The sequence below is a fragment of the Cervus canadensis genome, chromosome 5 (genome assembly GCF_019320065.1).
Source record: "Cervus canadensis isolate Bull #8, Minnesota chromosome 5, ASM1932006v1, whole genome shotgun sequence".
Taxonomy (NCBI): domain Eukaryota; kingdom Metazoa; phylum Chordata; class Mammalia; order Artiodactyla; family Cervidae; genus Cervus; species Cervus canadensis.
In genome coordinates this window covers 45,481,781-45,611,134 of record NC_057390.1, presented here as the reverse complement: position 1 = coordinate 45,611,134, position 129,354 = coordinate 45,481,781, and the positions used below count along the sequence as shown (strand labels likewise).

The 129,354-nt window shown below is 43.4% G+C and overlaps 2 protein-coding genes and 1 non-coding gene across 4 annotated transcripts; 1 reads left to right on the top strand and 2 right to left on the bottom strand.

Moving 5' to 3' along the window:
* Positions 1–42,181: 42,181 nt before the first annotated feature.
* Positions 42,182–49,705, top strand: CD8A (CD8a molecule). 2 transcript variants are annotated; one of them, XM_043468758.1, is made up of 6 exons: positions 42,182–42,597; positions 42,712–43,077; positions 43,659–43,775; positions 43,976–44,086; positions 45,563–45,593; positions 47,982–48,308. In XM_043468758.1, the coding sequence occupies exons 1-6, from the start codon at positions 42,546–42,548 to the stop codon at positions 48,001–48,003; spliced, it is 699 nt and encodes a 232-aa protein (XP_043324693.1). In that variant the 5' UTR covers positions 42,182–42,545; the 3' UTR covers positions 48,004–48,308. The 2 variants fall into 2 exon arrangements, with proteins under 2 accessions (XP_043324693.1, XP_043324692.1); XM_043468757.1 differs by lacking the exon at positions 47,982–48,308 and adding an exon at positions 48,344–49,705 and having other exon boundaries at positions 42,186–42,597.
* On the bottom strand, positions 46,240–46,312 carry TRNAG-CCC. Its single transcript has one exon. It is a non-coding gene; the product is annotated as a tRNA-Gly (tRNA).
* Positions 49,706–59,202: 9,497 nt separating the features above from the next.
* Positions 59,203–120,744, bottom strand: RMND5A (required for meiotic nuclear division 5 homolog A). Its single transcript, XM_043468756.1, has 9 exons — positions 120,108–120,744; positions 100,720–100,862; positions 86,526–86,660; positions 84,567–84,667; positions 71,057–71,223; positions 70,066–70,231; positions 67,188–67,290; positions 64,732–64,886; positions 59,203–63,928 (listed from the first exon to the last, which is right to left on the bottom strand). Exons 1-9 carry the CDS (start codon positions 120,247–120,249, stop codon positions 63,865–63,867), a joined length of 1,176 nt encoding a protein of 391 aa, XP_043324691.1. The 5' UTR covers positions 120,250–120,744; the 3' UTR covers positions 59,203–63,864.
* Positions 120,745–129,354: the final 8,610 nt, after the last annotated feature.

Here is a 129,354-nt window from a genome sequence, read left to right as displayed (position 1 = left end):
GTTTTTCCCATCCTTATGTCCCAACAAAGGGAAAAATTTGCAGAGTTAGAAGAATGTGACTCAATCATATTTTCAGAATCAGAAAGTTTTCTTTCTCAAAGGTGAGAGCCTCTCCCACCTGAAGGAAGTGATGGCTACTAGACACATTCTGGTCAATTTACAATTACTAATCCCAATAATTAAAATACAGTGATTCAAAGAACAGACCCCAGTAGATACATGGATTACATGCTACTAGTGGCCTTCATATATACAGGGAGAGAAAGGATTCTATAATATTCTATAATAAAGGGTGTTGAGACAATTGGTAACTATTAGGTAACTATTAGGTAACAATAGGTAACTATAAAGAAGGAAGTTTTAGCCTTTTACATCTTGCACCAAAAGAAATTTCAGGTGGTTTCAATAAGTGAATGTTTCAAAAATTAAAGACAAACTTGTTTCTAATATAGACTGAAGTTTAAACAAGTAAACAAAAAATAGGAATTCATTTTTAAAATGCATTTCACCTGATCATACCAGAAAATAATATTCTAGATAGATGAGAATGCTGATAAATGAGCCCAGTAGTATTCCATGGCTCAGAATGCAGACTGGTGCCACCACTGTGAAGGGCAATTTGTTACCATGTATCAGGAGACATAAGCTGTTTATATTTTTTGACCCAACAATTCCATTTCTATGAATTATATCATGAAAAGGTGATTATGGCTACACATAGGGATTAGTAACAGCAAAGATATGCATCATGCTATTGTAAGCATATTGTAAACATGCTAGAAACCTAAATATCCACCAGTGGAGTAAAAGAATACATCCATATACTGTGTAAAGAGAGCCCCTAAAATGATGCTGTGCAAGAATGCTTAATAACTGGAAAGATATTCACAATATATTTGCTTGTTTTTTATTTTTTATTGAAGTATAGTTGATTTACAATGTTTCACATGTACAGCAAAGTGATTCAGTTATATGTATATACATATTACTTTTCAGATTCTTTGCCATTATAGGTTATTACAAGATACTGAATATAGTTCCCTGTGCTCTACAGTAGGTCCTGTTGTTTATCTATTTTATATATAGTAGTCTGTATCTGTTAATCTCAAATTTCACATTTATCCCTCTCTTCCTTTTTCCCCTTGGTAACCAAAAGTTTGTTTTCTATGTCTGTACCCAGTGTATTTTCAAATTTAAAAATAAGTTCATGGAACATCAAATGTTATAGGAACCCAATCTTGGAGGAGAGGGGAATTATCTGTGTATAAAAAAGACCCATTAAAAAGAGAGTCAGAAAGACTATGTGCCAAAATGCTCAGTCGGATTGTTATAGGGGTTGGGGGAGGGGGCAGATTGCAGGTGGTTTTTTCCTTCTTATTTATGCATGTGAATTTCTTCCAATTGTGTATTATATTTACAGCCAGACAAAACAGTAAGCAATTTTAATTTTTTTAAATATATATGAGGAGAATGTATAATGACAAAAATTACTGCTTAAAAATATTTTTAAAAAGCTATGAAGAATTATCAGAGCAACCAGAACATGGTGCCATTTTTAAGACAGAGAATCTTGAAAGTGCCGTAGCAGAGGTTGCCAGTTGTATCTCTGGGCATAGAATTGTATGAATATTTTAATTTTCCTCTTCTCTTTGCTTTGCTATATCCTAAATTTTCTCATAAAAGATACAAGACTTTGAAAATAAGAAAATAATGTTTTTTCAGGCTGTACCTATTTAAAACATACTCATTTTAAACATAATTTTAAAAAATACAGACTTTCATACTTACATGTTGGCTGCAAACATCACAGACTCACCGTCTCCAGCCGCCCTGAAGATTTCATGTCTCTGAGTCCAGGGCTATCAGAAAAGCATCTTACCCTTTAAACTGAGCTCAAAAACAGCATCCCCCACAGCTGCAAAAATCTCCTTTAAGAGGAAAAAAAAATCATCAAAAGAAATTTAAAATTTCCAACATATCAATCAATAAGGTTATGGACTTTATGGGCCTCTTTTAAAAAGTTGTCTGTGGGTCTGACCACACTCATATACACATTTCTATTTGTTTTCAGAGGAGGGTTGCCTGCCTCCAAACTCACTTAGAGTTTCAAGTTACCAGATGACCCACGTCTTCACACATTGTTTACTGACGTTCGATTCTACCTCAACTGCCAGTCACTATCTCCACTTATTAAGCACTTATGTGCTTGGTGGGGCTTCCCAGGTGGCTCAGTGGTAAAGAATCTGACTCCAGTGCAGTAGACAGGAGACGTGGGTTGGGAACATCCCCTGGAGAAAGAAATGGCAATCCACTTCAGTATTCTTGCCTGGGAAATGCCATGGACAGAGGACCCTGGGGGGCTACAGTCCATGAGGTCACAAAGAGTCTGACACAACGGCGTGCAAACACACACACACACATGCATGTGCTTGGTACCGTACTGTTTTACCTGCACTGTCTCAACTAACCCCTTACGCACAGACGCATTCTTGCTATTTTATAAGCGGGACACTAAGCCCAAGCTCCATCCAGTCCTCAGGCTGGAAAGTAAATGGCAGAGAAAGGACTTTACCCAAATACCACCATCCAGTGACACCTGGTGTGATGTCCTGTCCCCCACCCCAACCTATAGAGACTAGTACAAGAGTGGTTAAACTTGGGTCCTGCATAAACTTACCCAATCTTCTCACCATACAAAGTCCCAGAGTCCATGCATGATCCCTACATAGAAGGTATGCTGTGGGCTCCTTCCCTGCTTCACTTGTGGCTGAAGCAGCAGAAAACTGCAACTAAAATTCAAAAATCTTTGCAACTGGTAAAGTCTGATCCTTCAGATATAGATCTCTATGTTGGGAAAGGAACTGAAAGCCCATAGAATTCAGCTTCCAAAATAATACTGGGTTGGCCATAAGGTGTTACGGAAAAACCCAAATGGATCTTTTCAGCAACCCAATACTTGAACACCCTTCACAACAACCTTGCCAAGAGTTTGTCCACCTCCCATTTGAATATCTTTTGTGACATGGATCTCACATTCTCTGGGCAACCCAACTTACATTTAACCAATTCTGCTGGGTAAACACACTGACTGAAACTGCCCTTCCTGGCCAGGCACCATAGTAACCATTTTTGTGAGTTATTTTATGACAGGAGATCCTGGTAAGGAACACTGAATAAATAAGCCACCATGAACAGGAAGAATTTGGGAAAGGTCAAAAGGAGATGCCACATGTCCTACCACCTCCCAGGATCCTTCTCACTGGAGTCCATCTTGGCTGAGCGATATGCGCGCCCCCAGAAGGGACCCTGAGTCAGAATGACTGGCCAGAGACAACCAGGAAACCAATCCCATCACCATAAAACCCGAAACTGTGAGCCATGTTGCAGAGCAGTTCTCCTGGTTCCCTTACCCGGCTGCTCTCCACCCGGGGGTGCCCCTTCCCAATAAAGTCTCTTGCTTTGCCTACACATGTGTCTCCTTGGACAGTTCATTTCCAAGCGTTAGACAAGAGCCTCCTTTTGGGTCCTGGAAGGGGTCCCCCTTTCTGCAACAATTCCACTGGTGGAATTCCTTTTTCCTCAAAGGAAGTCCCTGCATGCTTCAAGAACCCCTCAAAATTCACAGCTATATCCACATGTGACTATCTCCATGGATGATGCCCAGTGTGCCAGCTGTCACTCCATCTCTTTCTAGCCCACACAAGGAAGCCAACAGCAACGCAAGTGATACTGTATTATATCAAAGAACAATCTTGACCCTGCTCTCCATTTTAGGAAGTGGGTATTTTTAATTGCCACACTTCACGCCCAGCAATGACGCAGTAAGCTACCCATACAGAGAAGGCTGAGAAGGTGAATTGGGGTTCTTTCCATGTGGTAGGGCTTAAGAGATGCACCCAGGTATACAGCCACACTTCCTGGGTCATTTGCTTTCCCAACACACCTGTTGGTGTTCCCCTGGCCCAGCACTTTCAATGGTATCACTATGAGTTGATCCGTGGCCCTTGTTTCCTCTTCACTGACAAGCCCACACATGTCAGATTCTCTGAATATTCCATTGTTTGCAAGAAAATCACCATTTTAAAGTAACTCTTTGTTTTGTTGATTGGGAGGAGATATATCCATCACCCTGCCACACCACCAGGGTGGTGAGCTGGCTAAGCAGAGGGCAGGTATGACCGCCTCTTCACTCCTGTGGCCCAGATGGACTCTTCCGACAGCTAGTGGCAGAACTCAGAAGACAACACAGACTACCATCATCGCCTCTCCCAAAACCACATTTCCTCCTGGGGTTTCAAGGGCACATCAGTATAAGATAAATGAGACTTCTAAAAAACTACCTAAAAACATGAGTGCCTCAGCCTGCTGGGTCTACAGAGTTATCAGAGTTTGGGCAAGCTCTCTTGGATGTTTCCTCCAAGAGCTCCAGCCAGTAACATCCACCCATGCAGGTACGTGCTCCTGTTCATGGCCGAGCAGTGTCCCCTCCCTGAGGACAGGGTCGTGGCTATTCTCGGTGTGACTTTGCGGGTAGCTGACAGACACATGCTGAGTCACTTGGCCTGACACAGTAAGGGCAGTAGAAGGTGACAGTGGATGGGCAGGAGGTGAACTGACCCCAACGGAGGTGGTCTTTTCTGGAAAGTTCCCACGCCTCAGTTATGGTCTGCTGATTACTCAGGCTTAGAGGTAGCACCAAGAACGGTCATGGTACTTTTCTTCTCCTGTATATTTTCTGCTGGTTTCTTCCCAGAGGGTTCTGGCCCATGGGCATCAGCCAGTAAGTAGGAGGTTGAGCAGGCTGGAGCCCAGGCTCCCAGGTCAGGGTCTCCCTCAGAGCCCCAGGGCATCATCCACTAGGACAGAGCACCCAGCACGTTCTGACTGCAGCGTGATCATGGCTGATCACAGCGACCGCAAGCCAGCCACAAGCCTCTGTCTTTGCGTGCCTGGGGTTTGCTGTGACAGTTAGGGACCCTGAGGCTGCACTTCAGATGAGGTCGGATTAAAATGTGCAAAGGTCCCTGTGCCCTGGACTTTTTCCCAAGGGGAGTTAAAAGGAATGACCCAAGGAGTGCTTCGGTGGGGAGGAGGGGATGCTCAAGGCAGGCCATTGCCGCCCATGAGCAAGGGGAGTCAGGTAGAGTTGCTGCCACCCAGAGTCCCACCTGCACACTGGTTTCTTTTATGTGGGGACGTTATGTAGGGCAGCCCCTTCCCCTCCAGCAGCTGTTTTGTAAGAGGAACAAGTTCACTTACAAGCACAGATGCCGTGTCCCAGTTCTGTCCTCTGTGGCAGGCCCACAGCTGCCTTAGGCACCTTGGAAGGTCCAAACCGACAGCTGCCAAAGAAACCACCCAGACCTTTGAAACCCAGACTGGAGCTCAATCCTCAGGAAAGACTACTCTCGGTATTATTAGCTTTATTTAATATTAGTAACATGGTTCACATGTTTCAGAAATATCAAAACAACACAAATAATTGATGCTAAGAGGACATTTTAATACATTGTGGTCCATTTACTTGGCGGAAAATTATTCAACACTCAACAACTGTCATAAAGATTTTTTCTAAGAGACTCAGAGTGTTCATGCAAATAACTAATGGGCTTCCCTGGTGACTCAGATGATAAAGAATTTGCATGCAATGCAGGAGACCAGGGTTCCATCCTTGGGTTGGGAAGATACCCTGGAAAAGGGAATGGCAACCCACTCCAGTATTCTTGCCTGAACAATCCAATGGACAGAGGAGCCTGGAGGGCTAGAACCCTTGAGGCCACAAAGAGTCAGACAAAACTGAGTGATTAACATTTTCACTTTCTTTCACAATGGAAAAATAGAACACAACGTTGCATTTACAGCAAGTAAGGTCTAGATGAGACTGTAGGTAAGAAGCGAAAGAAAGCACGCCCAAGCATACTCTGAAGAATCTAGAATCTTCTTTTCACCCTCTGTGGTGGACCCTGCTCTCCCTTCCTCTCCCCTCCTCTCCCCACAGGCCTCCCTCTGTCGACTCCACCCCACAGTGAAATGATGAACCACACCCTCATGACCCTGGGAGGGAATGGGGGAGTGAGGGAATGAGGGATGAGGGGATAGGACTTTTTTTTTCTCTTTCCTATCGATCCTTCATCCGATCACTTATTCAGTCTTCACTCACTTGCTGCTCGACCTTGGGCAAGGTGGCTTTTGGTCCCTAAGCCTGTTTTCACTCCTACAAATTAGAACAACCGCCTCCCTGCCCTACATTAGTTACTGTACCCACAACCACCCAGCAGTAAATGAAGGTGTGGAACACAGTGGTGATTCCGGACTCAAGGCCATGCCAGGTAAGAGACTGCACTCATCTGTGCCTCAGCCTTGGTGTCTGAGAAAAGGTGCTCCCAGGTCCCTGGACCCAGAGGTCATGCAGGTACAGCGTGTGGCAGTGTGAACTCCCCACATGAAGTAGTGGCATTTGTTCCTAGTCTTGGCTGTGCACCTGGCCAAGCCCCAGGCACTTCTCAACTGGGCGTCTTCCTCAAAACCCACCACACCTAGAATATACCACTATTCCCCCAATACCCCAGGTCATCGCCCCCAGGACCCCTACACACACACACACACACACACACACACTGCCCAAAGACCGCTTCCTCCTCACACTCTGTGCTCCCCTCCCTCTGCCTGGACACCCCAGGGCTCCTCTTTTCCTCCCCTCATCCTAGGGAGTCATGCCTCCCCCCCTCATCCCGTGACACTTAGGTTTTCCATAAAGCCCCTTCGCAATTCACTGTCTCCACATGGCTCAGCACATAAACAATCTGCCTGCAATGCAGGAGACATAGGAGATGGAGCTGCACATTGGCTCCTTGGGTCAGGAAGATCCCCTGGAGGAAGGCACGGCAACCCACTCCAGTATTCTTGCCTGGGAAATCCCATGAACAGAGGAGCCTGGAGGGCTACAGTCCATGGGGTCAAAGAATCGACACGACTGAGCGACTAAATACAAACACTCAGTGTAGTTCTCATACTCTGTCTTTCTTTCTCTGTGTTTTTCCTGTTCTCTCTGCCCCACTACACTGTCAGCCTCAAAGACCACATGTGTTTCTTGAGCCGTGGCTCAGTGCTCTGCCTAGCACTACAGTATTTACATAAATGAGCAAAGATGCAATATGTTTAAAAGGAAAATAAATCAGAGACTTGGTCTGAGCTTTGAAAATGACTGGGGATTTTTAAAAAATGATTGTGGAACATGATAAATATTACATGATTCACATATATGAGGTTCCTGGAGTAGTCAAATTCATGGAGACAGAAAGTAGAACGGTGAGGGGAGGGAGGTTAGCTGTTTAGTCGCTAAGTCTTGTCCAGCTCCTTTGTGACTCTACGGGCTGTAGCCCACCAGGCTTCTCTGTCCATGGGATTTCCCAGGCAAAAATACTGGAGTGGGTTGCCATTTCCTTCTCCAGGGGATCTTCCTGACCCAGGGATGGAACCTGAGTTACCTGCATTAGCAGATGGATTCTTTACCCTCGAGCCACTGGAGAAGCTCAGGGAGGTTAGTGTTCAACGGGTACATGAGAAAATTCTGAAGAATGGTGCTGCCAATGTTGCAGGGTGAATGTACTTAACGCCACTGAACTGTACACTGAACAGTTAACGTGGTAGATTTTGTTACATACATTTTGCCACAATTTTTAAAATTTATAATAGTTGTGGGAAAGACATAAATATACTTAACTGGAAAATTCTGAAACAACATATGAATAAATGACACAGACAATATGGAGCAAAAGCAACACATGTACTACTTGATTAAGCACCCCCAAAAGAAAGAAGCCCAGTTCTGAAGGCTGTTTCAGGGTGGAGTGTGGCTTTGTGCCACACACAGAGATGTGTGTGAGCATCTCTTCCCAAGAAGGGAAGTGAGTTTTCTTTTTTTAAGTTTTATTTTTTTATTTTACAGATAAAATTTATAACCCCTTGCTATAACTGGTACTGGTATGTTAGTTTTTTGTTTGTTTTTGTTTGTTTGTTTGCTTGGTCTTTTAGCTTTTTAAATAGGTTTTGGAAGTTATGGACGAAGTTTGGAAAAAGTTTGTTGAGAATGCTAAATTATGTTGGTGGATTTTCCCCCTAATATTTTTTTTAATTTGAATTAGTTAAATTTTTTTTCATTTATTTTTATTAGTTGGAGGCTAATTACTTTACAATATTGTAGTGCTTTTTGCCATACATTGACATGAATCAGCCATGAATTTACATGTGTTCCCCATCCTGAACCCCCCTCCCACCTCCCTCCCCATCCCATCCTCTGGGTCAACCCCTTATACCAGCCCTGAGCACCTGTCTCATGCATACAACCTGAACTGGTGATCTGTTTCACACTTCATAATATATATGTTTCAATGCTATTCTCTCAGATCATCCCACCCTCGCCTCCTCCCATTGAGTCCAAAAGTCTGTTCTATACATCTGTGTCTCTTTTTCTGTCTTGCATATAGGGTTATCATTACCATCTTTCTAAGTTCCATATATATGTGTTAGTATACTGCATTGGTCTTTATCTTTCTGGCTTACTTCACTCTATATAATGGGCTACAGTTTCATCCATCCCATTAGAACTGATTCAAATGTATTCTTTTTAATGGCTGAGTAATATTCCATTGTGTATATGTACCACAGCTTTCTTATCCATTCTTCTGCTGATGGGCATCTAGGTTGGAAGCAAGATATTTTTAAGTCTTCCATTTGTAAAAGTAATGTAATCATGGTACTATACATGGCATAGACTTAAAAACTAGAAAAAAAGAGTGAGGAAGAAGCTTCTTGACATATTTTCATCTAATGCTTTTAAAACATTTTTTAGTTTTAATCATGCCGAGTGTGGGCTTCCCAGTGGTAAAGAATCGGCCTGCTAATGCAGGAGACGCAAGAGACATGGGTTCAATGCCTAGGTTAGGAAGATCCCCTGGAGAAGGAAATGGCAACCCACTCTTGTATTCTTGCCTGGAAAATCCCGTGGACAGAGGAGCCTGGGGAGCCCTTGTCCATGGGGTAGCAAAGAGTCAGGCATGACTGAGCATGCACGAGTTTGTGTTCTATACTATGTATGTTTTTATTAAACATATATACATATTTTATACATATGTATATTTTATACATATGTACATATTTTTATACATATGCATATGTGTGTGTTTATACATATGTATATACATATGTATTTTAATATGTTTTATATGTTTTTATTTATTATATATGTCTTTATACTATAAGCAGTTTCATATTCTTATACAGTTTTATAATTATGATTCATAATTTTAATGCTTAAAATTATATTAACAGGTTATCTTAATGACCCTTTATTTTTGAACATTCCAGTTGTTTTCAACCTTTAACATCCCTGTTCATACCCTACTGTACCAAGTCTAAGATTATATACAATCTGGAGAATTTTTCCAGATTGGAATTACTGGGCATATGGGTATACATATTTTTTTATAGCTTTTAATATTTGGTATCAATTGCTTTTCAGACCATCAACAAGTTCCAATTCTACATGACTTTCATCCACAATAGGTATCATTTCTCCCCCCTTGCTGAGTTATGGGTGGTAAATATTTTTTCAGTATTGTTATGATTTGGTATTAGAAGACTGCCATATTTTCCAAAGCCTTTATATTTTTAGAGCAACTTTAGGTTCACAGCAAAATTGAAAAGGTACAGGGATTTCCCACATACTCCCTGCCCCAACACATGACTAGCCTCTCCTCTTATCAACACTTCCCACCAGAGTGGTGTATTTGTTACAATTAATGAACCTACAGGGACACAACATTATCATTCAAAGTCCATGGTTTACATTAGGATTCACTCTTGAGGTTGTACATTCTATGAAAGTGAAAGTGAAGTCGCTCAGTCGTGTCCAACTCTTTGCAACCCCATGGACTGTAGCCTACCAGGATCCTCAGTCCATGGGATTTTCCAGGCAAGAATACTGGAGTGGGTTGCCATTTCCTTCTCCAGGGGATCTTCCCGACCCAGAGATCGAACCCGGGTCTCCCGCATTGTAGGCAGATGCTTTATCGTCTGAGCTACCAGGGAAGCCCATTCTATAGGTTTGGACAAATGTGTAATGGCATATATCCATCATTATAATGTTATGTAGAGCAGTTTCTTCTAGAAGAAGCACAGGCTGGAATCAAGATTGCCAGGAGAAATATCAATAACCTCAGATATGCACTTGACACCACCCTTATGGCAGAAGGTGAAGAGGAACTAAAAAGACTCTTGATGAAAGTGAAAGAGGAGAGTGAAAAAGTTGGCTTAAAACTCAACATTCAGAAAACTAAGATCATGGCATCCAGTCCCATCACTTCATGGCAAAGAGATGGGGAGACAGTGGAAACAGTGTCAGACTTTATTTGGGGGGGCTCCAAAATCACTGCAGATGGTGATTGCAGCCATGAAATTAAAAGACACTTACTCCTTGGAAGGAAAGTTATGACCAACCTAGACAGCATATTAAAAAGCAGAGACATTACTTTGCCAACAAAGGTCCATCTAGTCAAGGCTATAGTTTTTCCAGTGGTCATGTATGGATGTGAGAGTTGGACTGTGAAGAAAGCTGAGTGCCGAAGAATTGATGATTTTGAACTGTGGTGTTGGAGGGTGTTGGAGGGACTCTTGAGAGTCCCTTGGACTGCAAGGAGATCCAACCAGTCCATCCTAAAGGAGATCAGTCCTGGGTGTTCATTGGAAGGACTGATGCTGAAGCTGGAACTCCAATACTCTGGCCACCTCATGCAAAGAGTTGACTCATTGGGAAAGACCCTGATGCTGGGAGGGATTGGGGGCAGGAGGAGAAGGGGACGACAGAGGATGAGATGGTTGGATGGTATCACCGACTCAACAGACATGAGTTTGGGTAAACTCCGGGAGTTGGTCATGGACAGGGAGGCCTGATGTGCTGCAATTCATGGGGTCGCAAAGAGTCAGACACGACTGATTGACTGAATTAAACTGAGAGCAGTTTCATTACACTAAAAATCCTCTGTGCTCCGTTTATCTCTCCCTTTCCTTAATCCCTGCCAACCACTAATCTTTCTACTGTCTCTATAGTTCTGCCTTTTCCAAAATGTTATATACTTGGAACCTTCTCATATTGGCTCTTTTACTTAGTAATATGTATTTGTTTCCTCATGTCTTGATAGTTCATTTCTTTTTAGTGCTCTTTTTTCTTTGTAGTGCTCAATACTGTTCCATGTTATGGATGTACCACAATTTATTTATCCATTCACCTACTGAAGGGTATGGATGTGAGAGCTGGACTATAAAGAAAGCTGAACGCTGAAGAATTGATGCTTTTGAACTGTGGTGTTGGAGAAGACTCTTGAGAGTCCCTCAGAAAGCAAGGAGATCAAACCTGTCCATCCTAAAGAAAATCAGTCCTGAATATTCATTGGAAGGACTGATGCTGAAGCTGAAACTCCAATACTTTGGCCACCTGATGTGAAGAGCTGACTCATTGGAAAAGACCCTGATGCTGGGAAAGTTTGAAGGCAGGAGGAGAAGGGGATGACAGAGGATGAGATGGTTGGATGGCATCACTGACTCAATGGAAATGAGTTTGAGTAAGCTCCGGGAGTTGGTGATGGACAGGGAAGCCTGGTGTGCTGCTGTCCATGGGATCACAGAGTCAGACACGGCTAAGTGACTGAACTGACCTGACTGAACTGAAGTATATCTTGTCTGTTTTAGCTGCTCAGTCATGTCCAACTCTTTGCAACCCCATGGACTGGAGCCCACCAGACTCCTCTGTCCGTGGAATTCTCCAGGCCAGAATACTGGAGTGGGTTACCGTTCTCTTCTCCAGGGGATCTTTCTGACCCAGAGATTCAACCTGAGTCCCCTGAATTATAGGCGGATTCTTTGTTGTCTGAGCCACCAGGGAAGCCGGAAGGGTATCTTGATTACTTCCAATCAGGCAATTACAAATAAAGCTGCTATAAACATCTCTGTGTAGGTTTTTGTGTGGACATGAGCTTTCAACTCCTTTGGGTAAACCCAAGGAATATGATTGCTGGATCATAGGATTAAAATATGTTTAGTTCTGAAAGAAACTGATAAACTGTTTTCCAAAGTGATTGTACCTGTTGCATTCTCACTAGTTGCTCCACATCCTCACCAGCATTTGATGTTGTCAGGATTAATATTTTGGACTTTGGTCTTTTTAATAAGTGTGTGGTGGTATCTCATTATTGTTTTTATTTGCATTTCCTTGATGGTGTATAATGTGGAGCATCTTTTCTTAGGCTAAATTGCCATCTTCATATATTCTTTGGTGAGGTATCTGTTAAGATTGTGGCCCTTATTTTAACCAGGTTGTTTATTTTCTTATTGTTGAGTTTTTAAAGTTCTTAGTATAATTTGGATCACAGTCCTTTATCAGACACATCTTTTGCAAATACTTCTTCCGGTCTGTGGCTTGTCTTAGCACTCTCTTGACATTGTCTTAGCAGAGCTGAAGTTTCTCATTTCAATGAAGTCCGTCTTATCATTTACTTCTTTCAAGGATCGTGACTTAGAATGCAGGGTTTTAAAACTCTGTGTTTTCCAGGTGGAACAGCTTTCCTTGTAGTACACAGACCTTCCTGCTATTGTGTTTATAGACCTTAAGCACAGAACTTATGCTAGAAACAGTGCAGGAACTCATATATGATTATGACTGATTCGTGGTGATGTACGGCAGAGACCAGCACAATATTGTAAAGCAATTACCCTCCAGTATGTGTGTGTGTGTGTGTGTGTGTGTGTGTTAGTCACACAGTTGTGCCCAACTCTTTGTAACTCCATGGACTGCAGCTCTCCAGACTCCTCTGTCCATGGAATTCTCCAGGCAAGAAAACTGGAGTGGGTTGCCATTTCCTTCTCCAGGGGATCTTCCCCACCCAGGGATTGAACCCTGGCCTCTTGCATTGCAGTCAGATTCTCTACTGTCTGAGCCACCAGGGAAACCTGTACTTAAATTACCACTTGCAAATAATCCTGCCCCAAGGATCTGCTAATTTTGTTTCCAGGCACCAGATACCCACCCTAAGGTTTTTTCTTTTGCTGCATGGCCTGCATACCAAGGAGGGTATCTGGTGCCTGGAAACAAAATCAGCAAACCCTTAGGGCAGGATTATTTACCAGCGGCAATCTAAATATAGGGTTACACTGAGTTGCTCGAGGTGACAGCAAGAGAGTCTTCGCCAAAGTTGTTGGGCAGAACCCCACCCCACCCCCACGCAAGCAGAGGGCAGAGGGACAACCCAGAACCTAAAAGCAGTCAGTAGTTCTCCAAAATAAGAGAGAAGCAGAGCTGGAAAAGGCAAAAGAATAACAAAGGCAAGATGGGGTTAGCTGTGGGAAGGGAAGGGTGCAGGAAGCAAGGGGCAGAGAACAAGTGCAACCCCACCCCTTAAGTGGACTCTGCCTTTTCGGAGGGCTGGTTACTGTGGGGGCTTTCCCCTACTGCGTTGTGGTCTTGCTAAAAGTGAAACTGTGATTTTCCAAGGGTTCTGAAGTGGTTTGCCCTGGGAGGGAAGATGTTCCACTTAGGGGGTCCACACTGGCTTGAAAACAGTCCTCCAGCTTTCAGTTACCAAGCCCTGCGGCAGTGACCCCAACTCACTCCGTGTCCCAGAGTGGGCCGGGGGTGAAGGAACCCTGGAGCACTTCAGCTCAAGTGAGACCTGGCGGGCCTAGATCCCAGTTGCTTCATCACCACAAGATGAAGATGGGTAATAAAGCTCCCATCCGCTGGGTACCCCCAGGTGGCAGCAGTTTTAGTGAGCCCTTTAACATGTGAGGAGACTGAGGCTCAGAGAGGCTCCCCAGCATGGTTGAAATCACACAGCGTTTAATGAATCGAAGTGCTAGGATTCAGCCCCCAGGGACCTGACTCCAATGCTTTACCTACTACACACACGTGCCAGAAACAGCCCAGCTGCTCTCTAAGACTTTGAGGAGATGCAAAGCTGTTAAGTTTGGTGGAAAAACTTGGGAGAAGTCTGTGTAACCTGATCAAAGTCTGAGTAATGGAATTATTTGAGAAGAAATTCTCAAATTAATGAATCCTCAACTTCTCAAATTTCAAATTAATGAAGTCCAGCTACACAGACTAGTTCAGGAAAAGAGGCGAGACTGGAAGGGAGGTGGTGGGAGCCCTGGGAGCAGACAGAACTGCTCAGTAGTTAGGACAGAGGCTGGTATCTGGCAGACCTGGGCTGCCACGTGATGCTGGGCAAGTGACCCTGGCTATTTTTTCTTTAGTTTTATTGAAATGAGATTGACATAAATTATTGTATTCATTTAAAGTATACAATATAATGATTTGATATACGCATATAGTGAAATGATGAATAAGTCTAGTTAATGTTCCTCATCTCACATAGTTACAAGTTTTTCTATGATAAGAACTGTTAAGGTCTACTTTCATAACAACTTTCAAATACACAGTACAGTGTTGTTAACTATAGTCACAATGCTGTACACTGCTGCTGCTAAGTCACTTCAGTCGTGTCCGACTCCGTGCGACCCCATAGACGGCAGCCCACTGGGCTCCTCTGTCCCTGGGATTCTCCAGGCAAGAACACTGGAGTGGGTTGCCATTTCCTTCTCCAATGCATGAAAGTGAAAAGTGAAAGTGAAGTTGCTCAGTCGTGCCTGACTCTTAGCGACCCCATGGACTACAGCCTACCAGGCTCCTCCGTCCGTGGGATTTTCCAGGCAAGAGTACTGGAGTGGGGTGCCATTGCCTTCTCCGATGCTGTACACTACATGCCTGGAATTTTATTTATCCTTCCATCTGAACGTTTGTACTTTTTGATCCCCTTCATCCATTTTCCCCACTACCGACCTCTAGTAACTGCTAATCTTTGCTTTGCTTTGTTGAGTGTTTTTAGATTCTACATATAAGTGAGATCATACAGTATTTAGCTTTCTCTGACTTACTGCATTTTGTTAATGCCCTCAAGGCCCATCCATGTTGTTGCAAGTGGCAGGATTTCTTTGTTTTCTGTGGCTGAGTACTGTTTCATTGTTTATATATACCACATTTTCTTTATCCACCCATTCATTTAAGGACATTTAAGTTGTTTCCATATCTTGACTACTTTAATAATGCTTAATGAACATGGGGGCACCAATAACTTTTCAAGATAGTGGTTTCATTTTCTTTGGATAAATACTCAGAAGTGGAATTGCTGGATCTTATTGTAGTTCTATTTTTAATTCTTTAAGGAACCATCATACTATTTTCCATAGTAGCTGCACCAATTTACAGTCCCACCAACAGTGTACAAGAGTTCTTTTTTCTCTAAACATCCTCAGCAACACTTGCTATCTCCTGTCTTTTTGATAATAGCATTCTAACAGAAGCAAGGTGAAATCTCAGAGCAGTTTTGACTGTGTTTCCCTGATATAGTAACACTGAGCACCTTTTCATGCACCTATTAGCCGTTCGTATGTCTTCTTTGGAAAACTGTCTATTCAGTGTTCCTCTGCCTATTTTTTAATGGGATTGTTCAATTTTTTTGCTATTGAATTGTATGAATTCTTTAAATATGTGTGCTCAGTCACTTCAGCTGTGTCCAACTCTTTACAACCCTATAGACTGTAGCCCACCAGGCTCCTCTGTCCATGGGATCCTCCAGGCAAGAATACTGGAATGGATTGCCATGTCCTCCTCCAGGGGATCTTCCTGACCCAGGGATCAAACTCTCATGTATTATATCTCCTGCATTGAAGGCAGATTCTTTACCCACTGAGCCACCTGGGAAGCCCATATATGTCGGATATTATTAACCTCTTATCAGAATTATGATTTCCCTGGCTATTTTTGAATACCCTAAATCCCACCCCCACTCAAGGCCAGGAAACAGCTGCTTTGTTAACCTTGGAATTTCCAGTACTTCAAGCAGTTCATAGGACACAGAAGGTACTTATTACATGTAATTATTCTATTAAATGTCTAAAGAGGATGGAGTTTTAAAAATTATGTCTTAAATTGTATAACATGTCAAATAAAAGTACTGACAGAGACTCCTGTCAGATTTAGAAAGTTTAACATTTTTCCAGTTTGTTTCAGTTTTTTTATTTCAAATAATAAATATTAGTACTGACTTCATCCCCATTCCCTCCTCCAAAACTGCCTAGAGATCATCAGAGCATAAAAATACAAGACCCAACCATATGTTGTCTACAAGAAACCTACTTTAAATGAAAAGAGTCAGATGAGCTGTAAAGGGATGGAAAAGCTTTAGCAAGCTAACACTAATTGAAAGAAAGCTGGAGTCAGACACAACAGACCTCAGAACAAAGAAAATTAACAGGATTGAAAAGGGTCATTACATATTATTAAAGGGGTCAATTCTCCAAGAAGACTTAACAATCCTTAACATGAATGCACCTAACAACAGAGCATCAAAATATTTGAGATTAAAAACTGAGAGGGCACGAGGAAGAACAGACAAATCCACAATTGCAGTTGGATTTTTTTTTTTTAAATTGACCTCTCCACTTAGCATGTGGGACCTTAGATCCCAGACCAAGGATCAAACCCACATCCCCAGCCTTGGAAGCTTGGAGTCTTAACCACTGGACCACCAGGGAAGTCCCCATAGTTGGATATTTCAATGCCCTTCTCTAAGTAACTGGTAGAGCTAGCAGGCAGAAAACCAACATGAGTTAACTGACTTGCACAGCACTATCAAAGAACTTGATTTAATTGACATTTATGGAATACTCCATCAAACAACAGCAGAATACACATTCTTCCCAAGCTCACATGGAATACACACTAAAGCAGCCCTGACTCTGGGCCATAACACATACCTTTACAAAATTAAAAGAATAGAAACCATACAAAGTATGTTCTTGGAAGACAACGAAATTAAACTAGCATCAATAACAGAAAGGTATCTGAATAATATATTCTATTTGGTGATTAAACAACATACATCTAAATATCACATGGGTCAAAGAATAAGTCTCAATAGAAATTAAGAGTATTCTCCTTCGTCCCCCGCCCCGCACCCCACCCCCCCACCCCACCCCCGCACCCCACCCCCTCCACCCCCCCCACCCCCTCCACCCCCCCCACCCCTTCCTGCCGCCCCGGCTGCCATGGGTCTTCATTGCTGTGTACCAGCTCTTCCTTGCAGCAAGCAAGTTTCTCTAGTGTTGGGGCTTGCGCTTAATTGCCCCATGACATGTGGGATCTTAGTTCCCTGACCAGGGATCGAACTCATGTCCTCTGACTGAAGGTGAATTCTTAACCACTGGACCACCAGGGAAGTCCCCAGAAATTTAAGAATATTTTGAACTAAATGAAAATGAAAACACAATTTATCAAAATGTGTGGGAGGCAGCAAAGGCAGTGCTTAGAGGCAAATTTATAACATTAAATGCATATATTAAAAAGGAAGGAAGATCTAAAATAAAAAGTCTAAGCTTTCACCTTAGGATATAAGAGAAAGAAGAACAATTTCAGCCTAGAGCAAGCAGAAGAAAAGAAATAAAATTAGAGCAGAAATCAATGAAATTAAAAACAGAGAAATAATCGAGAAAATCAAGGAAACTAAAAGCTGGTTCTTAGAAAAGATCAATAAAATTGATAAATTTCTAACCAGGCTAACCAAGAAAAAAGAAGAGCAGACACAAATTACTAATAGAGAAATGAAAGCAAGGTCATCTCTACGGAGCACATGGACCTTAAAGGGATGCTGAAGGAATACTGTAAATCGATGGAACTACTTGTGTCTGACAAGCCAGACCATTCCTCCTCTTTCTTAGTCCTGAAAAAAAAAAGGACTTCAGCTCCCCACACCTTACTCCATTTCCCCAACAACACTCCCTTTATCTGAGGACCATTAGAACAGGAATCTGTCAATTCCAGGAAAATCACGTAATCTCATTGGGCTTCACTTTTCCCTGTATTTCAGCTCAACCAGTCCTAAAATGTCACTGTCCTTTGTGCATACTAAGTTGCTTCAGTAGTGCCCGACTCTTTGCAACCTACTGGACTGTAGCCCACCTGGTTCCTCTATCCATGGGATTCTCCAGGCAAGAATACTACAGTGGGTTACCGTGCCCTCCTCCAGGGAGGAGGGATCGAACCCAGGTCTCCTGTGGCTCCTACATTGCAGGTGGATTCTTTACCACTGAGCCACTGAGGAAGTCCCCTCACTGTTCTAAGTATGAGTTAAAGAAATCTCTCCCACAATTGTATAAGCTCTGGGCCCCACGGAACCGCTACCCTCTTGTATACCACACTGAAAGACTTGCTTAGGTGCGGGGGCAGCAAGAAGGGAGGCAGTCAGGGTGGATTCACGGTATCAGGTTTGAAGGGATGGATTTTTATTTTTCAAAAAGGTATTTTATGGCAGAATAAACATGATTGCTGGGCTTCTCAGGTGGTAGAAGTGGAAAAGAATGCCCACCAATGCAGGAGACTCGGGTTAGATCTCTGGGTTGGAAAAATCTCCTGGAGAAAAAATGGTAACCCACTACAGTATTCTTGCCTGGGAAATCCTATGGGCAGAGGAGCTTGGCGGGCTACAATCCATGAAGCCTCAGAGTCAGACATGACTGAGCAACTGAACACTTACTACTACTAAACGTAATTCTTAAAATGTAAGAGCTGGAAGAGACTAACCTCCACAAATGAAAAGTTAGAAAAAAAGAAGCATAAAGGGGAAAGAACAGACAATCCACTCACAAAAAAAGAAAACTTAACTGATTAGACCTACAGGAAAAAAAAAAAGGTCAACCTCAATAAAAATCAAAGCAAAATTTTTTTAAAGCATCTGCGATTCTTACTGTCTTATTTGTGTTCTTTTTATAACTTTTGCTGACCATGTGCAGCCCACAGTGTGCATTTGTCAAATCCTTAAGAGGCCAATTTGGCTTTCAAGGCCATTTCCTTCTGAAAATCCAGACCAAGAAAATAACTCAAAATGTATAAAAAGATACATATACCAATATGCATATTTCTTTATCAGCTTAAGAGCCATGTGGTTTTTACACCAATAATATTACTTTAAAATAAGAAAATAAAATGGTCAAAGGGTATAAACTTCTAGCTATAAGATGAATAAGTTTTGGGGAAATACTGTACAGCCTGGTGACTATACCTCATAATACTCTCTTGCATGTTTGAAAGTGGCTAAGAGAGTAGATCTTAAATGTTCTCAATGCACACACAGAAAGAAATGTAACTATATGAAGTGATAAATGTGTTAACTAACTTTATTGTGCTGATTTTGAAATATATACGTATATCAAACCATCATATTGTTTACATCTTAAACTTACACAATGTTATATGTCAATCATATCTCAATAAAGCTTGAACAAAAAATTTTTAATTAATTAATTAACCCTTGGACTGCAAGGAGATCCAACCAGTCCATCCTAAAGGAGATCAGTCCTGGGTGTTCATTGGAAGGACTGATGCTGAAGCTGAAACTCCAATACTTTGGCCACCTCATGCAAAGAGTTGACTCATTGGAAAAGACCCTGATGCTGGGAGGGATTGGGGGCAGGAGGAGAAGGGGATGACAGAGGATGAGATGGCTGGATGGCATCACCGACTCAATGGACATGAGTTTGAATAAACTCCGGGAGTTGGTGATGACAGGGAGAGCTGGAGTGCTGCGATTCATGGGGTCGCAAAGAGTCAGACACAACTGAGCGACTGAACTGAACTGAACTGAACTGAATTAATATATAAGGCAGAATCTATTAGAAATATAAATGAAAGTGAAAGTGAGGTCGCTCAGTCGTGTCCGACTCTTTGCGATCCCATGGACCATAGCCTACCAGGCTCCTCCGTCCATGGGATTCTCCAGGCAAGAAGACTGGAATTGGTTGCCATTTCCTTCTCCAGGGGATCTTCCCGACCCTGGGATCAAACCCAGGTCTCCCACATTCCAGGCAGACACTTTAACCTCTGAGCCACTAGGGAAGCCCCAGAAATATAAATAGGAACCGGTAAATTCATAAACATATTCTGAAAATTTACAGTTCTTTCAGAAATTAACAAATCAAGTAGATTAACATCAAGAACATAGCAAATATGTTATATTTGCAAAGCGTATATTTACTAACCTTGATTAATATAGTTTTGTATTCAGCCAGTCAGAACTATACCTAACGTTATTTTAAAAATTAACCATCAATCAAAAGCTCAGTAAATTCCAAAAGCGTAAATACAAGCCACATCTTCAGATCACCAGACAATAAAATGAAAAGCAAATGGGAAAAAAAAATCTACAAACTTAAAAAATGGTAACATTTTCAACAAACATTCAGGATAATTAAAAAACAAGAATTTAAATCACACACTATTTGGAAACCACTGTATCATAATGAACCTAACCTAAATGCCCTACTAACTGGGTGGGGAGTGATTGGGCAAAACATGAGCAGAGTATTATGCAGAGATCAGGTGAGATTCATGAAGAACATGTGAGAAGAGAACTGTGTATGTAAAAGAATTGTAAACAGCATCCTTTTTACAATAGAATAGAAAATATGACAATAATGGGAAAATTTTTTTTAATGTATAAATATAGGATTCAAAGGAAAGACCACAAAATAAATAAATAAATACACCAAAACATTAATACAGATTGCTTCCCTGGTGGCTCAGATGGTAAAAATCTACCTGCAATGAAGGAGACCATGGTTTCATCCCTAGATGGGGAAGATCGCCTGGAGAAGAGGATGGCAACCCACTCCAGTATTCTTGCCTGGAGAATTCCACGGACAGAGGAGCCTGGTGGGCCACAGTCCATGCCGCAGCAAAGAGTTGACGGGACTGAGCGACTCAACAGACACACATAGCTCCATACTGGCACTATGAGCAATTATGTTTTCTTTTGTATTCCTCCCCCTCTACAAAAAAAAATGTTTTAACCTTGAAGAACAGGCAAACCTTTGGGGGGTTAAATATTGATGGCATCCATCTGGGGCAGAGAGTAATTTAGGGATGTGCTAGAATCACAGTCAGTGCAGGGGGCAGGGATGGGGAGGCACCCACTGCACCCACCCGACCTCGACCCCTACTCCATTTCTGTATCTAATCAGCTCAGGGTTCATGTCAGCAACCAGACACAGAGCCTGACAGCACCAGAAGAAACAGGCCAGGCCTGGGTACTTGCTGGTTCCTGACAGCAGGACAGGATTTGACCATGGGTCTCTGGTTCCCAGCTCCGCCCAGACCAGCTCGGGGCTGGGCCTTCCATGTAAACTAAAGCCAAGAGCCGAACGAAATCGGTGAACCGGGCCAAGGAACCTCAGAGAAGCCCTGGCCCCTGTAACCTCCCACCTAGCGCTCTGGACCTTTCCCTTCTCCAGGACCAACCCGAGCCCAGCGCCGCCTAGACCTTTGCTTGCACGGCGACCTCGGCGTCCCGCGGGCGCAAGCAACTGGGGACCTGCGCTCCACCTGTCCCCAGGACATCCCGAGCCCCTGCCCCATCGACTTCCTGCCCGGTGCCTCCCTCCTTCCTTCCCCTCGGCCCGATCCCCACTCCCACTCGAGAATGCAGGTCCGGATGAGCAGTCGAGGGTACCCCATCCGCGTCCCCTCTGCTCTTATGTCCCACCGTCTGCGCCAGGGGACCAGCAGACAGCGGTCGAGTGGGTGGGTCCCGGGCGGGACTCCCGGAGCTGAGGATGACCTAGGATATCCGGTCAGGTCTCTTTTCATTTTTGACAAGTGAGGGAAGGAGAGTTGGGAGAACTTGCAGCCTAGCACAGAGAAGAAAGAGGTTCTCAATTTGAGGACTCCTTTCCATCCTTAATGGAAAAGGGCATGGCAGCCCAGTCCGGTGTTCTTGCCTGGAGAATCCCGTGGACAGAGGAGCCTGGCGGGCTACACTCCAGAGGGTCACAAAGAGTAGGATACGACTGAATCGACTTAGCATGCATGCATTCATTCCATCCTTAAAGCATCAACATTTTATTTCTAAGGACAGGGACTTACTGGTAGATAGTGAGGGAATGGGGAGGTTAGGAGTCTACAGGAAGCATATCCTGGCCCCCCTCTATCTGGAGCCAGATATTCCATCTTTAACCAGTCTTTTGATCCCCAAATGCAAGTCTTACCCTCCATCCCACTCCACTCCATCCCCCAGGGAAGGAAGAAAACAGGAATTCTAGGGGCCTATAATAGGACTCCTGGGAGTCGGGGTGGGAATCCTGAGAAAGGTGACGTCCAAAGTCACTGCTGGGGCACAGCTGGGTGGGGGCGTTGAAGATGGCTGGTCCCCAGCTGGCTGGGAGGGAACATGAACCAGCTTCAGTTTTGCAGGTGAGCAAGCACGAACTAAATTCAAAATTCTTCCCTCCTTTATTGTTGTTGTTCAGTTGCTCAGTCATGTCCAACTCTTTGTGACCCCATGGACTGCAGCATGCCAGCCTTTCCTGTTCTTCATCATCTCCCAGAGTTTGCTCAAACTCATGTCGAATGAGTCGGTGATGCCATCCAACCATCTCATCCTATGTTGCTCCCTTCTCCTCCTGCCTTCAATCTTTCCCAGCATCAGGGTCTTTTCCAATGAGTCAGCTCTTCACATCAAGTGGCCAAAGTACTGGAGTTTCAGCTTCAGCATCAGTCCTTCCAGTGAATATTCAGGGTTGATTTCTTTTAGTATTGATTGGTTTGATCTCCTTGCAGTCCAAAGGACTCTCAAGAGTCTTCTCCAACACCACAGTTCAAAAGCATCAATTCTTTGGCCCTCAGCCTTCTTTATGGTCCCACTCTCACATCCGTAAATGACGACTGGAAAAACCATAGCTTTGACTAAAGGGACCTTCATAGGCAAAGTAATGTCTCTGCTTTTTAATATGCTGTCTATGTTTGTCATAGCTTTTCTTCCAAGGAGTAAGCGCCCTCCTTTCCCCTCCCAGCTCTCAACCAGGACCAAACTAGAGCAACGCCGCCCCCTGCAGGACAGAGCGGGGCATTAGACTTTATCCTGAGCGAGCAAGGCTCGGGCTTGGTGGGCAGCGTCATGGATTACTTGGTCCCGGCTCAGTCACTGCCTCCTGAATTAAATTGCTCACCCTCCCTGAGCCCCCGATTTTCTTCCTCTATAACATAAAAATGTGTTGGATGGTCTCTTCTCTGAGCTCACTTCCAGGTCCAGATTCTAGATCCTTCCTTTCTCCTGCCCCCGCCTCGGCCCCACCCAGGGCCCCTCAGGCGCTTCTTCATCTTTCTGACCGCAGGGTCCTGCCCACCCACCACAGCGCCCCAGTTTCTACCCACGCTGGGCTCTGTGCCCTATGCGTGCAGCCGCACAAGGTCAGGACTTGACCCCCGTCTGGGGCCACTGTTTTCCTGGAGTAAGAGCATAAATGTGCTGCCTACCTCTGATCAGGGCGGTCTGTCTCCAGAAACAAACAAAAAAAAAGAGTTTTTAGGAGAAACGGTGGAGGGGGATCACCGATTGACCTTGGATCCATCGGCGTGGCTCTTTTAGACTTCTGCCAAGTCTGGCCCAGAGAATTGTACAGAACAGAATGACCAAGAAAAGAAGGGAGCGTGAACCGGCCCCGCCTCCTCTCCAGCATCAACTATGCCTCCACAGCCCTGCCTGGTGCTGGCTTCCCCAGACAGGCTGCGAGCTGCTTCGGCCGGCCGTGTGCCTCGGCAACACTGCCTGCCAGCAGCTTGGCTCCCCACCCTCCCCACCCCTCAATCCCATCACGCCTGCTTCTTCGCCTCCAGGAAGACTGAGTTCAGGCCCAGCTGGCTCTAGCCGCCCTGATCGCCCTCCCCAGGCCCCAGCCCACCTGGCTGGGGGCGGCAGGCGGCTGGGCTCCCAGTGCGCCTGTCCGGGGGCTGCACCCACCACATCCTGGCACCCTCATCGTGGTATCATCACGTGTTCCCTTGTTTGTCCCCACACCCACACCCCAGCTCCCTGTGCTTTTCTCCACTGCACAACCGCGGGGGAGGCGGGGCGCCGCCTCTGCCTTCCCAGTAAGAGCCTGACTGGAGCACAGGGGAGATGGTAGTTCATTCCCTGTCCTCTGGACATAAGCAGGGGCATTCCTGAAGGGCGCTTTACCCCAGTGTCTGAGGTGTGGAGTGAGCAGCTTATCTCCCTCCTTCCTGCTAAACTGAGAAGGTGCAAACCGCCCTGAGAAATCCTCTAACCCGCATCATTTGAAACCCAACAAACGCAGAGGACTTGGGGGATGGGGGAAGCTGGAGGACCAGTAGAGAATGGAGGGGAACGCCTTCAACTTCCCTCACCTTTTCTTTCCTTTCCCAGCTCCGCCTTTTCTGCCTTTTCCCCGCCTCTTTCCAGGTCCACTCCTCCCTCCTCTTCTTCCCTGAGAAGGCTCTGATAAATGGGTCACCATGCTGCAGGAGCTGCTGGGGGCCTTTTAGAGGGCCCGCCCTCTGGTTCTGGTGGTTAGCACTGGAAACAGTCATTCTCCCCTCCTGCAATGTTTCCACTGCTTTGCCCTCTGGCTTCCACAGCTCACCCCACGGGTGACCCAAGAACACAACTCAGATCCCCCCCGGAAAGTTGCCCAGGGGGCTGACCACCCACAAAGTCATGGTTTGTAAAATGTGACCATGTAAGACTTACTGGTTGAGCTGAGATTACTTCATAGATGCGCCAAATAAAAGAATTAACCCTCTTGTGTAAAAAGAAAAATTTCCACTGCCTTTTTAAAGTTTCTATTTTGGGTAAACTGTTTCCAGGCAACAAATCATCTCACCAAAAAGAGAAGGAGGAAGAGGAGGTGAAAAAGGAGGAGGTGGGGGGAGGAAGTGGGGGAGAGGACAGAAAGAAAGGAGCCTTTTAATAGTTTATTTTGCCCCACCAAGTTTTTTGGAAGAGCCTGAACTGTGAATACAGCAGGACTCGGGATTCTGTGAACAGACAGAAGAGCTGAAGTCTCATTTGCTTGTTGAATTAGTAGTAAACAACTGATTGAAAAGAAAGCAGGTTCTTTAAGCACCAATGAAATTTGCATTTTAAGTGATATGAGTTCTGGAAGGCAGGGACAGCACCTGGTGTGAGGGAGTTCCTTAAACATTGTTGACCCTCAAAGACAAAGAAAACAAATGGGCCATTTGGGAAAGAGGCTAAACAGCCAACATCTGACAAAAGGTTCAATCTCAACCATATTTAAGGGGATACAGGTTGAAACAACAATGAGATACCAACTCACACTTATCAGACTGGCTGAATTGAAAAGACTGGCAAAACCAAGAATTAGAAAGCATGTGGGCAAACAAATTCATCCATAGCTTGGTGTGAGTATAAGCGGGTACCATTACTTTGTGAAATAGCTATGAAAAACTATTGAAATAGCTATGAAATAGCTGTGAAAGAACTTTGTGATTAGCTATGGGGGTAAGATGGAGTAGGAAATGGCACCCTACTCCAGTATTCTTGCCTGGACAGAGGAGCCTCACAAGCTACAAGTCCATAGGACTGCAAAGAGTTGGACACAATTGAGCAACTGAGCACACACATGGGGGTAAGAGAAGGAGATGCTTCAAGTCATCATTCCTCTCAAGGCCAGTGTCTTCCTTAAGTCATTCCTTTTCCAGGTTGATACACTAGAGAAAATCAGGTATATGGACTCTAGGGAGTATATGTAGACGGATGTTCCTTGCAGTGTTGTTTACAATGGCAAAACCTATAAACAGCCAAAAGGTTCATCAACAGAGGATTAGAAAAATAAACAGTGGCATTTGTCATCAAATCTTCTCTCCAGTTCAATTCAGTCTTTCAGTCGGTCCGACTCTTTGTGACCCCATGGACTGCAGCACGCCAGGCTTCCCTGTCCATCACCAACTCCCAGAACCTACTCAAACTCATGTCCATTGAGTCGGTGATACCATCCAACCATCTCATCCTCTGTCGTCCCCTTCTCCTCCTGCCTTCAATCTTTCCCAGCATCAGGGTCGTTTCAAATGAGTCAGTTCTTCACTGACTGAGGTGGCCAAAGTATTCGACTTTCAGCTTTAGCATCAGTCCTTCCAATGAATATTCAGGACTGATTTCTTTTAGGATGGACTGGTTGGATCTCCTTGCTGTCCATGGGACTCTCAAGAGTCTTCTACGACACTACAGTTCAAAAGCATCAATTCTTCGGTGCTCAGCTTTCTTTATAGTCCAACTTTCACATCCATATATGACTACTGGAAAAACCGTAGCTTTGACTAGACAGACATTTTTTTGACAAAGTAATGTCTCTGCTTTTTAATATGCTGTCTAGGTTGGTCATAACTTTCCTTCCAAGGAGCAAGTGTCTTTTAATTTCATGGCTACAGTCACCATCATAAGTGATTTTGGAGCCCAAAAAAATAAAGTCTGTCACTGTTTCCACTGTTTCCCCATCTATTTGTTGTGACATGATGGGACCAGATGCCATGATCTTAGTTTTCTGAATGTTGAGCTTTAAGCCAACTTTTTCACTCTCCTCTTTCACTTTCATCAAGAGGCTCTTTAGTTCTTCTTTGCTTTCTGCCATAAGGGTTGTGTCATCTGCATATCTGTAGTTATTGATATTTCTCCCAGCAATCTTGATTACAGCTTTTGCTTCATCCAGTCCAGCGTTTCTCATGATGTACTCTGCACATACGTTAAATAAGTGGGGTGACAATATACAGCCTTGACATACTCCTTTCCCGATTTGGAACCAGTCTGTGTTCCATGTCGAATTCTAACTGTTGCTTCTTGACCTGCATACAGATTTCTCAGGAGGCATGTCAGGTGGTCTGGTATTCCCATCTCTTTCAGAATTTTCAGATCACAGCAGTTTGTTGTGATCCACACAGTCAAATGTTTTGGCACAGTCAATAAAGCAGAAGTAGATGTTTTTCTGGAACTCTCTTGCTTTTGCAATGTTCCAGCGGATGTTGGCAATTTGATCTCTGGTTCCTCTGCCTTTCCTAAATCCATCTTGAATATCTGGAAGTTCATGGATCACCTACTGTTGAAGCCTAGCTTGGAGAATTTTGAGCATTACTTTGCTAGCGTGTGAGATGAGTGCAATTGTGCAGTAGTTTCAACATTCTTTGGCATTGCCTTTCTTCGGAATTGGAATGAAAACTGACCTTTTCCAGTCCTGTGGCCACTGCTGGGTTTTCCAAATTTGTTGGCATATTGAATGCAGCACTTTCACAGCATCATCTTTTAGGATTTGAAATAGCTCAACTGGAATTCCATCACCTCCACTAGCTTTGTTCATAATGATGCTTCCTAAGGCCCACTTGACTTCACATTCCAGGATGTCTGGCTCTAGGTGAGTGATCATACCATTGTGGTTATCTGGGTCATGAAGAATCTCTTTGTTGTTCTTCTGTGTTTTTCTTGTGCCTCTCTTGATAACTTCTGCTTCTGTTAGGTCCATACTATTTCTGTCCTTTATAGTGCCCATCTTTGCATGAAATGTTCCCTTGGTATCTCTAATTTTCTTGAAGAGATCTCTAGTCTTTCCCATTCTATTGTTTTCCTCTATTTCTTTGCATTGATCACTGAGGAAGGCTTTCTTATCTCTCCTTGCTATTCTTTGGAACTCTGCATTCAAATGGATATATCTTTCCTTTTCTCCTTTGCCTTTCAATTCTCTTCTTTTCACAGCTATTTGTAAGGCCTCCTCAGACAACCATTTTGCCTTTTTTAATTTCTTTTTCTTGGGGATGGTCTTGATCACTGCCTCCTGTACAAAGTCATGAACCTCCATCCATAGTTATTCAGGCATTCTGTCTATCAGATCTAATCCCTTGAAACTATTTGTCACTTCCACTGTATAATTGTAAGGGATTTGATTAAGGTCATACTTGAATGGTCTAGTGCTTTTTCTTTTCTTCAATTTAAGTCAGGCTGAGCCACAGTCAGCTCCCAGTCTTGTTTTTGCTGACTGTATAGAGCTTCTCCATCTTTAGCTGCAATGAATACAATCAACCTGATTTCAGAATTGACCATCTGGTGATGTCCATGTGTAGAGTCTTTTTCTTGGGGATGTTCATCACCAACTGGAGTGGCAGCTGTGCAGTGCTGGAGCGACTTTGAGGAGACACCCCATGTCCAAGGGCAGAGAAGCCCCCAAAAGATGGTAGAAGGGGTGAAATCGTGTTTAGAATCAAACCCCATACCCACTTGAGATGCTCAGAGTGCTCAAACAAACCTTATGTGCACCAGGACCCAGAGACCCCACAGAGACTGAGACAGAATGGTGTTTGAGTGTCTCCTGCAGAGATATGGGTCAGCAGTGGACTGCTACAGGGGCAGGGACTCTGGGTGCAGTAGACCTGGGTATGGCATAAGCCCTCTTAGAGGAGGTTGCCATTAACACCACCATAGAGCCACCAGAACTTACACAGGACTGGGGAAACAGACTCTTGGAGTGCACAAACAAAACCTTGTGTGCACCAGGGCCCAGGAGAAAGGAGCAGTGACCCCACAAGAGACTGACCCAGACTTGCCTGCGGGTGTCCAGGAGTCTCCAGCAGAGGCGTGGGTCGGCAGTGGCCTATTCTAGGGTTGGGCATACTGAATGCAGCAGTGCCTGCATGAGGCCTTTTGAACGAGGTCGCCATTATCTTCATTACCTCCAACCATAGTTTGGCCTCAGGTCAAATAACAGAGGGAACACAGCCCTGCCCATCAACAGAATTAAAGATTCTGTTAATCTTTAGTTTAAGGTTTAATTTAAGATTCAATTTAAGATTCTAGTAGATTAAAGCTTCACTGAGCATGACCCATCCATCAGAACAAGACCCACTTTCCCTCTCAGTCAGTCTCTCCCATCAGGAAGCTTCCATAAGCCTCTTATCCCTCTCCATCAGGGGGCAGACAGAATGAAAACCACAATCACAGAAAACTAACCAGTCTGATCACATGGACCATAGTCTTATCTAACTCAATGAAACTATGAGCCATGCCACGTACAGCCAGCCAAGATGGACAGGTCATGGTGGAGTGTTCTGACGAAATGTGGCCCACTGGAGAAGGGAATGGCAAACCACTTTAGTATTCTTGCTTTGAGAACCCCATGAACAGTATGAAAAGGCAAAAAGATATGACACTGAAAGATGAATGCCCCAGGTTGGTAGGTGCCCAATATGCTACTGGAGATTGGTGGAGAAATAACTCCAGAAAGAATGAAGAGATAGAGCCAAAGCAAAAACAATACCCAGTTGTGGATGTGACTGGTGATGGAAGTAAAGTCCAATGCTGTAAAGAGCAATATTTCATAGGAACCTGGAATGTTAGGTCTATGAATCAAGGCAAATTGGAAGTGGTCAAACAGGAGATGGCAAGAGTGAACATTGACATTTTAGGAATCAGCAAACTAAAGTGGACTGGAATGGGTGAATTTAACGCAGATGACCATTATATTTACTACTGTGAGCAAGAATCCCTTAGAAGAAATGGAGTAGCCATCACAGTCAACAAAAGAGTCTGAAATTCAGTACTTGGATGCAATCTCAAAAATGATAGAATGATCTGTGTTCATTTCCAAGGCAAACCATTCAATATCATAGTAATCCAAGTCTATGCCCTGACCAGTAAAGCTGAAGAAGCTGAAGTTGAATGGTTCTATGAAGATCTATAAGACCTTCTAAAACCAACACCCAAAAAAGATGTCCTTTTCATTATAGCGGACTGGAATGCAAAAGCAGGAAGTCAAGAAATACCTGGACTAACAAGCAAATTTGACCTTGAAGTACAGAATGAAGCCAGGCAAAGTTTAATAGAGTTTTGCCAAGAGAAGGCACTGGTCATAGCAAACACCCTCTTCCAACAACACAAGAGAAGACTCTACACATGGACATCACCAGATGGCCAATACTGAAATCAGATTGATTACTTCTCTTGTATCCCCCCAAATATGAAAGACTATGTGCTCCACTCACGAAAAAAAAAAAAAATTGTAGTAAAATACATGAAACATAATATCTACCATCCTAACCATTTTTAAGTGTACAGTTCAATGTGCAGTGTGAAGTACATTCTTGTGCAACCATCACCACCATCCATCTTCAGAAGTTTTCATTTTGCAAAACTGAAACTCTGTACCCTTTAAACAATAACTCCCCGTTCCCCCTCCCCCCTAGCCCCTAGCAACCACCATTCTACTTTCTGTCTCTGATTTGACTCCTCCAAGTGCTCTGTGGTCTCCTGCACTGCAGGCAGATTCTTTACCCTCTGAGCCACCAGGCTAGCCCTAAGTGGAGCATACAGTATTTGTCTTTTTGTGATGGCCTTATTTCACTGAGCATAACATCCTCAAGGTTTATCCATGCTGTAGTATATGTCAAATTTCCTTCCAGTTTAAGGTTGCATAATATTCCATTGTATGTATATGCTACATTTTGCTTATCCATCCACCCATCAATGGACATCTAGGTCACGTCCACATTTTAGCTATTGTGAATGATACTGCTGTGAATATGGTATACTTCTTCACTCAGTTTTAACTTGACATTAAACACTTTCCATCATAAATACTTGTAAAGTATATAATTTCCAACATGTTGTAAATAAATATTGATTTTTTTTTTTTTTTTTTTAGCCATGCAAGTTTTGGAATCTTAGTTACTCAACCAGGGATTGAACTCTCACCCTTGGCACTGAAAGCCAGGGGTCCTACCCACTGAACTGCCAGGGAATTCCCCATAAATATTTTAAAATAAAACTTTACATCACCCTTTTTGTTCCTAATAGAACAATTTATATATCAATTTCATTTCACTAATCACCCATTTTGAAAATATAAGAACACATTCTTTAACTTTTGGAAATTTTCCATCATTCTTTTTTCCCCTCAAACTTATGAATTCTATCCCACTTCTTCCATAGACATTTATTCTAATATGGTATGTTCTTATGCTTGAAGAACTTTTATTGATCATACTTCTCTGCCCCCACAAAAGCAAACAAATTGAAGTTTTAAATTTCTAGAACCATATATTCCTAAGTACTAAAAATTTAGATTATGCCACCATTGCAACATAGTACACAATTACTCAAAAATAACAAATTACAAATAAAATTAACTATAAATTATAAAAGTTTAAATTATTAAAGAATAATTATTAAATGTAAAAAGTAACCTTTAGTGATAAAGTACTATAGTTATACAAAATGTTACCAGTAGGTGAAAGATACATAGGATCTGTCTACATTATTTGTTACAATTGCAATGTCAATCTATAATCATCTCAAAATAGTAAACTTTATTTAAAAGTAAATTGGAGGGGAAATTCAGCTCTTAATGAGACGAATAGGGTCCAATTAGTTAATGAACCCATGGGATAATACGACCTATTGTTATAATGAGACAGGATGCAGCATCAATTAGTTTCCTGTTTGTTTTGTTTTTTCATACAGTGTAAGCACTGAGAAATTTTATTCCCACAAATAAATAGTTGGTTTTGTTACAACAGGCTTCCCTGGTGGCTCAGATGGTAAAGAGTCCACCTACAATGTAGGAGACCCAGGTTTGATCCTTAGGTTGGGAAGATCCCCTGGAGAAGGGAATGGCAACCCACTCCAGTATTCTGGCTTGGAGAATTCCATGGACAGAGGAGCCTGGCAAGCTACAGTCAGTGGGGTTGCAAACAGTCAGACATGACTGAGTGACTAACACTGACACTTTGTTACAGCAGAGTCATTACGTTTTTTTCACTTTTTCCAAAAATTTTTGGCCAAACAAAACCAACAATAACCCCATAATAGTGATATATCATGAAAATGTAGTTTTAATTATCTATTACTTGCTTCGTTAGTTTGCAACTAACAAAGTACCACAAACTAAGTAGCTTAAACAAGAGAAATGTGTTATCTCACAGTTCTGGAAGCTAGAATCACAGGATTGAGGGGTTGGCTACATTAGTTCCTTCTGAACGTTGAAAGGAAGATCTGTTCCATGACTCTTTCGTAGCTTCTAGTGGGTTGCCGGCTGTCTTTGGGGTTCCTTAACTCGTAAAAGAGTCATCCCATCTATGTCTTTATTTCCACTTGATGGTCTCCCTGGCTGTGTGCCTGTATCCAAATTTCCCCCTTTTTAAGGACACCAGTTAAATTGGATTAAGACCCCTCCTAATGACCTCATATTAACTTAATTATGTATGTGCTCAGTCACTCAGTCATGCCCAACTCTTTGTGGTCCCATGGACTGTAGCCTGCCAGGCTCCTCTGCCCATGGAACTTTCCAGGTAAGAATACTGTAGCAGGTTGCCATTTCCTACTCCAGGGAATCTTCCCAACACAGGGATCGAACCCAATCTTGTGTCTCCTGCAGTGGCAGGCAGAGTCCTTACCACTGGTGCCTCCTGGGAAGCCCATTAACTTGATTAGTGCTTATTTGCTCAGTTGTGTCCAACTCTTCAAGCCCATGGACTGTAGCCTACTTAGGCTCCTCTGTCCGTGGGATTCTCCAGGCAAGAACACTGGAGTGGGTTGCCATGCCCTCCTCCAGGGGATCTTCCCAACCCAGGTCTCCCGAATTGCAGGTGGATTCTTTACTGTCTGAGCCACCAGGGAAACCCATTAACTTGATTACCTCTGTTAAAACCTTACCTCCAAAAAAGGTCAGTGTCAGAGGTACTGGGGGTTAGGGCTTCACTCATATGTAAATTTTTCGTGGGTGTCGAGGAGGGGACAGGGAACATAAGTCAATCTATAACACTTACCAACTCTAGCAGGTCCTCTTTCAATTGTTTTGGAATCAAAGACTCAGGAAGCACTGACCTACATGTGAATTGGTCATGATCTTTAGACTTATTCACTTCTCAGTTTCTGGAGTCAGTGAAATAGGTTTTATACTATAGCCTCTCAAGTAGCTATTGACAAAGCTACTGTCCCTCTCTCACCGAAAAGCAACTGCCTACCCTGATGAACTTAGAAACAGTTGGGGAAATACATTTTTAACTACCATACAAATCTACCAAAAAAATATTTTTATCTTATCAAAGGCTTTCCACCTTGTTTTCACCAAAACTTTGGATCTAAAGCTTTCTCTCATTTGATTCATGAAAAATAAAAAAAAAAAAGAAACTGCCAACTATCCTCATTGGCACAGGCTTCAACGTCAAACCAACTAGCAAATCAGGCTTACCTTCTGTTAAAAAAGAAGTCTGATTCCTTTTGCAATTCCAATGAACATGTTTTTTAAATTAATTAATATATGTATTTTTTGGTTGCACTGTCTTCACTGCTGCATGGGCTTTCTGTAGTTGCGGTGAGCAGAGCACTTCATTACCGTGTTCGGGCTTCTCATTGCGATGGCGTCTCTTCTTGTGGAGCACAGGCTCTAGATGCACGAGTTTTAGTAGTTGTGGCTCTCAGGCTGTATAGCATGGGCTCAGTCATTGTGGTCCCTGGCTTAGCTGCTCTGTGGCATGTGGAATCCTCCCAGATCAGGGATCGAACCTGTGTCCCCTGCATTGTCAGGCAGATTCTTATCCTCAGCATCACCAGGGAAGTTGTCCAATGAACATGTTAATATGCATCCCATAATACCTGTCTCTCTCTGAACTCCAGCTCTACAGTAGAGGTTGGTAGAGTGATGAGGCTCAGGAGATGGCCATAAAGGAGCTCAGCCTCCAGCATTTCTGCCCAATGTCCTGTTTTCCAGCATCTCAGAGACTCTTCTCAAAAGAAATGCATTCTATGTCAATTCCTAAGCAAATGGACATTAAATGAAAAATATTTGAGCATAGGGGTGCATATATCTCTTTTATTTGATTGCACCACAGTAAGATACAGGAGGTTGGGAGGTCTGCTGTTTTGTTTTAAAGCAGGAAAAAAGAGCAATTGTGAAATGTGGAGTGGACAAAGAATCTGCGAAAACTAGACAAAGACATTTGTTCTTGGGCAGACCCATCTCAGGAAAAAGGATAAATAGGCTTTGAAGACCTGGAAAACATCTCCCTTAAAATTATGTGTATACCCTGTGGGTGGGAATGAAAACTGGTGCAGCCACTATGGAAAACAGTAAGGAGGTCCCTCAAAAACTAAAAAATTCAACAGAAAACAGACAGGGGGATACATATACTTATGGCTGGTTCACACGGTACAGCAGAAACCAAACACAACACTGTAAAACAATTCTCCTCCAATTAAAAATTAAAGAAAAAACAAACCAGAAAAAACAAACAGAAAACGTAAGGGAAAAAAAAGAAAACGTAAGAGCACAGGAACGGCCATGTGAATATCAAACTAGATTTCAAAACAAGGTATCACCAAAGGTAAAGAGGGACATTTTGTAATGATAAAAGGGTCGATCTGCCAAGAAAACAAAACAATCCTAAATGTGTGTGTACCCAACAACAAAGCTTCAAAATATGAGAGGCAAAAAATGGACAGAGTTAAAGGGAGAAACAGGCAAATCCAGGAACATGACTGGAAATGTAACATCCAAGTTTCATAACTGATAGACCCCAAATGCTGCTTCTGGACAGGAGGCAAGGTATTTGAGGATGTGCAATTTTATCTGCAATGTTCATCTGAAGCAAATGTGACAAAATGCTAACACATTAGTTTTGAGGGGTGCTTTCTGGGGAACCTATGGGTGTTTTTATATTACTTGCTCTATTTTTCTGTGTTCAAATGCTTTCTTTAAAATTAAAGGGTGAATTGAAGAAACATTTAAGTGAATGAACAATAAATGAAATCCAGACATCAACATCACCTCATCCAATATTACTCTAGCTCCCTACCCTCTTCAGCCCACCCTCTGCCCCCACCTCCCTCTTTACCTGGGAGTCTTCCTCTGACAAACATGTGGGAGTCGATGTCCTTAAGTGGGCCAGGTGTTGAACACAGACTTACAATCTCTTCCTGCTACAGGCTGCATTCAAGTCGCCCCAAGCTTCCATGTCCTCCCAAAGCTCCTTTAAAGCCCAAATCCACAGCAGCCACCTCTCCATAAAGGATTGCCACCTCTTAAACCCCATCCTGAAGTTCCTATACCACCTGAATTACTGCCAATGTTTTCTTCCCTCTCCTTAAAAATGCACCTTCCCTAAAGGTTCAATATCCTCCTTTGCTTCTCCTTTCCGCTCTCCCTGCCTTTGCAATCAGACCCAATCTCACAACTTAGATGAAGACAACCTTACACAGGCTGGATTCCCAGCCCTGGTCCCTCTCTCAAACTCAAATCCTGCCTCTTCAGTTGCATTCAGGATGCTTCCGTTTGAACGTTCTTGACATTAAAGATCTGTAGCAAGCTGGCCCCCAACTTGACAGCAAGCGTGTGTCTGCACCAAGAGAATGACACAGCATCATTATAAGTTGTCAACAGATGTGTGGGTTTTTCCCGTCACAGATCAGGTTCTTACTCTCTTCACCCCATCCAAGCTGTGACTAAGGCTCTCCCAAGGGTACTTTAAATATTATCTCAACTTCTTCTGGCCTCCTGGGCTGCCTTCTTCTCTGTGCTTCTGAAGTCTTCTGGTTCAACTTCGTATGTTCAGAGATGAACATATTTTTACTTATCTTGTTTGGCATTCTGGGAGCCCTTTTGATCTGAGTGCTTGTGTCTTTTAATTGTGGAAAATCTTCAGCCAAGATCTCTTCCAGTGTTCCTTTTCCACTCTCTTTATTCTCTTCTTTCTGAAATTCTATTAAATATTTCACAGTGCTCATCCACATCTTAACAGCTTTTCAAACTGTTTCTGCATCTTCTTGCATTGCAGTCTGTTAGTTCCTCAGTGCTAGTTTCCATTTTACCAATTATTCCTTCAACTATGTCCAGTGTAGGGTGTATCCTAGTTTATATCTAAACTATATATAGATTTTATTTCCAGTATCCTCAGTATTTATCATATTCAGTTCTTCATGTTTAATTTCTGTGTTTTCTATACCTTCTTTTTCTCTGTTTTAAACTCTTTTCAGATTGCTCTGTAGTTTGTATCTCTTCTGAAGTGAACTCCCATCCCAATTTTAGTAAGTTATCTTTACATGTATTTTGAATTTTCAGTGTGTATATAAAATCTCATCTTGAATGGGAACTTTAAAAGTCTCTCTTGTTAGAGAGGGAGAGAGAAGAAATGTGGGACTAAAGGATCAGTTAGGAGCCAGGCTGGGTTTCCGTCTCATCTCCACCACTGACTAGTTGTGTAACTGTGGGTAAGTTATTCTCACATCTCTGAACCTCAGTTTCTTTCCTTGAAAAAAGGAAGAACTATAAAAAAGGGAGAACTATACTCACTTCAGAGGGTCCATGAGATTTAAAATAAGTCCTGCCAAGTTCTAGACCACTGAGGGTGCTCAGTAAAGGTCAGTTTCTCCTTTTCTCAGCAGCTGTAGGCAGATAATGATGACATTGGTAATAAAGTTCAGTGACACAATGAAAGTTAAAAAAACAAAAAACAAAATCTCTCTCTCTCTCCTTATACTTCATCCTCCTATTTTTTTCAGGGCAACAGTCAGAACCAGGCCTTATTCTGGTGGCTCTGGGCTCTGTTCAGTGGTGACACTGGCGATCAGGTGACTGAGGTCTCTGGCCTGCCCTGCCATCACTGTGGGGACACAGCCCCATATGAGCCATGATTATGGGAAAATGCACAGCTTTCTCCAGCCTTTCACTGAGAAATCCTGACCCAACCCCCTGGTTCAAATAGAGAGCCTGGCTTCAGCCTCTCCCCATAGATGAAGCACTTTGGGACCCTGTTAGCTGAAGAAGTCAAACCCTCAGTGCCCCTGCTTCAAGACGGACACTCAAGACATGGGCTCAAGAACAGATCCCCTGGCTCCTGATTTCAGCCCTGGTTCCACACCTACATTGAAGACATATTCACCTTGCTTTTGAATGAGTCCATCTTCTCCCCTTCCTCCTTCTCCTCCTTCTACCTTCAACCATACCATTACTACATATTAAAACACAGTATCAGCACCATCTTGATTAGGAGTCGAATGCCTCCTTCTTCTTTTTTTAACATTTATTTAATTTTTGCTTGTGCTGGCTCTCCATTGCTGCGTGCGGCTTTCTCTAGTTGTGGCAAGTGGGGGTCTACTCTTGGCTGCAGTGCGTGGGCTTCTTGGCTTCCCTTATTGCAGAGCACGGGTTCTAGGCATGCAGGCTTTAGCAGTTGCAGCTCACAGACTTAGTTTTTCTGCAGCATGAGGAATCTTCCCAGACCAGGGATCAAACCTGTGTCCCCAGCATTGGCTGGCAGATTCTTGTCCCCTGTGCCACCAGGGAAATGTGTTAAACACCTCATTAAAAATAATCTCTCTCCCTATTCTTACTTTATCTATAAGCCAGCCACTTCATAAAGCCTTTCCTGAGCACTCTTATCTGAAATGAATTATCTCCACATCTTCTTGTCTGCTCTCCTCTGCTTTTACCTGCATTTAGCTTTTACCAAACAAGGTTCTTGAAGACCAAGTGTGTAGCACATCCTGTTAGGCACCATGATAACAACCATGAACAAGATGAGGTCTCTTCCTCAAGGGACCAAGGTTCTGGTCATCAAGCTGGATGAACAAATAAACCACAGCTGTGCAGAATAAGTGCTTCAGTCTAGGAATGCCCAAGGTCCAGGTGACACCAAGAAGCCTATGGTCTATACTTCCTAGGAGCAGGGGGAGGGGGTAAAGGACTGAGCCCCAGGAGGAGGAGATGCTTGGGCTGGGACTTGAGGAAGAGGAGATTACTAAGCAGACAGCAGAGCTGAGAACAATCCAGGCTAAAAGAATAGCATGTTTAATGGCACTGAGGTGGAAGGGAGCAAGGTCTCTTTGAGAAACCAAGAGACACCAAGCTTAGGAGGTGTGAAGAAGGCAAACAGGAGAAGATGGAGATGGTGCTGCAGAGCCAAGTGTGCAGGGCCCCCAACAACACTCAGGATCACCCCGTGTTCCCCCTGGGACCATAGGAAGCCCCTGTAGGATGGAGCACAGGATTAGCAGGACCAGATTTTCACTGAAAGGGACCAGGAGCACAGGAAGAGGCCAGAGTGGAAGTGGGGTGGTCAGTTAGAAGGTCACTGCAAAATGTCAAGATAAGACATGACGATTGCCTAGTTGAACTTGGGGGCTTGAGCGTAGAGGAAAGTGGGAATGGTAGAAGTGAGGTAGGATTAACAGGTGTTTGTGATTAAGATAAAGCAAGGCCCTGATAATTCTAGAGTTCAAAAACCCTTCTAGGCCCAAGCAAGTTAACTCTTCCAGGAGATGGTATTATCTCCTGGACCAGCAAGGGGAGACAACAGCTAGCTTCCAACACCATGATTCCAGGTTGGTCCTGAGTCAGCATCTTAGGAGCTGGGGCACAGGGGCCTGACTAATCTCCTACCACTACCCCACCCAGTTATACATTCTGAATAGGTCTTTAATTAATGTGTGTGAATATGTGTGTGCATGCTCCATCGTGTCCAACTCTTTTGCGATCCCATGGACTGTAGTCCACTAGTCTCCCCTATCCATAGGATTTCCCAGGCAAGAATACTGGAGTGGGTTGCCATTTCCTTCTCCAGGGGATCTTCCTGACCCAGGGATTGAACCTGCGTCTCCTGCTTGGCAAGTGGTTTCTTTACCGCTGAGTAGTTCTGTGGTTTAAGAACATATACCTTTGGACTTCCCTGGTGGTTCATTGGTTATCATTTTGCCTTTCAATGCAGGGAATGCGGGTTCGATTCCCGGTCAGGGAGTTAAGATTCTACATACCCCATTGCCAAAAAAAACAAATCATAAAACAGAGGCAATATTGTAACACATTCAATAAAGGCTTTTACAATAGGCCACATTAAAAAAAATCTTTAAAAAAATAACCTATGCCTTGAGGAAACAAAGACCTGCTTAAATTCGGCCTAGAAACTGGTGACCTGTTTAAATCAGCATAAAAACTGGTGTTTTCTAAGGGACCGTGGAAAGGCCTGGCAGGATGGAGCACAGACCAGGTTAGCAGGACAAGATCTTCACTGAAAGGGGCCAGAAGCCCTGGAAACATGCTAGCCTCTCTGTCATAGAAACTGGTGACTCTGTTACCCTGTCACTCCCTGAATGTGTTTAAAAATAAGGAGTTTACTTGAGAGTGAGGCTGCTCCCATTTCTTCATCTACGCCATGTGAGTGCCAGTGTGCGATGCGGAGCTCACCTGGCAGTCCTCACCCAGCCCTCTGCACACCTGGCCCTACAGCACACAAGCATCGCCAGAATGTGCACTGTTGCATCTGCTCTGTCTGCGACAGGGCGGATGTCATTGTGGTTATGCCGAAAATCTACCAGTTCTCTGAAAAATAACATTGGGGTCACAGAGCCTCCTCGGTGGGTTTGACATGTTGCCTTGACATCCCCCCATCTTCTGTCATGCTCTGCACAAGGGGGCCACCAGCCCCCTGGTTGACACATTTCTAAGTTGCAAGGCTAGAAGACCTCCAAGCCAGTTACAGCTCACTTCCGGGAGAGTGGAATAGGATGATTCTATTTTCAAGCTTTGTACCCCAGAATCTGGGCATCGTCATCCTCAGGAACCTGGTCCCCAAGGTCCAAATATCTGCAGGTTGACTCTGGCTCCCCTCCAATGCTTCCTCCACCAGCGAGGTGCACCTTCTGGCCAGCCATACTCTTTACCACCCTCCTGATGGCATCCTTTAGCCAAAAGGGCCATTTAAGACTCCTGCAGTGGGAACAGAGATGAAGCAAAATGGGAAATTATCTAAAATGAGGATTGCCTTGTCAGTGGCCTATCTGGACTTGGCTGTTTCCTTGTTACCCTCACTCATGTGAGTTAAGGCACATGTGAGTTAAGGTTGTGTCTACACAGCCAGGGACACAACACACATACATATTGGTATGCCAGGGGAACCACTGCTGTGTGCCACAGTCATATCAATCATTACAAAGGGTTTTCCTTCCTCAACCTCCCTAGTCCTCCATTTGAAAATGTTCCATGTACATGAGTGACTGCTCAATGATATAGATGCACTGGATCTACTACAGTCTTACTAGTAATTGCAAAAATTGAGAAACTGCTGGGACTTTCCTGGTGGTCCAGTGGCTAAGATTCCACACTCCCAATCCAGGGAGCCTGGGGTTCCGTCCCTGGTCAGGGAATTAGATCCCACCTGCTGCAACTAAGACCCAGCACAACCAAGTAAGTAAAGAAGCGCTTTTTTAAAAATTGAGAAACTCCTTAAATGTCTGTTAATAGGGAAACTAAATTATGGAACACTCATATAAAATGCTGGAGAAGGAAATGGCAGCCCACTCCAGTATCCCTGCCTGGGAAATCCCATGGACAGAGGAACCTGGTGGGCTACAGTCCCTGGGGTCAAAAAAAGAGTCTTAAACACGACTAAGCATATTAAAATACACCCCTTTAGAAGTATGGGTGGATCTAAAGCTGCTGACATGAAAAGCTTTCCTTTTCTACTGTTAGATAAAAAAATGCAGGTTGCAAAAAATATGTGTATGGTACAACTATGTGTCTAAAATGATGTATAAGCATCTGTGCATAGACTTTATATGAAAGGCACACATAAGTGGTTTTCTGTAGAGAAAGGACAATGGGAGGAGAGTTGAGAAGGGAAACTTCCCCATACTCTTTTTTTGTATTGTCTGAAGTTTTTTCAATAATATATAACTTTTGTAATTTAAAAGACACTTTAAAAAAAATCTCTAAATATAAAACGTTAAATGGTGTGTGTTCGAGTAAGTACCTCGGATGCCCTGGGTAGAGGGGTGAGGGAGAGGGTTGACATCAAAGTTAGAAAAAAAAAAAAATCCCATCCAACAGTCAAGCTCAGACTCATGAAGAAGGTTTTGCAGTTTTTCAAACACAGCTCAGCCTGCCGTGATATGACATGTGACGTCTGGGACACAGGCCTCGCCACCGGGCAGAACTCATGGATGGGGCAGACACATGGAACAGATAATACCAGGTGGTTTGTCTCTAGAAACAGGGGGCAGCAGCATGCGGGGCACGCACTGTGGCAGGGTCCCCAACCCCTGGGATCTAACGCCTGATGATCTGAAGTGGAGCTGATGTAATAATAATAATAAATAAAATGTGCTTGAATCTTCATCAAACCATTCCCTGCCTCCAGTCAGTGGAAAAGTTGTCTTCCACTAAACTGGTCCCTGATGTCAAAAAGTCTGGGGATCGCTGCACTATGGGATGCAAAGTGGGACAACCCGGAAGAAATGAGAGACGGGACCCACTATGGGGTGGAAGGTTTCAGGACAGCAGCAGACAAAAAAGGAAGGGGCCAAGTGTGTGTCAGGTTGAGACAGGAAGAACCATCTCCACCCAGGCTGACACATGTGCCTGCCAAGCACCCAGAGCCAGAAGAATGAGATTCAGGTCCCAAGGCTTGAGAGCTGGCCAGGGGCTGAAACAGAAGTGCATTCCAGCACGGGGAGCCCACAGTTCAGATCATCAATGGCGCTAGTGATAAAGAATCTGCCTGCCAACACAGGAGACACAAGAGAGACGGATTTGATCCCTGGCTTGGGAAGATTTCCCTGCAGTAGGAAACGGCAACCCACTGGCAGTATTCTTGCCTGGAAAATGCCATGGACAGAAGAGCCTGGCAGGCTACAGTCCACAGGGTCGCAAAGAGTCCCATAACTGACTGAGCGCACCATAAGATAACCCTGTGGGCATGTAGTGGGGGGTGAATAGGAAAGACTAGGGCAGGGGCCTGGGCAGGGGGCTGGGCAGGGGGCTGGGCAGAGCCAGCACTCAGAGGCTCCAAGCCAAGGCAGGGCTGAGCTTCCACGCAGACCTGCAGGTCACCAGGAGGCTTCAAGAGTGACACCATCACATTCCCTTTTGGAGAATACTGTTCACAGCAGTGTGGTTGGGGGACTGGCCAGAACAGGGGCTAGTGTGGAGGCTGCTGCTGGCCTCAAAGGAATGAGGCTGTGGTGGCCAGGTTTAACGGCTGAGGAAAGAGCGTGAGGAGCAGAAAATCACAAGCCCCACACACTGCTGACCGGCTGACTGGTGGAAATCTCCTCAATGCAAGGAAGAAGATTTTTTCCTCTGTGGGCACCCGGACTCCCCAGTCCGAGTTCCGCAGACGTGGGCCAGTCACTAACTCCTCTTAGTCTCAGCCCTCAGGGCCCACTTCCCGGGACCTAAAGCCCCAAGTTGCCGGTGCCAGTGCCACTTTGACTGAGGTCAAAGGAAGTGGACAGTTCTCTCGCCTTCCTGCTCGCTCACCCTCCCTTCTAGAAATCTCTCATTTGTATGTTCTGCCTCTGTCACACCCACAAGAGAGCCCTTCCAAGGGCCACTTCCAACCATCCTTGTCTTTGTTCTCCACCCGGCCAGATTGCCTCGACGGCCCCCACTCATGGACCCCCACCCCCCCCACCGCTCTCTGGGCTGGAGGGTGACAACCGCGAAAAGGAGGGCGACTCTCTCCTCCGCGGGGCTTCAAGTGACATCACATCCTCCGAATGCGAAATCGGGCTCGGCGGCCGGTCGAAGGGCGAAACTTCCCCCGGCCCCGTCGGTGATCCACCGGCTCCTGCGCGCCTCGGAGCTTCCGCGGCGGGGAGCGCGCCATGGCCTCACTCTTGACCGCCCTGATCCTGCCCCTGGCCCTGCTGCTGCTCCGTGAGATGGAGACCCCTGGGGGAGGCGGGGGCGGGGCTGGCATGGGATGGGGGGGGCGGTGGGGGGGGGGCAGCGCGGGGCTCCCGGCTCAGCCTCACTGCCCGTGCCCCGCAGATGCCACCACGGTCCTCGGGTCGCTCTCGTTCCGGATGTCGCCGACGACGAAGGAGGCCAGACTGGGCGAGAAGGTGGAGCTGCAATGCGAGTTGCTGCAGTCCGGCATGGCATCAGGGTGCTCCTGGCTCCGCCAGATACCCGGGGACGACCCCAGACCCAACTTCCTAATGTACCTCTCCGGCCAACGGCCCAAGCTAGCCGAGGGACTGGACCCCAAACACATTTCCGGATCCAAGGTCACCAGCTCCAGATTCCAGCTCACCCTGAGCAGCTTCCGCCAGGAGGACCAAGGCTACTACTTTTGCTCGGTCTTGAGCAACTCGATCCTGTACTTCAGTAACTTCATACCTGTCTTCTTGCCAGGTTCGGGCGCCCCGGGTGGGCTTTGGGGTTCACGTCTGAGTCCGTTTTTCACAAGGACACCGCTACTTTCGAGTCTCTTGGGGTTCGAGCCTCTGGGGGCTGGAACTGTTCCCAATTCACAGTCGAGGAAACTGAGGCTAGGGTGCGACTGCGTAGTAATTCAAGGTGACTTTTTAGGTCTGGTTGCTCTGGGCTCGAGTTCCGAGCTGGTATGATACTGGGGTAGTCATTGCACTTAAATTATCTGAGCTTCCCTCTGCTGGTCAGTAGAAGGCGGGTGTCCCACTCGCCCGCCCCCGCCTCCTCCAAGCCCTCGAGGTTTCTGGTGGGGCCCTGGAGAGAGGCCGGGCGGAGGGGCACGGGCCTCTGTGTTCATGTCCAAGGCACCCAGTGCGCTCAGACGACCAGGTGGTCTTTCAGCATCTCCTTGCGCTGAGCGCCGAGCTCCGCTGAGCCTCTACGGCTCCTCCAGTGGCTAATCCGGAGGGAGCGCCCCCTTGGCAAAGGCTGGCGGAGAGGTGGGGAGGGTTCGCGGGCACAGCTCCAACGCAGCCCCTAACCACTCTCCGTTGCTCCCGCAGCGAAGCCTGCCACCACGCCGGCGATGCGGCCATCCACGCGGGCGCCCACCATCGCGCCGCAGACTAGGTCTGTTTCTCCGCGCTCAGAGGTGTGCCGGCCCTCGGCGGGCAGCGCAGGTGAGGCGGGCGCGGCAAAGGCCCTCTCCGGGGCCCCACTGATCTTCCTAGCAGCCCAAGCGGTGGGGGAACGAGAGTCGGAACCGGGAAAGGGACGTGCCCGCCCCACAGCGGTGGGATGGGGGGGAGGGAGGGGTCCCTAGGGTGGGGTTGGGGATTCTGGGCCCTCTCCTAAATGTCCGCGTCTTCTGTGCCGTCAGCGGACACGAGCCGGCTGGACTTCGCCTGCGATATCTACATCTGGGCTCCCCTGGTCGGGACCTGCGCCGTCCTTCTCCTGTCGTTGGTCATCACAGGCATCTGCTACCGCCGTAAGTCCTGGGAAATCGCGCGGGAAGATTCAGCCCGATTTTTGCATCGCTTTGCTCTAGGCAGACCTTGCGGGCAGTTCAGTTGGGTTCGGATTTCTGGAACTTCGAGTTGCACCGCAGGGCCAGGCACTGCCTATGTCTTTCCTGGAGAGAGAACACGGGGGAAACCCCTTCTCTTTCCACACCCCAGGAAGTCTTTAGGAAGGCAGAGCCCCATCCCCGGAGCGGCAGCGGCAGGGGTTGGGTGTTCCGCCAGCAAAGCCCGCAGGTCTGGGCTTATTACAAACGCCTGGGATGGGGACGGGGGCAGGGCGGGGCCCGGCTGTGGCCCGGGGACCAGTGCCCAGGAGGCCCGGGTCAAAACCACTACAGGCAAAAAAAAAAAAAAAACCACTACAGGCAGTGGTTTATCCTTGGCCCCCTCCTTGAGAGGCCCCACCCCAATTTGGATCCTACTGCACGTGGCCGTACTAACCCACGTTCACCCACGTCTGTATTTGCAATGCTTTTTAAATTGATGTGAAGAGGGGTGGGAAAGAAGACCTCACCTCAGTTCTCAAGAGTTAAATGCTACTTACTGCATAGCACTATATTCAATATCTTGTAACTATCTATAAGGGAAAAGAATCTGAAATATTTATTTACATATACATGTATATATACATTTACATATATATGTATATGTGTTATTCCCTCAGTCACATCCGACTCTTTGGGACCCCATGGACTGTAGCCCACCAGGCTCCTCTGTCCATGGAATTTCCCAGGCAAGAATACTAGAGTGGGTTGTCATTTCCTCCTCTAGCGGATTTTCCTGACCCAGGAATCAAACCTGGATCTCCTGCATTGCAGGCAGATTCTTTACCATCTGAGCCACCAGGGAAGCCCCATATATTTACATATATATATATTATATATTTATATATATTTAACTGAATCACTTTACTGTACATCTGAATCTAACACAATGTTGTAAATCAACTATACTTCAAATTTTTACTTTTAATAATAATTATTAAAACCATAAAATGTAAATATATTATGCTTTATAGCTTGTGTTTTAGTTAATTAATCTTCTTTTCAGTGTCAATCATTATTATGCACTGTCATTTTACAAATTTACTTTATTATAATGTATTTTTTCCAAATATTTACTTATTTGGCTGTGCTGGGTTTTAGTCAGGGCATATGGGATCTTTTATTAATAGTTTCAGCATGTAGGATCTAGTTTCCTGATCAAGGATCAAACCCTGGCCCTCTGCATTGGCAGTGCAGACCACCAGACCACCAAACACCTATGATGTATTTTTTATAATGTTGATGTAGTTATTGTTTGCTTTGAATATAATAGTCATAGCCACACTAGAAAAAAAAACTTATAATCCTAAATAAATAGGAAAAGTGAAGCAGAAATCATGTTTGGAACTATTGGTCATGGTGAGATAGTCATTTTACCCCTTCTTTTTCCTTATCCAGGAAACCGAAGACGTGTCTGCAAATGTCCCAGGTAAGTCTCTTATAATCTCTGGACCTGCTCACCCCAGGCAGCAGATGGTGGGAATCTTTTCCAGACAGAGGCCATGGCAGCAGAGCCCTGAGGTCTAGGGAGTTACCATAGTGTCTGAACAGATGCAGGCAGAAGGCTGACACTGGGGAGGAGATGGAGGCCAAGTTGGGCTAACGGGCAAAGCAGTGTGATTTCAGGAAATGCCCATCTTGTTTGGCCTAACCTGAAGAATTCCCCCACTTAATCCTATATCCACGAGTGCTCAGTCATGTCTGACTCTTTGCAACCCCATGGACACCCACCAGACTTCTCTGTCCATGGGATTCTCCAGGCAAGAACACTGGAGTGGGTTGGCATTTCCTCCTCCAGGGTATCTTCCCGACTTAGGGCTCGAACACACTTCTGTTTTGTCTTTTACATTGGCAGGCGGATTCTTTACTGCTGCGCCACCTGGGAAGCCCCCAAAGCCCCGAGATTCTTTTTTCTGGACGATTCTGTCTGAGTCTTGTTTTCCTTCTTTCTTTCATAAATACTGATTTCTTTCTTTTAAAGTTTTTATTTATTTGGCTGCACTGGGTCTTAATTGTGGCACACAGGATCCTTAGCAGCGGCATGTGAACTCTTAGCTGCAGCATGTGGGATCTAGTTCCCTGACCAGGGATCAAACCTGGGTTCCCTGCAGTGGGAGCACAGAGTCTTAACCACTGGACCACCAAGGAAGTCCGAGTCTTGTTGTTTTCTTAAGAAAACTTTTTTATTTTCCCATTGGTTTGGTCTAGCTTTTGGGGGTTGGCGGGGGTGGGGGGGGAGAGTCAGTTTTATCACCTGAACCAAAAATCACTTGATTAAAAAAAAAAAAATGGCCTCAGTTGCTCATTTCCCTGTGGCAACTCAGGGCCTTGATTTACTGCCAAGGACTGGAGGGGGAAGAAGGGGGAGTCAGGAATAGAGGCAAAGAACTATCTGGCAGTTCAAGTGACTCCCTCATCCAATTCTAGCTCATGATCATTCTGAAATGATCAGGAAAAGACGTAAGTGAAAAACAGTGTCTGAAAGAGAGGCCTCAGCCTCCTTTCTCCTTCCAGCTTAGTCTGAGGCAGCACTGCCCTGACATCTAGCAAGGGCCCTCTCTAGCCCAGCACAGTGATGGGAGTCACACCCAGGGAACTCCTTATGCTCACAGCAACCCCATGGGGGATACCACAGTGCCATCTTACAGATCACTGGCTCAGAGATCAGGGAAGCTAGCCAAGGTGGCAGAGTCATGCTTGCACGTCAGCTAGCAATAATGCTGCTGTTTAGTTGCTCAGTTGTGTCCAAGTCTTTGCGACCCCACTAGACTCCTTTGTCCATGGGATTTCCCAGGCAAGAATACTGGAGTGGGTTGCCTTTTCCTTCTCCGGAGGATCTTCTCAACCCAGGAATCAAACCCATGTCTGCTGCTTGGCAGGTGGATTCTTTACCACTGAGCCACCCATCAGTAATATTGGGTTGGCCAGAAAGTTCATTTAGGAACCTAAATGAACTTTTTGGCCAACTCAATCATAACAACCTTAAAGTTTACCAGTGCTTTATATATATGAATATATACAAAGTTTTTAAGTTTCAAGTTTCATAACAACCCTTAAAGCAGTCAGTGTGGTTACCATTTTATAGATGAGGAAACTGAGGCTTAGGACCTTAAGTGACTTGTCTGAGGCCATACTGCTAGCAAGCAGGAGAGCTGCAACTTCTGTTCAAAGCCCAGGCTCCTCTTTGTGGTTGGGGGCCAGGGCAGAGGGAGTTAACGATAACCAACTCTATTCACCAGTTCCTTTCAGTAGATGAAAATGCTTCAAATTTTATACCTGAGGTTTGCCTTTCACACTCCTTGATATTTCTCTGCAGAAACCCAAGTTCAGTGTCTTATACATTATTATTTTTTAACAATGGAAATGTAATGAATTTCCAATGCATATACTAGAGGTGATATACCAATGGATACTCTTTAAGAGCAGAGAAGGATTTTTTAGCAGTTTCAATATTGGGAAGTTTTTGGAGGAGAATTATCCCTTATCTCTATCTTTTCTGAAATTTTGAAATGAGTAACTGAGAATAAAACTCTGTCCAAAATACAAAACCATGCAGATTAAAACTATGACCAATTCACACACCTGAGTTAATAAGCTCAGTGATGACCAAGGGCAGCTCAGCTTCAACCCAGAGGTTTTGAAGGATGGTGTGTATAGACAAGACACGATGAATCAGCCCATTTAGAAGGTGCTAGCCCAGTAGTGAATTAACACATCAAATTTGGGTTATCAAAGGGACTTTAAGGTAAAGTAGCTCTACTTGACTGATAGATGGTGGTTCATTCACATCCTCCCCTATCTCTGTGATCCTTTCAAGGGCTGAGAATCAATTCAGATGATGGCTTGGTTATCAGCCTGCTCTCACACCTCCATGGGGACCTTGACAAAGTCTCTAAGAAGCTAGACTAACTGGCTTCAGATGCTGGCTCCAACCCCTCCTAGCTACGTGACCTTGGGCATGTTCTCCAGCCTCTCATCTCAAGATGGCACAAGGAAAGTTCTTGGCAGGGTTGCTGAGGTCCTTCACCCAGTCCCATGCTGGTGGCCTGGGGACAAGTCCTCAGACCCCCATGAAGGCTGGGAAGCTGGTGTGAGGGTGGGTGTGGGTAGACATGGGTGGATGCTGCATCAAATTGCAGGGGCTCTTGCTGCACTGACGGTCACCCACCTCTCTTCCAGGCCCGTGGTCAGACAAGGAGGCAAGCCCAGCCCTTCAGAGAAATATGTCTAACATGGCGATGGGCCCCGTGCAACAGCCACTACAAGACTTCAGACTGAGAACTCTCCTAATGGAGAGCAAGAATCCTTCCCTTTTGATTTCTCCAATGCTTCCTTCCTTCTCATTATTATTATTTTTCATGGGGTTGGGGTGGAAAGAGTTACTTTTTCTTTATTATTTACTTCGATACAAAACAAGACTGTCGTGTCTACGGCATACCACAAGGGTTATCATGCTGTTGTGCTCCCATATTGGGGTAGAGGGCGGGCAGGCCAGAGCTACCGCAAGCTGTGTTCTCAGAACCTGGCTGTGAGAACTGGTGGGGGCCTCGGCACCCACTCAGCCCCAGCTTCTTCTCCACCCATTTTACAAAGGAGGATGCTGAGGCCCAGAGATGGGGAACAGCTGGATCAGAGTCCTAGCAGGGACTCCATACCACTGAGGTCTTTCTTCCGGAGGCCTCAGTCTCAGCGTGGGGAGCTGGATCTCAAGCGTCAAGAAAACTAGTTTTTCTGAAGTACCTGTGGTAGACCCATGACTGCACCCAGAGCTTCGATGAAGTAATGAAATAGGTCAAGAAAACTTGACAGAGTTCTGTGAGACTGCTGAACAGGATCAGATTATTTTTTTATAATCAGGTGTGAAATGATACAGATGATAGGAATTCTTCCAATGAAGTGGAAGGAGTGAACCGAACTCTGGAAAATGAGCAACCTGACCTCTCAAGAAAATCTCTGGGAAATTCCAGCCTGGAGGCAAGATGGTTCTCCCAGCCCTTGTGTTGCAGAAGGACCCATGAAAGAGGAGAGGCCGCCCTCTGCAAGCATGATTTGAACATCAGGAAAGTTGAATGTAGTTCAACTCTCTCTAAACATTGAGATTCTGTATTCAAACATGCTCCTGGGTCATCCGTGAGTTTTTATAGTTTGCAAAAGGAGAATTGTGACCAAGCAGGCTGGCACGGGCCATGGCCACCCCAGGCTAGCAGCTGAGGGGATGTGGCAGACATACTCTGATGAGGAGACTAAGAGCCCAGCTGCAGCCCTACAAGGCATTTCCTTTCTTACTGTGTTCTGCAAAAAATGCATGCTCACTGGAAGAAAAAATGTAGCTAAGGTAGTAAGAATCATCCATAATTCTTTACCTCAGGGATAATCCATTGTTAATATTATGGCCTACACTCTTCCTGATTATTTTCTGTGCCTACATATAAAATATATAATTTTTAAAAGTGGGATTGCACTATGCTTTTATATGACTTAGCAGCATCAGCAGCAGCATGCTTTTGTAAGTGGCTTTAATAAACAAACATTTATGGCTTACTTCTTAATAGCAAAGTCGTATTTCATTTTTGGTTGTGCCATTATTTAACCATTACTTGATATTTCATTGTTTCCAATCTTCCACTACTGTAATAACAAACACTACTAAAAAGTTGCAGACATCTTGAGGACAAATACCTAAAATTCTTGGGTTGCTGCCCACTTTCACCTCAGACTCCCCATTTTCACATCAATCAAAATCAATTCGTCTCTTCTTGTATCATTTTCCTTCATTTTGTTCTTCCTTGGTAACAGATGAGTTGCTACTCCTCTCGTAATAAATCACAAAATCTTCATTTTGTCCTTCAGGTGAAATAGACATACGGAAAAGTGCACAAACTGTAAGCGTACAATTCCAAGTCGTTATTCAACGAACTCTCACATAGCCAGACCACATGGGAAACAGAACTTTCCCTGCCCTCTAGAAATGGCCTTCCACAGCCTTAATTTTAAAAAGCAGTCTACTTTTAGAGAACAAAAATCTAGAGGAAGAAGTACCGTGAGTGTGGGAAAGCAGAAGAGAAACTGGGAACATTCCTTCAAGACAAAATCTGGCTCTGACCCCTCCTCCCAAACCTATCAAGCTAACCAGAACGGGGAAGGAGGGGGCACACCCCAGGGACAGAGGCCTAGCTTGGGGTGGGTTGCAGGCTCCAGGCTGTCTCTGTGTTTCCTGTAAGAGGTGAGGAGGAGCATTCCTCAAAGGGAGGGACAGTAAAAGGGCCACATTCTTTCTGGGCTACATTCTTTTACATTTTTTCTCCAACCTGCAGCTCAGGTGTGAGCAAATGGGAGCCATGAGGCTCCAGAAAGGGTTAAATACGCCCTGATTTTTTTTTTTCATGTCCCCCACGGAAGGGTTGGGCTTCCCTGATGACTCAGACAGTAAAGAATCTGTGCCTGGTGGGCTACAGTGCCTGGGATTGCAAAAGGTCAGCACGACTGAGCCACGAACACACACGTGAAAGAATTTCTTCACTCACCACAAATAAAGTGGCAAAACAACAGTTTGGAGATTAAAAATATGAACACAGGAAAAAGCAATCATTAGAACCGGCCCTCGAGACCAGGAAGAAAATAGAGCAGCGAGTACAGAGTAGGAGGCCTGGGGCACGCCAGGGGTGGGCTGCGAATCTAGGCTCAGGGCTCACTGGAGACCACAGACATCCAGCCTGCTTGTTCCACACGTGCAGGAGAAGGACCGACAGTTCAGAGCTGGAGGCCTCCGTCCCAACAGTCATTTTTTTTTTTTTACTTGCCAATCTCTAGCCTGAAGCACTGGTTTTTACCAATTTTCCTACATGAAAGATGCCCACAACACATTTTAGGACCCTGAAAAACAGGAACTTAGAGAAATCACTTTTGTACTATGCAATAAGCTTGGTTCAGCTGGCCAGAATCCAGTTTCAACATTTAATAAGGATGCATCCTCTTATCAAGACCATAGCCTAATTGTTGAAGAAAAAGAGAAATTGGTTGTTTCTTTTTTTCAGCTTTTAAACTGCTTTAAGAGAGCCTACCCTACGGAAATCCCCTGAGACACTTCAGCAAGTGGGTCAAAGAGAACTCTCTCTCTCTCTCTTTTTTTTTAACCAGCAAGAAGCTGCCCCTCCCTTCTGCGCTGGGCCTGTGTGCAAATCCTTCCTGCACATGATTTTACAATAGCCAATTTTACGATAGCCGTGATTTTATGAGCTATTCCTAAAAGCAGACTTGAGTCGTTCTTCTCCACCAAAGGGAACTGCAGGAGGCCTCAGTTACCTGAGATTAGGTTAAATGCAGAGGCACTGAAAGCAGCTTCTTGGCTGTGCTAGAAATTAACTGTGCATTCTCCAGCAAATGACAATGCCTCGATACCTCAGTTTCCTCACTTGTAAAATGGGGGTAACAATAGTCCGTATCTCAAAACGTTGTTGGCAAGAATCTATGTATTTTTTTTCAGTGCCTAGAACAGCTTCTGGAACACAGTAACAAACATATCCTGAAAAAATGAACGTGTACTAAACTTGTCAAGATTACTGTTGTACCAGTTACACTCTGAACGCAGCCACTTGTGTCTGATTCTTCCAACTTCTCTTATATATATATCCATAAAAGGGGTACACAATAGTCATTCCTGAGGGGTTCATGTACTACGTATATGCAGGCATCTCTGTTCCAGGGTTGGGAGAGATACACACACACACCTCACGAGGGGTCAGTCTCAGATGCACACGGCCTCTGCACTGCGTGATGAGCAGCTTCCTTCAGCCTGGCATCCTGAGCGCCACACCCGCCCTGTGTGGCAAGATCTTACCATCCTTGAAACAGTGTAGTTTTCAAGACATTTCCCTCTACAGTTATAAACTGCAGTGAGCATATGCTTCATTTACTTCCAAAGGAGCAGAAACAGCCGGCTTATAGCACGTGCTTTGTTTCATGTGATGACCTACACTCATTTTAGCAGTCACTTAATATTCTCCAGCAAGGCAGATGTGAAATTGTACAGCAGAAACAGTATGAAAAGCTTGTGCTCTACTGTTGGTCCTCTCAGCACCTACTGAAGGCCCCATCCCTGTGAGCCTAGTTCACCTCTGAGACGCCAGCTTCCAGTCCCCGTTTTCTGCTCTCTCTGAGCTGGCTATGATTTGCATATGTCATGCGTCTCATGTTTTATTGGCTTAATGAAATAAAACGTACCTACCAGCTATTCAGCATTCACCATGGGCCAGGTATCTCATTTAGGCCTCATCAAAACCATGAGGTGGGGCTTCCCAGGTGAGGTTAGTGGTAAAGAACCTGCCTGCCAATGCAGGAGACGTAAGAGATGCAGGTTCCATCCCTGGACTGGGAAGATCCCATCCCTGGACTGGGAAGATCCCCTGGAGGAGGGAGGGCATGGCAACCCACTCTAGGATTCTGGCCTGGAGAATCCCATGGACAGAGGAGCCTGGCAGGTTACAGTCCATAGGGTCACAAAGAGTAGGATATGACTGAAGCAACTTAGCACGCACACAAAACCATGAGGTAGAAACTATTATTCTACTTTACAGATGGGTCATCTAAGGCATAGATAGGAAGTTTCTTTTTTTTTTTTTTTAAAGGCATAGACTTTATTTATTTATGGCTGTGCTGGGTCTTCACTGCTGTGCAGGTTTTTCTCTAATGGTAGTGAGTGGACTCTAGAGTGTGGGCTCATTAGTAGTGGCTCATGGGCTTAGTCGCCTTACGCCATGTGGAATCTTTCTGGACCAGGGATTGAACCTGTGTCCCTTGCAACGGGAGGCAGATTCTTAACCATTGGACCACCAGGGAAGTTGGATGGAAGTTTCTATCACTTGCCCAAGATCACACAACTGGAATTTGGTGGAATCAGGATTTGAACTCAGATCTAATCCCATATGCCAAACTCTTAAATGCCCTGCTATATTGATTATTTTATAGTCTGTCTTTAATTTTAAAATTAGGCAAATACAGGCATACTTGAGATATCATAGATCTGGTTCCAGACCACTGCAATAAAATGAATATCACAATAAAGTGAATTACAAGAATTTTCTGATTTCCCAGTGCATAGAAAAATTATGTTTATACTATACCATAGTCTATTAAATGTACAATAGCTTTATGTCTGAAAAATGCACATACCTTAATTTTTAAAACTTTGTGGCTAAAAAATGTTAACCATCATCTGAACCTTCAGCAAGTCACAGCAGTAACATTCAAGATTACTGATCACAGATCACATAACATATAATAATGAAAAAGTTTAAAATATTGCTAGAATTACCAAAATGTGACAGAGACACAAGGTGAGCAAATGTTCTTGGAAAAATGGCACCAGTAAATTTGCTAGATGCAGGGTTACCACAAACCTTCAATTTGTTTAAAAAAAAGCACTGTATCTGTGAAGCACAATAAAGCAAAATACCATAGAATTGGGTCTTCCAATAGAGCATTTAAAAATGCTTTCAAGCTTTATAAGCATCTCAAAACCAAGATGCACACTTTTTAACTACACAGGCCAAGATAGAAAACAAAGGTTATCATTGGCTCTGAAATTTGACGCATGGCAAGAAGAATGTTCTAGGACAAGTGTAGAATAGGGCTTCTGTCTGTAGTTAGGGTGAAGTTCCTGCTTCTACCATGAATATCACCAGAGGCCAAGAAATGCAGTTCGAGGAGATATTCCAGTAATAGCAAATTCATTTGTCTCACATCTCAGGACAGGTGAGAAGTTGCATTGACTACTGGTGTTGATGACTTCATTCCATTCTGTGAATGAAATTTCACCTGTTACCTGGCTGAGATGCACAGTTAAGTGCATCTTGTGGCAGAGACCACAAGTTACTTTCCTAACAACCATTCACCCCTTCTTCCTTCCTAACAGAACCTTCCTTTTATTATAGGCAGCAATGTGCCTGGCTCAAAGACTACATTACCCAGACTTCCTTGCAGCCAAGTGTGGCTAGTAAGTCACTGGGTAGAGCTTCCAGGATAAACTTCAAAAGGGCTAACCTAGGGGGAAGCTTGTTCTTTCCCCACTTGCTTCCTCGTTGCTGCCTGGAACACAGACATGATCAGAGGTGAAACTGAGGCCACATGGCAAGACTGTGGGTCCCTTGATGGCATGAAGCCACCACACAAACCTGATAGCCTACTGCACCTGTGCTGCTGATACTCACCAAACAGACACAGGCCCTCAGCCCACATTTCCAGAACCGCTTCTCAAAGCTTTCATGACAATGTAACAATTTCCTGTGGAATTCCTCTGCAGGGCTGATGCGCTCACTGATCTAAATGAACTAAAAGCAACATAGTCTTGTGCTAGGAAAGGAAACCCGAAATGCATTTTTTAAAAATTGGGCTTTGTTGTTGTTTAGTCACTAAGTCATGTCTGCCTCTGTGACCCCATGGACTGCAGCACGCCAGGCTTCCCTGACCTTCACTATCTCCCAGAGTGTGCTCAAACTCACATCCATTGAGTCGGTGATGCCATCCAAACATCTCATCTTCTTGTATTGGTTTTTGCTGTACATGATTCAGCCATATATATATACATATATACATATATATGTGTGTATATATATATATATATATTCAGCCATATATATTATATATATATATCCCCTCCCTCTTGAGCCTTTCACCTCCACCCCCATCACAGAGCACTGAGTTGAGCTCCCTGAGTTATATAGCAGCTTCCCACTAGCTATCTATTTTACACATGGTGATATACACATGTCATTTCTAATCTGTTCAGAAGGGAAAGCTCCCAAAACAGTCTTGAATGCTAACAAATAACATGCTTTTTTTAAGGCATATCTTTGCTTCCGACAGGAAATGACACCAAAGTCCTTCATTTGAAAAGCAGCACTTGCTCGGTGGCTGAATGTGGTCTCCAAATGGAGTGAAAAGGTGAATCCCTACAGGAGACTGGCAGAACATCGCTAAGCTCACATAGCGTAGGAAGCCAATTACGTAAGGAGAGTGTGGAGAAGTTAGAAACTCACCCAGAAAGTGAGGACAATAGGAAGAAATGGGAATGGTTTTTAGAACAATCAGAGCAAGGAGTCCCAGCACTTGAGAGACAAGAACACTTTAACGCTTCACTATATTGAGACTTCCGGAGCATCGTATGTGACAAAAACATCATCTTTGCTGTATTTTCATTTAATTTCTCTCAGGTTACCGTCATTGAGAGGAGAGACCAAGATTGTCTTATTCACCATGCTACCCACCAGGACCTATTGTGCTCAACAAAAACTCACAGTCAGCTTCATTACCTACCAAACAGGCCCTCCCAGGGTCTAACCTCATCCTCTCCCCAGCCACCTTTATTTCCACTGTGGCCAGAGTGGACCTTAAAAACACATAAATAGCTAGTGGGAACCTGCTATGTAGCACGGGGAGCTCAGCTCGGCGCTCTCTGACAACCTAGAGGGGTGGGATGGGGGTGGGGGTGACAAGGAGGCTCAAGAGGCAGAGGATATATGAACACCTACAGCTGACTCACACTGTTGTACGGCAGCAACTAACACAACATTGTCAAGCAATTATACTTCAATTAAAATAAATAAGTTAAAAAACTCAAATCAGGAAATTTCCAGGCGGTCCAGTGGTTAGGTCTTCAAGCTCCCACTGCTGAGGTCACTGATTCAATCCCTGGTTGGGGAACTAAGATTTTGCACTCGCTCCCACCCTCCCACCCCCGACTCGCATCATTACATCTCTCCTTTGTTTTCCCTCCCATCATCCTGCAGTAGTTAGGTCACTGGTGGGCATTAACCACACTACAGGATCTTGGTTTTCTTCTACTTTTCTGTACCTATTGGAAGTCCATAAGCTCCTGGAGGCCCAGGACTCTGCTTCTTCCTAATACCTGGCACTTAAGAAAAAAAAACATTCTATGTTGAATGACTGAAGCTGTCATACTATGTTACTTTCTGCATTTCACAGGCACACATCTGCCTAAGTTACTAATGGATTCTGTTGCACAAGCTGATATTTAGCCTGAAGCACTTTGCACTTTTCTGAGGTGGAGGAAAACGTAGCTAAGGAAACAAGAAATTCCCTGACACACAAGCACCCTTGTTAAGACAGTGCTTCTAACGTTTAGCTATTTTATATTTGCTAGTATGGAAGACTCACAAGAGCAGCACAACCCACTGCAAGGAGGTTTTTGGAAAAAGAAAAATATATCACCATACATATTAACAGCGATTTCAACGAAGCTTTGTGAATGGATCATTCCATTATCATCCCTTAGTGCAAGGCTTCCTTTTTTATTTTGGCTGTGCCTCATGACTTGTGGGCCTTTGGCAGTGAAAATGCAGATTCCTAACCACTGAACCGCCAAGGAATTCCCAATGCAAGGCTTTTTAAAATAGTGGATTCTGACCCATTAGAGTCATGAAATCAATTGTCTTGATAAGCATAAACCAAATAATAAGCACTAGGTAGTTTTTTGCAAAATTTTTGAGAATTATAAATTTTACATGTATACAGGGTTATACTAATTTCTTACTGGTTGCCAGAAGAAAGTAGGAAAGAGTGTCCTCTGGGAAGTGACATTTCTGTTTGCTGGGATACTGTTTATCTTCAAGCTTCTCTGGGGGTAGCAGGGGAGGTGAGGGGCCTCAAGCTGTTCATTAGAAGGTGCATTTTTCAGTCTTTATTTTGCCATAACAAAAGCTCAGTATTTTACATCTTTGGTGCTCATTCTTCCCTGTTTTGGTGGCAAGGGGTGGAAAATGCATTTTGCCATGCTGCAAATTTCCAGTAGTCATGTACAGGTGTGAGAGTTGAACCATAAAGAAGGCTGAGTGCCAAAGAATTGATGCTTTGGAACTGTGGTGCTGGAGAAGACTCTTGAAGAGTCTGTTGGACAGCAAGCTCAAACCAGTCAATCCTGAAGGAAATCAACCCTGAATATCCATTGGAAGGATTGATGCTGAAGCTGAAGCTCCAATACTTTGGCCACCTGATGTGAAGAGTCAACTCACTGGAAAAGACCCTGATGTTGGGAAAGATTGAAGGCAGGAGGAGAAGGGGGTGGCAGGAGATGAAATGGTTCGACAGCATCACTGACTCAATGGACATGAGTTTGAGCAAGCTCCAGGAGATAGCGAAGGACAGGGAAGCCTGGTGCACTGCAGTGCACGGGGTCGCAAAGAGTCGACACAACTTAGTGACTGAACAACAACAAATAAAACAAATAGTCTCTCAGTTACCTGGATGCCTAAAGATATACACTGATTTTTAAGATAACTGTACTAAAAGAGTTCAAAGCACACTAAATTTAACTTTTCTTGATGACTCATAACTTAGTCATCAAGGTTAAATTTTGTCCAGTACACGTGACCCTTAGCTGCCACATTTAAGAGGGAGGATATGTAGTAATAATGTCTTCCCTGGTGGGTCGGATGGTAAAGAATCTGCCTGCAACGCAGAAGACCCAAGTTTGATCCCTGGGTCGGGAAGATGCCCTGGAGAAGGGAACGGGTACCCACACCAGTATTCTTGCCTGAAAAACCCCATGGACGAAGAAGCCTGGAGGGCCCCAATCTATGGGGTTGCTAAGAGTTGGAAGACTGAGCGACCAACAATCAATCAATACTTTATAACGGGCTTCCCAGGTGGCATTAGTGGTAAAGACCCCGCCTGCCAATGCAGGAGATGTAAGAGACGCAGTTTTGATCCAGGAGTTCGGAAGATCCCCTGGATGAGAGCATGGCAACCCACTCAAGTAATCTTGCCTGGAGAATCCCATGGACAGAGAAGCCTGGCGGGTTACAGTCCCTGGGATCAAAAAGAGCTGGGCATGACTGAAGCAACTTAAGCATGCAGGCACATACAACACATTAGTGACCAGAGACACATTATAATACGTCTTTGGTTATTGTTGTTCAGTTGCTAAGTCACGTCCAACTCTTTGTGACCCCATGAACTGCAGCACGCCAGGCTTCTCCGTCCATCACTATCTCCCTGAGTTTGCTTTTGTTATCCAAACGTTATTCACTGGAGACGTTTCAATATTCACTTACACAACAAATTGCCGGCCAGTTTGTTAGTTACTGCAAAAACCCCCAGGTCAATGAGACAAAATAAAGGAGCATCCAGGGAACTCATTGTGAAGTTTTCTCTGGAGCACACAGATGTGGATTCAGTAGGTCTGGGCTAAGTCCTGAAATTCTGCATTTCTAAAAGCTATCAGGTGATGCTGCTACTGAGTCTTGTTTAGTTGCTAAATGGCGTCCAACTCTTTGCCACCCCATGGACTATAGCCCGCCAGGCTCCTCTGTCCATGGGATTTCCCAGGCAAGAAAACTGGGAGTGGTTGCCATTTCGTCCTCCAGGGGACCTTTCCGATTCAGGGATTGAACTCATGTCTTCTGCGCTGGCTCATTCTTTACTGCTGAGCCACCAGGGAAGACTGCACCTTGAATCTGGAGAACCCCAAATGCTGCAGGGATAGGTGGCAATGCCAGGTTTCATCTATACCTCCTGGACCTCCTAGCTCCAGATGCCACTGGGTGTGGGATTCATCAGAAAATCTCAGATGAGAATCTTTCTCAGAAAATACAGAAGCAGCACAAAGAGATTCTGGGTCTCTACCACCTAGGGTGTCATGCAGGAAGACAAACAATGCACCCTCTGTTCCTCCTTGGCAAAGCTGGGTGTAGCCACCCTCCTCCATCAGCAGCTGTTTCTGGGCTCATCTGCCCACTGTTTGCTTGGTCAGGGGGTCCCAGGCACCCACAGGATGAGCATGACGGGCAGGAACCTGTAATTATCAACCCAATCCCCCTTTAGAAGTTGGGGATGGTGCCCAACCAACACCTCCTCTCACACTGCTGGTGGCGACAGGAAAAGGATGAGATGGTGACAAAGATATTTTCTTAAACTCTTTACATGCAGACCCTCAGCAAAGGCAGACAGTAATGCTCTCTCACCTCCATGCTCCCTCCCTCCTGCCTCTGGTACCTATCACATTTATACAGACTGGTTCCACAAAACACTTTTCAAATGTGCATTTCTTTAATTTTGAAAAATATACACAGGAGAAGCCATGTGTTTTACATAGGAATACACACATTAACAAAGCATTTCTTATAGTTTCCCAAAATTCTATTATATGTCTGAAATTTATAAATTAAATATAGCAGAACCTTTTAAGTTAAAATGAGATCCCTGAAACTACCAGATACGCTCGACTTTTTCTCAAGATCAAATGAACAGAGAATGTGAATATGGTTTGTGTTAAATAAGGTTTATTGTTAGCTTTATTGCCTATAGTCTATATGATGCAACTTTATTGTGCCTTTGCAAACAGAATACATTTCTTAAAAAAAAAAAACTGATCAAAATTTTCCATACATATAGCTCTATATGATAGATTACAGTGCAACACTATTGTTACATAATTATAGAAATACTATAGAACCCAAGAGCACAGGGTAAGCAAAAGAAATGCAATCCTGAGCCATCTGAAAAAGATGATCTGATGAATCCTTTTAAGTGTAGGTTTAGAAAACATGGAGGAGGGAAAAAAAATACATGCACACTGCAGTCAGGAGCGAAATACATTAAATACCTGTTCAGCGAGACACAGGTGGGGGCAAATGGTGAATTTCAGACCCATGCACACTCACTCATTCTTCCGTTTCTTCTCCTGCTACCCTCCCATCCCCGATACATTCACTCCCACCCCTTCCCAAAAGAAAAACGTCAGGCACTAAGTCCTAGTGAACCCCACATCTGCCTTGCTGGAGAACATTAAGTGACTGCTAAAAGAAGCGTGTAGGTCATCACCCATAACACCAAACAAAGCATGTGCGATAAGCCAATTCCAGCTGTTTCTGCCTCTTTGGAAGTAAATGAAGCATATGCTCACTACAGTTTAAAACCGTAGAGGGAAATGTCTTGAAAACTACGGTGTTTTCTCTCCCTACGTCTTGAAGTAAAATCAACAGCAGAAAAACCTGCCCTAAAACTAATTGCCTCATCTGCAATTAAAATACATTTGTCATTCTATTTTTGGTATCTTTTCAATTCTCCTTCAGTAAGCACAGTTTGTGAAGTTTGTACCTGTTTATGGTAAATACCACTGTGCTGCAAAACACTTGCCATCGCTGGACGGCCTTACAAAGCACCAAATCTCTTGCGTGTTCTTTGCCAATGACATTCCCTCAAGACCACAGCATTCTAGTGTTCCCAAGGATGATGCAAGTAGAGATAAGTAATGAAAGGTATTTGGTTTGTGTCTTCACCTTACACAGCCTAGCGATGAAGTTAACCAAACATGCCTCCATGCCTTCCCTGAAATTAACCTGAGTCAGCTGACTAAGCAGACTGGCCAGCCTGTCAATCCACTTAATCAGAGATTGAGCTGGAAAACCGGAGGGTTAATGTCTACCAGCAGCTTGTCTTGTGCCGATAAACCAAGAGTTCTTGGTTTTTGCAAAATCTACTGTCCCAGAGGGTGAAATCACCGAGGTGGAAAATAACTCACAGCATACAATATACTGAACTTAAACTGCATAACCCGTGGGACTACTTGGAGAGGAAAAAAAGGATCTTCATTCCCCACATAATGAGATGTGGGCTTTAGTGTGTCCGTATACATCAGCTGCTACAGAAAAATCAGTAAGATTTGCTTCATCACTTTCTTAGGTTCAATCAAATGCTCATACACTCACAAGATACTCATACACCCTATGAATATGAGGTGGCTCTTCTCTTCAAAATTTTAAAAATCAAGAGGCACCAATACCCGTTCATTTATGTATTAGAAGTATCATAAAATCACCACTAAAATGACAGAAATGGCATCAGTGATGATAGCACAAAGGAGAAAAAAGATCAAAAGACAACCTTTGCCGCTGCACTTCACTGTGTACTTGAAAGCACAGTGGCTCTAAATCAGATGTAAGAATCTGATAAGGTTTTACTGGTTTAGCATAGTTCCATGGCCTCTGTCGGAGCCTGGGAAATGGAAATAGTTTCCAAGAGATTTAAGAAATCACTCAGATTGTTTTAAATGCACACTGTTATCATTAATCTGACTGTAAAAACCTTGGCTCTATCACGACCTTTTGCAAGAGAAAGCAGAGTGCAACGACTGCACTGGCAGTCTCAGTGACGACCTGGTCCTGACACCATTGGGGAAGGTGTTTCTAGAGTTGAAAGGGCAGCATGCTGCATTTCTGTATCTTTGGTTAAGCTCTGGTCTCTTCAAATCCACCTCTTTCCTTCACATTTAGTCACCAGTGAATTTTAAGTCTGTATGTTTAATTATAGAAGGTCACAAGACATCATTTGCATGTTAAATTATCAGATCAACAGTTTCAAATTTTTGGCTCTAACCCTGCCCAGTGGGAACCACAAGGACCCTGCATGGGCAAATGCAAAATCAGATGCTTCCATTAAAGCATATTCTTTCTAAAGTTTCACGAGCTGCACAGAAAACTGTCAGTGGGGCTGCCAACACTGCGAGAGGGACAAAGCGGAGCTTGGAGCTTTTTCTGGCTTCTCTTCTTGAAAGGGGCCTAAGCCAGCTGCTGTGGGGTCTGGCTGTCAAAAACACATACCACCGGCCTCCAGAACAATGTCAGTAATGTAGGAACCTTACACAAAGCCTCAATATTGTGTGGGTGTTTGAGGTGGAAAGGTGAGAATTAAGTTGTAAGTAAAACTAAATCTGGCCTAGTGAGCAAAAGGTAAAAAAAAAATAAAAAATAAAAAATAAAAAAGACACTCTGGGTTTAACTGAAAGAAAAAAAGATGAATCACTTTTACATCCTCGGCCCAAGTGTTGCCTGGAGTTCTCTACCTTCTCCTGGAGTCCGAGGAGCTACTCTCTGCTGTCTTCCTTCACTGCTTTAGCAGACAGCAGCTTCCGACAGGAGAGCTGTGGAGCTGAGCCGTAAGTTGGCCAAAGCAGGAAGTCGGGCAAGGCGAGCACCGAGCTGGCCAATCAAATCCTGGCTCGGCCCCACGGCATGCAGTGACAACCCTCACCGTCAGGCTGACCACACACAGCAACCAAGCAGTATCCCCTTCATTTGCAAACAAATCCCAGCTCTCCCTGGTAAACATTTCAGGATGAACCATCCAGGCTGGTATATATGACAGCAAATGCTGCCAGTTTCCAATAACTGAGCACCAAATCCGGTATCACCCTCCTCCCCACTCGCGCAAACAAAGTCAAGTCTGCAGTTTAAAATGTGAAGCGTCACGTTTCTCTTTGCTTCTGTGTCGTCTCCTTTCTTCATTTTCTCGTGGAAGTTTTCCTATATTGATATTCAGTTCTGAGTCAGATGATATAGAGTTGCAAAGTATTTGGTGATTTCCATATGACATTCTCCTCAAAATGAAGTAACTTCATGGGTTTAAGTCAGAATTGCGTCCACAGACGTCTTTTTCCTTGTAGTTCATCATACAGAGAAAGACTCTCACGCATGGCTATTTCCGGACAGTGCATTAAATGAAGATACCTCACAAGAGAAATGATCATTATCTGTATCCGTCAGAATAATATACAGATTCACAGTCAATGAGATGATACATTTTGCAGAAGAGAGGCATTGAACAGGATGCTACTCAAATACAAAAGAACAGCAATAAACATTCTGCGCTACAGAAAATTTGCTAACTTCTAGGGACTGAAAGTGATGAGTCTGATAACTGCATCTGAGGACTGGAACATGCTTCTTCCCTTCCAGATACACAATGTTTGATGCTGGTGCACATGTATGTATCTATGTACACACACATGCACAACACTGTGTCTGCAATGATATACAAATGCAATATACACAGCCAAGTCCTGAAGGCAGATTTCAGAGAAGAGGGCTACCAAGACCAAGAGAGCAAATGTCAACTTAACACATCTAACATTAGAATTTTGTTTTATTGAACACACTCTTAAAACAAGCATCTCTTGGCAATAAAAGCAAAGAAACAACAGTACTGCTTCCACTCTGTTCTAGTGGAAGACTGGTCACACCGACCTGCTAATAAATTCATTATGGAATTTTGCAACAGGCAGCCTGCTGGGGCTCCCAGCACAGCTCAGGTGCAGGTCTGCTGACTCCTCAGTGAGAGCTGGAGCAGAGGAAAATATCAGAAAGCAAATCTGCAATTTATCACAGCTTTCTTCCTTAAACAAAACAAAAACAAAACCCTGCAGATGAGTTTCATAACCACAATTCAGTTTATCAAACTTTTTTTTCTGAAGGATTTTCATTTAATTATGTTACATAACAGGAAATAAAACTTCTTCACAAACATTCTCAAGGCTTACAGTTATCAGGAGAATGACCAAAGTAAAAGCAGGAGAACTATTAAACACATGGCAGGAAGGTAAATTTCTGTTTCTGCTCTTAAAAAGTAAAAAAATCACCATATAATTAAGTACAAAAACCTGCATTGAATGACAACTGCTGGTGTATTTACTTGATCAGAAATGAAGACCAAGAATATAATAAAGCCCTATGATAATATCCAACTGGAGCACTCCCCACCGTGTGTACACACTAAGATGTTGGCAAAGTTTCTGGAGCATTAGCTTATAGAAACATGGGAGTCCTTGGTTAGCTGCATTAAATGGAACGTTCTCTTCTGAAATGCACCCTCGATTCAGTTTCACTTACAAATTGCAAACTAAAGTTATTTCTTCAGAAAAATATCTGTTTGGCATCCCCTGGACTTTGTTCCATTGGACAATATGGACATTTTAATCTAAAGACAAGAGAGAAAACATGGAATCAAGAAACAGGATCAGTACTGAGCATTCAATTTTTATCTAGTTACAGAGTATCTTGTAACAATTACACTCACAGATATGCTTGCTTGTGCACGTCTATAACTGTGCTTTCCCTTAATAGAACAGCCATGCTTTGAACAGTTAAAAATAAACACCGTCCAAGCCAGACCCTAAATTGCAAGGCTCTTCTTCAGTGGCAATCAGTGAAAAGTATTTTGAAAACAAAACAAAGACAACTGTTCTGAAAACCGTTTCTGGGGTTTCAGAAGCATATTCAAGATTTTTTTTCCTCCAAGGTTTAGCTCGCACCTCAGAATGACTTTCAGATGTATTGGTGTCACAATCCACACACGTGCAGCAAAGCTGATGCCAGCTGCTGGGCCTACAGGGCACGCCGTGGGGGCATCAGAGACCAGAGCGGTCTGAACCAAGCTGCCACCCTCCCGCACTCAGCTGCTGAGAAGGGCACAAACAGCCTCAGGGCCTTTTCTTCAAAGAAAGACTCGCTGCAATGGGTCTGAAATGAACTCCAATGAGAAATTCTCTAGCTGCCTATGCTAGAAATACCATTTTGAGACTGTTTTTTAAAAATCTAATTAATAAATTCTTGAACAAATTTCTCAGTCTTTAGACTGAGAAAAGATCAGATACCTCCCACTAAATAAGTAAATTTACATATTTCTAAATTCTAGCTATGTTTATTTATCCTTATTATTTATTGTCCCAACAAGTTCCACATATATATATTACTAACATTTTAAAAAGTCAAGACACTTACTTGCTACCATTAAACATTTTATTCAGGGCATCTCTTGATATAATATGACCACAGACCAATTTCATGGGTGGATTGTTATCTGTTGTTTGCTGACGAAGAATAGGACAGGCAAATATCGAATGATACCAGCACTTTTTACCAAGGTCCACTTCAATCTGTTTTTAAAAAGGTAAAGGACTCAAGTCATATTTCAGGAAACCATCCACATGCCAGTATACACTCTGCAGCAAAGAACATTCATCAAACCTGCTCACACGAAGGTAACTGTTCACAGCGCTCTTGTAAACGAACTCAAAGATGGACAGCCTTAGGGACTCAAAGTATCATCTCATCATTCTAAAGCAATCTTCAACATTATTTTTAACACTACATAGCAAACCAAATTCTAATGCCTGAAAGCAAAGGTCAAAGGCAAGGCAATACTCTGGAGGTTAAACACTCTTAAAGACTCATCAAGATGTATGTAAAGGGTAAAGCCACCAAGGGACTCCCCTGGCGGTCCAGTGCTTAGAGCTCTTGCCTCCACTGCCGGGGCAGAGGTTCAATCCTTGGTCAGTGAACTAAGATCCCACATGCTGCATGGCATGGCCAAATAAACAAACTCACCAGAAATGCCGATGGTTTTAACACACTGATACAATTCAGTGTGCTAATTCATTAAAGGCAGACTAAATATTGTTTACTGCTGTGTGGGCTTTAGATATGGGTTTCCCGTGTTTTGTATGGAACTGTCCAGAGAAACCACCTGAAACAAGGGCTTCAAACTAAATTTCAGCTGGAGAATTCACACCCCACCATCTGCGCCCACAGCACTCTATCAGCTTGCTCTCTCTGCAGTGAACAAAACAAAAACTATGCAATCACCTTAGCATAGTGATTAGCATGTGACAAGAGGCTTCACAAACATTAGTTCTGTTTTCTTTTCTTCTAAATCTCAAATGGCTATCAACAGCAAAGTCTATATTGCCCAGATTCTTCCAAGAAAGTTGGCAGAGTGTAACAATGATCCAGAGATAAAATAATCAGATCATTCCCCTCCACCCCCAACTGCTTTATTCCCCTGACACACAGGCGCTGGGTGAATTCAGATTTCGGTGTGCTCTGTTCTAGGGTGCGAACGTCAGACACTGACAATACAACTGGGAAACTGCCAGGTTCTCAGCAAAGCGGGGGAAGGCTCGCATTCTTTTCACTTGTTTCAACAAGCAGCTGCCACGTGGGGTACTGCTTGTGTCCTGACCACACTCAGGGCTGGGCATGCACCTGCGCCTTTAATCAAAACTGATCTCTGAGAAGCTGGGGCAACCAACTGACAGTTATCAGCTGGAATTATAAGGGAACTGCAGATAAACCTGCACGCAGAGGTGGCAGGAGAAAAGCAAAAAGCTAAATACATATTTCTGGGCTTTGGGATCCATGACCAAGTCAGGCAGGAATGAGAATTCCTGTCAAAGATCCAGTGCCTACTGTCAGAGGCCTAGTGGAAAAACATAAGACACAAACACACACACACGATGACCTATGTTATGCTTCCATGTCATAACTCCTATGGCAACAAAACCTGACTACCTACTGTGTGTCCCATATTATTCTAAGCATTCCTCTGTTATCTCTATCTAGCCTTTAACAGCCCCATAAAGAGAAGGATGGTCCCCATTTCAGAGATGGACAAACTACCGCTCTGAGAAGAGAGAGGGCTGGCAAGTGACCAGGGTAGATGCTGACCTTCCAGACACCCTGAGGGTAGTGCAGGGTGGAGAACAGGAGTGAGGCACTCTGTGCTCCAGGAAAACTGGTGCAACAGGTTTTCAGATAGTTAAATATTTTCAGGAACTGATTTTATGAGCCCAATCCTTGCATCTCCTCATATCTATCTAAGGTGCTGTCTTCCAGGCTGCGGTCCTCATTCTGTCCTCAAAACTTAACTCACAACTCTCATACATTTTTTTTGAAGTCGACAGCACTTAGAACACCGCACATGCCTCAGTATATCCACCGTTCCCCCTTCTGACCTTTTCCTTCACTAGCTGTCGCTGCTGCTCCAAGTCAAAATGGTAAGAAAACTCCAATGCCTCCAAAACGTACCTATGGCTCAGATAGTAAAGAATCTGCCTGCAATGCAGGAGACTAGGGTTTGAACCCTGGGTGGGGAAGATCCCCCAGAGAAGGGAATGGCAACCCTCTCCAGTATTCTTGCATGAAGAATTCCACGGACAGAGGAGCTTGGCTGGCTACAGTCCATGGAGTCACAAAGAGTCAGACACGACTGAGTGGCTAACACTCCTACCTACCCTGCTTTTACTGTTTAATTATGTCTCGGTACAGATAAAAGAATCCCTGTCAAATGGCTACAATAAAGTTTCCTGATTAAAAGGCAAAATAAGCATTTAAAGTCCATCGCATCCACATTCTTCTCTTGACAGGAGAGGTAATAACCAATAGGAAACGGCACTCACAGGTAACTCATCTTTCTGGTTCCAAACGCCAGTGCACTGCCTCTGTTCGATCACAGCTTTGATGTTAATTAAAGCTGGCAGCGCCACGCAACCTGCTGAGAAACTGGAGGGCAGAAGAGGAAATGTTAAAGCCAGGCCAGGTGGCAGAAAGCTTGGTCCCGGGCAACAGCAATTCCTCCAGACTGCATGCTGTGTGCAGAGGGTCCCACTGGATTCTAGGTATGATAAAGCCATCTGTTTTCCTAAAGAAGTATGTGCACACATACATGTGTGCACATGTCCACACACGCACATTCTTTTTTTTCTTTCAAGTGTAGGAGAAGAGAGTAGATTTCTTTGTCAGGCAAAGGGGAAACAGCAGGCTAGTACCTCAGGAACTGTGCCCACCTCCCCACCCCCCACACACAGAATTCTTAGCATTAATGACACTCTGAAACGTTTCCTTGCACAGCCCCTTCCAGACCTGGATCACCCTGGAGAGCCAGGGCAGAAGTACACACTTTTCAGATCTGCAAGTGCTGGCGGTCAACTCTCTGCTGAGTCCCTCCTTCAAGACTGCCCTCACCTGAAGGAAGCTACCTGACCCGGGTCACATTCTAAGACAGCTCCACCTGATGATACAAAAATTGCCCCAACTGGGATGACTCTACCGGCCACCGCAGCTCCGGAGTGCCGCAGGGCTGGGCTGAGGCCTCTGGTGACGCTGCATCAGAGTCCCGCCGTCCTCTCTGCCTGATCCTGCTGCGCTCGCTCCCTGCAGGGGGTGATCCCAGTAAACCTCCTGCATGTCTGTCTCCCCCCATTTCTAGTCTGCGTCCCGGGGAACCTGACCCTGCGGCCCCACAGCACGTTAAAGTGGAGTGCAGTGTCTCCTACGTAGGACTCGGACCCCTGTGAACACAGGCTGCACCTGATTCATCTCTGTGTCCCCACACAATGCCTGGCACGGAGCAGGGATTCAAAACACTAGAGGAATCAAATGAATTGAAGAGCTGCAAGAGTCAGTTCTTGAAATAGGTTCTTAAACCTTTTGATCTCAGGACCCCTTTACAGGCTGAAACATTAAGGATCTCAAAGGGTGTTTGGTTCTGTGGGTTCCATCATTATTTATTGTATTAGAAAGTAAAACTGAGAAATGTTTAAAATTGAAATGTTTTAAAATGTTGAAAATAATATATTACATGTGATAGATAACATTCTCACAAAAAATAACTGTATTTTCCAAACCAAAAATAACCTTGTGAGAAGAGCAACACTGTTCTGTTTTCACATATCTTTCTAACCTCCAGTTTAACAGAAGACAACTGGATTCTTACACTCTCCTTTGCATTCAGCCTGTTGCAATGTATTCTTTCGGTTGAAGTGGAAAAAAAAAATCCAGTCTCACACAGATATGTAACAGTTTGATTGCCTTTTCATATAATTGTGGATATTCGTCTTTAATGCCTCACTAAAACGCCACAAAGGAGCAGTCTGTTAAAAAGGTTAGCTGCAAAGTGGAGTTTGAATCCTTGCTGTTATGTCCAGTATTTTTTGTACTCTTCTCTACTAAAACCCAATGGTCTTGAACTCTGAATGAATCCTTGACTCATGCATGATTTTGTAAGATCATACTACTCTTCTAAGAGCTAGCACACTTTATTGAAAAATTAAAATTATCACCACCAATTTCATCAGAAATGTCTTTAAGCACTGGGAAGCTGTCAAGCTCACAGCGGTGGGTTCAAGTTCCCCCAAATTTCTATTTTAGCTTAAAACCCTGAATTCCATCACTGTGGCAAAAGATACAACCAGTTGCTTTCCCTGACATGAGAGGCCCACTTCATTCATCTGAAGAGATGTCTGCCAAAAGCCTGAGTGTCTTTCAGTGGATTTTCAAGTAAAAACTGTGTTCTAGGAAAAAGCAACTAGTTCTTTAGCTCATAATTCAAACATCATACAGACACTTTTTCTTGAGACATCATCATATTATCTCATGACCTAGCATGAGCTGAAGAGCTTTATTTGAACTTCCTATTCAGGCACACAAATAAAGTGAATGATTTTTAACGTTTTGTCGAGAACATTCTTAAGTAAAACTAAAATATCTGCAAGTGTGCAGTGGTGAGGAATACAGCAAGTCTCTGTGGGGTTTGGGACCACTGCCCTCATCTGTGCTAGGGTTGGAGGAGTTTATTAACCCAGCTTGTGAACACAGTGGGAAAGGCTCTCAGAGACCTAAAGGATCACAGACCACGCTCTGCTAGCTGCTCCCCTAAAACCGTCGCCAAGTGTGATGATCTCCTGAAACACCAACTACAGTCTTCTTCAGAAAGACGAACATTCTCTCAGCTTTGAACATCAAGAACTAGACCGCAAATTAGGCGGAACTGATCGATGCGATGAACGTTTCAAAAACAGGATACGTATATACAATGGAATATTACTCAGCTGTTAAAAAGCACAAAATTGTGCTACCTGCAGAGACAAGGATGGAGCTAGAGACTGTCACACAGAGGGAAGTAAATCAGAAAAACAAATATTGTATATATAATATATATGTATTATATATAATTTTATATATTATATTATCTAATTTATAATATATTGAATATAAATTATATATAATATATACTATGTATATAATGTATATATGTGGAATCCAGAAAAATGGTAGAGATGAGCTTGTCTGCAAAGTAGAAATAAGAGTCACAGGTGTAGAGACCAAACTTATGGATACCAAGGGGGGAAGGGGGGGATGGGATGGACTGGGAAATTAGGATCAACATATATATGCTACTATGCAAAAACAGTTAACAAACGAGAACCAACTATAGAGCACAGGGAACCCTCAAAAATCAACAACAACAACAACAACTAGACAGGGCAGTGTCCATACCTGACACTGAGCGGGGACTCCACGGAGAGCCCCAGGAGGGCACAGGCATCCCGGGTGAAGATGTCACAGATGTCAGCCCACTGGTTTGCGTCAAGCAGGTGAACATACGGTGAGTTCTCAATCCCTTGTCTCAGGTACACGAGGCTCCCCATCAAGACCTGAATGTCTAAACAGAAGCAGCAGCGATCTGGAGGTGTGAATGCTCACACTTGAAACAGAGTTTGCAAGTCATACAATGAAAAAGGCAAGAATTTCCCCAGTGGACATGGCATAAAATAACTTATTAACAATGTTTTTTAAAATTCTGGTCCTTAAGCTTGCTGTCTTTTAAAGAAACAGCATAGAGAAAAACAAGAAAAGGAAAGCACTAAATACTGAATGTATAATTATTTTATTCTCACACACAGCACAGTGTGACTGCCATCACCCAGAAGAGTAACCACTGGGTCGTAAATGGGGCCATTACCATCTTTGGCTGTAAAACTAGCCGGTCCCCTACACTGATCCCTGGGGTTCAGCGCGGGCACCCCGGGACGCCTTCAGACATCTGGCTGTGGTGACAACAGCTGCACAGGGGGCGGCGGGGGGAGCGGTGGAGCAAGGACATACTTTGTCTCCTCTTAGTTTACCACAGAATCCTCCAAAATGTAAAGTTTCTTTCTGGCTTTTCAATTAAGAGACTTTGTTTTTAAGCCTTGCTGCACCGGCTTGTAGAATCTTCGTTTCCCGACTAGGACTGAACCTGGGGCCCTTGGCAGTGAGAGCACAGAGTCCTAACCACTGGACCTTCAGGGAATTCCCTCAATCAAGAGGCTTTAATATTTTACTTCTGTTCTAGAGCCAGTCAACAGCTTTTTGAATTAAGTGATTATCATCTACAATTGTTTCCGTTTCTTAGCAAATACATGTTACATCTAGTTAAGACAAACAAATCCCAGTGGCAGCTTTAGCCCTGTTTCAACCATTAAAACCTCTCAGATGCTAGACTCACCTTTTTGATGATTTAGGGCAAACGGCTGAAAATTTTTAGCATACTGCAATGCCTCTCGCTGATTTGTAGTTCCACCCATTAACAAGCTAATAAAATAGAGTCTGTGTAGCTTAAATTCCAAGGAGCTGTTTTGGGCTATGAGCATTTCTCGGTTTGATACTGCCCATCTAAAGAAAAAGCAAAAAAATATTTAACAGTAATAAAAAGCACAGGCATGTATGTTAAAAGTGGTTTGAAACCTAACAACAAAAATGGGTTTAGTCTGCCACCTTGTGGAAGTTGGTGGTAACACCAACCCTTAGGACCAGAGACTTTGTAAAGAAAAGAAACAAACTATATACCAAAAGATGCTCTGCAGCCAGTGAAAGAAAGAAAAACATTAAATTAGATGACAATTACTATTTAATAATGTTTTACATCAATACAAGATACGATTTTGACATATTTGGAACTGTATAAGGCCACACGTTAAAGCCGATGTCACTCATGAGATTCACTACTGGCTGTCTAGATCCACTACTCTCCCTGTTAAACTGTTATATTTATAAATGTATCAGAAGATTCTGAAGGAGAATCATCTATGTTTAAATTTTCAATGAAAAGGAAATCCAAAAAAGAGGGGATATGTGTATACATATAGTTGATTCACTTGGCTGAACAGCAGAAATTAACACAACACTGCAAAGCAACTATCCTCCAATAAAAATTTAAAGGAAGCTTTCGCTGCTGCAAGATTTTGTACTACTTGCTTTTAGATTAAAAATGGTAAATATAGGTATTTCCCCTCAAGGTGCTTTTGATCTAATCAGGCAGATAAAGCTACATAAATATCATGTAGTGTGTCACAATGCCAAAAAGGCTGTACCAGCAGTGTGAGAGAACAATATGCAGTTCTGAATGATCCAAAGTACAGTGACATCAGCTCTGTAGTACAAAAAGTTGGAATAACTATCTTGAGCCGGGACTACCAGTTAAAGGTGAGCATTAAAGCAGAAAAGTCTATCAGCCAGCTGTTAAAATCAAATCTGCAAGCAAGTGGTAAGAAGCACTGCTTTATTTCTCTAAACCTAATAACATATAGAAGATGTCAGTATCACATTCTTCTCTAATCTGATCTTCAGTTAGACAAATATTCCCCATTTAACCCAATTCACTAACAACCCTCAGAAGCTAAACTGAGTTACTCTACTATTGAGTTGGCCAATATGTTTGTTCGGGTTTTACCATTAAGATGGTAAGGAAAACTCAAATGGACTTATGGGTCAATCCAATAGGAGTGTAAAATGTTTGCAGTTACGTGTAATGAATTGGCTGACTGGCATCAGACTTCCCAGACGGCACTTTCACGGATCCTGCGTGGGTGCTTGCTGCACGGTCACGTCCAACTTTCTGCAACCTACTCGACTGTAGCCCTCCAGACCCCTCTGTCCATGGGATTTCCCAGGTAAGAATACTGGAGTGAGTAGCCATTCCCATCTCCAGGGCATCTTTGCCACCCAGGGATGGAACCCAGGTCTCCTGCATTGCAAGCAGATTCTTTATGTCTGAGCCACGAGGGAAGCCCTCACTGGATCCTATCCTTCCCCAAAGGGCTGCAAATCCATATATCAATATTGTAATCAATCCGTTGATGCAGCCGCATCTTAGAGTCTAATCAAGAAGCTCCTCTGATCTCAAAATCAAAATAATTTTTAAAAATACTAATCACTTGGATCTTGGAAATATTTACTTAAATCTAAGTAAGCCTTGCATCCTTAACTGGCACTAAGGTCAATGCAGTCCAGTTGTAACACCAAGGCAGATTCTTAACCACCAGACCACCAGGGAAGTCCCCAGAATGGCAAAGTTTTTTGGGTTTTTGTTTGTTTGTTTTTACAGTCTTCAATCCAAAGCAGAAGTAAATGCTCCATCATTTAAACCACAAGCAGCTTTCTGTTCCTAGTGCAATTTACATTAAAAGGTGTTGAAGCAACAACTTGGTTTTTACATTCATAGGACTTTTCTTTTTTTTAAGAAAATATTTATTTATTTGGCTGTATCGGGTCTTAGTTGCAGCATGCGGGATCTTTAGTTGCTGGATGTGGGATCAAGTGCCCTGACCAGGGACTGAACCCAGGCCCCCTGCACTGGAAGCATGGAATCTTAGCCACTGCACCACCAGGGAAGTCCCCACAGGACTTTTCAATATGTCTCATACCACAGCTTCACGTAAGTCTAGCTCTCATCCCAGCTTCCCCTTGCTGTCATCATTTTCAAATCACCCTCAATGCCTTCAATTTCACCTCTAGTAATTCATCTCTGTTGACAGCCTATCTTTCAATGATCCCTTTCTGTAATATGTCCCGTGGGCTTATTACCAGGAGGTGAGGAGACAACAGAGCCACACCCTTGCTGTCTGAGGGTGAACGGAGTAACAGCTATGCTGTGAGCAAGCACCATGAGACTGAAGGGCAGTGATGTGACCGGCTGTGACCACGCTGCACATCTGTTATCTATGTTGTGATCCACGACTGAAAAGCTGGCAGAGAAGTCTGTATTTTATGTACCTACTCACAATATACCATGGTGACTGAAATCTGAACTGTGTTGCTGGGGAATTGGTGTTATCTCACTAAGCTGTGGTGAAATTTGGGCATCCTGGGAATTGTGCAGCGAGAACTGCCCATAGGTTTGGTAGAGAAAAGAAATAGGAGAGAAAAAAAAAAGGATTTCAGAGGCAGGGGGTTACTTTATAAAGACAAAGATGGCCTGGAGTGGTACAATGAAGAAAGAAGTTTGAGGAACTGGGTCTATCATCACTGAGGTCTCTGCCCCATCCATTCTTCTTTCTGAGAGGAGGGGAAGCTGGAAAACCCAGAGGGGAGGTTATGCAACATAGGGAAGGAGAAGAACACAGTGGCAGGCCAATAGGGTGAGCTGGAGGCATTTGTGATGTGGTGTGAAGAATTAAAGGAGGAAATTAAGAGGGCTGCTGAGAACAGAATGGAGGCAGAGAGAAGTGCATGCCAAGAAAAACATGCAAACATATTCAGACAATCTGATGCAGCAACTTGCATCACCATCAACAGCGATGCGTTTAGGTGAAGCAAAGCTGGTTTGGAGAGAACGCTTGTTCCTTCCATGAAATGAGAAGCCATGGCCCTTCTCCCAGTGTAGGGGGCAGTTGTATTTTTACAAAAGTACAATGGAATAAACTGAGTACCTGAGAACAGAACTGAAAAATTCAAGGCCCAGGCTCAATTACCACATTTTCTATAAGTTTCCTAATAATCTCTTCACCCACTGAAATCTAGATGATTTTTTTTCTGAACCTCTCTCAGCTCTTGACACAATCCACTTGTGACGATGGTCTCTTAAGGTGGCGTTCTGCCTTGCTCAGCTCGGCACCCCACCTACTTTGAAGGGGCACAAGATAGAGCAGGTCAGTAGAGCCAAATGTCATTGTTGTTAGTCGCTAAGTCATGTCCGACTCTTTGCGACCCATGGACTATATAGCCTGCCAGGCTCCTCTGTCCGTGGGATTTCCCAGGCAAGACTACTGGAGAGGGTTGCCATTTCCTTCTCCAAACATGCATGGATGTAAATGCTGGCTCTGTGGTGTGAATCGTGGTGATCTGTTACTTAAAGCACTCACATCCATTTCCTTACTATAAAATGGGGACAACTCACAGGGTTATGAGCATTAAATGAGGAGGCAAGTTAAAGCAGTGAGCCCAGAGACAGGCACAAATTGACAATAATAAGCTAATTAAGATGTGTTTACTGAATAGATATGCATACTACTCTCTAAAGTCATTAATCAGTTCAGTCACTCAGTCATGTCCGACTCTTTGCGACCCCATGAATCGCAGCTCACCAGGCCTCCCTGTCCATTACCAACTCCTGGAGATTACTCAAACTCATGTCCATCAAGTTGCTGATGCCATCAAGCCATCTCATCCTCTGTTGTCCCCTTCTCCTCCTGCCCCCAATCCCTCCCAGCATCAGGGTCTTTTCCAATGAGTCAACTCTTCACATGAGGTGGCCAAAGTATTGGAGTTCCAGCTTCAGCATCAGTCCTTCCAATCAACACCCAAGACTGATCTCCTTTAGGATGGACTGGTTGGATCTCCTTGCAGTCCAAGGGACTCTCAAGAGTCTTCTCCAACACCACAGTTCAAAAGCATCAATTTTTCGGCACTCAGCTTTCTTCACAGTCCAACATCCATACATGACCCCTGGAAAAACCATAGCCTTGACTAGATGGACCTTTGTTGGCAAAGTAATGTCTCTGCTTTTTAATATGCTATCTAGGTTGGTCATAACTTTCCTTCCAAGGAGTAGTCATCTTTTAATTTCATGGCTGCAATCACCATATGCAGTGATTTTGGAGCCCAAAAAAACAAAGTTAGCCACTGCTTCCACTGTTTCCCCAATCTATTTCCCATGAAGTGATGGGACCAGATGCCATGATCTTAGTTTTCTGAATGTTGAGCTTTAAAGCCAACTTTTTCACTCTCCTCTTTCACTTTCATCAAGAGTCATTAATAAGAAAGTGACAATCTAAAAGTTACTTGGGCACTTCCATATAATACTCAATGTTACTTTGGTTTTTCTAGGAACAACTCTCTGGGAATCAGCATGTACCACCTAACTCCCTTCAAAAATTTTTGAAGTTTTCTTCACTAGAAGTTCACACTGAATATGTGGGTGTTTGATTCAGTGAGCAGGAGTAAGGGGTAGAAGACAGTCACCACATTAATTAACCTGAAAACCATCAAATCCAAAAATAATGAAGCACATGAAACAACAAAAACACAAAACTACATTCAGCACCAAAAACTACTTGTCTACACAGCACCAGAAGACACACGACAGAAAGACAAAAAAACCAGTTAATAAAGGAATGGGGTGCTGTATTCTGGTTCATGGCACTTCGGGCAGAAGACTTCTGATCTTTCATTTTTTTAAAACACTACTATTGCTGCTAAGTCGCTTCAGTCATGTCCGACTCTGTGCGACCCCATAGACGGCAGCCCACCAGGCTCCGCCATCCCTGGGATTCTCCAGGTAAGAACACTGGAGTGGGTTGCCATTTCCTTCTCCTTTCAAAACACTAACACCCACTAAAGGCAGAGGAACCAGAGATCAAATTGCCAACATCCGCTGGATCACTGAAAAAGCAAGAGAGTTCCAGAAAAACATCTATTTCTGCTTTAGTTACTATGTGAAAGCCTTTGACTGTGTGGATCACAATAAACTGTGGAAAATTCTGAAAGAGATGGGAATACCAGACCACCTGACCTGCCTCTTGAGAAACCTGTATGCAGGTCAGGAAGCAACAGTGAGAACTGGACATGGAACAACAGACTGGTTCCAAATAGGAAAAGGAGTACGTCAAGGCTGTATATTGTCACCCTGCTTATTTAACTTATACGCAGAGTACATCATGAGAAACGCTGGGCTGGAAGAAGCACAAGCTGGAATCAAGATTGCCGGGAGAAATATCAATAAACTCAGACATGCAGATGACACCACCCTTATGGCAGAAAGTGAAGAAGAACTAAAGAGCCTCTTGATGGACGTGAAAGAGGAGAGTGAAAAAGTTGGCTTAAAGCTCAACATTCAGAAAACTAAGATCATGGCATCTGGTCCCATCATTTCATGCCAAATAGATGGGGAAACAGTGGAAACAGTGAGAGACTTTATTTTTCTGGGCTCCAAAATCACTGCAGATGGTGACTGCAGCCATGAAATTAAAAGACGCTGACTCCTTGGAAGGAAAGTTATGACCAACCTAGACAGCATATTAAAAAGCAGAGACATTAATTACTTTGTCAACAAAGGTCCGTCTAGTCAAGGCTATGGTTTTTCCAGGGGTCATGTATGGATGTGAGAGCTGGACTATAAAGAAAGCTGAGCACCAAAGAATTGATGCTTTTGAACTGTGGTGTTGGAGAAGACTCTTGAGAGTCCCATGGACAGCAAGGAGATCCAACCAGTCCATCCTAAAGGAGATCAGTCCTGGGTGTTCATTGGAAGGACTAATGTTGAAGCTGGAACTCCAATATTTTGGCCACTTGATGCAAAGAGCTGACTCATTGGAAAAGACCCTTATGCTGGGAAAGATTGAGGGTAGGAGGAGAAGGGGATGACAAGAGGATGAGATGGTTGGATGGCATCACCGACTCAATGGACATGGGTTTGGGTGGACTCTGAGAGTTGGTGATGGACAGGGAGGCCTGGCGTGCTGCGGTTCATGGGGTTAAAGAGAGTCAGACAGAAATGAGCAACTGAACTGAACTGAACACCCACCACACTATAACCAGCTTCCCTGGTGGCTCAGATGGTAAAGAATCTGCGTGCAATGCAGGAGACTGGGGTTTGATCCCTGGGTCAGGAAGACGCCCGGGAGAAGGGAATGGCTACCCACTCCAGTATTCTTTCCTGGAGAATTCTATGACAGAGGAGCTGGCAGGCCACAGTTCATGGAGTTGCAAACAGTCAGACACGACTGAGCGACTAACATTAACAAACACACACATGCACGCACACTATAACCAGCAAGCTAAATGTAACTGTTCAGGTAAATTATTAGCTTTACTGTAGTTTGAAAAAAAAAAATTTGCTCCCAAATCTCCCAGGGTTCACCACAACAGCACCTCCAGCTGTGGAACCATTCCGGGTTTAGAGAAACACTGCAAACCAGACAAAATGACACCCAGTTAAGGTCACCTATGTCACAGTTCTGTTCACTGTAGTGCTAATAAACAGACCTACTGGGCCTCTTCCATAAAAAGACTGCAAAACACCACCACTTACTTAGGTGATGAAGTCAGAGGCAACCCACATCCACGCAATTATCACACAGAAACGGGAAGTACTCATTATCTTCACTGTCAGGCCTCCAAAGGGACTTGGCCCATTGTTCGTTTCATGTTTAGCATTTCCTTATTAATCCAAAAATAATTAAAACAAGATTCCACCTTCAAGAGAGCTGTTCCTTCCCAGGATTAACTGACAGCTCTGGTCTGTTTACCCTTCTCCTCCCACCATCCTGCCGGCCTGGGTAGGTTTCTATTTCTGCTTGGTGTTGTTCTGTTGCTAAGTCGTGTGCGACTCTTTGCGACTCCATGGACTGCAGCACGCCAGGCTTCCTTGTCCTTCACTATCTCCCTGAGTTTGCTCAAACTCATGTCCACTGAGCCAGTGATGCCATCCAACTACCTCATCCTCCTGCCCTCAATCTTTCCCAGCATCAGTCTTTTCCAATGAAAAATGCCTCTTGCCAGTTCCTACGGCACATTCCATTACGATCTTTCAGAGCATTTTTTTTTCCCTTTTGAGCTTTTTGTTTTGTTTTGGGGTACAGCTGATTAACAATGCTGTGACAGTTTCGGGTGAACAGTGAAGGGACTCAGCCATACATACACATGTACCCATTCCCCCCCAAATCTCCTCCCACCCGGGCTGCCACGTAACACTGAGCAGAGTTCCACGTGCTGAACAACAGGTCCTTGTTGGTTATCCATTCTAAACAAAGCAGTGCGTCACGTCCATCCCAAACTCCCTGACTATCCCTCCCCTCCGGCAACCATAAGTTCACTGTCTAAGTCTCACAGCATTTCTTAAAAGGCTCACAAATATCTCCTTTTTCTATCTATCTTGGGGCTATCTTCCTGGGGGTAAAAGCGGAAGGGAAATGAGTGGCAGGCGTTTACTCCAAGGGGGAGACTTGGCCAATGTTACTGGTGACCAAATCAAGGGCTTAAAACATTCAGAGATTGGTGAAAACCAAAGTTCAGCCCAAAACAGTGAGGAACCCTATCATTTTGCTCTGAGGTTACTGGCAAATGGTAACTCCTCAGGTATGAGTTGAATCCATCGCTGGGACTACTAACATTTCACTCATCTCAGAGCTAGTGTGAATCTCTGTCCTTCTTACATGCTATTTAAGAAACCACACAAAGGGCAATGATTCACATTTGAACCTCTATAAACCACCACATTCACACTTAACTTTTACATGAGGGTCTTAGTCACGCAGAGTGTGGTGGGCATGTTATGTGTGGCCAGCCTGTTGGACAGTACAGTTCTGCAGACTGTTGATTTTTTAATAAAGTACTTAAATATGACATTGTCTTATTTAATGCTAATTTCCCACCACAAAACCAAGTGTTTGATAAGCCTAAATTAATAACACATCAGCATTTTATAAGAACAAATTCCAGAGTCTCCAATAGCTCCCCTCCTGGCCCAGTTCAGCTCCTTATTCTTTTAAACACTTCCTCTCAGGGATGATTTATTTCAATTTTCCTTTCTTTTAAAAAGAAGATTCTCAGTCTTTCTGTAGTCATGGTTTGCCCACTGGTTTCCAATAATCCTCAAGTCCTTGGTGACGATGGATCCAGATAAGAGATGGCCATGTCTCTTCCTCCTCCTGAGAAGCACTGACTGTCCTTGCAACGTCATGCAAACTTTGGCCAGACAACAGAAAATGATGTCCTCACACCAGATTTTTTTTTTTCCCTTTTGGCCTTTATATTCCATTGACCTTTCTTCTCTCCTGTCTTCTTTCCACTGGGCACCTCTTTCCATTTTCAATTAGTTTTTTTTTTTAACAGAGTTGCTCTTTCTTCACTGGATTCAGTGCATGGACACAGTGAGTTAAAACTGTATCCCATCCCTCAACTTACCTCTTCAGCCCATTCAGAATTAAAAAGAGCCAGCACTCAGACGATATAGAATCCACCTGCAATGCAGGAGACCCGGGTTCGATCTCTGGGTTGGGAAGATCCCCTGGAGAAGGGAATGGCTACCTACTCTAGCATCCCCTTCCTGAGAACTCCCATGGACAGAGGAGTCTGGCAGGCTGCAGTCCATGAGGTTGGAAAGAGTCGGACGTGACTGAGCAACTAAGCATGCACACACCACTCAACAAAACCAAAAACGAAGAAAACAAATCTGTGGTTCTATGTGGCTATTAAAAGTACCTGAGTCAGCAAGACTGCCACCTGCAGGAAGACAAAACTAATAACAAAAACAACAGCTTAATTACTGTTGCTCTCTTTTCTAGTAGTAGTCAAGGCTCCATGACCAGACATCTTGTTGGCTTTTCTAAAACTTTTCTAAAACCTCCATTTTCTAAAACTTTTCTCAGCTTATAAATAGTGTTTTAGTCACTGATACCACAATTTCTCTAATTCCAGCAAGTAATTTCTTCACTTCAGAAGCACTGTTCACACACACCGCCAAGAAACCACAATGGCAAGCTCACCTCACACCCCTCTGTGGTTTTTACTTCTAGCTTCACCTAGTTGGTAGGCTTAGAAATGGAGTCCTCTCATATTTCAAAGCTTGCCTGTACTGTTCATGGCCTGTTCAATCTAAAACTCTGCAGTAGTCTAGACTAAATACTCTTTCTTCTGTGAAAAAATTCTAGAACATCTCTCTGTATTATAATCATTCAATTAGTTTGTTTCCTTATGGCATTCCCTGACGCTTTGCAAACAGAACTTCAAATTCCTCTAAACAAGTGCTATGAGGCCCCTGGGCCTGCTTTGGGTGTTCGAAGAAAAAGAAAATGGGTTTCCAAGTACGCAAGGTTGAAAGTCAAATTCTAGACCATGGCAAACCCACCAAGGCAATATTACTTTCTGAAACATCTTTAGGAAGGCAACCATCTGGCTTCCCCTCAAGATAGCACTTTCAAAATGTCAACAACCTGGTACATGTCTACCAGGACAGTTTCTATTTTTCTAATTTTCTCCATCTCATCATATTAAGTTACTGTTATTCTCCCATGAACACTAGTTATTTTTGACTTTGCTTCTATCTGCCACATGAAGGAGGAAGTCATGTTTCTTCAAAGTTCTTCTTCAAATTATTCCATCATTTATTGAATGCCTACAATGAAATAAGCACTCTGCGAGGTGCCAGAAGGAACTCAAAAAATAGGGTGATCTGAGTGAGGAGAAAAATCTGCACACAAACTCAGAAATACAGGGGCAGGAACAAAAGAGTACGCAGGATCCTGACTGTATATATAATTAGCTGTTCTTCTGTCGCTTCTCTCAGCCCTAACATCTTTCTTTACCACCTTCTTTCCACTGTCTTTTACTGGTTGCAATTAATAGCTAACAACGCTCACCAGACTTCCTTCTCATCTAGTCCTTCCATCCAGTCAACTCCAGACATATTAATCTTTCTGGTTGGCCTCTGCCTCAACTGCCGAGGCTGCCTGGAGGAACTGCTGCAGTCTTTCACCTTCTTCTTCCTCTCCTGGGTGGTTCCACAATGCTTCCAGGTACAAAGAAAAGATGCCACACATGAAATATGGAAGATTCTCTCCAGTGTTTCTGAACCAGAATCCTGGAAACTCATGTCCCACATTTTTAAATTTTTCATTCAAGCTGAGTACGTGGGTGCTTGCCCACATGGGTGCTATGTGCTCAGTGGCTCAGCTGTGTCTGACTCTTTGCAGTCCTATGGACTGTAACCCAACAGGCTCCTCTGTCCATGGGATTTTTCAGGCAAGAATACTGGAGTGGGTTGCCATTTCCTCCTCCAGGGGATCTTCCTGACCCATGGATCGAACCTGCGTCTCATGAGTCTCCTGCTTTGGCAGGCTGATTCTTTACCACTGAGCCACCTGGGAAGTCCAAACCTTGCCCATAAAAGATGCTGAGTAAATATTTGCATCCAACAATAACTGGCAAGAATTGGAAAAGTTTGAGTTTCTGTAACGGATATTTGTATTAAACTAACACTTTCCAAACTTACGGGTCTCCCGCATTTGGAGGAGGATTCTTTACCATCTGAGCCACCAAAGAAACCCCTACAGTTCCACAGATCTTCAATTTTGTGAGTTTTATTTAGCAGGTGTTATTGGGGGTGAAAGGAGAGAAGGATTCTTTGGTTAAATATGCACAGGAAACACGGATTTCACAGAGTTAAATGAGTTTCTTTATCATAGAACTGCAGATGGCCCATCTAGTATGCTAAAGTGAATCTGTTAGAGGACAGTAGTAGAGACTATCACATGAAGCTTTCCTTAATTAACCTTCTGACTCCATATCCTTTTTTCCCATGGAGCATCTTTCAGGCTCAATTCCTCCTCTGTAAACTGAGTACTTACTTATAGGGTTATTATGAGGACTGAATAAGTTAATACATACAAAACGCTTAGAACAACGGGAGGCATATATTAATAATAAGCACTCCAAGAGAGATAACTGTAATTAACACTATATCCCACGTGCAGATATTTAACATGGCACTATTCCCAGAAAAATGTAACAAGAAAATTTTTACTGTACAGTTGGCCTTCAGCATCCACTGCTGCAGAACCTCAAATACAAAGGGCCAAAGATAACAAGCCATTTTACATAAAGGACTTGAGCATCTGTGAGTTTTGGTATCCATAGCGGTTTCTAGAACCAATGTCTCATGGATACTAAGAGACGACTGCAGAGAAATTTCCACTGTTACTGCCAGGCAGATGGAATAAGTCCTTCTTTTGCCTGAGAGGCACTGCTTAAGGCTACAAATAACAAAAGACATTTACAGAAATAACTTATATAAATATAGTTATCAGTAAGAAACTTGAGATCTTACAGAAAAAGTACACAGTTAAAAGGGTCTTATGAATTTTCTGCAGTCTAAAAGGAAAAAACCTTGAGTAGTTTGAGGGCTAAGGCAGTCCAAATACTTAGTATAGTCTCTGATACATAGTAATAAGCACTCAATAAAAGTCTGATGAAAAATCTGAGAAATTAATGGATAAATGAATACTACCTCAATTAACAACTTACGTATCATTTCTAAATCACTATAAAACAACTGAGAAACCCATCACATTTTTATATTTAGGCTCCCTCACTCTCCTTTATAGAGTTTAATCATTTAGATGGAATATGAAAGTAGAGACAAGAGTGACTGCCATATTTTAAGAGGGTGTTTGAGGCATTTGATTAAATTTCCTCTTATAAGGGTGTATCACAATAAAAACTGCTAAAAAATCAATTATAAAAATAAACTATACAAGTGATATGCATAGTACACAGTGGTGTTGGGTGACATTTATATCTTTAAAGAATTAAAATAAATGAGCTACCTGATATTTATAATTTATACAGAAATTTGTAATTTATAAATTTACATAGGACACTATCTCTGTCAGGGCTTCCCTATAGCTCAGTTGGTAAAGAATCCGCCTACAATGCAGGAGACCTCAATTCGATTCCTAGGTCGGGAAGATCTGCTGGAGAAGGAATCCACTACTCACTCCAGTCTTCTTGGGCTTTCCTTGTGGCTCAGTTGGCAAAGAATCCGCCTGCAATGTGGAAGACCTGGGTTTGATCCCTGGGTTGGGAAGATCCCTTGGAGAAGGGAAAGGCTACCCACTCCAGTATTCTGGCCTGGAGAATTTCATGAACTGTTTAGTCCATAGAGTTGCAAAGAGTCAGACACAACTGAGCAACTTTTACTTCTTACTATCTCTGCCTGTTCATCTAGTCTGGTTTTAGAACTTTCAGAATTTCCTAAGAACCGAGAAATGATGAGAAACAGAAAAAAACTAAGCTATAAAGATTCAAACGGGTTACGGAAGGATAAAAGGTGTATTTTATAAAACTCATCAAGGATCTTCCCAACTGTATTTCCCCCTGATAATAATGCTCTCACATATTTCCAGTTTTAAAATACTGCAATTCTAAGGCTGTGCCCTCACAACAATATCACTGCTTCTATTACCCAGATTCTTTCTTTTACTTTGTAACTTTTCTTCCTTTCCTTTCTTCCTTTTTAAAACAAATAAGTGATTATCATCACATTAAAAAATTCCAGGACAGGGGTCACAAACCATGGCCACAGGCCAAACAGGACTTGCTGTCTATTTCATATGCCACATGGCCAAGGTGGGTTTTGTTGTTTGGTTTTTTTTTTTTTTAAGTTTTTAAAAGGTTATAAAATGAAATAAAGAAAAACATCCAACAGAGACCATACGTGGCTTGCAAAGCCTAAAATATTTATATGGCTCTTTATGAAAAACTTTCCTTGACCCTGTTCTAGGATAATACTTAACAGAGCTAACCCAGTAATTTCATAGAATTCACATCAATGACAAGTTCACAGTGAACTATTTTATGATGGTAATTAGAGTAAAACTCTGCAACGTTTGTTCTCTTCATGTACACCAAACCTCACACATTATGGAAGTTCAAATATCAAATTCAGATCCCCTGAACAACAGTCCTTCAGTTATAAAACTAGTCTGGCTACAGGAAACCCTCTTCTCTCATGGGAATTCAGACCAACTGATAAGTGAAATGAGTGTTAACCATTTTCTCAAATTGCATATCCCCCAAATTCACTCGACTAAAAGAAATAAAATAATTCTCCCTTGATTACTCTGAAGTCTACCCCACATGTGATTAAGAAGAAAGATCTCAAAATCTTCAATGTGTTTTCTAATTCCTTTCTTACAGAGTTCTCGCAAAGGATTCAAAGGAAAACAAACTCAGTAACTCACTCCAGAGCAGGTCTCAGAACTCGGACTTTTAACGCTTCTAATATTCGATTTAACTCCACAAATGGTTCTTTCTGGCTTGGGTCTACAGAAAGACCAGACTCCTGAAAAAAATCAAAAGAATTTTTGTTAGCAAAAGTCAGAGTAAAGAGATACCATAAAAGCATATTCTACATTATAAAATGTGAGATAAATCATTAAAGATAGTTTCTTTTTAACATATACTTCTCTGGCAGAGACTGAGGACTAAGCCCCAGTATCCCTCTTCCTCCTTTCCTGTGATAGTAAACCCCATATTTTAGCTGGGCACGTAAGCATATGCAATAAAGTTGGGCTTTGCAAAATCTAAGTTCTGGCCAATGAAACACAAGCACATGTCTTTGCCCCTTCCTGGAAAACAAAGAAGTTAAGCTGGGGTTCTGGCTACCCTGGACCATGAGGACAGGGGTCACCTTAGAAACAGCAGAGCTAAAAGGAGCTGAGATCCCTAAGAGTTTCATGGTGTGTGGCTACCATATATGTCATGGGTGGCTTACTATCTCTTATTTTTGTGTAAGAGAAATAAACTTCATTTTTGTTTAAGCCATTGGTATTTTGGGTCTCTGATACTTGTAAACAAACAATCTTAAATGACACAATTTATTTTAGGAAATTTATATGGACACAGAATCCTGTAATGTACAGAGGAAGACTTGAGTTACTACTTACCTAAATTGTTTAAAATAGCAAAGTCTTAAGATTAGAGGTCTGGTTTACAGACTAGCTTTAAATTATTTAAACCATATGGTCCTTCACTCTTCTAAATGGAAAATACAACAGCACAAAGTGTAAGCCACAGAACAGAGTTTGAAGACACGTGAACTGGAACTGAATCCAAGTTCCTCCACTAAGAACCTGTATGGCCTTGGGCAGGTTATTTCTCTAGACCTCAGATTCCTCATCTGTAGAATGGGGAAAATAATTTCTTCTTCACACGGTTGCAGTAAGGAGTAAAGGCAGGGCTTGGCTGGTGGTAAATACTTAATACATATTATGCTGATATTATGACTACGTGGTATTGGTAAACTGTTCTAAGTTCATGTCTAATAGGAATAAAAGACAAAAGCTGCTCACTTAAAGTAAATTTTAGCTTGAAATTCATTTGATAAAGTTCTTTAAATTGGGCCAGATTAGAAGAGTAAATATAATCCTCTTTGTCCTCCAGAAGAAGTATACTTCTCTGGTATACTAACTTTCCTATCAAAGAGATGTTTTATGGCACTAGTGGTAAAAAAAAAAAACCCACCAACCAATGCACGAGACGTTAAGAGAAAAGGGTTCAATCCCCTGGGTCGGGAAAATCCTCTGGAGGAAGAAATGATAACCCACTCCAGTATTCTTGGAGAATCCCATGGACAGAGGAGCCTGGTGGGCTACAGTCCACAGGGTTGGAAAGAGTCAGACGTGACTAAAATGACTGAGCATACACAGTACTATATTTAAGAGGTAACAAGTAGGAACCTACTGTATACCACAAGGAACTCTATTTGGTGCTCTGTAATGAGCTGTATGGAAATGGAGTCTGGAAAAGAGTGGATATACATACGGCTGACTTATTTTGCTGAACAGCAGAAACTAATGCAACACTGTAAATCAACGGTACAATAATAAAAAAAAAAGATTTAAAAAATTACGTAAAATGCACTGGCTCCCTCCCAAAAAACAAAAGAGGAGCTGTTTGGAAAAGCAGCATCACTTCTGACCCTTGACTGATGACCTGGGACCAACATTCTGGGGCAAGAATAAGGAAATAATTTGAATAGCAAGTTCTAGGACTATAATTTTTAACCAAGTTTAAAAAAAAAAAGAGAGAGACTTCCTTGTAAACTGAGGTCAGCACTGGTGATTAAAATGCAACAATCTACCTACAGCTAGAAGACTTAAAAACTGCAAGAATCTCCCTTGTTTTCATTTCATCCTCACCTGGCAGAGCTCCTCAGCAACATCTAGCATTCCTTGTCTGAAGAAGTGCTCCACCATCACCTCATTGAGTAGCCTCTGGCTGTCTGCCTGCCAGCAGCCGTCTATCCCCACACTGCTGATGTCGGAATCGAAATTCTGAAAGACAAGACAGCGAGTCATGAATTGACCAGGATGCATCACTTGATACGTTCTCACCCCGCCTACCTTAACAGAAACCACCACCTTTATTTAACTCTGCGACACCTCCAATAAGTCCCCAATTCCAATCTGTCTGCAGCCTATGACAGGAAGCAGTCTTTCCACTGTTCTTTTCTGAAACCCCCACTCTATTTCATTATTGCTGCAAGGGTAAATGTTTTCACTTTTTGAGGGTATTCTGGAAAAATAAACTTTATAATGATTCTGTAAATAAACTGATTTCTAGGCATTATATGACAGCAATATTTTCACAGGTGTGCAGTGATAATTGTAAAAGCATGTTCAATGCAGCATTGTCTAATAGGAAAAAAAGAAGAGCCATTATATCCAACATAGGATTATTCAATAATCCTTGGCCCATCCCAACAACTGCAGTGCCGGGGGTGGGGGTGGGGGGGCGGTTGGGGAAAAGAGACTGGACAGATGGCTCAGAGAGCAGGCTCTGGAGCCAGTCCACCAGGGTCTGGATCCTGGTTCCATCTAACTAGCTGTGTGATCTTGGCTAAATCACTCAAGGTATTTGAGCCTCAGCTTAAGGAGAGAAAATACTTTTATGGACTTAACTGTATCCTCTCACAATCCCGGTGTTCAAGTCCTAACTCCCAGCACCTTATAAAGTTAAAATGAGACCATTTTGAGCCCTAATCCAATACGACTCTTGTCTCAGGTGGCACCAGTGGTAAAGAACCCATCTGCCAATGCAGGAGACTTAGAGACACAGGTTGGATCCCTGGGTCGGGAAGATCCCCTGGAGGAGGAAATGGCAAACCCACTCCAGTATCTCTGCCTGGAGAATCCCATGGACAGGAGGGCTACAGTCCACAGGGCTGCAAAGAGTCAAATACGACTGAAGCGACTGAGCATGCACGCACACGGGGGAGACAGGTGCAGAAGGAAGACCACCTGTTACAGGCTGATGTCTCTGTCCCTCCCAAATTCCTACTTCAAAGCCCTAGAAACCAGTGTGGCTGTTTTTGGAGACAGAGTCTGAGAGAAGGTAATAAAGGTTAAATGAAATAAGGGTGGCGCCCTCATCCAGTAGGGCCAGCGTTCTCATGAGACAAGGAACAAACACCAGGACTCGCTTGTTCTCTCTCCACCACATGAGGGCCCAGGGAGAAGGTGCTCATCTGCCAGCCAGGAAGAAGGCTGCCTGCCCTCAACAGGCAGCGAATTGCCCAGCACCTTGATCTTGGATTTCCCAGTCTCTACAACCAGAAGCAAATAAACTTTTGTTGTGTAAATGGAATTTTGTCATGGCAGCCCAAGCAGATAAAGACACCACGTGGTAACATGAAGAAAAGATGGCTATCTACAAATCAGGGAGAAAGGCCCCAGAAGAAACCAACCCTGCCTGCCACACCTTGATCAGGAACTTATAGTCTCTCCAAATCAGTGGGGAAAAGAATGTCTGTGTAAGTCACTCAGTCTGTGGTACTCTGTCACAGCAGCTCTTGGAAACTAATATGCTCCCTTATTGGTGCTTCCCTGGTGGCTCAGACAGTAAAGCGTCTGTCTGCAATGCTGGAGACCTGGGTTCGATCCCTGGGTCGGCAGGATCCCCTGGAGAAGGAAACAGCAACCCACTCCAGTATTCTTGCCTGGAAAATCCCATGGACAGAGGAGCCTGGTAGGCTACAGTCCATGGGGGTCGCAAAGAGTTGTACACAACTGAGCGACTTCACTTCACTTCACTTATTGGTGCAATGAAATGGTAGTTGCTACTCTGTTAGTATTACTATTAACAATTTAAAAGTAAGGTTCATTGCTCTGTATCTACTAACATAGAAAAATGTTCTTACCCTTAAGTGAAAAAAAAAACCAACTTCTACAAAAATTATGACACCATTTCTTTTTTTTTAATGACACCATTTCTGTTTTAAAAAAAGCTTACAAATGCTCACAGAACAAATGTGAAAAGAATATATAAAGTACTAGCAGAGATTATCACTGGAGATAACCACTCTTACACAAATAGCAAACATTCCTTTTATAGCAAGCTAAAGGATTTCGTCAAAATCTATTACAAACAGAGAGGGTGTTGAAGGTTCTGGTTCTGGGTAAGATCAAGCAAGTACACCCCACCCTGTCTCTCTGAATGCAGTTCCAAAATCAGGACTGAATGGATTGGCTACTCGAGGCCAACTCTGAACAGCAGTAAGTGGAATGGGGAAGAAGGCAAAGAACTGAAGGTGAACTTACTACTTTCCTCCCTCCAACATCTATCTCTCAGTCTGGAGGTAGTACAACCAAAATCCACACCTCCAGGAGAAGCCCTCCAGGGCTCGCATGAGGAACAGGAGTGGGTTTTCCTATCACGTAGAAGGGGACGGAAATAAATCACATGCTTTCTTCCCTCCATTTTCTTGCACCCCTAGCTCAAGGCAGTCTGCAGTTAAGCTTCTGTTGTGAGTAAGGAGCATTTGTGAGCTTTTTTTTTTTTTTTTTCCGAACAGAAATGGTGTCACAAAAAAAAGAAGAAATGGTGTCGTAATTTTCACAGCAGTGCCTAGATTATATTTGATTGAATTAAGTAGGAAACAAGACTCGGCAGATCTTCAGAACTCTGCACGTATTAAGTCAGTCATGTCCGACTCTTTGCAATCCCATGGACAGTAGTCCACCTGGCTTTTCTGTCCATGGGGGTTCTCCAGGCAAAAATACTGGAGTGGGTTGCCATCCCCTCCTCCAGAGGATCTTCCCGATCCAGTGATCAAACCCACTTCTCTTATGTCTTCTGCACTTGCAAGCAGATTCTTTACCACTAGCACCACCTGGGAAATCCACCACAGTAGGCAAGTTAAAACTCTGAGGGAAGGGATCTTTTCTCTCCAATCAGAGGAGCGATGGTCCCAAGAAGGGGGGGCCAAAACTCCTCTCGCATCTTTTCTCTCTGTCCCTCTACCTCGTAGCCCCAGATACAGGCAGAATTATGATAAAATACAGGTGATCAGGGTATATCACCTGATGCAAAGAACTGACTCATTGGAAAAGACCTTGATGCTGGGAAAGATTTGAAGGCAGGAGAAGGGGATGACAGAGGATGAGATGGTTGGACGGCATCACCGACTTGATGGACATGAGTTTGAGTAAGATCCGGGAGTTGGTGATGGACAGGGAAGCCTGGCGTGCTGCAGTCCATGGGGTCACAAAGAGCTGGACACAGCTGAGTGACTGAACTGAACTGATCAGGGTATATAAAGCCCAGTTCTCTGGCTGGATGACTAAATAGGAAGCTCCCGAGAACCCTAAAGTAGCAGGGAGATCAGAGAGAGGAAGAAACTCAGAAAAGTAACACTCCCATCCAGAGCTGTTTACGAACCCCCAGGCTTGCCCTCAAGTGGCACAGGCAGGGTCTGACCCTCAGCAGCACAGCACAGACTTTGAAAGGGGAACTAGGAGTCAGACCTGGCTTCCAGGTCCTAGAATGACAAGACACATCTGAACAGCTCTGTAAAGGCTTTGGAAATATTGAAACTACAACTCAGAGAAGACTCGCCATAACTTATAGTTTGAGCCCAACCAGGTAGTGACCACTAAAACAAAACTTAAAAAAACTCAGTGGATGGGGACTTCCCTGGTGGTCCAGTGTCTGGCTACAACTCCTTGCTCCCAATGCAAGGGGCCTGGGTTCAATCCCTGGTTAGGCAACTAAGGTCTCCCATGCTGCAACTAAGACACAGCACAGCCAAATAAGTAAAATTTTTTTTTAAAAACCTCAGAGGAAAAAAAAAAAAAAAACCTCACAGGATGTACTTAACAGCAGAATAGAGGTGAACAGCACAAAAGTCAGTGGAGATCCATAGAAATGATCTAATTTGAACAACCAAATAAAAATTGAAAAAAAAACCCAACAAAACAATGAATAGGACCTCAGGGACCTGTAGGACAATAACAAAAGATCTAACACTATGTCAGTGATTTGCTAGAGGAAGAAGAGTGTAGTGCAGGAAAAAAAAAATTTTTTTTTTTAACATTTCCCAACTTTGTCAAGACATAAATCTACAGATTCAAGAAGCTCAGCAAATTCCTAGAAGAATAAATTCAAAGAAATCCAAACTCAGACATCTCAGAATCAAAGCGCTAAAAATTAAAGACGAAGAAAAATTTTGAAAGTAGCTAGGGAAAATTGATACATTGCTTATAGGGGAAACTATAATTCAAATGACTACAGATTTCTCAACTAAAAATCTTAATTTATATACTTAAAAAATAATTGTAATATATAGTGGAACCATATGCAACTTTGTTCTGTATTTTCCAAATCTCCTATAAAGGTGTTATCATACTTTCATATTTTAAAAAAGAAAAAAGGACTACAGAGTTCTCAACAGAAACCATGCAGAAACCAGAAAGAAGTGACACATTTTTCAAGTACTAGCAGAAAAGAACTGACATCCCAGAATTTTATATCAAGTGAAAATATCCTTCAGGAATGAAGATGAAATAAAGACATTCTCAGATGAAGGGAAGCTGAATTTGTTGAAAGAAGACCTGCTCTAAAAGAACTGCTAAAGTTCTTCTGACAAAGGGGAAATGACCCCAGTAGAAGGCAACTCAAAACATCAAGAGTAAATAAATTGGCTAATCTACCTCTGAAAACTTTCTCTGCCCAATTTTACTTCCACCCCCTTATCTTTCATAGGTGTTAACCCTGATAAGCCTCTTGAATTGTTTTTAAGCACATAAATTTAATTAATTTATGTTTAGATTAAACTGAAATTATTAATTCAATCCTTAGTTAATCATTGCTTAAGCATGGTACAAGCAACACAGGGTTATTTTACAGCACACGTAAGAACAGGTGGTAAGTAATCCACAATAGAACTGCAAACCACATACTATTTACAATCACCACAACACAGCGCAGCTCTCCTCTCCAAAATTCAGCCCACTTTTCTTTAAAGATCTATCTATTCTTAGATGTCAAGTCAGTAGCCTAAAACTAAATATACACATTTAACATTTGGAATTACTCAACACAAAAACAAAAAAGCAAAATTACTCTCAGAATCTTAAATTTTTATTCCTTCTCTTTTTATAGACCTCTTTCTTGGCCTGGTACTTAATCTAAAGAGTGAAATAATACAGAGTACATAGATGCTAAGGCAATAGCGTCCATGCCCATATTGAACAGACTGTATCTAGTACTGAAAAAAGTCAGAATTGCTTGGTTGTGGCTCTCCACCTTCCTCATCCAATCCGCTTACCAGATTCTGCCTGTTGAGAGATGATTTTATAGCAGTTTATCAATACCTTTAAGCTAATTATTACATCTTTATGCTGTTTGTGACAACCAGAACACTAGAAGTAAAGATGCTGCTACCTTGTTCCTCCTCTGGACTGGGTGGGATACAGGCCTACAAGGGTGACTGATGGTAAGCAGAGCAGGACCCAAGGGCCTCACCCCCCATGTCCTCAGCCTATCTTTTGCCTGTGGAAAAACTTTAGCCAAAGAATTAAGTTTAATCAGAGAAGCGAGAAAATGCAGAAACAAAGGAAAACAGTCAAAGGAGACCAAATAATAACAGTTTAGTCATTAAGCACAGTCAGGAACCTTTAGTTTCTTTTCAAAGGCTATAGATAATATTCTGAGCCATGTCCTGTGAGCTGTCCTTGCAGATACTGAGACCACTCCAGGTAGAGAAATTAACCACACGATGACCAGACTGTAACCATGCCACAGCTGCACAATTCCAAGAACTGGCCTCAAGGAAATGGGAACAAACCAATCCTGGAACGGAAGACTTATTGTTCTTAAAACAAGGAAGATGACGCTGATTAGACCACTGATGATCAAGATGACTGTCAGGGCTGATTGTGCTGTTTCTTCATGGAGCCCCTCCCTCTGTCTATAAAAGCTCTTGCCCCTGATTGGGGGTGGGGAGTCAGCCTTTGGACAAGCATTCCCCACCTCCCGCTGCCAGCATCCAAAATAAAGCAAACTTTCCTTCTCACCAACCTGGCCTCCTTACTGGGGCACAGTCAGATCTGGGTTCAGTAACAATGTCACAGATTTCTCCCATACTTTATTCCCCCAGATAAAAGGCTAATCAGATGAATAAAAGAATGGGTATCAGAGGATGACAGAATTTATTACCAACTCAGGAATCTGTCTATAACTCTCTAAATGTCTGAATGCACTCTACAGGCAAGAATCATTGAGACTAAGATTTCTCACTGATTTATCAAACTCATTCAATCCAAACACAACCTTTAGATTTCTACTGATTCATTTACTGATTATTCCCCAATCACATCAACCCCCAACAAATCAGGTGTCTATTATTCTGCAGGAAAGAAATAAATAACTTTGGAAGACATAATGGTCAACTCCAAAGCACAGCCCATATGAAAATAGTTGTTTTCAGCAGTATATGTTTACATTTAGTCATAATTCTAATAGCTACCACCAGACAGTAACTGGTCAAACAAAACAATTCCTCCAAATCTTTCCTTCATATACTTACCAAAAGTAAATTTTGCTCATCTAGAAAAATTTAAAACAGTATAACATTTAAACAAATGTAAACACTTTCTTTTACAATGATGCTCTTCATATAATTTTATTTCACTACTACACTGGTTGTAAGAAAAATCAAAAACCTTTACACTCAAGACATCTGTATGACATTCAAGTTCTAGAACTTATTTGCTAGTCTTAGAAAACACAACTAAGCATGACTAAGCAAAGCATTAGATGAAAATTTCTGAGCTCCCTTCTATCATTTAGCTTTTGCAGTTTAAACCACTAAAGTGGATGAGTTAATTTTTTTCTTAGCTCACATGTAGTAAAAATTAAAGCTAAAATTGTAAAAAGAGGTCGAGGAAACGCAATATAGTATGAGAACTCCTTTTATTATAACTGCACGTTCTTACTGTTGCATCAGAGCAAGGATCAGTTCCAGGCCCTGTTGCTAGGTGACCAAACTCATCTGCATGGCTGCCCAGGAAATCAGCAGCATCGCAAACCAGCCAAGAAGTAGATAGTGAAGAGAAACACCTGTCTATTAGCACTTCTGTTTTACTACATTTTTCCTTTTATAAAGGAAAAGAAAAGAAAAAACATGGAAGGATGTTCTTAATGTGAAGGCACATTCTCAAAAGATAAAAAGCACATATTCAAGGGTGTGTCTGTCTAGAGAAGATATTACAGCTTAAAAAGAGAAATTCAGGACACACAAATTTGTATACCATCTCATGTACTTTTAGTATCATTCACATTTTTAATGGATTAAAGGTTTTAAAATCTGGAAGCTAGGCAGAGGCGAAGTAAATAACTTAGACGATCCTCACAAGACTATGAAATCTAAACAAACCATCCTATCTGTTTGCTTAAACATGCTTACGAACTGATTAGATTTAAGGACTGCCTTTCACTGTCCACCATCCAAAATCAATCCCTTTCTGAAATACATTTTATGAAATTATAATTATTGAGTAAGTAGTGACAAAAGTACATGATAAAACTCAGTATTTGATTTAATGCCTAAGTGCCAATTCTTCTTTTTTTTTTTAAATATTTATTTATCTGACTATATCAGGTCTTAGTTGCAGAATGAGAACAATTAAGTTGTGGCATGTGGGATCCAGTTCCCTGAGCAGGGATGGAACCCAGGCCCCCTGCATTGGGAGCAAGGAGTCTTACCCACTAGGCCACCAGGGAAGTCCCTGCCAATTCTTTAATACTGCTAATTTTTTAAAAACTTCTCCATTGACTTTGGTAGAAAACCTGGCATGTGACCCTAACAATGTGCTCTTGTTGCACCTACCAGGAATCAATTTCCCTTCCAAGCACCTAGTTAATCTGGTTTAGAAGTGAAAGGGGTACTGCAGAGAACATTTAACTGAGAAGACGACGACCTGGACTCTGGCTCCAAGCAGCTTGGGAAAAGTTATCTACTACTTCACACAAAACAAAAAAAAGATACTATGCAAACACTGGACAGCGACAAGTAAAAGAATGAAATTAGAACACTCTAACATCATACACAAAAATAAACTCAAAATGGATTAAAGACCTGAATGCACCAAGGCCAGATACTATAGAACTTAAGAGGAAAACACAGGCAAAACACTCTTGACATAAATCACAGAAAAATCTTTTTCAATCTACTGCCTAAAGTAATGAAAATGAAAACAAATGGGACCTAATTAAGCTCAAAAGCTTTTGCAGAGAAAAGGAAACCAAAAACAAAGGGACAACCCTCAAAATGGGAGAAAATATGAGATTTTTACTAAATGTATTACTAGTAACTTTTTTAGGGGGTATGGTTAGTCTGTTTTATTTTATTTTCAGGGAATTCGTTCCTAGCTTCTAATCACTGGGATCTTTTTACAGCTTTGTTATCCATTTCTTTTCAGTAATTATGAAAATCCTACCCAATACATGTATCAAACTATCTGCCTATATTTCAAACTCAGTTCTTTTTCGCCTTGCTCAGAGTAAGCTTTCTAGACTTTTTCATTTCCCTCCTTGATGAACGGTAACTTCTCTCTACTACATAAGGATTTATCCATTACATACTAATAGTACTTGAGAGTTAGCTGACCTCACCCATTCTAATTATTGTTTAAGGCTAAACGCAAAAAATTTTCTCCTAAAAAAATAAAAAAATAAAAAATAAATTAAAAAAAAAAAAAAAAAAATTTTCTCCTGCCATTACTTTTTTCTCCCCTTACACCCCAGTAAGACCTATATAAAACTATTTTTTATATAGGACTATTTTACTATGTTCAGAACTATTTTACAATGTTCTCTATTTCATTTTTTATGGCCTTACGCCATTTTTTTTAACACAGTCATCATTTTGCCTCATCAATGCATACGCTCCATCTAGTGGCAGAAGATCAGTCTAGGAAAAGTGGTTTATAAAAAGGGTTTTTTTAAACCATTATTTGCCGCCTTAAAATATTACCAGCCCTGCAATGGCCTGATTTCCTAGTACAGTACAGTGTTTAAGAACAAACTCTTGAGTGAAACCTGTTCCTAAACCTTGATCTACCACTTGCATACCTTGGGGTATGTTACTTAATATTTCTGAAACTTAGTTTCCTCACATGTGAAAAGGGAATAATGTGCTTGTGTCATGGGCTACTGGAGAAGGAAATGGCAACCCAGTCCAGTATTCTTGCCTGGAGAATTCCATGGACAGAGGAGCCAGACTACAGTCCATGCAGTTGCAAAGAGTCGGACACAACTGAGCAACTAACACACATCATGGGCTATGCGTGTGTGTGCGTGCTAAGTCGCTTCAGTCATGTCCAACTCCTTGCGACCCTGTGGCCTATAGCCCATCAGGCTCCTCTGTCCATGGGATTTTCCAGACAAGAATACTGGAGTGGGTTGCCATGCCTTCCGGATCCAGGGATCACACTGGAGTTTCTTATGTCTTCTGCATTGGCAGATGGATTCTTTTAATACTAGCGTCACCTGGGAAGCCCTCTAAATGTATGTAATGCTCTCAGCTCAGTGTGTGGAACATGGTCAATATGCCGTAAGTGAGAGCTATATTTTCTGCCTTCTCCTTAGTCTAATTTCATCCTGTTTAAGGAGGGTATGCAAATCCTCAAATGTTTTTTTATCATTCCCTCCCTTTTTCCCCTAATCTCCTTGGATCAAATCTTTAGGCCTTCCATCACTGCCTTTTCCCCAGCCCGACCTTGCCTGACAGGGGCAGCCGCTCCTATCAAGTCAGTCCCTGAGAGTCTTTTAACAGGAGTTGAGCATTTTCTCAGCTGTTCAGTTCCTTTCCTGGCCCCACAGAAGACCACACCTCACTGCTCTGCTGTGCTAAATCTTACCCACTCTCACAAGTCAAATGTAAAAATATCAACTCCAGGGACTTCCCCAGTGGTCCAGTGGTTAAGATGCTGCCTTCCAAAGCAGGGGGGGGTGAAGGTTCAATCCCTGGTCAGGGAACTAAGATCCCATATGCCTTGTGGGGTGGCCCAAAAAATAAACAATTTTTTAAAAATTAAAAACAACAAAATGGAACTTCCCTGGTGGCACAGTGGATAGGAATCTGCCTGCCAATGCAGGGGACACAGGTTCAATCCCTGGTCTGGGAAGATTCCACATGCCTCAGAGCAACTAAGCCCACATGCCACAACTACTGAGCCTGCATGCTGCAACTACCGAAGCCCGAGTGCCGAGAGTCCGTGCTCTGAAACCAGAGAAACCACCACAATGAGGAGCCCTCATACCACAATGAAGAGTAGCCCCCACTTGCTGCAACTAGAGAAAGCCACTCGCAGCAACGAAGACCCAGAGCAGCCAAAAATAAATGAAGGAATAAATAAAATAAAATATCAACTCCACAACCTTAATCAAGAACTCAGTGATTATCTCTGTTCTTTTTATTAGTAAGCAGAGTCCGTCCTAAGCAAACTTAATGTTGCCTCAGAATCTTTCCAGTTCTTTGACATGTACAAAAAGCACCCTTACATGAATGAACCACACCACAGTTTTCTAAAGAACATGTACAATGTTTTTCACTTTCAATTGTCCCACAGCAAATGTTACTCAAATTTTAGCATTATTTCATCCACCCACACACAAAAGTCTAAAGCAGTAATTATTTTTACTGATTTTTCTTACTTAGGAATTAACCTTAAAAAAGTCAAAAGACTAAGTAAAACACTAAATAAAATATCCTAAATAGGAAACAATTCTAAATTTTCTGAAAAATAGAGAAGGAAATAAAAAACAAATTTGGTTTTACTAAAAGAAAAAAAACAAAACATTTTTTTGGCTACAGAACCCAGTGGTTGATATTTATTTTAAATTGTGATTATACTACAGACATCTGAAAACTGTTAACACATTAAAGCAGAAATCTTAAATAATTTTTTATGTTGGCAATAATTAAAAGCCAGAAAGTGTCTTGCCTAACATCATAAACTTTTCTGCATACGTTTTCAGGGAAGTGATGACTAAAAAAGTTTAAAGGAAGCATTGAAACATTAAAGGAAAAAATAAATTTTTTAAACATGTCAAAAATTTACTCAAGTTCCTCACTCAACAACCAGCTTGCTCATATACGAGTCACTAGCTTCTTTATTGTCCTCCTCCCGGCAGGGTGGGAACATGTGCCCACAACATGGTGCTCACAGGCTGCCGGACGACATTCCAATTTATTACTCAAGGTTGTTTACTGTGATACTTAAAGGCTTAAGCCACAGTGGCTTCAGCTTCATCCTGTTTGTTCGCCAACGCACGAGTCCACCCAGCCTTTGCGACAGGTGGCCCCGGAAGCTTGCACAAATTTACGAGGTGCAAGCTAGAAGGGCAGGAAGACTTTACAAACCAATGGAATCATGGACAACATCAGTCAACACAGAATTCCTCAGGTGCGCGAGAAGCTCATGTACAAGGTCTAGGTAGTTCTAGTGGGGTAACAGCTTCCTTTACAGCTAAGGCTAAGTAGATGCCGCCCCTTAACCCCCACAAAAGGGAAGAGAATACACTGAAAAATGTTATAGAACTCCGCTAAGACATCCAAGCTTTCGGCTGTGCCTCAGGACTATAATCCAACAAATGACCCCAGGATCAACTTAATGGTGTCATTTCATGATATATCAGAAGAATCTAGAAGCCAGGTTACCTAGAACCTAAACTACTTTCACAGAAACATATAAAACTACCCCCCCCTCCAAAATTACCTGTAAAAGCCCTTATAACTTCCAAGTACATGAAAAATATACTCAAAAGAGAAATTAATACATTAAAATATTTAATCAGCAATATTCACCTCAAATACCTCCCCACTAAAAAGGTCAGAATGTAGGTTGTTATTCACTGTGTGGATCCCTTGTCTTCCACTTTCAAAAAGATACTTCCATTTTCAGCCCCAAATACATTTAAATGCTTTGTCTCAAAAATTAGCCAAAACAAGACAACCCTTATGATTATGTATAAAGACTTGCCACATTGGGAGGAAGACATGTTTAGCAAGTCACCAGTAGCTGGGGGACAAGAGTAAAAGAGAGCTCTGATGATAACTGGCTTCCCTGGGGGCTCAGACAGTAAAGAATCCACCTGCAATGCAGGAGACCCGGGTTCAATCCCTGGGTCAGGAAGATCCTCTGGAGAAGGGAATGGCAACCCACTCCAGTATTCTTGCCTGGAGAATTCCATGGACAGAGGAGCCCGGCAGGCTACAGTCCATGGGGTTGTAAAGAGTCGCACAAGACGGAGGGACTAACACTGATGGTAACTAGGATCGGACAAGACATAAGCTGGGAATTGAGGACACATGGCCCCCCGACCAGTGGCACCACGCAAAGCCCCGTATCCCAGATCTTGGAGACCACACACGAGGCATGACTGCAAGGCCACCCCCACCTATTCCGGAATCTGGTGTCTTTTCTCTGACTGGCTGCTTCGGAGGCTTCAGCTACTCTCACTGTCCTGGCATCTTCTGGTCCTGCCTGTCCCCACACTGTCATAACTGCGGGTAGCCCAGTGCTCACTGCCAGGAACCTCTTGGGGTCTGAACCATCACTAGAATGCCTTGGTCACTGGCAGCCACCAATACCTGAAGCTTCCTAAACACCACCAGTAGTTACTTCACCCTAGACACAGAGGGTTCCTCACTCACAGTGATTTAAGATCATCCCTAAAGCACGCCCAACCCCACTCTTCCAGAAGGGCCTTGAGTCAGTACACAGCAATAATCACATCAGGCACCAACTGAAGACGTACGACGCCACAGTCACCACAAAGTCTGAAGCCAAAGCCACTTCCAAAGCTCTGCTTACATCCTCAGAGTTAACAGACAGGCCCCACAACCTGAGAGCTATTTCAGAGGACACTCACTGCCTTCCAGCCTCTGCTGGCAACCGCCATCACAGATCCAAAAATGGGGCCGCTGCAGCCAACACCACTTCTCTGGCCTCTTTCGCTGCGGCAAAGCCCTCAGCACACTGGGAGTGGTGAGAGCTCTCCCAGAGGTCACTAACACTTCTGGAGGCCCAGCCATTCAGTCCTGCCATACCGTACCTACCAGTTAGCAATACTTCCTTAAAAGCATCCATGTTACAGTTCTCACTCGGGCTGCCTTGAGTCTAGCTGGCCAACGCTACCCCTTTGTCAGACTATTTCTAACAGGTTTGTGCATGAGTTAACAGCCATTCTCTGGATTCCACGAGTTTCCATGTTACAGCTACTGTCCTCATGCATACAGATGGAGCAACTCGTAAGACATGTTTTGCTACAAAAAGCTCTCCTCAAAATTTCTTCCTACTCTCCCAGAAGTTTACAACATGTGAACAAAAATGTCCACAACCAGTCACACACTCCCCAATAGCTGAAACATTCCTAGGTATCACACAGTAACCTTAAGCCACTTCTCTTGGGCTCTACTAAGACTAAGAACTCCAAGGGCAAAACTGCCCCAGTGCTAAAAATGGTAACTGCTTATAAGCAAACCTCCAAGTCAAAGATTTAAGAGATGTCATAAGAAAATCACTCAACTCAAGTGGCCGGCTCTGCTGGCTAGCAACCAACCCACTCACAGGGCAAACAACACTGAAGCAAAGTGACCAGCAAGCTCACAGGAAGACAAGGAGAGTAGGATGACGCAGGGCAGACAGATGCAAGCTTTGTTACCCCAATCATCCCATAACAGAGGCCGAGTCACACCCTGGGAATTACTCAGGAAGAAGGAAAAGTTACTTCTATAAACAAACTCCCTCAGAGTAAGTTAAAAATTTGGAAACTGACTCACCTTGACATTATGAGTGGTCATCACACAAGAAAATGGGTTTAAAAAAAAAAAAGGCTATAAAGAGAGAAGGGTTTTGGTTTGCTTTTATTCTTGTTTTTTGAAATAACAGCAACACGGAACTTTAAGAGGACCATAGTAACACCATATTACTAAAAGCAAGGATGAAAGAAACAGTATAAACAATGAGAAAGCTAATGTGATGAAAGCAGTCATGGGAAACGGTGGATGATGCTAGAACATACCAAACACTCCCGACAACACCATACCTTATCAATGGCTTTTCCAACCCGAGAAACGCTGCTGTGGATGTCTTTGTGGTCAGAGGCCAACTTCTGAACAGTATCCTTTATTCTCTTACAGCACTGTGTCAAGACAAGTGAAAGTGTCCCTGATAATTCAGCATCTTGACCTATAAAAAAAGAAAGAAAGAAGACTGGCTATTCACAAAAGCAAACCCAAAGATGGCAAGTTATCACATTGGCCCTCTGGAAGATGAAAAGTTAGACGTGAAGAAAAATCAACTGTCCACCTTGAAACAGACGGTAACATCCATAGGTGATATTTTTCAAATGAACAGTAAGAAAGCTATTTTAATTTTTGTATCGTTTGGAATACATTTTAAAATATTACTATGACATAAATCACTTATGTAATTACTAAATTGAATAATACTGCCAAGGCATTTTTAAGAAAATATGTCTAAGTGAATAAACTCACTTACTCAATCCACTTAAACTGTCCAAGTCATTCTCACAACATTTTATTACTAAATTTCCTAAGAAGAGAGAAGTCTAATTGCCTTATGTTCTACATAAAGAAGAAAAAACAAACTTTTTTAGATAACATGAAGAAACAGTGAACATAGCAGAAAAGAGTTTATATACCCCCACCTGTAAGCCTCAGTGAGCCATCCCTACCAGTCAGGGTGGGAGGAACTCTCTGGAACTTCGAGTTCCCAGATGCCCGCCAAGGGCGCACCCTGCAAGCAGGTCTTTCTAAGAATTAGCAGCCTCAGACTGGCTTGCAAGGTTGGTCTCTGGTGGGCATCTGGGAGTTTGGATTTCAGGAGGGTTCCTACCACTCTGACTGGTTAAGAATGGCTTGCTGTGCCTAAACTGTTTATAAAATGTGGTTTGTGCTGAACTGCTTTTCTTCTGGGAGGCTGGAATTTTGGTATCTGCTAGACAGAGGGTGCCTACATGACAGTACCCACTAAACACCAGAAGACTATGTCTCCAAATGAGCCTCCCTCGGAGATAAACACTTCACGTTGTTGTTGTTTAGCCACTGTATCCGACTCTTTGCGACCCCATGGGCTGTATCTGGCCAGGCTCCTCTGTCCACGGGATTTCCCAGGCATGAATACTGGAGTGGGTTGCCACTTCCTTCTCCAGGGGATCTTCCCTGACCCTGGGCTCAAACCTGCGTCTTCTGTATCGGCAGGTGGATTCTATACCACTGAGTCACCAGGGGAATACCATAACACGTCATACTTGTTAGTGTTTGATGCTAGAGGAATTAAGTATGCCCTATTTGACTCCACTGGGAGGGGACTCTCTGCAGCTTTCTCTTGGTTTCCTCTAGACAATGCCCTCTGTGCTTTTCTCCCTGGCTGCTTGTCTCATACCTTTTTGCTACAACAAATGTTAGCCATGAGTATGAGTGTGACCACCTGTAGAGTCCAGTGCCTCCTCCTGTATTACTGGAATCTACAGTAGTCGTGGACTGCCAGGAGATCAAACCAGTCAATCCTAAAGGAAATCAACCCTGAAAATTCATTGGAAGGACTGATGCTGAAGCTGAAGCTCCAATACTTCGGCCACCTGATGCAAAGAGCCAACTCACTGGAAAAGACCCTGGTACTGAGAAAGACTGAGGCCAGGAGAAGGGGGCAACAGAGGATGAGATGGTTGGATGGCATCACTGACTCAATGGACATGAGTTTAAGCAAGCTCTGGGAGATGGTGAACGACAGAGAAGTGGGGTGTGCAGGAGTCCATGGGGGTCACAAGGAGTCGGACACGACTTAGGGACTCAACAACAAAGCAGTCTTGGGGACCTTTTTTCCTTGATAAATCAACAGAAAGTTACTACAGCTGATAGCCTCTTTCCTTGTGCTACCTCCTCAGGAAAGGGCAGCAGGAGGAAGAGAAAGAGAAGTCCAAAAAGAGATTGTTCTCTTTATTTGTATTCTCTTTGTCTCTCTGAATTTGTATTCAGTTATACTTGTCAAGTTACCTCAAGTATAGACCTACACATCCACACCTGTAAGCAACACATCTAGCTCCTGAAACCTTACTGAGTGGTTCTTAAAACTATAATTTACATCAGAGTGACCTGGAGGTCTAGTTAAGACAAAGTAGATGGATCCACATCCCCAGAGTTTCTGATTCAAGAGGTCTGGGATAGAGCCCAAGAATTTGAAAGAGAATAGCCCAAAAGTAAAAGCAGTCTTAGGATCCTCATTCATCTAACAGCTATTTATTGAGCATTCAATTATGTGACAGGTACAGCTGTGTCCAGGCAAAAATCCCAGCAAACCATAACTTCTGGTGAGCAAGATAAATACGAAGTCGGTCAATTACACAATATGACAAAAGAGGATACGTGCTCTTGGCAGGGGCAGGGGACCAGAGTAAAACAAATGGAGAGTGTTTGTGGGTTGAGCCACTGTAATCTTCAACAGGTGGACATGGTAAGCCTCACTGAGGAAGTGACATCTGGGCAAAAACTTGAAAGAAGCGGGGGAAGGGTAGCAGAATATGCCACCCCAAAATAGCCTTTTGGCATAAGGATGATCTTGAGCTGATTATTTCTGAGAAAAGGAGAAGCTCTGAAAACAGTAGAAGTTACCCTTTTGTAAGGGAAATTTAAATGTATAAAATAAACCTCCATTTCTAAGGGTATCTCTGTATGAGGAAGAGAAGAATGACTGCCATGTCCAACTCTGTGCAACCCCATAGACGGCAGCCCACCAGGATCCTCTGGGAGCCTGGGATTCTCCAGGCAAGAATACTGGAGTGGGTTGCCATTCAGTTCAGTTCAGTTCAGTTCAGTCGCTCAGTCATGTCCGACTCTTTGTGACCCCATGAATCACAGCACGCCAGGCCTCCCTGTCCATCACAAACTCATGGAGTTTACTCAAACTCATGCCCATCGAGTCGGTGATGCCATCCAGCCATCTCATCCTCCGTCGTCCCCTTCTCCTCCTGCCCCTAATCCCTCCCAGCATCAGGGTCTTTTCCAATGAGTCAACTCTTCACATGAGGTGGCCAAAGTATTGGAATTTCAGCTTCAGCATCAGTCCTTCCAATGAACACCCAGGGCTGATCTCCTTCAGGATGGACTGGTTGGATCTCCCTGCAGTCCAAGGGACTCTCAAGAGTCTTCTCCACACCACAGTTCAAAAGCATCAATTTTTCGGTGCTCAGCTTTCTTCACAGTCCAACTCTCACATCCATACATGACCACTGGAAAAACCATAGCCTTGACCAGATGGACCTTTGTTGGCAAAGTAATGTCTCTGCTTTTTAATATGCTATCTAGGCTGGTCATAACTTTCATTCCGAGGAGTAAGCATCTTTTAATTTCATGGCTGCAGTCACTATCTGCAGTGATTTTGGAGCCCAAAAAAATAAAGTCTGACACTGTCTCCCCATCTATTTCCCATGAGGTGATGGGACCAGATGCCATGATCTTAGTTTTCTGTTAAGCTTTAAGCCAACTTTTTCACTCTCCTCTTTTACTTTCATCAAGAGGCTTTTTAGATCCTCTTCACTTTCTGCCATAAGGGTGGTGTCATCTGCATATCTGCGGTTATTGATATTTCTTCCAGCTTGTGCTTCTTCCAGCCCAGCGTTTCTCATGATGTACTCTGCATATACGTTAAATAAGCAGGGTGACAATATACAGCCTTGACATACTCCTTTTCCTATTTGGAACCAGTCTGTTGTTCCATGTCCAGTTCTCACTGTTGCTTCCTGACCTGCATACAGGTTTCTCAAGAGGCAGGTCAGGTGGTCTGGTATTCCCATCTCCTTCAGAATTTTCCACAGCTTATTGTGATCCACACAGTCAAAGGCTTTGGCATAGTCAATAAAGCAGAAATAGATGTTTTTCTGGAACTCTCTTGTCTTTTTGATAATCCAGCGGATATTGGCAATTTGATCTCTGGTTCCTCTGCCTTTTCTAAAACCATCTTGAACATCTGGAAGTTCTCGGTTCACGTATTGCTGAAGACTGGCTTGGAGAATTTTGAGCATTACTTTACTAGCATGTGAGATGAGTGCAACTGTGCGGTAGTTTGAGCATTCTTTGGGATTGCCTTTCTTAGGGATTGGAATGAAAATGGACCTTTTCCAGTCCTGTGGCCACTGCTGAGTTTTCCACATTTGCTGGCATATTGAGTGCAGCACTTTCACAGCATCATCTTTCAGGATTTGAAATAGCTCAATTGGAATTCCATCACCTCCACTAGCTTTGTTCATAGTGATGCTTTCTAAGGCCCACTTGACTTCACATTCCAGGATGTCTGGCTCTAGGTGAGTGATCACACCATTGTGATTATCTGGGTGGTTGCCATTACCTTCTCCTAAATCACAAGAAATTTTTATGAAAGCTCAGACTTAGATATAAAAAACCTTACCCCTGTTTACTGTGCTTTTCCTGCTAACCTCCCCATTACTGGCCTACCCACACCTACCTTTGTCTTTAGCTGAAGCTGTCTGTAAGCCTGAGTTCTAAGCCACCTCTCTGAGTTACTCACTACTCCCTGGAATACTGAGTGCATCTCCCACATGCACATGAAGTATGCGTGTTAACAAACAGCTTTTCTCTAGTTAGTCTGTTTTTTTATTATAGGAGTCTCAGCCAAGAACTCGCAAGGGTAGATGTAAAATTACATTCTCCTTCCCTACAGAGGAAAAGCATTCCAGCATTTATGACAACCACTGAGAGAAGTAAAAAAATAAGTGAACAGAAGAATGTATCCATAAGGTACCCAATTCAATATGGGATGGCCAAAACAGAAATTGCCCTTATTTCTAAACACAACTGCACAAAGTATGTATCAGGTGCTTCCAATTTCTAGTGATGGAGTTTAGGCTAAGGGAGACCTGGTAAGCCAGGAAAAAATTTTAAATCTGTCTAAAACATGTCCTATAAATACTTTGGGCCAAAAGAACCTAATTGCTTCAGTAAGCTCTGTCCTGGCCATTTCTTCTCTTTCTGTATCTAACCCTTATCTAATCTCAATGGCTTTATCTTCTCTTTGAACTTCTCTGCCCACAGACTTGCTCAGTCTTCTCAATCCCTAATGAATTCTGTTTTCTCCACCACTCCTCTGGCACAGAATCAAACACCATTTAACAATTTCAGATATATACACCATCATCAGTCTCAACTAGATGTAAGAAGCAAAGGGAAGACAAGTTCTTAAACTGTATACTCCACAGTCTTATATACCCTGCACATTTGCAGGTGCTATTAATGTAAGTATATAGATTGATGGTAAATAAAGGGGGAGATGACAGTTAAAAAGGAAGTGATACTCAACAAATGGTGCTGGAATAACTAGCTACTCATTTGCAAAAAAAAATCATATCATAGACAGAAATTAACTCAAAATGGAATGAAGACAGAAATTAAAAGCTGAAACTATCAAACTCTTGGAAGAAAATGGGTTTATTCTTGACCTTGGATTGGGTGATAGTTTCTTAGATATGACACCAAAAGCAACCAGACAAAAAGATAATTAAATTGGACTTCATCAAAACAAGGGCTTCCCTTGTGGCTCAACTGGTCAAGAATCCGCCTGCGACGTGGGAGACCTGAGTTCGATCCCTGGGTTGGGAAGATCCCCCGGAGAAGGGAAAGGCTACCCACTCCGGTGTTCTTGCCTGGAGAATTCCATGAACTATACAGTCCATGGGGTCGCAAAGAGTTGGACACGACTGAGCAATTTTCACTTCATCAAAACTTAAAACTTTTGTGCTTCAAACACTACCAAGAAAATGAAAACAGAACCCACAGAATGAGAGAAAAATAGCTGCAAATCATGCATCTGATAAGGGTCTAGTATCTAGTATACAAAAAGAATTCTTACAACTCATCAATATCAGGATGAATAATCCAATTAAAAATAGGCAAAGAATTTGAATAGATTTTTTTTTTCCAAATAAGATAGAATGGGAATTCCTTGGTGGTCCAACGGTTAGGTCTTGGTGCTTTCACTGCCATGGCCAGGTTCAATTCCTGATCATGGAACTAAGATTCCACAAGACGTGTGGCATGGCCAAACAAAAGATATACAAATAACCAATAGCACAGGAAAAGGTACTCAGAATCATTAATCAATAGGGAAATGCAAACCAAAACTGCAGTCAGAAACTACTTCACACCCACTGGGATAGCTATAACGAAAAAAAGGTATACGACAACAGTAAGTGTTGGCAAGAATGTGGAGAATTTAGACCCACATATATTGCTGAGGGGTGGTGCAAAAGCTGTAGAAAACATTCCTCAGAAAGTTAAACAAAGTTACCCTATAGAAGCCAAGAATTCCACCTGTAGGTACATACCCAAGAGAAATGAAAACATACATCCATACACAAACTTGTACATGTTCACAGCAGCATTTAAGAGCCCCAAAATGGAAACAATTCAAACACCCAAATGATGAACAGATAAACAAAATGTGGCAAATCCATACGACAGAGTATTATTCAGCTATAAAAAGGAAGGAAGCACCAATATATGCTACAAAATGGATGAACCTTGAAAACATTAAGTGAAATACGCCACACAAAAGGCCACATATTGTTTGATTCTACTTATCTGAAATGTCCAGAACAGGCGAGGAGATTCATAGTTGCCAAAGCTGGAGAAGTGTGGAATGGAGAATGACTGTGAATGAGAGGTTTCTTCCCGGAGCGAAGAAAATGTTCTCAAATCAGATAATGGTTATGGCTACACAACTCTGAATGTACTAAAAGCTAGTGAATTTCACACTTTCAAAGGGTGATCTTGTGGTATGTGAACTTTAATTTTTTAAAAAGCCTAAAAAATGCGAACCGTACCATCTGGACATGTTTATTTCTACAGTCAGTAGACAACAAACAAAAGGTTAAGGAACACAAGAGCAAAGCTCAAGCTGGAGAGAGGTCATTTGGGATTTGCCAGTTGAACTTCTACACCCCGACCTCAAAATCCATTGACATTTTCGAATTTTAGTGACTCAGTTTGCGACGTTTATAAATCATAGATGTGAGGAATAGAAGGTCAATTAATTAACACTGAGTTTTCAGTGTGCCCCAAGGAGAATAAATTCTACCAAGTATTTGGAAGCACAAGAAAAGTATAATGGCATAATCTGAAAGAGAACCCCAGGAAAGCCCTGTTCAGAGAGGATTCCACTAATGCATTTTCAAATGGATTTGGTGGAAAGCAGCCAAAGGTAAAAACAGGTTTGGAAATCACTGTAATCACCAAACCGACGGAGACCAATCTTCTAAGTCCTAAAGGGAGAGGCCTCATGTTCTTTCCATCTACTTGTCTGAAAACAAAACCTGCTTCTAAGAGAAATAGAAACCTGCTTCTCTATGAAAGGAAACTAACTGGATTCAGTTCCTAGAAGGAAAGCTGGGCAGTTACTGTGACAGCCATCTTTACCGTAACAACCAGAGCTGAAGGTGAACGCTGGGATCCATGCTGGCCACTAGGAGAGTGGTCACTTTTTACCCAGGATGAAATTCTGTGCCAAGTTTGGCTGGCAATGAGATAAACCTCCCTGGACTCAGGACTCATACACAAGTATGAAAAGAAATCACTCACCTTTTACTGTCACCACAAACACTTTTCTTTCAAAGACTACTTTTCAAGATCAGTTTTATACTTACAACAAAATTGAGAGGGAGGCACTGAGATTTCCCAGTATACCCTGCCTCCACAAATGTACAGCCTGAAAGTTCTTTTCTTTTCTTTTTATTTAGTCTATTGTCTGGGTATAACCACACTTTAGCCATTCATCTACTGTAGGACATCTTGGTTGTCTTCAAGTTTTGGCAATTATGAATAAACCTGCCATAAACATCCAGGTCCAGGTTTTTGTGTGGAGATAAGTTTCAACTCCTTTGGGTAAATACCAAGGAACACTGACTATTGCCTTTTATTGTAAGAATAATGTTTAGTTTTGTAAGAAAACACCAAACCATCTTCCAAAGTGGCTGTAACACAAAAGTACTATTTTTAAGGTCACTTTTATCATTTGACTTGATTCAACAAGCAAAATAATTATTATGGCAATAATCGATCTTAAATCCAAGCAAAGAGTCAACATACACAGTTGGTCTAAGTTAAAGATACTCTTCCTTTTAGGGCAATAGAATAGTATCTTTTACAAACAAAATTTAAGTATGATATTCTCAGAAATTAGAATAGGCATGTGATGTGAAGTCACTCAGTCGTGTCCGACTCTTTGCGACCCCACGGACTGTAGCCTACCAGGCTTCTCCACCCATGGGATTTTCCAGGCAAGAACACTGGAGTGGGTTGCCATTGCCTTCTCCAAGAATAGGCATGGTCTCCTCCAAAATCAGACACCTGCCAAACTAAATTACACATATGCGCGCTAACTCCTAAATTGATTTTACCTCGCTTTCCAGGTGGTACAGTGGTAAAGAATCTGCCTGCAATGCATAAGACACAAGAGACATGGGTTTGATCCCTGGGTCAGGAAGATTACTTGGAGAAGGAAATGACAACCCACTCCTGTATTCTTGCCTGGAGAATCCCATGGACAGAGGAATCTGGCAGGCTACAGTCCACAGGGTCACAAAGAGTCACACACGACTGAGCAACTAAGCATACAACACTAATTGTTTCTATAGAACCCAGTTAAGACTTCAAGCTCTGCCTTTAGCTTCACTGCCTATCCATTTCAGGGTTTATGCCCATTAGTTACCTGGAGACAGTAAATTAGAAAAATATTTGCTTGCATAGCTTCTTGTACTTCTCTACCAGGGTTTCACACTACACTGTAAATATTTATTTGTCTCTCACCCCCATGAAATTACTTGAAGGTAGAAAACATAAGTATTTAATTTCCCATGTTTAGCATGGAGGCCAGCACATATTAGGCATTCAATAACTATTTACTGAATGAATAGAAAAACAATAGATTGTGTACTACACCATCTCAATTTCAAGGACAGGACTGATTCTAAAGAAGTCACTGACACTGTGTAAAATAGGTAGCTAATTGGAAGCTGCTGCATAACACAGGGAGCTCAGCCTGGTGCTCTGGCTCTGTCATGACCTAGAGTAGGATGGAGGCAGGGTTGGAAGGTAGGTTCAAGAGGGATGGGATATATGTATACTTGTGGCTGATTCATGTTAAATGTATGGCAAAAACCAACACAGCACCGTCAAGCAATTAACCTCCAATTTAAAAAAAAAAGAAGTCATTGACAAGGTAACATGGATATGCTTGCAAGATATTAAAACAGAAAAACTTGAAACTCTAAAAAGGTTGGTATTAAAAATAATAATAAAGGGCAATAAAGGGCTATTTCATACTGTATGTAGCAAACCATAGTTAGTGTCAGTCGCTCAGTCGTGTCTGACTCTTTGTGACCTCAAGAACTGTAGCCCAACAGGCTCCTCTGTCCATGGAATTCTCCAGGCAAGAATACTGGAGTAGGCAGTCATTCCCTTCTCCAGAGGATCTTCCCAACCCAGCGATTGAATCCGGGTCTCCTGCACTGCAGGCAGATTCTTTACAGTCTGAGCCACCAGGGAAGCCCGAGTAGCAAGCCAAACTGTCGCCTACTGAGGTTTCAGGCTTCTCATGAGCTACCTCGGCACTTAGGACACAGTAACCACTCAACAGAGATATACTCAGAGGAAGCACACTCTCTTTTTTTTTTCCCTAGAAGAAGTACACCCTGAAAACAAAATAAACTTTTTGGTATATTAACAGCTGGCAAATGTATATAGTAAAGGGAAGTATAGCATTGTTCGTCCACCCCAAAGGCAGATTCACAGATGGGTATGCGGATCCACTGCACCAGATCACAGCCAAGGGGGCTGCAAGTCCAAACACAAGAGAAAACAAATCACCTCAGTTTATCTTTAAGAGCTAACTGACATGGCACAAACTAACAGCCCTCCTGGAGCAGAGAGCCAGACCAATGCGATGGGCACAGGGAAGGAACGGGGGTCTACAGTAGTCTGTGAGGTAAGACCTGGCCAGAGAAGAGGAGAGGGAAGATGCAGGAACAAGTTTCTAAATGTCTGCTAGATATTTTTAGGGGCTTCCCAGGTGGCTCAGTGGTAAAGAACCTGCCTGCCAATGCAGGAGACTCAGGTTCGATCCCTGGGTTGGAAAGATCCCCTGGAGAAGAAAATGGCAACCACTCCAGTATCCCTGCCTGGAGAATCCCATGGACAGAGGAGCCTGGCGGACTACAGTCCATGGGGCTGCAAAGAGTCAGACACAACTTAGTGACTAATACTAACAAGATATAACTAATACAACAAGATATTTTGAGAGAGCCTGTTCACTCCCTTCAAATTCGAAATATAGAGAATTAATCGAGACATCTATTTATCTCTGAAATGAATAGGTGAACCAGATAGGGCTTCTTATAGCATTTGAATGTGGCTTTCTTATTTAAAAATCAAACCCAAATTTCTACCTTCCCCTCTCCTGAACTTCCCATTTCCTTCCTGGTTCTATAATTGTCTGTCATTTATACTCAGAACCCTAGATGAACCTTTGATTTTTCCAGCCCTTCTCTCCTATTCTGCACTAAGTCCTGGTAATTTCTTCCCTCAGGAGACTCTACGCCTGGGTCTCTACATCTCTACCACTACCCCAGAACAGGCCCCTATTTCATCAGTCACACATTGACAAGGAACCTTAACTTGTCTTCTTGCCTCTAGTCAAACTTCACTCCCAACTCGAATCACCCAAAATGCTAACTGGTCTCAGATCATATCCCTGTCCTTTCCCTGTTCACCGCCTCCAACCCAAGTCTTTCAGTATCTTCTCAGTTTACCACCTTCCCTGAGAGCCCTGACTCTACAAAACCTGAGTCCAGCTTAATTTTCATCCTTCTATTTCCTACCTCCCCACTCTGATTCTTCACTATTCCCAGGATGCCTCTTGTACTCTCACTCCTCTGCATCCTTGTTCTTGCTGACCTCCTCTCCTAGCACCCCATCCTATCTTCCTACTCTCCTCACTCAGTCTCTGTTACTGAAACTGCCCACAGGTCAGAAGAGCCTGTCCCTGTCTCAAATCCCACCCTGTTGTTGGTATCCTTCAATCAGCATTTACCGTATACACGGCCTCACACTCTAAAAACACACTGGGCTCACCTCCCCAACTACTCAGAATGTGCTTGGAGCATGAGGATGACTGCCTGTCCTCTGTAACTCCCACAAGACGGAGCCCAGTTTCACATGTAACTGGGGATGAGTAACTACCGACCAAGTGCTCTACAGTGGAACTGAAACAGCCCACCCTAAGCAGTTCGTTCTAAGGGCTCCTTCTCTTCCCATTCTTCTGAACTGATAGCATTTACACCAATCAGAAGCACTATTATCTAATAATATTAAGTGGGCTGTGTGCTTAGTCACTCAGTCATGTCCGACTCTTTGCAACCCCAGGCTCCTGTCCATGGGGATTCTCCAGCCAAGAATACTGGGGTGGGTTGCCATACCCTCTTCCAAGGGATCTTCCCAACTCAGGGATCAAACCCAGGTCTCCTGCATTGCAGGCGGATTCTTTACTGTCTGAGCCACCAGGGAAGCCCTTTGATATTATGCTGTGTACTATTCCACGGCCATGGTTTTTTCCCTCTTAACTGTAAAACTCTGGCCTCATTATCCAAATAAAGTTCCTTAAACACTGTTATGTAATACTTTTTGAATATTCCTTACAGTGTTAAGCAGACCACTGGACACAATGGTAGTTAACATACAACAGTAATAAAGATATCTAAATCCAGTGTCTCAATTAAGACACTGCTTAAAGGTACGGACCTTAAAAATAACAAGTAAACCTTGTTTTACAGAGTTCAAAGCCCTCATACTATCTAATTTCCACAACCCATGACATAAGCTATCAGTCTAATAAAGAGGAAAGAGGTTAAGTGAGATTGTAGAAGCAGTGAGGGCTTTCCAGGTGGTGCTAGTGGTAAAGAATCCACTTGCCAATGCAGGAGACACAAGAGACGAGGATTCCATCCCTGGGTCGGCAAGATACCTGGAGAAGGAAATGGCAAGCCACTCCACTACTCTTGGCTAGAGAATCCCATGGACAGAGGAGCCTGTAGGCTGCAGTCCACGGGGTGTCAAAGAGCTGGATGCAACTGTGCACAGATGTGCACACGTGCACGCATACACACACAGAGGCAGCGAAGTGATAGAACAAGGACTCAAATCCAGATCTCCTGAGCTCAAGGACAAAACTTTATGTTCTTCTCCACAAGCACAGACACATCTTGTCTCCTCAACAAGCCTCTACCTTCCTGGCGGACTGAGGCCATGCTTCTTTTTTAAAAAGTCTCTCTTTATCTCCTCTCAAACATCTTCGTGGACCAATAATAAGATATTAAATCTATATGGATTGAACAGATACAGCAAACTCATAAAAGAGAACATACTGTGCCCCAGGCCTCTTAGGTGGAGAAAGACTTGGCAAGAGAAGCCATATGGATTTCCCAATGTTCCCAAAGAACCACTTTGAGCTCAGCCATACGATCACTAAACCCAAACAGAGTGGAAGCTTATTTCTAAAAGCCTCAAGTGCTGCCAGAGATTCTAGTCTCTTGCTCTCTGAGCCGTTAGACTAGCATGTAATCTAAGAAGGCCAGAAGAAATGCCCTATTGAGAGTTATCACCTCCCCAGCATTCAACTTTGGGGAGTTACATGGAGTGCCTCCATGCACAGGTCTCCAAGTACATAGCTTATGGCCAGGACTCCTCAGGTCTCCCCACAACTGCCTCTTGGGGTCATTTTCAGAGATTTTACAGATGATGAAGCAGGGCCCCAAATAAAAACAAGTAAGTTTCAATATCCCAAGTGAACAGCAGTCTGCCTAAAACACCACTTTCACTATGCTAACCACTAAGGTGACTACAACATGAAAACAACAGAAATTTCTCTATTAACTCTAGTAAGATAATATCGCAGAAGTGCTGGCAAGTTTCCCCCTTACCGAGGTTATTACCCAGAATTAGAAACTACTCAGGAGATAAGATAACCTTAGGAAAACGATTTTATTATACCAAGCATTAAAGTAATTTCAAGTAAGTTCCCAAAGGTAACATGAATCAAGCTGTAGTCTCAGAGTCTACACATGAAGTCATACCAGCAACTCAGGGTTTGAATTATCTGAATGTTACAGTTAGAAGTCAAGGCGAAAGCTGAGAAATAAAGATTGGGCTAATCAAGAAACCATCTCAAAGAATACTGTTATCGATGTAACTTGCAGCTGGCTCAGCTACAGTGGGCATCTATCACTTCTGTCTGGCGCAAGTCTTCCTTTCTAGAACGCTCTCCTTTCTTTGAGCAACAGTGGGTCCCATGGTCATGAATCTGACAATGGGGAAGCACAGCCCAAGGTGGCTAATGGACTCCACCCAGCAGCCCGTAATTGATCTGAACTAGGACAATAAAAACAGAAAACAGGCATGTCCCTGTCTCTGGGATTACAAGCAGTACAAGAATGACGCGAGTCCATGGGCCATCTTTGCTTCCACGTGGAAAAAGCTCTGCTGAGGATGAAGCCAACCATGGAGGAAAGCATAGCCAAGAGAGAGACAGAACAAAACCAGTCCTCATGACACCCTCTGTGCCCCGGGAGCCACTGGCCTAAACTCAGCCTTTTTAGTTATGAAGTCAACAAATTCCATTTTAATTAAAACCATTCTGCCACCTGCAACCAAAAGGATCCTGAGTGATACAGCAGTCTGAATGAGTAAGGTGCCAAATGACAGAGTTAGCTCCTAAATGAACCTGGAAAGGAATGGCTGACAAAGTTAAATCTGCTTCTAAACCCAACTGGCAACATCAACGCTAGCCTATTATTATTATGATTCTCACCATCTATAAAACAGCACAAGTAGATCGGTGACTGGTCTATTCTCTTCTTTGAGTTTTTAAACAATGGCTATTGTTAATTCATACAAACTTTTTTGACCTACTTATCTTGCTACTTTCCAGATTAGATGCTAAATGCAGATACCAAATTTTATTCAAAACTTGAACAGCGTTATGCTTTCAAGAGTGTCTTGTACTTAGCAAAAAGTTTAGTTAACAAATGGGGGACACCAAGCTATGCAGCCTACTCAAAGTACACCAAAGAATAAGGATGACTAAGTAAGACAAACCGCTAGTCCACCAAACCCTGATCCTTTTACAATTAGTTCAACAGACACTCAACACTGGTAGACGCTGAAAAGCAGAGAATCTGCATATATAAACAAACTTACTTTTCAATATATATATGTAATACATACAATTCAAATTCTAGAATGTAAAGTTAGTTATACCTAACATGTAACCCTGGACCTCTGGTTTTTTTGTCTACTGACCCAATACTACATCACAAAAATTAGTTTAAAATGTGACCATCTAATTTGCTTTTTCTTTCATGTTTAATTGTTTACTTCTCATTTATCACTCTCAAATTAAAAAAACAAAAAAAGAGGCAATTCTGCAATTAGTAACTAAATTCTCTTTGATTCACCAAAGAGATAAAGGTAGAAGATCATACTCTAAGTGTTACACCACACAGAAACACACAGAGTTTTAGCTGATAATATATATTGACTGCACCCACAAATGAAACAATCTCTACCAACTTGCAAATTGTGATAATACAATACTAAGCCTAAATCACAGTATGTAGAACTACATGTCCAATGCCTCAGAGAAAAAATAAACAGTGATAAATTATCATTTCCCTGAATCTTCTTAAAATTTTTTCTGGAAACAGCCAAATCTTTGGCTGCAAGATGGACAACTAGGTGGTCTGAGAATAAGAAGGACTGAGAGGGAGATTTTTTTTTTACTGGATATCCTTTTTATCATTTGAATTTATACCATTTAAATGTATTATCTACTCAAAAGAAATACAATTTTAAATTTAGAAAATTCCTTGACAATCTCTTTCAGAAACCATATTCAAACTCCCTTTAATAACAACCCTCAAATAACAATTTCATTAAATACTGTACATCCTTTACACTTACAAACACTGTAATTTTTTTCAAGTATAGTATATACATGTAATAAAAGTTACCCAGTTGTTCCAGCCTAATTTTCTATCACCAAACATGAATTTAGAATATCAGCAATACATCATTTATGGTTCTTTTATGTTCTCCTTTCCACCACTGAAGTGCTAATGATTAACAAAATATAAATACACTTGCCCTCCCCCAAAAGTTAACAGTAAGTAACCACAAGGCAAATCACCAAAATGTATCTAATACCACTTATCTGTTAATCAAGGGCTGTCCAAAGTGCGGTTCCCCTACCAATGATGTGAATGGTGACTTTAGCTGTATGTGAAGTATTTTAACATATTTAATATAAGGTTGATTATACCTAACATACCACATCTATGACTTCACAATTATTGCCCAGAATGAGGATAAATCTACTGAAGTGAAACTGTGAATCTACCTGAAAAATAAAAGTGTGCATGTGTGAGTGAAGTTTGAGAAGAACCAGGGCATCATTCAAATGAGATCAAGGGCAGAGTGAGAACAATCACCAACAGCATCAACTGTATTAAATCTTAGAGCAAATTTCACGCTCACAGGGAAATTCTCACTGGAAGGATGACTAAATGGCAACAGCGCTCTCCTCTTCCCTAAGTTAGGGAAATGCCATGTGGGGCAGTTTAGAGCAGATGAGCGAGGTCTTAGGGAGATCAGGCAAGCCCCTTTGGGTAGAGTGCACGTCACCATCTGGAACAAGGGTGGTGCGAGTGGACCACGGTTGTCAATGGGTTTCCTTTGATGGTTGATCAGTTTCTACCACAAGCCATCCTAACCATCCTCACGTGGTATAGCTGTCTGCTCACAACTTTAGAAAAGAGAAATTTAAACATGAGAAAATGTAATTCAACCTCAAAAACCTGACCCCCTGGCCCTCACTAAAGAACACTACTGAATCAGGCAGTCACTCACCAACAGTGTGACACAATGTTGGGGGATCTGTAGAGTCCTCAAGATTCTACTTTATTCATATCACATTCTTACAAGAATATCACCACAAATGAACCCAAAGAATGAGCTTATTATAATAAACCTAATTAAAGAGGGTGCCAACTGGAGCCCCTCCACCAGGTCATGAGAAACCACCAGATCACTTGCCCAGACAGGCATATTCAGAGCTTTGAAAACTTCCTTTAAACTTGAAAATGGAGTTCCAATATGGAACTATATGGAGTTCAGTCCATATAGCTTTAAGAGGAGTATACTTAAGACTCAGTGTAATACCCATATTGTCTGCAGAGAACTTTCGAAATCATCTGCTTTGAAAAATACCATCTCCCAGACACCAAGACATGATATCTGTTATCATTATAAATAGAATATCATAAGAAAGAAGATTTTATTTTGAAAACTAGACCTAGTACTTGTGGTATTTATTTTTCTTTCATGTTTTATTGCTGCCTTTAGTCTCTTAGGGGCTTTCCTGGTGGCTCAGACAGTAAAGAATCTGCCTGCAATGCAGGAGACCAGGGTTCGATCCCTGGGTCTAGAAGATCCTCTGGAGAAGGGCATGGCAACGCACTCCAGTATTCCTGCCTGGAGAATTCCTTAGTCTCTTAATCCTATTCTTAAAGAATTAAAAAAAATCAAAGAGATTATCAATATAAAACTGCAATTTGTTAGACAAGAAGGTAAAAAATAGGCAGAAACGCCACAATTCACATCAGACTGTTTGAACACCACAGCAAACTCTGTGGCTAATACCCCTCTGACCATAAATTCCTCGAAATGTCCCAAGCAAGGAGGTCTAAAACACATTCCTGCTTCAGCAAGTTCTCAAAATTATTTTATCCATCTGGAATGGGCCCCAAACCCCCTAAAACGAAGTTCAAATCACATTCGCCTTCAGTTAATACACTCTCTCTCTCATGGAAGAAAGGAATTTTTTTAATAGTTTCTATCTTCTCTCTCTCTCAAACTCTGCAAGCCCTTAACATTCAACCTGTTCCCTAAAAATGAAATCATTCCTTCCACCTCTCCAAGTCTACACCCTTCAGCTACTCCTACCTTTTTCAGTCTTTGCATGTGAAGCATGTCCAACCCTTGGGACCCTATGGACTTTAGCCCACCAAGCTCCTTGGATTCTCCAGTCAAGAATACTGGAGTGGGTTGCCATACCCTCCCTCCAGGGGATCTTCCTGGCTTGGGGATCGAACTTGCGGCTCTTCTGTCTTCTGCATTGGCTGGCAGAAGCCACTAGCGCCACCTGGGAAGTCCCTTTTCAGTCTTTAACGATACAAAAAGATTGCCTCTCCAGATAAGGGGCAGAGGGGACACGCCTTCAGCCCCCTTACTTAAGCAGCCACTCTCACCTCAATCTGTATTATTTTTCTTAACTCCTAGGCATCTAGTATAACAATTCTATGAAACTGCTTGCAAACAGGGTCACTGACTCCCAATAGCCAAACACCAGCTGACCAACCTCTCTAAGCCTGTCCGTTCTGTTTCTGCTGGCACCTCCAGGACTTCCGCTCTTCAAGGGGAGTTCAAGGCTGTGGTTAGACCCTACTGTCTTTCTTCTGGGCAACCTAATGATCTCCCGCACTCTCCTTTGTAGAAGGACACCGGGACACCATCTTAAACCTTAAGTTGCTCCCAAACTCCATCAACGCATCTTCAGCCAACAGGAAACATGATGCCCCTGACTATCTTCATTGGTTCTTCGGTTCCTCACTTGTCCCTAACCAAGTTCACCAGAGCCTCCCCCAGGAGTCCCATCCTACCCCACATCTACCTCTCCCTTGCAGGCAGCTGTCTAGGCCTGCTCATGTTTCCATATTCGTATTTCAAGTCCTAACCCCATTATTGGAGAAGGAAATGGCAACCCACTCCAGCGTTCTTGCCTGGAGAATCCCAGGGATGGGGTAGCACAGAGTCGGACACGACTGAAGTGACTTAGCAGTAGCAGCAGCAGTAACCCCACTATGGTCATTGGGTTTGCTTTTTCCCTGGAGTTCACAGTGACTGCCGTGTCCAGGATGAGATGCTGTTATAAGACTCCCTCACCATGGATGGGGCTTCCCAGGTGGCTCAGTGGTAAAGAAGCCACCTGCCAGTGCAGGAGACATGAGTTCAATCCCTGGATCGGAAAGATTCCCTAGAGGAGGAAATCGCAACCGACTCCATTACTCTTGCCTGGAAAATTCTCCATGGACAAAGGAGACTGGTGGGCTACAGTCCATGGAGGCACAGAGTCATACATGACTGAGCACGCACCCAGGCACCATGGATGAGCACTAACTCTCGGCTGAAAGCAGTCTGGGAAAGCAAAGTGTACAGGAAGGAAGGAGAAGTGGACAGAAGTTCAGCCAGCGCCACTGTCCTCAACCACACTTGCTCCAGGGTCCACATGTGACCCCAGCTACCAAACCTTCCTTATCAAAAATTTCTGTTCAACCTCTGAGTTGAGCAGGGCCCCCAAACTCCCCAACATAATCCATTCCATGAAGTCCATTATTTCTTGCTCAGAAGGAATCATCACTACAGATATTTTAACCTAAAGAATACCAGACTTTTTATGTTATTTAAATAACCCAAAACCAAAGAATCCCACCCAGCTTCCACAAGTTAACTGCAGCTAAGTATCTTCCCCCAGGGCCTAGGGCTATAATAATAGAGAAGAAACACCTACTGAAAACCTGCTTTCTGAAAGGAAAACAAGTAAAAACTTGACCAGGTAACGCACTAACAAACAACTTGCTCCACAATGGGTTTCTGGGGAGGTTGCCTCCTGTCTCATCGTAGGCTGCAACTGGGAGAGTTAATAGTTTGATTTAGCTAGTTTCTTAGGAATCACATCAGTGCCGCTGCGGAGTTGAAAGGCAGGCTTCTTCTACAGAGAGTCAAATTAGGGAGTTGAAGCAGCGGCTGTTTTGTTAACTCACAGCTAAGAATAACAAGCGAGTTTCTAATTTTAAAAAAATGAAGAAAAACGAGGAAAGTCAGTCCCTGGCTAAATGTTTGGGGCGAGGAGGAGGAGGGGTGGGGTTCTCTGCACTGACCCTCTCTTCGCCCGGATCCTCGGGCCCAAGGCAATTAACTAGGGGCGCCCACCCCAGGAGGGAAGCAGTTTGCAGGTGCGACGAGCCGGCCCGGCTCCCGGGTTCAACCCTGGATGAAACCCGTGGCTCCAGAATTGGTTTCCAGATGGGTTCGCGCTCACTTTTAATTAACAACGAGGTCGGGGTAGGTTCGAGACAGATCCGGGGGAGAGGAGGAGGAAAAGTCACAGGGGCCTGGGGATCTCGGCGCCCCGGGGAAGGCCGGTCTGGCCGCCCGGAGGCACCCTCCTGGCCCGCCTGGGCCCGAGGGGCTTGGGGTGGGTGGGCCCGGTCCCGCGCGACCACCCGGGCCGCCTTACCGTGGCTCTGCAGGATCTCGTGCTTGAGGCCGCCCGTGTAGTCGATGAGCTCCTCCAGGCCGCGCTCGCACAGTTGCCCATAGCCCGAGAACTTATGCAGCACCTTCTCCAGCTCGCGCTCCACCGTCACGCACTGATCCATCCCGGAGGCGGCGGTGGCGGTGGTCGGCTCCCCGGCTCCCGAGTGTCCGCAGCCGTTCGGCCCGGGCCCGGCCGAGGCCGCGTCCTGCTCCTCGTCCCCCAGACGGGCGGCGCAAGAGGCCGAGGCGGCGGAGGCGCTAGCCCCGGCGCCTGAGGAGCCTCGAGAAGCCCGCGCCCGCCTGCCCCATAGCGCCCCGACCCCGGCGCGTAGCCGCTGCTCTCGCTCGCTGGTCCCACCCGGCCCTGAGCCCCGGCTTCCCCGCTCGCCGCGTTCGGCTCCCCGCCGCGGCGCCGCCGATTGTTTTTGTTTTCACGGGAACGGACCGATGACCTGGTTCTCCCGGGCGGCACCAAGCGCCACCGACCCGAGGGGGGCAACCACCCCAGCTAGAGAAGGAGGCGCCGCGGGCCGTACCAAGCGCACCGTCGACGGGGGTCAGCCCGGCGAGCGCGAGCAGAAGAACGCATCCGCTCGCGCCGGGGCTCTAAAGGTGTGGGCCGTACCACGCGGGAGGCGTGCGAGGGAGCGGGAGAGGGTGGAGCCAGCGCCTAATTGGTCCAAGGAGCTAAATTGGGAACTTTAGAGACAGCCCCAGAGCTCCGAGAGCGCTACAACTACGCGCTCCGTAAACAAGTGGGTGGAAACCGGCTCTAACGACTCCGCCCAGAAACGGGGAAAACGAACCAATGGGCGCCGGGAACACGTAAGGACCCAACGTCCTCCAATCCCTGGCCGAGGCGTAACCCTTCAGCCAATCCGGGACTAAGGGCCAAACCAATAGACTCGTTGTTGGAGGGGGTGACTTGGAGAGCATCCCGGGAAGCTAGGCGTTTTGGGGAAGCCATGAGGGAAAACAGGGCAGAAATAAAGAGGTCTATTTCCTGTAGGACTTCGCCCTAGCCTTGTATTATTTCCTCTCCCCATCACTCAAGGGGGTACGGTCGTTCCGAAGTTTTGGAAGACGGATTCGCCGCCCCGGGGCGGGGGGGAAATCCAGCCAGGCCGGACGGGGTGGGAGGTGCTACGGGCGAGGGTCTCTAAGGAGAACGAAAGGCGGCCGTGGTTGTGGGGCAGGAGAGGGGGGTGCCTGGTGGTCGGGCGCAGTCCGCGGTGCTCCCTCGACTCTTGCAACCCTAGGAGGTCACACGCCTCGCCCCCCACTCCCCCCGCAGGCCTCGCCCCTTTGGCCCCTGGGCCTGGAGCCTCTCCTGACCGGTTGCTTCACCCCGCGTGTAAGACGTGTAGCTTCGCGGAGAGGAAACTCGAGTCGGAGGTTGGGGGAGTCTGGCCCCTGCCTCTTCGGCGCCTTATTCTATTGAATAGATTGGAGTTACCCCCTTTGCGTAAATCCTTCCCTGACTTGGCGATGGTGCCTCCAACCTTGGCCTATACCTACTCGCTGACTGAACTGCAGCTGAGGACGAGCCAAGCTGCTTCTTGCCTCGGGGCCTCTATACTTGCATTTTCTTTGGCCTGGAAAACTCTTCTACCTTCTCATCCTAAAATTAGCTCCCTTGTCCCACTGAGGGTCCTCCCCAGACCGCACTACTGTTTTCTCTACCCGCCAGCACTCCCTCCATTGCTACGTCATTTATTGTAATACCAATTGTATTATCAGTTTTAGTCTTTGCGCACCATTATTAAAATCTGAAATAATCTGATTCAATTATTTACTTTTTTTTTAACATAGGTGAGCCTTTATTCGTATTGAATGGCTTAATCTTTTTTCATTTTTATTTAGTATATTATCATTTTAGCAAAAGCAGCAGCATTTTAACAACTTAAAATGTTATTCCAAAGGTTAGGTGACATAATAATTTCTTTAATCTGAAAATTAAACTCTTTTTGAGAGTTGGAAACTTTTAATTCAGACAATCAACTAATAAGTACCGATTCCCGGAATTGTTCCAGTTGTAGAAGGGAAAAAATGCTCACAGCGTGATTTTATTTTTAGTACTGATGTTGGGGAATAATTTATATCCCATTGGTTCTCAAGTAAAGAATGCGAAATGAAATAAAAAAGACCTTTTCCTAGTTTTATTCGTTTACTTTTCTGTCTGTAGCTCTTCAATAAATTTCCAGTAAGGCAGCCCCTAGCTTGTGTTTTCTGTGCTGGAAACAGTGCCTGGAGACATGATGTGCTATCTTCTTTTTTTAATTTAGGTAAAATCTCATTGAGCCTCAATTTCCTTTTTTTATAATTCGGAAGTAATTAGGATTAATAATACTTAACTCCATTGTTAGGAAAGTTAAGTGAGATAATTTATGAAAACACCCAGAAAGCAGCACATGATAACCACATGATGAATGGTGGTGGTGTTTGTTACTATTGATGTCAGTTCCCAGGAATAAATCAAGAGAGGGCAGTTTAGTCAGGGAATCATGTTGATCTTGCACCCAATCCTTTATTTCTTGGTGATTCTCAAGGGCAGCCCCAACTGTGGCTGTTACATACTTCCTTTCTCTTCCCTCCCTTGCCCATTTTCCTTTCTCTCTTTCTTGGCAGGTGACCCTGAGTCCTGCTTCACTGAGAATCCTCTCCTCAAAATATGTCTATTGATACCATCCATTTTGTGAACTGTTGTCAAGTATCAGAAGGAAGAAGAGTCCCTTCTCCCTTCCTAAGCTGTCACCTGACCTGGTAATGTAGGGGGAACCTTCATTTAAGCCTTTTCAATCTGTTTCCCTTTTCCTCAGTTCTTTCAAGGCCAAACTGCCCAAACAAATCCTCTACATGTGTTCCTCCTGTTTCTCCAAGGATCACCTTGATAAGCTCAGTCATCCTTTTCTCACTCTTGTTTCCCTTGATCTCACTGCAACACATGAAAATTACGACTCACCATCACCTTTAAAGTCCTTCCTTGATCTCCAGGGCATTGCCATGGTATGGTTCAGTCACCCCTTCTCTCTTACTGGCTCTTCTTTCTCATTTAGTCAACTATATGGATGGGCGTTTGCCCCAGGTTCTGTTCTCAACCTTGTTTTCTCTCTACCTGCTGTCCTGTGAGAGCACATTAAAATTAAAATTGTCCTGATCTGTTCTCATAAACTAGCTTCACATTCCCCCCAACTAGCAAGACATCATCATCCAGGGAACTCGTTACCTCCAACGAACATGTCAAAAACGAAATCCATATTTCCCTTCCAAAACTGACTCTCCTCCTCTTGACTCTTCATTTTTTGTCAGCATTACCATTACTTTCCCATGTTCCTATGCCACCTCACCATCTTCATCTTTAACTTACCTCTGTGTGTGTGTGTGTGTGTGTGTGTGTGTGTGTGTGTGTGTGCTCAATTGCCCAGTCATGTCCAACTCCTTGCGACCCCATGGACTGCAACCCACCAGGGTCCTCTGGCCATGGGGTTTCCCAGGCAAGAATACTGAAGTGGGTTGCCATTACCTACCCCAGGGAACTTCCTGACCAGGGACTGAATCCATGTCTCTTGCATCTCCTGCATTGGCAGGCAGATACTCTACACTGCACCACCTGGGAAGCCGTTAACTTACCTCTAGGGTTCTTGAAAACCTTTCCTCCATCAGATTCCTTGACTCCATTGACCTGTTTCCATTGCCACCTATATCCTTCTCTGCCAGGGTCCAGCCTCGGCAGGGTCCAGGGGGTACCCTCGGGATGAACGGCGTCGGCAAGAGAAGACACGTGAGACCAACCTTGATAGGGCCAAGTCTGCGAGGGAGAGAGAGAGAGAGAGAAAGAGAGAGAGTGACCAGACTGGGGGTGTGCAGCAGAGTCTGGCAATGCTTTATTTTTTTACCGTAGCTTTTATACCCTAAGTTAGTACATTTCTGAGGGGAAGATACTTTAACATTACATCAGCTTGTTCTTCAGGAAACCAGGGTGTTTTCTGCATACTTCTTAGTTTATGAGGGTCTTGTACATTATCTTCTGGCCTTGGGGCCTATTAACATTTTATGCAAGTCAGGTGAATGTAAACCTATTTTCTGTTTCTATGGTGACCTTAACTGAAAGGTAGCAGTCTCATAGGGCAACAGTACAGAGTAGAAGTATAACCTCGTTAACACAAAAATTAATCCTTCTGCAGAAGTTGTCAGTTGAGTTTATCTAAGAAGTTTACTCCACACTGACTCTGAGACTTTGGTGAGGCAGCCCCTGCCTAGCACTCCTGACTAACAATTAACAACCGTTTCATTGTTACCACACTAGGGCTAAGCTCTTATTTTTCTAAATATAACTATGTTAACAATGGTTTCCATAGCACAACCTTAGCACATTAAAAGCAAAAACACAGCAAGCAAAACAGCAAGCAAACATCAACCCAATAACCACCTTTAGAATAATTTTTCTTATGTTTTCTAATAGGACTCCTTCACCCCTCAAAAAGGTTCTATGTCTATTAGGGCTTTTATATAATCAGTCTTTATGTTATTTTATGATTAGGGTATTATAAGCAATGATGCACATTAGTACCAAGAGCATAAACACATTTGCTAAACGAACTAAAATACCAGCAAAGGAGTTTAAATTAAAACACTTCTTTCACCCTAGATAATCTCATAAAATACCACCACCTGGGAAACTTATTGATTAAAGTTATAAATTTATTCTTTTTGGGGGAGAGATCAGGGAAGGCCTTCTGCCTGTGTCACAGAAATTAGGGAGTAGTCTATTGAAGCAAGCATCAGAAATACAGATATCATCTTTAAGGTGAGCGTTGGGGGCAGCTTTTCGGAATCCCTGAAGACCTGATCCGCCCTGCCTGTCAGGTTTTCTCCTCGTGACCTTGTCATGGGTGAGCTGGCTCCCGGCACTTCTCAAGATCCCTTCACTAAGTAACCTGCCTTCAGTCACCCCAGAATTATTGGTGCTTTCCAGGTGTCCTCATCAGTTTCCCTAGGGATACAGATTGTCTCACTCCCTTTTGCATTCACCCTCCACATTTTCTCTGCATGCTCTGTATTGAGTCTAACTTCCTAATGTCTAAAATGAGGCTTTTCAGTTTCTACTTCCTTCACCTTCGTTGTGCTTGGTTGCTCAGTCATGTCTGACTCTGCGACTCCATGGGCTGTAGCCCACGAGGCTCCTCTGTCCATGGAGACTCTTCAGACAAGAATACTAGAGTGGGTCCCCCTCCAGGGGATCTTCCCAACCCAGGAATTGAACACAGGTCTCCTGCATTGCAGGCAGATTCTTTACTGTCTGAGCCACCAGGGAAGCTCAGGAAAACCTGAGTGGGTAGCCATTCCCTTCTCCAGGAGATCTTCCCAACCCAAGGATTGAACCCAGGTCTCCTGCATTGCAGGCAGATTCTTAACCATCTGAGCCTCACCTTCATTAATACTATATTTATTTATTTATTTTGCTGTGCTGGGTCTTTGTTGCTACAAGCAGACTTTATAGTTGTGGCACATGGGCTTCTCATTGAGGTGGTGTCTCTTGTGGAACTCAGACTCTAGGGTGTGTGGACTTCAGTAGCTGTGGCTCATGAGCTTAGTAGCCCCATGGCAGGTGGGATGTTAGTTCATGGACCAGGGATCGAACCCATGTCCCTTGAATTGGCAGGCAGATTCTTAACCACTGGACCACCAGGGAAGTCCTTTCATAAGCACTTTTGTCTTCCTTCCAAGATCATAATTGCTTCTCTTACCTCTACAGTGCCATCAAATGAATCTTCAAAAAAAAATAATAATAATCTTCATTCTCCTGAAAAAGTTGTTATAAGAATTAAATCAGACAATCCATGTAAGGCACTCAATATAATGCCGGGTATATGGTAAGAGCTATTATTATCCACTAATGAGAAATAATCAAGACTTCCCATTACCTGCAGTTTCAAAGCCTGATTCTTAGCTGTGTGGTCTGCCCAGCATAGCAAAACATCACAATCCCCCGTCCAAACACTGGGCACTTTCACACTTTCAGGGTGAATTAAGCACAGCTTCACCATGCTTTTTCTTCTCCTAGAATGCTTTTCTTTATTCTCAGCTACTCAAATCCTTCCCTTTCTTCAAGTAATAAGACAAATCCTATTACTATTAATATCTTTCGCTATTGATACCTTCTAGGTCTCGGACTGCCACTCCTCAATATGGTCATCATCAGCCATGTGTAGCTATATTTTTAAATCTTTATTTATGTATTTGGCTGTACCAGGTCTTAGTTGTGGCATGCCAGATCTTCAGTCTTCGTTGCGGCATGCAGAATCTAGGGCCCTGACCAGGGGGTGAACCTGGGCCCCCTGAATTGGGAATGCAGAGTCTTAGCCACTGGATCACCAAGGAAGTCCCCCTATGTAGCTATTTAAATTAAACTTTTAAAGTTCATTTTCTCAGTTGTACCAGCCACATTTCAGCTGCACCATAACTACAGATGCTAATGGCTACTGTGTTAATCAGCACAGAACATTTTCTTTACTGTAGAAAGTTCAGTTGAACAGTTCTGATCTAGACTGTGACCCTAAGGGTTACCAACCACTCCTTGAACTGCTGGAGGACTTCTCTGTTAAGCCATTTAATGCTTAAGTGCATACTGCCCCCATATTTTTAGTTAACTTTTCCAAAATGTACCTTGTTTTCTAGCTAGATTGTCACAAAGAGTCAGACACGACTGAGTGACTAAGCACATATATTTCTATAACAAAAAGTTTTCAGAACTGCTTGTGACATCTTTTAGAAATGTTTATTAGCTGTTATACATAACTATAGCTTAGCATTCACCCTTATTCAGTATATCTCATACATTTTTTTTCATCTTGACTTACTCTTAGATGCTTGAAAGTAGACAGACACAAGATAGAAAAAGTAAAAATTTCATCTTTCAAATTTGAGAATCTATAAAGAAAACTTTTAAAATATGCTTTTTATGCAAAATGCACTTTCAGTTATGAGTAAGAAAGACTATGTTTATAATTGTAAAAAAAAAAAAAAACAAAAACTTGTGAAAGAGACCTTGCTAATTTCCTGACTGTTCTAGCTGACAGCCAATACAAAAAAGAAGTAAGATTAAATTGACAAAATGTGTTATTATGAAATATCAAATTTTGAAAATAACACTCCTTTTCATCATTTATTTAAAAATCAATTTTCATCATTCTCAAGCCATAAAAAAAAAGAAATCTCCACATGAGACATTTCTGGAAATTGCTGCTAAGACTAAATTAAGAAATGGGTGAAAGCATAACTACCAGAAAAAATTATTGATCAGAATGTTTTTCAGTTCTTTTATATCTCCTGTGTGGTTTGGGGCATATTGCCACTTACATGCCTGTTTGTTGGCTGGCTGGATTATACCTGCCTGCCATTATGACTTACTGGTAGGCAGTGTTGACAATAATGCCTTTTCTTTTGTATCCACTACCACCTTCTGACCACCAATGATTGTTTAAGACAGCCTCTCTCAACAGCGCAGCCCTCCCCAGTGTGGCCTTCGCCCCTTCTGGAGGCCAGGGCACTGCTCATTGGCTGCCTTCTGGTTTTGTTGTTGTTTAGTCTCAGAGTTGTGTCTGACTCCTTTGTGACCCCATGGACTGTAGCCCGCCAGGCTCCTCTGTCTATGGGATTTCCCAGGCAAGAATACTGGAGTGAGTTGCCATTTCCTTCTCCTGGGGATCTGCCCAACCCAGGAATCGAACCTGTGTCTCCTACATTAGCAGGTAGATTCTTTACCACTGAACCACCAGGGAAGTCCACCTTCTAGTTTAGACACCCACTTAAAGATGTCTGTGAGGACAATATGCAGGCAGTGCCCTCATATATTATGCCCTGTAGGGGGTTTTATACCTTTTGGACTTTACAGGTATAGCAGGAAGGGTGATAGCACTGTAATTCGGAAGTAATTCACTCAACCCCGCCCAGCCTCAGTTTCCTTATTTATAAAATAAGAAGCTTGAAATAGATGACCTTTAAGTCCCTTCCAGTTCTAAAGTTACAGACTCCAGTGCTTATTAGACAACATGTGAGGCACTACACAACCAAGAGGAATAGATAGATACACCCTCCCTGCTGTTTTTCTGGGGTGGGGGGCACACCCTGTGGCTTGTGGGGTCTTCGTTCCCAGACCAGGTATCAAACCCGTGTGCCCTAAAGTGTAAGCTGGGGTCCAGGGAATTGCCCCTCCCTGCTTTTGAAAATTTTGATTCTGAATCACTGCTTCCTCATTGCAAAAGTGTAATGGGTGTTTTTCCTTCACTTTGGCTTTGTTTATTTATTCCAGTAATAATAATACCTACCATTGATCGAGTGCTTACAGTATGCCAGGCACTTTGCTTTAAATATGTGATTATCAGAAGCAACTTTGGAAGTAAGTATTATTTTATCTCTATTTTACAGAGGAATAAACTGAAGCAGAGAGGGATTTCTGCAAGATCAGACAGCTGATACACAGTGGAGTTGGAATTTGAATTTAAATCTGTCTGACTCCAAAACCCATTAGTACTCTATCTCTGAAAAGCAAAATTATGCTCCATAACTACTTGTTAAGCGTGTGGTTCCTAATAACACAAAGGATCATTTACTCTAAGTAATGTGGTTAGGTAATAGGAGTCTAGGGCTAAAATTCACAGCAATTGTAACACTTCTACTTGTCAGCTTTTACACCTTTGGCAACAATCTTAACCCAACAGTCTTATTTTTTTTAAATAACAATTTCTACTCCACCCACCTTGCAACATCACTGAGTTATATATATTTATTTCTAGAGTAATTTAAACATGTTTTATATGGTAAATGTATACATGTAATTAGTAAATGTATAAGAATATATATGTATAGATTCATAGAACGTTCTCTGTAAACCATGAAGCCCTATAAAAATCCAGGGTGCTGTTTTTTCCTCTTCTGTATGTATTTGAGTCATTTGTTTATGTATCTTGTGTGCATGCGTGCATGCTCAGCCATGTCGGACTCTTTGCCACTCCATGGACTGTATGTAGCCCACCAGGTTCCTCTCTCCATGGAATTTTCCAGGCAAGAATACTGGTGTGGGTTGCCTTTTCCTCCCGCATCTATTCAGGGCAGAGTCTAGGTTGTAAATTGTGGACGTACAAGATTCATGACTTTTGACAACCTGGGGGAAACTCCAGATAGTAAACTAGGCAAGTGCTTAAAACATGGCCTTTTGAGGCTTCCAG

Bases quoted from the DNA above. Each gene is read 5' to 3' on its own strand.
- RMND5A (XM_043468756.1), bottom strand. From the start codon at position 120,249: ATGGATCAGTGCGTGACGGTGGAGCGCGAGCTGGAGAAGGTGCTGCAT. The intron at 67,291-70,065 runs GTATGGACACTG...TCTGCCCTCCAG, and splicing joins GAGTCCCCGCTCAGTGTCAG to TTTCTCAGCAGGTTGCGTGG. The intron at 64,887-67,187 runs GTGAGTGCCGTT...TTTTAAAAACAG, and splicing joins ACCAGAAAGATGAGTTACCT to ATTGAAGTGGACCTTGGTAA.
- CD8A (XM_043468757.1), top strand. From the start codon at position 42,546: ATGGCCTCACTCTTGACCGCCCTGATCCTGCCCCTGGCCCTGCTGCTG. The intron at 43,776-43,975 runs GTGAGGCGGGCG...CTGTGCCGTCAG, and splicing joins GCCCTCGGCGGGCAGCGCAG to CGGACACGAGCCGGCTGGAC. The intron at 45,594-48,343 runs GTAAGTCTCTTA...CCTCTCTTCCAG, and splicing joins CGTGTCTGCAAATGTCCCAG to GCCCGTGGTCAGACAAGGAG.